The sequence below is a fragment of the Seriola dumerili genome, unplaced genomic scaffold, assembly GCF_002260705.1.
Source record: "Seriola dumerili isolate Sdu_G_001 unplaced genomic scaffold, Sdu_1.0 BDQW01000018.1, whole genome shotgun sequence".
Classification (NCBI taxonomy): domain Eukaryota; kingdom Metazoa; phylum Chordata; class Actinopteri; order Carangiformes; family Carangidae; genus Seriola; species Seriola dumerili.
In genome coordinates, this window is record NW_019174273.1 from 3,225,747 (window position 1) to 3,366,011 (window position 140,265).

General features: G+C 40.0%; 1 protein-coding gene across 2 annotated transcripts; it reads right to left on the minus strand.

Annotated features, from left to right (window-relative positions):
- Nucleotides 1-13,178: 13,178 nt before the first annotated feature.
- Nucleotides 13,179-97,936, minus strand: LOC111233043 (neuroligin-4, X-linked-like). 2 transcript variants are annotated; one of them, XM_022760779.1, is made up of 6 exons: nt 97,904-97,936; nt 85,370-86,097; nt 63,551-63,703; nt 26,239-26,424; nt 21,673-22,462; nt 13,179-14,484 (listed from the first exon to the last, which is right to left on the minus strand). In XM_022760779.1, exons 2-6 carry the CDS (start codon nt 85,818-85,820, stop codon nt 13,590-13,592), a joined length of 2,475 nt encoding a protein of 824 aa, XP_022616500.1. In that variant the 5' UTR covers nt 85,821-86,097; nt 97,904-97,936; the 3' UTR covers nt 13,179-13,589. The 2 variants fall into 2 exon arrangements, with proteins under 2 accessions (XP_022616500.1, XP_022616508.1); XM_022760787.1 differs by lacking the exons at nt 85,370-86,097; nt 97,904-97,936 and adding an exon at nt 75,565-75,621.
- Between the last annotated feature and the right edge of the window lie 42,329 nt (nt 97,937-140,265).

A 140,265-nucleotide genomic window follows, 5' to 3' on the forward strand; every position in this document is an offset into this window, starting at 1 on the left:
TCTGTTCGCCTTATTTTGGAGGTAAAAAGAATAAGAGACAAAAGGAATACACTTTAGTGTATTAAAGAAAGATAAACTGTCTGAATGTGTTTTACAAAAAGGACTTCTTTTTCAAGTCTTTGTCCAGAGACAGAAACTTAAGGTAGTACATGAGTTGACTGACTTAGTTTTAGCTAGGTGTTCATAATATGATCACTAATGTTTGTTGCCCTGATGATAGGTTTTGAACTGGGGAAAGAGGTTCAAAATTCATTTCCCACATTCATGCCTGCAATAATCTTGTGATTATTGATGATGAGTTCAGACACCCCTAAAGTGGACCGTACCATTTCTATATCTTGACGTTAGTCGAACGTATCATCTTCCTGGCTCACTTCCATCAGTGGCTTGCATCTTCAAGTCTCTGCTCCCATGCATCTCCCCGACACTAAATATAAGTAGCAGTAGCTCACTTTGCCAGCTTGTTTAATAAACTTTACTTTCTTACCTTCATAGTTTCTGAATTAGATTGTCAAGTATCTACAGATGAATGCTAATGTTAGCTAGTTTCTATTTTTGTCTTAAGTTACAGTTTAGCTAACTAATGTTAGCTAGTTTCTAACTTTAGCCTTAAGTCACAGTTTATCTAGTTTCTAACTTTTGCCTTGAGTTACAATTTAGCTCACTAATGTTAGCTAGTTTCTAACGTTTGCCTTAAGATACAGTTTAGCTAACTTATGTTAGCTAGTTTCTAACTCTAGCTTCAGATAGCTGATAGCACACCCTTTCATTTCCAGTGTTAGCTTGTCATTTCATTGTGCTACTTGTACTTTACTTGAGTATTTTCATTATATGCTACTTTATACTTGCACTCCAGGGAAATATTGAACTTTCTACTCCGTTACATTAATTTAACAGCTTTAGTTAAAAAAGCAAGATACTGTATTGACCGTAACACTCCGGTTCCTGCACTGTACTGGGTTCCCTTTTTGCCCTGGAGAAAAGGTCGAACCCCTAGATTGTCATTGTAAAATTCACACTCTGCCTAATGAATAAATGAATTTGTAAAGGTTATGTTATCTCCCACATACATAGTCTATATTTGAGCAGTAAAACTTTATGATTTAAAAGAGCAAAATAAATAAATGATGATAGTTTGGCAACACTTTTGTTTCTGCTCCCATTTTTCATGACTTAAAAATAAAAATCTAAAACCTTCTCTAACCACACAAAACGCATCTTTCTCTCGAATCTTTTTCAAAATGTGTTTAAATCCATGTCTGGAGGCAAGATCATCCACCAAAATGACAGGTGTGGCATATCAAGATGCTGATTACACAGCATGATTACTGCACAGGTGTGCCCTCGGCAGGTCACAGTAAAAGCTTTAACACACAACACAATGCAACAGATGTTGCATGCTTTGAGGGAGCCGGCAATTGACATGTTGAACAGAATCTTATTTCAACTCATGAAAAATAATAAAAATAAAACTTAATGTTAGCATACATTCATAAAAAAGACAGATTACAACTGTAAGTTTTTTCTGCTGCCATGAAATCAATTAGGGTATCTGTAAAGACAGTGTGTTACTCAGTCTTAGTGATTTAAGACTTGTGCACCACCCTGAACCTTTCACATTCTTCAAAAATCTTGACCATCAACTGGCCCTCCATCTTCAGATATCCATTCTCTGTGTTGCTTAAAACAGTGGTTCTCAAGTGAGGAAGGTTCCTGGAGGTCCATAAGTAACACAATGACAGAATGTAGAATGACTGTTTTGGTCGTGGGTTTCAAACACTTCCTGTTATTAAATATCTAAAGGCAAAAATTTCATGAAATCGGGGACCGTGGGACAAAATCTTTTAATATAAGGATCCGGGGTCTAATTTGTGTCAATTCAGGGTTCTCAATATGAAGTGATTGCTTTTAAAGATCTCGCCATGTGCTCCCTCATCTACACTGAAGTCTCCTCTCAGGCCTCAATCTGCCTATGCAGGACTCAAAAATAGAAACCTGTGATAACCAAGGTGGGTATGCTGATGTTACTATTGACTTTTACTAAACTTACTATTTGGGTGATATTAGAGGGAAAAGTGTTTCATTATAAAAATAATTTCCACACGTTCAGAGCATGGTCTCATGGTAGATATAGATGTGAGAGGCCATGTGCGCCCTTGTTGATGCATAATACACACCACTCTGTGTACATTAACTGTGCTGCAGAGGTATTGAGCAGGGGAATCAATGCAATCTCTTCCAGTTGTCATCGCCAAGCGTCTTCTCCACCTCCTGACGGATGAGATGCACACTCGTCTGCTCTTTATGTAGCACTGATTAGATCCAGAGGCTTCTTCCTGTGGCACCAGCACCTGCATGGCGGTGTGATCCAGGTCACATCAGCTCACAAACAAGCAGGTGAAAAATGATTTGGTCCTCTTCAAAAGTCAAGATGGCTCATTTTGTGATTGTTGAGTAGCACAGTAACGTTCTAGCTCCATGCTTGTATGCATCTTTTTAAAGGGGATGGTTTACTTTGTAGGGCTTGTTAACAATGTCTCAATGAGGGTTTGAGCTTACTATCCATATATTAAGCTTAGTCAAGAGAGCTTTATGGGTAGTCAACGTTAGGAAAAGCACTCCTATAAATTGATGCACAAATAAACCAGTTCCACTGCATACTCTAAGTAACTGAAAAACAATAAAGATAACATTCTGCATTGTGGATTTGGACATTCTTCCAGTGTAACAAAGAATGTGAATAGCGAGGGCAGACTGTATCTGGCACATTTTTAAACCTTTGAATCAGATTTCGTGTTCGTGTTTAGTGTTGGGGGTAATATCGGTACTTTGCACCTGACTGGTGATGGCAATAAAACAAAGCACAAGGTGAAGATTTTTAAGTTTGTGCCCCCATCTTCCATCACTGAGTCATGTCTTAAGAGTATTTTAGTCCCATTGTAACCATGTGTAGATGCAATGCTAAATAGTGCTGGGGAAGCCCTGGCTGTGTGTGAACAGTTAACAGCATGTAGCTTGTGCTCCAACATTTCATTAAAAAACCAAATGGTTATATTTAAATCCCACTGTGCAAACTAGAACCAGTGTAACAGTAAAGATAAGAGATGCCCCCCCCCACTGGACTATCATTAATCTGAAAAAGGCCTAATGCTGCTGAGCTGCTTCATTTCCTTTCATTTTCTACTGCTGATTCTGATTTGCGGCGTTAAAAACAGCGTCCCACCAGCGCAGAGATGCGAATTAAGCACATCTCAGCATCAAGTTCCCATGATGCCACAGTGCAGGCAAGAGGAGAGGCAGAGCCTCAGAGGGCATGAGCTGCTGCACTGGCTAATATACACATGTTGTCAAAGAGATAATCAATGGAGACTCTGCTGCTTGAGTGTGAATACTCTCCCGCTGAAATAAACACTCACAGAGGGAAACACCATAATCTGGCTGGTCCGAGAATAACAGGTACGCTGAAAATAGTTCCCCACAAACATACTATTTCCTCATGTTCCAACATTTGATGAAAACTACAGTGAGCGGCTGTTTTAGGACATTATCCAGCCTTTTAAAAATTAATATCATATGTTTATGACCCCTTTTTAAAGATTTCCATCTTCAGTAGAAAGCAAAGAGCTTCGAGCTCAGAGGCACAGAGTGAGTACAGATGCTAGAAAATGGAAAGAGACAGAATAACACGTTGTTGATTTTGGTCTTTTTGTTTCATTAGAGGAAAAATGAAGAATGACACCAGACAAATCGTGTATTCCTAAAATCATCATGATCAACCGAGTAAGTTTGAATGATACAGCAGATTTAGTTGTTTTAACACTATCTATAAATGACAATCCTACATAGGTCTCCACCAAATTGTACAAAGTTATAGATCTGAACACTATAAATGTCAGATTTTTACATCAAAATCCATCAATTATTTCCAGTAAAAAGACTAACGTTTCAAAATGCCCTATGTCACATCAGGAAAGTGATACGTACCAGGATCCACCCTTTTAATCGGATTGGCACCATAATTTTATGACTTTGGTACTAGCCCATGCCCCATCCCTCCACTAAGTTTGGCACAAATTGGGTCAGTACTTTTTTGTAATCCTGCAGACAAACAAACAGGGGTAAAAACATAGCCTCCTTGGCGGTGGTAACAGTGCATCACAAAGTGGTCTGATGTTTATGTTATCAAGTGTTTTTTTAGTCTGGGACTGGTTCCTGGTTTGGGTTTGCCCCCTTAGTTTCAATGAAGGGAAATGTTTTGCACAGAATCTGGACCTCAACCCCATCCAACACATTTAGAATGAACTGGAACACCAGGTATCCTGCTTCCAGACCTCTTAACTGCTGCCAATAGATATTCAAATAAATCAGGTGTTATGCTCATTTATTTCTGTTTCTGTAGTTTAAAAAAACAAATCCTGAGGGAAATATCCAGCTCTTAAACTGTTCAATGCTCCGCTGTGTTCACCAGCTAGTCTCTAACCGGTTCTGTCTGCTGTTTGTGGTAGTGGACAGTGGCTTTTTTTTTTACCACTGTTTCTCTGAAAACAGCTGCAATGGAAAATGATGCCGTAAGAGCGGTAAGACTAGTAATGTTGTGTTCAGACAGAAATGAGCAGAGACTCCCTATAAAGCTCCCTAAAGCTGAGGGGAGTTTAAGATGTCACTCCGATTGGTTTTGGCAAAGAAAATCCAAAAACAACACCAACCAAACCAAACAGAAATCAGCTAATGTGAACAAAGAGTAATTAATTAAAAGGAAGTTCAGTCTCATTACCAGGCTAGGAGGATTATCTGCAACCTCACATCCGACCTATAAATAAGAACGACTGTTTGGGTTGCCGTGTTGTGAAAAATCCTCCTCCTGTACTTGCTTTGTCTTTTTTAACCCTTTAGTTTATCAGGATAAAGTAAGGTGACCAGATTTCTGAAATGAAAACTGTGGACATGTCCAGTTTGGTAGTCAATATAACATTAAAATATCCAATGTTTTCACCTATGAAATAAAAAAGGGGGACATTCCCTGTTTCATGTATTTTGACCATGATAATTGTTGTACTGTAATAAACTATGAACGATATCTGATAAAATGATGACTCCCTCCCTTTTGAAGCAGTTGTGAAGTCCTATTGTCTATCTGTTCCTCAATCATTTATATTCCTTTAGTTCGAAACGGTCCACAGATCCAAAGAATGAAAAGCATTTCTCATAAAAGGTTGTGAATATTGACACGTGAAGTCCATTGCAGACAGTCAGGCAGACTCTTCTTCACTTCCAAATTAAAAAACATTTTCCAACTGGTGGAGCTTTGGGTGTGATTGTTTTCATTAGTTTACTGCCTGGTTATAAACCCCTATCCAATGTGTGAGCCAGCTAACCTTTTCTCTGCCTAGAGACAGCAACAAAAAAAAAGAAAAAAAAACTGATTGGATAAGTCTATTTTTTTTGGTTTTAGCTTCATTTTTAAAGCTGTTCTAGCTAGCAGCTAACTCCCTCTATTGACCAAAACAAGCACAATCCTTGACGTTTTTATTCACAGTTAAAAACAGGGATAATTCTGGGGACAAATCACCAAAAATGTGGACTGTCCCCAGAAGTCAGGGACATCTAGTCAGCCAAGGATAAAAGCCTGAAAATGGACCATCTGACCCATGACCTCCAAGAAAGATAACCCCTACATATCTGGAAAACATTAGTTGTGATAGAGCTCTTGAAATATGTTTTCAACAAGGTTTTAGTCAGACATTTCTGGTCACATGGATTGTGCCTTTAAACCTGTGAATCATGTTCCAAGCTGACCAAAACAAAACAACTCCCATCCTCCTCAGAGAATCCCATGTTTGTGCTGCAGCCACATTGACAGGACTACATCTGTGTCTGCTGTAAAGAGACGGGGAGAGATGAGAGACCTCTGTAATCCAGCAGTATTAAAACAACCTGCAGGGGAGGAAGGCCATGATTAAATTTGTTAGTCTGAGACAGACCTTTTACATTTTGTGAGTAACCCAATTTTGGCTGTGTCTGCTGGGGCCAGTGAAAACACCATCAGCTCCATGCACTGCTGCCATCCAGCCAGCCCCCATAAATCATCTGTGCCGTTTCATCTGGCAACGGAGTGGCAGGGCAAAATATCATCCGGCGCTGACCTCCACGTCCTACATGCTATGGTTTCCATCAGAGGGCGACACACTCCCTCCTTCGATGTTTTCCTGCCCAGACTAACATCATGCTATATATAGCGCACTGCACTCAATTTCGCAGGGATTAGGATGTACAATAGGTTATTATGGATACATGAATGGCAGCTGACTGTGGCATGACAAAGAACATACTTTTACATATAATAATATGTAGTGACATGTTTTTTAAATTAAATTTAGTGGATTTCTAGGTACGTCCTAAGGATATGTTATCAGGCTTGATCTAGGGGAATATATTAAAGGTCCCATATTTTAGAAAGTGATATGTGCATGGCTTTTTTAAAATTCATTATAAAGCAGGTCTGGGTTGTATATTAATACTGTGAAAGTATCAAAGCCTCAGTCCACAGAGAAATGCACACAGCCTATATTCAGAAACTGAGCCTTAAAACCAGCCATCAGGAATTCTGGAACTTGTGATGTCACAACAAAGCAGTCACTGCTCTCAGTTATGCCACCAGCACTGCCCACCTGGAGCCAGCATCCAAATCATGCCGGATTTGATTTCTTCAAATGTTTACCTGAAATCTGCTATATTTTCATTGGATCACTCAGAAAACAATCAGCCAATCAGAAGAGAGACTTAGACCCTCTCTTCTTGTTTTTAGAGCTAAAGAGAAAAGCCTGAGAGAGGAGATGTGAAACTACATTGACATGATGTCCCTTTCTTTTCTCCCTTTGGATACTCCAACAAATACATCCTTGGAGTTGGAGACTTATCTGAATCATTTCGCAGTATTGTTTTTGTACATTCTGGATAGTGTCACCCAGGTTGTCTAGGATATTTACGCCACTAATAATTTTATTGAGTTACAGAACTCCATAGACTATTCAACCTATTGAATATGGACCCTCTAAAGGCTTAATTTCATGAAGTTCAATTTCCCCTGGTACCCTTACTTTCTTATCTTTTCCCACCATATTTGACACACATACTAACATGGATGTGGCAGCAATTGCTTTGACCAGAACAAATGTGCTTGACAATAATAACAGAGGAAGTGTGAACTGAATCCTACATCTGTCACCAGGAGCGAGGTAGTGAAGTTGGATGAGATCCACTGTACAACAGCGTAGCACACAAGATGGCAGTACATCTGCTCGGCAGTCAGTCACATTCAGCAGCATAATTACACTGCACCCCTCCTCCAACCAAAGGCAGACTTTCTCATTCATTCCTGTCCCCGATGCTTTCCCGGTTCACATTGTTGACTGTAAACATTTTAATTGAATGGCATCAGTTTGATGTTGGGATGAGACAATGGGAAAGTGAAGAGAAATGAGAACATTAGAGTGGGCCAGCTGCTTCCCCCAGATGCCCCTAGCTTACAGCATTAGTCCATCCAGGATCACCGGGGTCCTGCTGGCCAGTCCATTACACACAAATGAAGCCCATACAATGGAACAGATCAAAATCTAATTTGGGTGCAGGAAATTGCAAATGACATATTTTTCTAATTGAAGTCAGCATAGATGAATTGATGGAACTGGCCATGAGTTTACAGGTATCTTAAATTACTTTGCATACTTTTTATTTGCATATGAAAATAAGGATTATTGGAGATGTACTGTCTATATGTATGTTTTAATATACACTGGCAAGTTTTGTTACGCTGCAGGAACTATGTCACCCTTAATGGTTCATTATGCTCCCAATGAACTACTTTGCAGAAATCATTGTTTGACGAAGTCTAAGGACAAAAAAAGTTTGAGTGGCCATAAATAAAAGTGGGGTGGGGTGTACTAATGGTGTTACGGTGTTGGAAAATGATGGAAGATAGTATGTAAAGTAGTTGCTTCAAGTACATGTAAATAGGCTAAATTGAGACTGACCTCCAAAGAAAAAAAAACAGCGTCAGTTGTTTTAGCAAAAAACCAATGACGAGTTGGCCCTTTTGCAATGATGACTGTTGTCCATCGGCAGCAATGGAGGAAATACCGTGATGTTGTTATAGAGACACAAAATCTGCAAAGGAAAGAAGTCGGTGAAGGAACAACAACACTGACTTCACAGCTGTTAATGCTAGCGTTGGCTATGTAGTAATAGCAAAACTTACAAATAGCACCATTATCAATCAATTTTTTCCTTAGCAAGTTGGTTTTATTCCAAAACCTAATCAGACTTAAATTATGAAGGTGATAGATGAGAAAACTTGTGTTAGTAATAGTAAGTTGTAAGTAGGGATGTCATGAGAACCAATACTTTGGTACTAAGTCGATGCCAAAATTCTGAAAATGTAACAGTACTTGTTTTTCTCAAGTACCGTGGGTACCAAGACCGTATCACAAATGTCATAGGTACAGGAGATGTCATTCTTCTCGTACTGACCAGAGCAGTATAACAACCCTACAAGCTTTCTAGTCTTACAATAAAATTGAAGATAATTAGAAGGTAGGCGCAGTAAACAAATTCAACATCATGAGCAATGGCAGCAGCAAGTGCAGGTGCACCAAACCAAGACATCCTCAGGGGCAAGTTGTAGATGACCAAAAGCCAGTGAGCAAACTGTGCCACAGGAGGAAACACCTCAAAGTTCTCTCAGCAGCTCAAAGACAGGCATCCAGATCTGTACACAGAGTTCAGGCTTAGTGAGTTTTATTTGTTAACTTTATATTGACAACATGTCATCAATATGCTCATGTCCTGAAATGATACCGTTATTTTATGGCAAATTGCAACAACTGGCATCAATGCTCAACAACATTCACAAAGGCTAATGTTAGCTTGTTTAGGCTAAACTTAGCGGCTAACATGCTCACAACATTAGTAGGCTACAGCCTATGTTGTTTTCTGCTTGGTATCGAAAACCATGGAATTTCATTGGTATCAGTATCAACTAGCATATTTCCTGCATCATTGTGTCTCTAGCAGCGTCAAATAAGAAAATCTTTCTGGAGGGAATGATGAAAGAGGGGCAGGTTGGTATGAGAGAACTTGTTGAGTTGGTCTCGGGGGCTCTGGACAGACTATAATGCGGCTGTCCCTGATGTGTAACTAATAGTGTCTGGACAGTGGAGGGAACAGGGAGATCAGAAGGGGCCTTGAGCTCAGTTTTACTCTGGGACCCCCTACCATTTTAATCCAGCCTTGGATAAATGATAAAGTATTTAACAGTATCTAGATATGACAAATAACCTGCTGTCATGAAGCCTTGTGACAGGAGAAATTGTAATGGCTGCATCCCAGAGACCTACAAGGAGCTAAACACACACACACACACACACTCTTGATTCATTAATACCACACAGCCATTTTTAGAAATTTTGTGGGGGCGCAGGTTGCGGCACAGGGATTTTAGAAATTCACCTGGCATGAGTCCCATGATCCTTTGCTGCCATCACCTCTGAGTCACTCATTTACATGGACAACGAGTGAGGTAGAAAATTCCTCAGGTCATGTTGCAAATGATGAGGAAAAACTATTGAGGAGGCTGGATGTGAGTTTGGAACAATAGCTTCTAAAAATAAAAGATGTTGAGGGGGATTTCTGGAGGCCATTACTGCTGCCTCGCCACTTAACTGCATATATATTGTCTCTGAAGATTTCATATTCATCTATTAAGGCTCCAGCTACCCGGGGAGGGGAATGCAATCAACTGGCTTTGCTGCTAAGGTATTTACCTGCATTTTAATTCATGTTTGCAGAGCACGGCGGCAGCAGCTCTCGCTGCAAATGGTCACAGTGGGCTTTTGCACGCTGTCCATAGCACCTATACCCCATCCCACACACACCCACACACACACACACACACACACATATAACCTTCATATCTGCCCAGTCCCATTTGGTGCACTACCTTGTCACCGTGACAATCGATACGCCTCGGTAATGGCTGCCTGGAGAGCGGTGCACTTGAATGACAGTTCTGGGATCGTGGTTGAGCGATGGAGCGCTGGTGCCAGCTTAATTAACTTCCAGTCGAGTCTCCAGTCTCCCCCAAACACATACCTCCATCCTAAATCACCCCCCCCACCCCCAACATACCCAAAGCATAAACAACATGCCAGTTAAAAGGCAAAACATTTATCTCAGTATCTATAGGACCTGTTTGCTGCATCATAGATTATGGATCCAACAATTTTGCTAATGAAAGAAAGTTTCACACATCAGCCTTTAGTTTGCAAATGTCACAGAGGATTGTATGGAGACATCCACTGCGCCTCAGTAGCTGCAGATTACTATTAAAGATTTCAATTTCCCCTCTGTCACTTTAGTTTTACGTCAAAAGCTAATTTGCTTGGCTTGTTGCAAAGTGGATCAATAGATTGAATAGTGAGAAGGGAGGTAGGGTGGTGCTATCGGAGGAGGGGAGGGTGGTTTCAAGACAGTTTCACTGAATACAGCATGCTCCGATTGTCAGGGGAGAGGCCTCGTAACCACGGCAGCAGTAACTCTTGCTATTCAGCTCAGAAGCGCATCTTTGTTTTCCCTCACGGAGTACAGCAGCAATTCACAAAGGCCAAAAACAGTCAGAGGATTCAGTTTAGCTGGCAGAAAGCAAACTGTTTGCAGATGCAAAGTCAGTGCTGCAAACACTGCAACAACAGGCAAAGCTAGCGTCTTCGAAAATGGGCTTCGTTGTATCATAGGAAGCTGTGATACAAACATTTAACCTGAACAATGCCTCATGTTTGGTTATACTGTGAACGACAAGTTTTTAAAACAAAAGCTGGTATTGAAGTGTCAAATATATGGAGCCCCTAAGGGGACATGGGGGGGGGGGGGAAACTTTCGCATGTGCACATGAAAGTTTCGTGTGCTCACGAGAAGTTTCTGGTGCACACCAATAAGTAGGCTTATATATGGGAGGCCGAGTGTGCACATACACATCAAATTAACCACATACACATTGAAAACTTCACATACGCACCAAAAACCACGCATATACACACTGCGAATTCACACACCCCACCATCTTAACACAGCATGATATAGGCTGCTTGTGTGTGTTAATGTACTGACTTATTTTTCAGTGCACCCAGTACTTTCTTGTGCACGCAAAACTTTCACGTGCGTACGTGAAACTTCTTGTGAAGAAACTGAAGATTTCTTTTTCCCCCACAAGTTTTTTTTCTCCCCTATGTCCCCATAGGGACTCCGTACAAATATATCACTTCCTGTTTTTTTTACAAAACTCAGCACTTCTCCCCTGAAGATGTTTCACATTAAAAGCGTTTGAGTAAAGAGCTTTTAATGTGAATCCATACAGGAAGCGATTGGAATTATTGGAATGTTATATAAATATTATATATCATTGAAACCTTATTTAACAATGGGGTGTTTTCATTGTATCATGGAAATCATAACATGTCTTATTCTGTGCAGGAATTGTTGGTTTTTATTGTGAAACCTGCACGCAAGAATTGTTGTAAATGAAGTTAGCAGTTCAACATTGACGCATGTCCATCTGAATGGACATCCACATGCATCTACATTTCTTGAATAGCCAATAAGATCGCTCTCTCTCTCGCTCTCACCTGCGATTGGTCAAAGTCTCTCATCACAGGGTAGATTCTCTAAAGCAGTGGTTCCCAACCTTTTCGGCCTCTTTCTAAAGTTCTGGTGTATCGTATTTCACTCATATGAGAAAAAGAAAGAGAAAGAGTTAATGACAAATTATTTGCCTGAAAACAATACGCTGAAAGGTAATCTGGGAGTTTTTACCAATTGATGCCAAAAAATTCCTGCATGTCCCAGCTTTAAAAAAAAGATACAAAGTAGATGGACTTTAAACTTTTCACTGTTACCTAAATGAATAAGTAATAATGTGATTTAAAGTGTAATCACACTGACATGCACACACATCCAGTCACATTTTCATACAGAACACACGCACTCAATCAAATCCAATTAAACATCCTGGGTTTCTTTTTTTTCTCTTTTTTTTTAGAAAATACTGTGATATTTTATTAAAAATGTTGCAGAAAAATTTTATACACGTGTCCAGCCAGAAATATCTCTATCATCACTTAAGGCAAAACTGCAAACATATATAAGACAAACTAAGGATTTTAAAACTCTACATTAAAACCCTTGTTATCTCGACTGGTTTAGGGACCAAATGGCAAGAATATATCTTTTTATAGAATTTACAAATGTAGCTTAAAATCTTCTGGATGTTCTTCCTTTTTTTTTGTAATAGGATGCAAAACAGAAAGAGAGTTAATGGTTACTTTGTTATAATTTTATAATAATTAATATCATTAATATTTACACATTCACTTGCTTTTGTAACCCAAAATATCACAAGCCTGGCACAATACTTTACATATTGCTAGCATATGACAATTTGAAATATCTAACATATATTTCTTTACAAACATATCCAACTTAATATTGATACAAAAAAAATAAATAAAGGAAAAATACAAAAAAAAAAAAAAAAGAAAAATCACTGCCTTTTTTTTGTTCCTAAATAATAAATTGCTGGTCACATTGTAAGCTTAGGCAGTGCTGAGGTTGCAAGACAGAAAAAAAGCCCACAAAGAAAACCACTGACAGCAGGTGATGAGATCCAGTCAGTCCTCATTCCTAGACAGGACGTGTCTGAAAATACAGAGTAAAGCTTCCTGGACATGCAATGTCTAAGAGAGTGGACACAAAGCAAATGCACAAAACAGTACCGTGTGTGATGACCTGCAGACGCAATGATGTGCAACTCGAGGATGGGATTGTGTTCGCATTTTGGTCGTTGTATGAAAAATAATGAAACGCAGGTTTGTAATCAGGGGGAAAGAATGACAGATGTTTGACTATATTTACACGGAAAAAGAAGAAAAAAGAAAAATGGAAACAACAGAAGGAACTCTTTTAATATCATTTTTCTTTTTTTAAATTTTTAAATTTCCACACACAACTATATACCTTTTTTCTTTTTTGTTTCTTTTTTTTTCTTTTTTTTTTTTTTTTTTACAAAGTTTTCATAAATACATTTCAGGCTGGGGTGTAGAACTGTGTGCCCAATTCAGGTGCATGAAGGATCATGAAAGATGATGTTCAAGATGTTCAATTGTTGCCACTGTCTTCCTGTTGTATTTATGGCACGAAAGCCTCCGCAAAATGTTTGTTTGTCCACAGAAACTGTTCATTTAGTGTTGTAGGAATATTAACAGTCACCCCTTGGTTGCCTTTTCTTTTGGTAAAACTCCTCGAAAACCTTCCATGAAGCTCAGCTCCAAATAGAGTTATTACTATAGTAACATTCACTTTGAATATTTTCATGAGTTCATGATCAATTTATACTGTTTGTACATTTCAAGAAGGCATGGTAGCAAAATAACATCTGCTAAGACTTTGGAGTCTGTGCTTCCCACAGTCAGTCACTTATGTTTGCCTTGTGTGGTTCGGTTGCTGGTCCAGAGGGAACCTGGCGCCATGCAGTCCCAGCAGAGCTATACCCGTGTGGTGGAATGGCCGTGGGGTAAGTTGGTACTGTTCTGGCTGCCACCGAAAGTATTGAAGTTGTGCAGAGGCTGCATGCCAGCCAGGGAGTTGGGGATCATGGTGATGGTGCTGGGAGTCATCAGGGGTATGTCGTCAGGTGACCGGCGCAGGGTAAGGGTGTAATCGGGCGGGCAAGTGAGGCGCAGCGTGTCGTGGGCCTGCAGCGACTCGCACTCGTGGTGGTGCTCGTGCTCCAGTTGCTGCTGCTTCATCTGCAGCGACATCAGCTCCTCGCTCTGCAGGTGGGCCACGTCATTGGCATTGGACGGGGTGTTGGTCGGAGCGGAGTTGCGTTGTGGGGTGGGAACGCGCCGGTTGGACTCGTGCCGCCGTTTGTCTTTCTTGTAGTAGAGCGCAGCGAAGGCAAGGATGTTCAGGAAGAGAAGGGAGGCTCCGACTGCAATAGTGACGCTGAGCTCGGTCGAGTAGTCCCTCTTGGTCTCGATCACCACGGTTGACTCGTCGGTAAGGTCGCCACTCTTGCGCTGGTCGGTGGTTTGTTTGGTGTTGGCAGGCGGCACCCCTGGGTGGCGGGTGGTGGATGGCCAGTTGTTTTTACCAGGGAACCGTTTGGTGTAAGGGTATGGGGTAGTGTCTTGCGGTGGTATCTTGGTAGTGGTTGATACATACTGAAAAAACTCATTTATGTTGTGAAGATGCGGAACTAGTTCTAACCAGAATGCGACCTTGGTGGCTCGGTAGTGGTCGCGGACTCGAGGTTTGAGGCCGATGTGGAGGTAGAGCTGGTCTTTGGGGTTGTACTTGGTCCAGGCTACCTCCTCAAATCGGTTGGGCTTTGTGTGGATAAACTTTGTATCCTGGGGAACTGGCTGGTTTGGATCCCTGAGAAAGGAAAACAGAGAAGGGGAGATATTAAATCAGAATGCAGAACTTTTTCTTATGTATCTGTGCTATCCAGTCAATACCATTTAAAACATGATGAAATTATTTAAAAAAATCTCTGTAAATGAGCTTTTCCTTCAGATGGTTTTAAAGCTGCATGATAACACAAATCAACAATGGAACTGCCCATTTGTTACCCTTCCAGATGAGTTATTACTCAATAAAGCCAAAGCCTTTCTTCTCTTTCTCAGCCCACTGTTCAAATCTAATGTGTTTTCGAGGTCGCTCAGAATTTGAATGCGGGAGGTGACAAAATGTTCTGTGCCCTTTATACACCACTGACACATCTCCAGGTCTGTTGTCAGAGTTTCTATTTTTTTTTTTTTTTAGTTTGGAATACAGCTGCCTCTCCTGCGACTTTGTGAGAGCGATTTCATTAAATTTGGAGTGGGGGACAGCAACCTTGGAGTGTTTGTTTGTCTGTTTGTGTGTGTTGGTGAGTTTGTGCATGTACGGGGGCATTTCCCTGAATACTCAATAGGAAGGACCGTCTTGAATCACGCAAATAAGTGGGTGAGGTGAGGGTGCAGTTGTGTTTGTGCTCAAGGTGGTTTTACATCGATGCATGGACTTCTACTTCCTCCTCTGCAGGTTGAATTCACTTTTTGTTAGTCCAAATGAATGTAATGTATTCATTATATTCATTCAGTCAGTGATTTTTGTCTGAAAAGGTCTGTGCAGGGGTTAAAGTAGATCCGTAAATATACAAAAAGTGAGACAGACAAGCAGACAAGCTGATCCTTATCCAGGAATATATAAAAAGCTTTACATTATACATTCATGAGATTATTATAAAGATCAGCTCTACGTTTGAAAGGGGAGAGGAGCAGAATCGCTTGCTAACCGGCAGAGAAATGTGCTCCTGAAGTGAACAGCCGGGCTGTTGTGCAGTCAGACTTGGCATATGTAACCTAAATATGAGCATGTATGGAAGTCCAAGACTGTCAATATTGAAATTCTCTTTTTCAAGTTTGAGAAACAATGTTTATTGCCAAAATGGAAATTTCAGAAAAAAATCTTAACATACTAGCGCTAAGGTCATGACATTGATGTCAAATGGCCTTTCATTTTCATTTTCTTTAATATTATGGTTGTCCGTTCATCCATCCCATTCTCGTGAATGAGATATCTCAGTAATGCTTTATGTGTACTTCTTCTAATTTGGCATAATTATTCATTAGGACTCAAGGATGAACTGATCAGAATCTGGTGGTCAAAAGTCAAAGGTCAAGGTCGCTGTTAACTCACAAAAGACGTTTTTGGCCATAACTCACAAATTCATACCCTAATAATGACACATTTTAACTCAAATGTCTATAAGTATATAATGAAGTGATAACATTTCATATCTAAAAGGTCCAAGGTCGACTTCACTGTGACATCATAATGTTATGCAAAACATTTTGTCCATTATTCAATGCTGTAACTCAGGAAGGGGACCCTGAGTTAAGGGAAGGGGACCCTTTATTTTAACCCTGACCTAACCCCTAATCCTAACCCTAGCGAAATGAGCAGCTTCTTTCAGTCATGACCCAAATCTCATGACCATAGTTCAGGTAGATCAACCAGTAAATCACAGCTTTACCTTCCAGCTCTGTTTTCACCACAAAGGTCCAGAGCTAACTCGAAGTTCAGCTTAAACAGATTAAAAGGAGCTATTTCTTCTGCTTTATTCCCAAATAAACAGTAGAACCTCCTGCTACCCATCCATCGGCAGCCCCCACTTCACAATCTAAATTAATTACTGTACACTGCTATAAGATCACTAACAGTGATTACTTTTAAAAGCCAAGAAATGTAATTTAAGTATATATTTTATGACTTAAACAATGTCTTGTAGAGCAGGACAATTCAAAAGAGTTTGGTCTACAAATGTAATTCAGCTCCATATATTTACTCTTAATCCATGGGTTCTGCTGTAAAACATAAAGAGCTGTTAAGTCTTGCGAGAGTTAACAATGCTCACGTTCGTTAGTTGCAAACGGTATGTCAAATTCACTATTGACCAACATGAGCATGTCCAATGAATGCGTTCTTTTAGAGCGTTCATGCTCAACACTGGGTTTGGTACAACACCCACCAGGGAGGGGAGCTCACCATTGAGCTCAAGGCTGGGCCTTGACCCATGAGGGCCCACCACCTACAGGGATAGGAATCAGGGTCGGGAACCTTGACGTGCTGATCTCCGGCATCATAGTGAATTTATTCTACCATGAAAGTGTAATCCATTAATATGGACCCCATTAAAAGTATTTGTTGCCAAGATAACAACTGATAGGAGATCTGTTAAAGGTACTGTAAACACATTGGTCCAATTTGTCCCCTCCTGTACTTTTCCCTAAGGTATTTCTCTCATTAAAAAGGCTGGGCTCAGCCATAATGCAAGGTCTGCCCTCCAACTGGTGGCTACATATGGAATTATACATAAGGCTCTGCTAGAATGCGGTGGGGTTTCACTTAAGGCCTGTCATCTCAGTTCTAGCATATGCTGGAACAATATGCCCCACACACACACACACACACACACCGAAGAAACAGACAACGCTCAAGGCCTTCCATGCTATCCAACTGCACAACGCATGCTTTGCTTGCATATGTTTCCATAATAATAACAGTGTCTTCTGCCATAGGTAGCCATACTGAATCTTTACTCACTGCGACAGGTGTACAGACACTGAAAAAAGAGTGGTGGAACAGATGCCTTCATGTACTCGGCTTAGCTGTAATGTATTCGTTGTTACCTTGTTATCATCTGACACCAGAGCAGCTTTAAATGTGTGACCTTTAGTGTTATAGCAACAATCAGTTAACCCCTTCAGGGTTGCTAGTTAGTAACAAGTTAATATTGTGCTTGCTGACACATGTAGGACTAGCTAGGTCCTGCTCGATTAAAGCGTTGCAATTTTTTTACTCTGAATAAAATACTTTTTTTTTGTGTGATGTGTTGAAAAGATGCAGATTATAATTTATTTTCTAATATGATAATCCTGTATGAATCCTTCATTACTACCAGTTCTTCACACTCAGATACAACACAGTGTTGAAGAGAAAATTCCTATCGGATTGGATTCTGGTTGATTGGTCAGGGAGCACATCCTCCATTGGAGCATTATGTTACACATTTTGGCCAATGACAGATTACTATAAAAGTAAAAGAATGAAAGGGAATGAAAGAAAAATGAATTTATAAATAATACTGAGACTGAGTAATGTTTTATTTCAACCATTATTCTTTTTTTATATTAAGAGCCCTCCGCCTCTATGGACCATACTCCTCTGATGGTGGAGGGTGGTGACTGCTTTGTTGTGACATCACAAAGTTCAGGAAGCCCTGACGGCTGGTTTTAAGGCTCAGTTTCTGAATACAGGCTGTGAGCATTTCTCTGTGGACTGAACGCTTTGATACTTTCACAGTAGGGGAACTTTAACAAATACAATGTCCCAGCATTTTGCAACTGATTTGATTGTTACAAAGTCAGCCAACACCAGCAGAAAACAATAGTCTGAAAACCTCAAGTTACACCTTGCAGCGTAACTACACCCTCAAACACAGAGGAGTGAGGGAGCAACAACTTTCCTTCCGGCTCAGTTGGAGCAGCCTTTCCAGATGTTCCTCAGTAGAGCCGTAATTTCTGTCGTCAATCTGGTGATGTCCTTGTCTTGTTTTTTCACTGACCACCAGTTTGAGCTGTCAAACCTGCTCCTCACACTCTGTCATTTCCTCCCTTACTGCTCCACCGGCTCTCACACTCTGCCTCCAAGTTTTTGCCACCTTCTTCCTAATGGCTGTCCTTATAACCTTTCATTCTCCTCTTTCAAGGCAGTTTTTGTTTTGTTTCCTGCCACCAACTTAGGATGCTCTGTCTCTTCCAACCAGATAACTGGATTCAACTGGAGACTTTAATTTCTTTTTCTCTTTCCTACTCCGTCCTACTACTTCATGGCCTGTACGTTAACCTCTTCCTGTTTGGTTTCAGAGGTCTCCAAAGCTCTCACCAGCCTGTCGAATTCCTGTAAGAGTCCTCTGTAAGGTCCTGTACTCAGTGTCCCAACTGGACATTTGTCATATGGAGAAGACAAATATCAATATTGGAAGAATATCCATATTAATTTGTGATTTAAACACCCATGTGCATTAATTCTGCAGTGGAAGTGGTATTAAAAAGGATTAAATTTGACAGATATCCTGTCAATAAATCTCGTGCTCGGCCGCTCCGACAGCAAAACCTGAGGCCAGAAAAACTGGACACTTTGCACAGAGAGAGAGGGACGAACATGGGTTATCGGCGCCCTCATCCGATCTTATTCCTGCCCATTGCACTGATGATCCAAGGTATATCTAAAATCTTTGCAGCACCAGTATACATTTGTATTCTGGCATTTATATCAAAATGTTGTTATCAATCTAAAGGTCCAATATTTTACACCTAAAGGTGTATTATTATCATTGTGTTTTATTTTAAAATTTTGATATCCCTAATGTAGTTTTACATCTCCTCTCTCAGGCTTCTCTCTGGAGCTCTAGTGACAACAGGTTAGTGAACCAATCAGAAGAGAGGAGGCTCTGACCTTCTCTTCTGATTGGCTGACTGTTTTCTGAATGATAGATTAAAGATATAGCAGATTTTCAGGTAAACACTCAGAGAAACCAAATCCTGCAAGGTTGGATGGTGGGTCCAGGTAGGGGCATGGTTCAAGGAGTTGTGACATCACAAAGTTCAGGAAATTTTGATGGCTGGCTCAGTTTCTGAATACAGGCTGTGTGCATTTCTCTGTGGACTGAGCTCTTTGGTACTTTCACAGTTAAAGTTATTAATATAGACATGAACATCAACCTTTATAATATATGGGATCTTTGATATCAACATCTCAAATCTATTTCTCTGCCTGAAAGCCACCACATGTTGAGAGACAGAACACAAACAGCAACACACTCATACATAATCACAGCCACACTCAACCTTATTGTGTGTACATCTAAATTGTCCAATTTTTTTTTTTTTTTACTGGCATCAGGAAGAGTTTCAAAAAACATCAATCTGTTGTGATTCACAGTGGGAGACTTTTGCAAAGAGCGGAGCAGCCTTGTTGAAAAATGGCCACACTCCCAGTGATGAATTCGCCTTCAGTCGCTGCTTTATTGGAAGCATCGAGAGAAAAGAGCTTTCTTGAAGTGTATATAAGGCAGTGAGTGCACACACACACACACACACACTATCCCCACCCCCCCCCACTGAGCAGGCGTCCACTTGGATGGTAGCCAAACAGGGAGAGTGAACACTGCAGCCTATGAAGCTGATCAAGACTTTATTCATGCAACTTAAAGTGAATGTTCAGTATGACTAGGCTGCAAACATCCGAATACCTAATCTCAAGGTGTGTGAAACAAAAACATGATCCAAATATACACAGCAAGCAAATCCTCTCATCAAACCCAGCGGTGCCACAGAAGCGAGGGAGGATTTGACTTGTTTTATTAACCTCCACTTGATCTCTTTGACTCATGTGCTAATCATCAAACCGGTAATCACAACACAACTTTTTTTGTTGGTGTTAAGGAATTTCTTCCTTTGAGTCCATTCATTCTCAATGAGTCTGCAAGTATCTACACACAAGGTCGGTCACAGGGCACCATAAGCCCGTTGTTTATCTCTCGCCTTGTGAATGTTCAGCTGCTCCACTATCATCCACGGTTGCCTTAGTAACCAAGGTTACCAGGACCCATACTGATAGTGCCTGTAGGAAGATATGAACATTTGACAGAGAGCAAAAGATGCCAGGGACAAGCAGGATCACTTTACTGGGCCAAAAGTCAAGGAAGACCCGCAACATGAGTTAGGTAAGACATGAGATTGGGTTTGAGTTTGAGTATCCAATTGAAGTTGCACACATGGATGTGAGATATGGAAGAGCCCTATTTTGGAATACAGTTTTTGCTTTAAAGGTCATTTTTAACAGTCAGAAACAGATTAAAAGAAGAACCATAAACTTTTTGGACTCACTTTATTTAAAGGCTTCTCAGATGCCTTCAGCTAGTGCTGGGCAATACAGTCTATAGGTTTTATTGCAATATTTTTAGGGTGTATCGTGATACACAATATATATCTCAATATTTCGAAATCTCCTCAAACTTTGATGCATTAAACCACTGCTATGATGATTGTACTCCCTGTAACATTTGTCTGCATTGAAACATTTTTGTAAACTTTTGTTAATTAAAGGTTTTCTACTGGAACAATTTTAAATTTCAATGAAAAAGATAGAAATCACAACCAAGAACAAGCCCTGAACAAAGGCAGAGCTTCGAATGCCAAAGCAAATTTGATAGCAGTATCTTAATAACCATTGTGTGACAATTTGTGCTCGATGTTCGCGATATAGTCATTTACTGCATCCCACGTGGAACCAGCTGCGATACAATGAGTCATTATATCGGCCACCCCTACATCGTGTGTACTAGGACACAGTGATGGAAAGCACTTCCGATGGACAAGTCTGCAAGTCCAAAGCTCTGGATTCTATATACCTGAAGGTTTTTAGATTTTGGCAGATTTGCACCATGCAAAGTCATTGTGCATTAGCAAGTAGCAGTTCCTGTCTGGGCTGCAAACATGGATCAGATGGATTTGTATTCAGTTTTAATCGTAGTTCCTCATGTTTTTGTTTGAATGGTTTCTTTTCCCCTCCCTTACCAGTTTTACAGTGTTGCTTTTATCTGTGGTTTTATTTTTTATGGGTATTTATTTCTTATGTTCCGCAGTCAGTGTTGGTTGATCAGGGTAGGAGTGAGATCTGTAATTTCCATGAATTTATGGATGGATAAAATGAACCTTTGAACCTTGCATGCATAAACAGCAAATACTGGGCAATTTTGAAACCCATCAAAACAAGATGGGTCATTCTGAGACAAGGACTCATATTATGAAGAGGACCCCTTTTAAATTGTTGCTAAGCAAATATGGATGTTTATACTGATTCCAGTGTTTGATGCAGTGTGGTGATTAATGACTCTAGGAAAAGGGGGGGGGACTTTTAGATGCAAAAACAATGCTAAGGGTTATGTATCTCTGTCAGAAGTGATGGTACATCATGAATAAAAAGGAAATGATGAAAGAAAGGAACACTCACCCTGTTTTTGCAAAGTTAGTCCAGTAGGTCATGACCACAGCACTCAGCATCACGTCGTTCTTAGAGAAGTTGCAGTTGAAGAGATCCGTAGGGCCGATCATAGGGATCCCGAACACATACGGTACTTCGTCACCATGGGCCGAGTCGGCCCAGCTGGGCTTCATGTCACTCTGACAGTGGTGGTAGAATGCGTAGAAGTAGGTTGGTGAGCCATACTGGGCGTGGAGGTCAGCTGTGGCCACTGCTGGCGCTACCCACTGGTGGTCAGTGAACAGAGCCACCAGGGTCTTGCGTCGGGTCTCTGGATTCTCCTTGTCTGCCCAGTCTGTGTACATGAATTTGATGGTCTCACGCAGAGTGTCCTTGCCCTCCGGGTAGCCATAGAGATGGTCCACGAAGTCCGACACAGCAAAGTCAAAGTCATTGGCAGAAACCCCGTCCTCGCTGTCCACAATGCCATCAACAAACTTAAACCCTTCTCCTTGATTGACCCCCAGCATGATGTCATAGTTGAGGAACTCCCCTTGCTCCATCAGGATCTGGGGGTCATCTGGAATCACATCTCCATCAATCACAGGGCCAAATGCAATATGGTACTTTGCAGGAGTGATGTACTGCTCAATCAGCTCCTTGTAGTTCTTGTTCTGCAAACACTCCACCAGGTCGATGGTGTCCAACATGTTGCAGCCCACCTTCTCAGCCAGGGCTCGCGTATATTTGGCAGGCTGGTAGTTGACCGCCCAGCTGGACAGTGCCGTGCCACTCTGGATGATGGCTTTCTGGAACAGATCTGAGATTGAAGCTGGTATTAGTGAAAGACACACATACACACTATTGGCAGCAAAGAGTTGGTTAAAAGCATGGGAATGGCCTTCCTTTTGTGTTCCTGGGCTCCAACAGGGAAACAGAAAGACAAAGCACACAAACTTGATGATGTATTGTTAGTAGTCATTTTAAACAAGCTATTTCATGTACCACTGCTGACTAGCTAATTACATATCTAGCATGCAGTCTCTAGCCAGCAGCGAGCCTCTTCCCGGTGGATGTCTGAGGCTCTTTTTGTCAATGTGACTGTCAGTCTCTGATAGAACGTTACTTTTACTGCTTTATGCAAATACAGTTCTAAGTTAAATTAATGAGCAGCAAGTGCAACCATGAAACCAAAAAACACATTTCTCCCTTTTGAGAACTAAGATTCTTTCTTAATATGCAAGGTAAAGTGACACCACTTCACCTGTGTGGCTCCATCTTTTCACCCACAAAACCTAACCTTGCCTGGGCAATATAGCTCCTCTTAAGTGTTTTTTTTTCAACTCCAGTTGCTAGAGTGTATCATTTATATACTGTATAATGTAATCTGTTTTATCAAGCTTTGGTACACATGTGATACAACCTCTTTCATCCATTTAGTGTTTCTTAATGATCCCTTGACAAAAAGTGCAGAAATGGTCTAAATCTAGTTTTAGGAACACTGCTGAAAATGTAGTAAGTCCTTTACACTATACCCATACACAAATGTGATATATGTAGATATATTGAATTTCATTTTCAAATTGTATACTTCATTATCAGCCATTATATATATCTGTTAGTAGGTGTAAATATTTTGTAGCAACTAAGCCTATGTAAGAACTGGTTTGTGTTGTGCAACTTGCTTTGATTTAGTTATATAAATAAAATATATGCACAATTATAAATTCGAACAATTTCAAGTTTTAATAAATACATATCTAAAGTAAATATATATTGCAAACATATGCAACATTGTATATCACGTACAAGTCCATCACATATTTAACATATATACATATGCAAATTTTTATATGGGTTAGGGTTAGGGTTAGGGTTAGGGTTAGGGAATATCCATCATATATCCATCATATATTGCAACATCACTCTTGATATGGGGACATACTGTATATGTCATACATTACAAGAAATTTCACATTAAAATGCATCTGTTCTGGCTTGTTATTAATTGTATTTTTATGCAACAATACCTCATGGCAGAGTTTGAATGTAGCATTTTAAAATTGATAATTTGCCCAATTTACAAATATGAGTCAAACACAGAATTCTTCAATTCTCTCCATTTTCATATCGGCATGAAGCATTTCAGGCAAATAAAAAGATGATTCACAATACTGACGTTACATCTTTGTGTCCCTAATGAACAAACGGGAACATAAAAGATATTTGCTGCTTATATAGCAACAACACCTTAGGGACTTTCCACATCCTTGAATAGGTAGCAAGGCTTCACGAGCTGCCAATCAGCAAGTAGGCCACAGTACACTAGGAACACTGGAGTTATGTGTGTGTATATATATATATATATATATATATATATATATATATATTTTTTGTTTCTGAGAGTGCTATTTATACTCATGCAAACACACAGTGGTGATGACTCAACCAGGCCAACTTGAAAAGTATGTTTTGAGCACAATGAAGACACTTCCCACAAGGCCTGGCGAAGCAGGCGTATAGGGTTTTACTGCTGCCGCTGTTAGTCAGATGTGGAGCATCAGTTAAACCTCAAGTCGGATGTTAACTTCAAAAATATACACACAGAGCGACTGAGAGCTTTTTATGACCTTGGTATGTGACTCGCTGATGGTACAACTATCTTAATAGCAGCTTTACAACGGAGCTAAAGGGAGCATTACGTCCGTCTTTGATGTATTATATATCAGCAAGAACGTCTGGCATGGTTCGGCGTGTGTGTTGACTAGCTCAGTCATGATTGGTGCCTTTCAGAACATGAGGACTTTTACCTAAATGTAAACTAAAACCTTCCCATTCCCTCAAGTGCAAGATGAAGGAGACTGAAACAGACCTAATAACTGTAACACAAGAGCAAAGGGGAAACAGGAAGTCTCCCTCACTAGTAAACCCAATGGACTTCAACTGGCGAGATAAAAAGGTTGATTTTGTGGGAAGGTGCATTTTTCACAAAGCCTATTATTTGTCCCACACAGAGGGGGGGAATGGCCTGGGAACTGCAGCAGCACTTTCTCTACATTCAATCCTCCAAATCCTTCTTTTTTTCTGACAGATGGGTCTGGCGATTTTTCCTCGCCTGTTGTATAAATTTGAGTTGCACAAAACTATTCATTTGTGAAAGCCAGGAGCTCTGTGAGAGACAGGAAATATGATCTTTTGGCTGTTCTATTTAAGTTTTCCATTAATAATACATATAAATACAATATGATAATCCAGAATCTGTGCCATTCATTCCTTCTCCTACAATGCAGAAATGTTTAGAGACTGAGGCATGGATGAAAATATACTTTGGCGGTGTTATCGTCTGTCTTTTGTAAAACAGAGAACTATGTGTCAAAACAGATGCTGCAACATTAACTATGCCTCATGATAATAAAGTGAACATGTAAAACACTATGTATATATCGTATATCACCTATATCAAGAGTGATGTTGGCATATGTCACCTATAAGCGGATATATTATTATCACATATATACATCCTCTGGATATATGAAGATATAAGTTCATAACATACATGAAATACCCATAGTAAAATGTACATATATAAAAAAATATCTATGTAATTAATTTTTATATGGTATAACATATTTTTATATATTCATTCATTAAAACAACATATATTTAAAAATCTATATGTATATATAGTTTTTTCTTATTAATTTCTTACGAATTTTATATATACATATATAGAAAATATCTATATGGTACTGTATAACATCATCATATATGTTAATGATATATATTTAATTTATATATGCAAGTTTATTAAAACAACATACATATATAAATTCAATATGCTCATATATGTTTTTCTTTTTTACTTTTGGACTGTATGTAATATCAACACAGGCTCTGGGATGGATACATACTCATATGACATATGTCTACAATATAAGCATACATACATAAACATACATATTTGTATGGGTTAGACATACTGTATATGTCAGCATATGAAATTGCTCCAATCAAGGTTTTTATTTTATATCTACATGTTATAAAATATTGAAATATAATGGCTGTGTAGCTGATAATGAACCAAAAAATCGGCCTACTACAAGAATAAAAACACAACAGTGTAGAACAATGACTAAAAGGCAGAACTTGAATCAGAACATGAGAGAAGTACAAGGTAATAGAAAAAAACTTGAATTTCCTGAGGGTGGTACTCATGGAATGGTCCCAAGGTCATTTAAATTCAAGGGATTTAGGGATTCAACATATTCTCATGTGCATAGCTGTGCTCAACAAATTTAATGCCAATAGACCTGTTAGATGATAAAATATATATTTTTTTGAAACTGCATTTTTGCCTGAAGGTGTCACTTCCTGGATGTGCAAATGAAATTTCATGGCAATTTGCCAAAACTCTTTATAAAATCAGGAAAATCACAAAAAAGTTGAAATGTTCCTGGTCACACCTTCCTTCAAAGAAACAACACCAACATTCCAGAGCTCACTGTGAATGTGTGAAGCCCACGCTGTAACAAAACACTGCAGCAGAAATGACAAAATGATGAAAAGGTCTCTTTGCATGTGAGCGAGGACACGTACCTTCTGAGTAATGCGAGAGGGTGAGCAGGCTGACGCACGACGCTCCGGCACCGGAGCCAAAAATGGTCACTCTCTTTGGATCTCCTTTGAAGGCCTGGATGTTTTCTTTGATCCACCTAAGAGCCTGAATTTGATCCAGCAGGCCGTAGTTGCCCTTGGCTGCCTGGTCTCCTGTGCTTAGAAACCCTGGATTGATGAAAACAAACAGGAGAAGAAAAAAAAAAGATCTCAGCCTTACATCTGAGGTGTTTGGCATTGATTTAATGTAGCCCGAGAGTTGGAAATATAACTTTTTTCTCAAGTCCGTGACGTGAAGTCTACAATCCCAACCTGCATGCTTTACCAATAAAGTGAGATAAATTGGTGAAATGAAGATCATGACTCTCATCTGAATTCATCCGGCTGGTCTTGGGTATTTTATGAAAGTAGCAGGTTGCACTCCAATACCCACTATTTGCACTGTTAAAAAGGTATCCGGAGGTTCCGAAAGGTCATCAGCTTCATCAAAGACGACCTTCCAAGGTATTAAAGTTAAAGTGAAGTCTAAAATGTAATTTACAGCGGTAATTTGGATATTTTCGCTCATCTTCTACAAACAATACACACTTATAAACTAAAAACGCAACTGCGATGGTGGATTGTCCAGCAGGGGGCACTGCTCAGTCATTTTCTGCGCACATACAATTGCGATGAAACCCGCTAAGTCAGAACAGGTGGCTGATTATTTCAGAAAAAAAAATCAACCGACAATAATTAATGATTTCCAATTGGTTAATTTATCCATCTATTTCCTGTTGCATATTGGGGTCCAGGTCGAGTTTGTTTAATTGCTCATGCTCATGTGATAATGATAAATAATTCTGGTCCAAAATGTCCCTTCTGGTTTACCGTCATACTTTCATACTATTTAACTTGAGATACTTAAGTTTCACACTCCACGGCCAAAATAAAAGGTTTTTGAAAATACATCTTGTTTTTGGTGAATAGCAGAGGTGAAGTCAGTTAAACAATGTGTTTGGGGAATATTTATATTTTTCTCGTCACCAAACCCCATTAAAAGACCAGATTCGACAATGTCCATCTCTCAACACCTCCCTCCTCTGTCTGTGGCTCTAGGCTCAAAGCCCATTGATTCCAACTGAAGACTTATAGTGCTTTTATAGAGTCTTCACATTTAGTTATGTTGCTTTATGCTAAAATATAATAAATATTCTTTCCCTCATCAAGGTAGACTACAAAGCAGGGGATCGGCACGCCATGGAACCAACTTGACATCCAACTGCCAGGAGGCCCTGGGCTAGATCCTGAACACGCTGGAGAGATTATATATCTAATGTGGTTTGGGAATGCCTTGGGATCCCACAGGTGGAGCTGGAACTAAAGGGACGTTTGGTGTACTCTGCTTGATCTGTTGCCTTGGGTAAGCGGAAGAAAATGAATAGATGGATGGATTTTTTTCCATCACCAATCATCAATCTACACTCAATACCCCATAATAATGGAACAAAAACAGGATGTTAGAAACTGAAATATCACAAACTCAAAGTTGTATTCTCACCCTCTGATATGGCACTTGAAATTTAACTCAGGTTTCTCCAATTTCTCTTGATCGTCTATAAGATGTTTCTAGAACTTGATTGGAGTAAAATTCAAATTCAATTGATAGATGTTTGTACATTAAGACACATATTAAAAAATAACATGACACCTCCAGTGGGCACTGGAGATTGAACACTTGCAATTCAAAGAAAAAGGGTTTTCTTATCAGTGGATTTAATCATCATCAAACGAAAATAAAACGGAAAGTTATTCACGCTCCTCCTTCCTATACTGAAAATCCTCCGAGTCCAACTCCATTAAAACTCTGGACAATAATGATAATTAGTCAGTACATCAGCTCGTTTGTAAGGCAATCAGCACTGAGTTCAGCAGCCTCAAGCGCCAACACACAGATAGTCAAGTATGCAAGGCCTTTTAATTTGATTTCACCCATGGCTCCAGGAATGGTCGGGCCAATAGAGATCCCTTCCAGTCAAGAGGCAGACCAACCAGCCTGGCGTGAGTTCCACGTCCAAAACTTGTTGACAAATTAGCAAATGCGCCTAAACCCATTAAGTGGCTTTCTAAATGCTGCCACTGGGGGAACTGGTGGCTCCTCCTTGCCAGGCCCGCGAGCTCGGCGGCCAAGCTTGGCAGCAGCAGCCTGTCCCTGCGAGCTGACCAAGACCGAGGCGGTGTAAATGACAAATGGGATGAGGACCACTGGGTAAGAAAGGAGGAAAAAAAAGGGGAGAGGTAGCCTGTGGCTGTTTGATAGAGAGCAGATCCGGTTTGTCATGGTGAGGTGGAGGGGATGATAGAGAGGGGATGGAGGGCAGGGGTGGGGAGGATTACAAGGCCTCTGGCAGCCGCATACACCCTGCAGGATGACCACAGGCCCTGGCATTGCTCTCCTCTCTTTACTCCACCTTTTTCCTGGCCCTCGGCCTCTCTCATTTCTCCTCTGTTCCCCCGGTGTTTACCCACCTCCTCTCAAACCAAGCCACAAAGGAGCCGAGGAGAGGAGTGTGCCCACCAGGTGCTCCCAAGGATGTGTGAAGATGAAGTCAAAGTTTCATTTCAACGCACCGTGTCCCAAAAATAGAGCGCATGCATTACTAAGCCCATCTCCCAGAGATACAACAGATGGACAACGTCTAAAGAACAGACTCACATGAAACTAAAGGGACCTAAGACAGAGCTGTGAATGTGGAAGCATGAGAAACAGGTGAAGGGGCGAAAGGATAATAGCTTCATCAAAGATATTTCATTTCAAAACGTGAGCAAGACCTATGATTATAAAGAACAAGTAGAGAGTAAGTATATTTGTTGGTGTACTACTACAAGTGGGCCTAGGCAAAGACGCCCCCACCCTCACATGCTGGCAATCGGCAGTAGCTACAATTTACAAATAGTAGTATTACCTAGTAATGTCAAGAATAGTACTTATGTGGTACCTTAATACATGAGTCAAGTCATAGCTATGATGACTTAAAGTAGAATTTCCTGACTGAATACAATTAAAGTCACAAAATCACATTTACATGTCACATTGTTCAACCCTGTGTACAGGTGTAATCAGGTGGATAGCAGCACAAGTTCAGTATTTCTGTCAGTTATCACAGGCACTGTCCTCTGATGAACATCCGAGTAAATAAATAAAATAAGCCTCTGACATCAGACTGGTATTTTCTTGGAAAAAGAAGATGTAAAACACGACAGATCTTTGACAAATGTGAAGTCATATAAACTGCTTGTCCTTATTTATATCCCGAGAAAATGCAAGAGAGGAATAGAGAGCAGTAGTCGTGATGCTGAGTTGCTCACGCTGGCGCTCTGACGGCCATTCATTCCACTGACAAGGTCGTGATTTAAAAAGACTGTCAGAGCCGGAGGAGAGCTGTCAATACTGAAATGGAAAAACACTCTAATGGTACATATTTAAAATACTCTGCAGGGTGAATTATGCGAGGAAAATGCTGTCTACCCTTTCAGCCGGACTGCTGACATGAAATTCAAACAAATGGTGTCAATTTTCACAGTTTCACTTGACAGGCGCAGATAACTGCTTGGTTAATGTAATGCAATAATAATAAGACTTGGATTCCCTTTGGGAAACGGTGAGAAATGAAGACAAATTCTCTTCATTTTAGGTAAGCAATAGTCTCCCTACGATTTCACAGAAGGGGGTACATTTCTGGTTGTTTGGAAGGATCCTGAAAAGGATGCAATTTGGTTCTACTTATGCCTTGGGGAGCCTTAAAGTCCGTGCACAGCAGGTTACAGGTTACATATAGAAATGTATTTCTTTGGAGCTGTGAATTACAGGCAAGCATACAATAAAAAAAAAAAAAAATAGCAGAGGACAGATTTTCTTTTTTCTTTCAAGAAAATTCCTGCAGGTATCAACGACTGCTTGTATATTGTATTTTAGATATTTAAAAAATGGACCATCTCCATGTCAACTGAGGGGCCGTCATCTACTGAGGAAACCCAAGCTTCTGCAAAAAATTCCAGCATCATGGTTGTTTACTTCCGCCCACCAGTCAAGATAACGGAAATATGGTCACAATCTCCCCTTCCTGAGATACAGCATTGAATTAAGGCCAGACGTGTTTTTGCATCGTTGCGTCATTACTTCATAATTTGTGTTAAATTGTGTCATAATTAGTGACTGAATTTGTGAGCAAATATGTGTTTTGTGAGGTGACCAAAATCTAATCAGTTCATCCTTGAGGCTAAATAGACATTTGTGCAAAAAATATTAAGGAATTTCCTTGAGGAGTTCACAAGGTCAAAAACATGTTTTGTGAGGTCACTGTGAACTTTGACCTTTGGCCACCAAAATGTAATCATTTGACTATTGAGTCCAAGTGAATATTTGTACCAAATGTGAAGAACTTCCCTCACAGTGCTGGTATGACCGTATGTGGTCTTCCTAAAAAGAAACGTCAAATACAACCTTTTCAGATGCTCGTGAATTTGATGTATACTTATGCTGCAGTGCCGTGTTATATAAGTTGGCGGCAACGTTAATATAGGAAGGTCACAGTGGTTATTTCAGCCTGTAATATTTAAGTCTGGATAAAAAAAAAAAAACAAACGTGAAAAACTTCCACGAGATGTAATAGCTATTTTTCGGCCAATAACTGATAGAGAAGCTCATTGTTGTTTCCAGATAAGGTTTTTCGCTGTGCTGTTAGTGACACTATGATCTTTCACTGAGCCCAGAGGAAGCACTTCATCAACAGCAGCTCTCCCACTGCTCTGGGAGGTGGGGGGGCATTAATCCCTCCCTTCCCCTATTTTTATTAATGCTGCCTTGACAGGGGCTGGGAAGCTTAATGTAGGTCAGTCATGAAAAGCACAGAGTGGACACAAGCACAAGGTTTGGACAGAACTAAGGCGGGAGGTCTAATGAGTCTCTGCTTTGACTCATTTTTATCTATTTTAACTAGAACAGTGACTGGAAGCAGAATATTGTTTTGTTTTTGTGAGGTTTGCTTGATTTTGGGGGATTTCGGATATTAGACATCTGGTCTGACAAAACAGGCTGTTGGGTGCATTATGGCAGCGGTTTTCAAACTGTTGTTGAGGAAACGGTGGAACTTTTCTTTTTCATCAACATAACGAGGAAATGTTGTTAATCGATAATGTGTCAAGTCCCAAAAAATGTATTGTATGTAGTGAACATATCAGTTAAATGTTAAAAAGTGGTCAACGCTGAAGTGTCTCGAATGACCAGTCGAGGGTGGCTCCAAAAATGAGTCAATCCCCATAAAACTCCCATATTAAAACACCTAACTTTACAGCAGAAAAATACATCTTTACCTGGTACAAAAAACAGTTTTGGTCTCTATAGCAACTGTGCAGGGTTTAAATTTGTAAACTGAACGTTTTAATCTTAGTAGGGCTAAAAATTATGCATAATTGAGGGCGTGGCAGCTTTGACTGAAAGGTGGCTGGCTAGTCACTCAGTGTGTAGTTAGCTGTTTGCTAATTCAAGTCAGTTAACGTGACCTCTCGGCTATGTTTGTGGTGTTGGTGCCTTTTGGTGGACTGCTCCTGTTTTTTGAGGTGAGTGGAATTCTAGTACTCTTTTGTGTTAGGGTTTTGTGTTAGCGCTAATTAGCAAGTATTTGAGTCTGCGCTCACCATATCTGCCTTGTTAGCTTAGCTTGTTAACTAGCTAATTAGCCAAAAATGAATTAGCCTTGGGTTAGCCCAGATGCCTTGCTGTGCTCACGATGGTAACAGGAGTGTATACTTGCTAGTGTCATTAAACCAGTATGCATTGAAGTCTCACATCTTTGCCCATTTCTGAATTAGCTAGGAGGTTGGGGCGGACCAATGGGTGATGTCACGGAGGCTTTGTCCATCTTCATTTACAGTCTATGACTTTAGTGGGTTACATAAATGTAGAACGTCCTTCATTTGAAAAAACTACTCTGACATCCTAACATAATTGGGAAAATAAATGTCTACACATATATAAAAATACACTAAAACCACTGTGTTTTTGAGTGTGGTGTTGATAGACATGTTCTCCCATAATGTACAGCATTTGGAAAATGTGCAGGAACTATGTTTTTTGGTGCCATGGCTGAGGATAGAAATGATACTGCAAACCCCACTGGATAAAATCCATGTGGTAAGATTCAACAAATCAATGAAATGCTGGCATTTTGGAGACACGAGATTTCCACTTGACAACAGAAATGTGTTTGCAGAGCCAAAAACGAGCACAGTCAGTTTAACTGACTTAATCTGCACAAAATATCTGAGTTGAAATTTAAAATTAATTTTTACCAAGCCCTGAAAATACCATCTGAGTGTTATCTAAATGCCACAGCGTGTTCTTGCACATAGTTTAATTTTAAAAAGTAGCAGCATCAGATGACAGCGGGAGCGCCATGAGTGACATAAATGACACAGAGCGAAATGGCACTGCTGCTCTGTGGACAGACAGCGACCCGGCAGAATGCCAAGTGCTTGAGCTTTGGGCACAAAATGTTCATGGGCCAGAGAAAGAGAGAGAGCCATATGAGTCAATGCATGTGTTTTCAGTCATTACATCACTCACGCTGGATAAGGAGGAATGTCTGGGTTCCCATATGCAAATGGAATATATGGAAATATGTACATTTTTATTTTATATGTATATAAGTAAAAATTATATATGAAACCTATTAGAAATTGGATTGACATATATATCTAGCCTATAAAATTATATACATGTATGTATGTATGCTTATATTGTAGACATATGTAAAATAGATATATATCTATCCCAAAGCCCGTCATTATATTTTGATGTTATAAACGGTAGGGTCCAAAAGTCTGAGACCCCTCCCACAATGTGAAATTTGTTTTTCATAAACTTGCATAAATAAATTTAATATACAATGTTAACACATGTTAACACATAATTTTTACATATCATATATATCATCTATCATATGCAGTTCATTTATTGTGAAGTAGGACTGTGATAGCAGATTTTCACTGGGCGATTATTGTTATATATATGTTATTATATTGCTTCCTGAGCTTCTAGAATTATTTTTAGTAATCCTATTATTATTATAATCATTATTATTACTGTGAAAAACGGCCTGAGATAACGTCTGTTATGATATGGCGCTGTATAAATAAAAACGACTTGACTTAATGGAGGTGAAGTTACGCCGAAATTAGCCGTCATTCTTTTCTCCCTGTCTCATTAAAGCATTGGGAGAAAGCAATAATACATAAGTCACACCAAGCTGCACTGATCGCTGATCAGCTCAACCACTGAATGATGCATGGCTGAGACTGAGAGCCCGTGAAGACAATGAAAGATTTGTCTTGTAACTTGCAAGTCCATGAATATGATTTATCCATGTGTTTGTGTTGGGTTATGGATAGCTGTCAGAAAACTGTTAACAGTAATTGTCGTAATTAAACTGATGAAGAGCAGAAGTTCTTCTGGTGCTTTTGTCAGTTGCTAAGCAGATACAGGTCCGTTACCAAAGCCTCCTCGACTCAAGACCCAACCCTGATTTACTGAAAAGAAATATGGATTGGGATCAGGTTTGTTGTCTGGCCAATGGAAATGCAAATGATTAGACTGTTTAGACCTTAGTGTATATGTGACTAAGTGTAAATAGAACTTGTAAATTTCATCCAGCTTTTATCCAGATACATTGAGTTTTGACACAGGTTTAAAATTTGATTTTTGATTTGAAATGTAAAATCAATATCAGAAGATACCCTAAACCTAATCAATACTGGGGGGAAAAAATTGGAATCAGTGCATACTTAAAGGTAAATGTCCATGTCGTCTTTCATTATAAAGCACATCTAGGATCTATATTAATACTGTGAAAGTATCAAAGCCTCAGTCCACAGAGAAATGCACACAGCCTGTATTCAGAAACTGAGCCTTAAAACCAGCCGTCAGGACTTCCTGAACTTTGTGATGTCACAACACCTTGAGCCATGCCTCTAGCCCAATGCAACCGGGCCAACCATCCAACTCTGCAGGATTTGGTTTCTCTGAGTAGCCAGTCAGCCAATCGGAAGAGAGGCTCAGAGTCTCCTCTCTTCGGTTTTTGGTTCTTAAAACCAAAAATATATCTTCTTATGTATCAACACTTGAAAATAAAATACAGGAAACATATTGGACCTTTAAGTTTTATCTTCATTCACCACAATTCAAATCCTACCCTGTTTACTCTTAATGCATCTTGGGCAGAGCGCAGAGCTGTGGATGCACTTTTCTGGTTCACTGCTCAGCACTAATGTGTAGCATCATCATTTCGACATTAAAGCTCAAACAAACATCCTGTGAGTTCACGTTCACTGTCAGTGGGCAAAGCAGCTGTAAATGGAGCCTGTATCTCTCTCTGGGAAACAGATGGTTGTAATCAAAAAAAAAAAAAAAAAATAGTGAAACCATCACATTTTTATCTCATTTATAATTTCAATAAAGCAGCCAGGAAAAAAAAGTAGGTCCTTCATCATCCTATCATAGGGAGAGAGGCAGGGCACACTGACAACATGACAGTAATAGTAGTTAATTGTGCTCTCTGTTGAGAAGATAATCTCTCCAGCAGCTCCCAGATGAAATGTTAATTATCAAAGGGAATGATGGGAAAGGGAATGGTTTGGAATAAGCTCAGCTGAGCTCAGCCGCGGCCACGTTCAAACCGAACCCCCCCCCCCCTGTCTGTCAGATACCAAAGTCGCCCACTGGCTCAATCATAACGGCGAGGGAAGGTGAAGAGAGAGAGTCGACGTGGCTGAGGTCTGTAATTAGGACAAGCACGAAGCCCACACGGGGCGATGCCTGGTGTTAAACATAACCTCCCCCCGACTGACAAGTACGGCGAGCGAAACAAACACACCGCAGCTGTCCAAGCACGTCAGCCCACGCCGGAGCGTTTGAGGGTCAACATCATGCGGCGGAATTCTGGGTGACAGCAAAGCAATGAGTCACACTCAGAGCGACATTATGATAATGACTGAAAAAGACAAATGTGGACTTTCGTCTACAACCTTGTTTTCTTTTATTTATGGTGCAGATTAGCTGCGGTTAGCTAGGCTACGTCAGAATACAGATGTCCAATCAGCTGAATTCGCCGCAGGTGGACGATACTTTCTCTGAATATAATGCCAATGTGATATTTCATTTTTTATTATATGAAGTATTGAGAGAGTGCACTGTATTTCAGGGTATTTCAAAAGATTACACCAGTGTCTTTTTTTTCCCCCCTATCATCATCAACACCTGCGAAAAAACCTGAAATGTATTTCCACACCAAAAAAAAAATAAAAACGACTACAGCAGGTTCCCCTCACCGTCCCAAAGTCCCAGAAATCCAATAAAGAGACAAAGCACTGCCTCGACTAATGTCATCCATCATGTTCAACAACACGTGCTCCGCAGTTTTGTCTTGCTGCGACTTTATTACGCAGCTAATTACCAATTTAATGAGACTGTTTTAAGTTTTTTTTTTTTTCTCCATTTCTACGCTCTGTTACTTACTCCTGGGGGGCAAGAGGAGGAGGCAAAGGAAAGCTGGAGGCAGAGTGGAAACACACAGTGACCTCTGCACAGAATGTAAGCTCTATGTAATAAATGGCAATGCGATGGCTGGAGCCTCATAACATCGTATTAGGAGAAGAATAGCGTGCTGCAGGGGTGATGTATTTTTGGAGGCTTACTCAGATGTTAGCATCACTGTGGTTGCCTCGACATAAAAGTCAACGGGATTTTTACATCTACTTTTTGATTATTACAGCAAATAAACTGTGGGACAAACAAAGGATCATGATACTTAAATGTTTTGTTCAGCAGAATAATCTTCACTAGTGCAAGGCTATAAACAAAATACACCACGGCGACATGATTTCAACATCACCACCACTAAACTTCAACTTGTAGTTTGATTTAGCTCTGACCTCTTCTACAAAAGCCTACAATATCAAATTATCAATCCTCAATTACTGTTTACAATTAGAAAGAACTGACATGTGCAGGGTTTCCTAGTCAGGTCTACATGGGCTGTAAAAAGCATAGTTAACTGTTAATAAATGCATAATAAAGTCTTTATTAACGTTTAATAAAGCAACAACTACAAAAAAAGTTTAACAATGATATAATGTTAAGAATAAAGTTTTTATTAACGTCTAATAAAGCAACAAATGGAAAAAAGGTTTAACAATGAGATAAAAAGTAAGTTTATTAGACTCAGTAAATGTGTTTGATTAATATAAATATATAATAATGATAAATTTCTATTATTAAACAATCTATGAACTATCAACAAGTTTTTCATGGGTTTATAAATGTCTTAAAAATCTAACAATAAATTTGCTTATGATGCTATTTAAACACTTAGTCTAAGTAACACATAATAATGTTAATAAGCATCTATTCATAGGATTTATAAAAGGTGTTATTACCTATTACCTGACTCTATTATTGAAGTGCTTATGCACACACTCCCACCACTTCAACATTTGCCTTTTTTTTTGTGATTTATTTTAATGCAAATTATGTTTTTAATAATGTTATCTCCAAACATGATGGTTTCAAAGCAGAGCGTATAGGAAAAAAAAAAGTAATTAAACTCCCACATAAACAGAATTAACACTGAGACATGACCTTGACTTTCGTGATAGAAACTGTGGCCCTGCTTTGGCTCTATGTATTATTTTCAAAAAACACCATGTGAGCTGTGTTAATGTAACCTTGACAACAGTAAAAGCTCCTGACTTAATTGCAAAAGCTGCAGTAAAACAGTTAATTGTAGCTTCTGATGGCCACAAACACATTGATGTGGACTTTTTCATGGGTTTTGATGGTGAGAGAGACAAAGTGAAAATCATCTTTAAGGTCATCTCAGATCAAGGATTAAGAACACAACAAAAAAGGCATCTGACAATAAACTCGGAGGAAAAGAAAGGAAGTGACTCATAAATCCTGTGAATTCCTCTCTCTTAATAGTTCATACAGAGCCGAGGAGATAGAACAGAGATGTTGCCCTGCTTAATTATTTGGGGACGTGTTTTTCAAAGCAGGTAAACAATATGCATCTGTTGTCTGGGTTTTTCCTCATTTTTTTTTTTTTTTTTTTTTTTTTAAGTAAGAAAGCCTTTGATGAGATGCGACTTCTCTCCCAATAACAAGAGCGCCAGTCTTCTCCTTGTTGTTTACTTTGACGATGAGAGATGTCTGCTTCACAGCATCAAAGGGAATAACAGGGAGTTCATTTGCTTGAGCTCGGCGAGCGCGCTTCGGGCGCAAAAACACAGATCTGTGCATGTATTCTGTGGCTGTGCGTTGGCTGTGTGACAGTAGCTAGAATATCCACCCGGGGTTGATATCTTTCCGTCTGGTCTCTGACCTTGTCACGGGTGAGGTAGACTCATTTGGATGCTGGGGCGGAGGTGGGTCTGTTGAAATGCTATGTAAGTCATTTACAGTAATGTATAACCAGGTATTAACAAATTTTGTAAGCTGAATTTATGTTTGTATATAAACTCTATCATAACAACAGGTAAGGTCAGGTAGAGGTCATCCATGTGACACTTCCTTTGTGGTAAGTATATTAATTGCTAATAATTTTGGTAACATGCACTAGATAAAATTAAATAATAAAACCTAAAGTGGCTCTTATATTAATGGTCCCATATAGTATAAAGATAGATGTCCATATGTAGTTTGATTATAGATCAGGTCTAGGTTCTATATTAATACTGTGAAAGTATCAAAGCGCACAGAGAAATGCACACAGCCTGTATTCAGAAACTGAGCCTTAAAACCAGCCGTCAGGACTTCTGGAACTTTGTGATGTCACAACAAAGTAGTCATCGCCCTCAGCCATGCCCCAAGCCCCGCCCACCTGGAGCCAACATCCAATATTGCAGGATATTGTTTCACTGAACTTGAAAATACTTGAAATCTGCTATTATTTTTTTTTACTCTCACTCAGAAAACAGTCATCCAATTAGAGGAGAGCCTCAGCGCCGACCTGTTGTAACTGGTGCTCCAGAGAGAAGCATATATATAAATATATATATATGATATACAGTATAATATAATATATTAAAGGTCCCTATAAAGATACGTATATATCCCTATATCCCTATCCCTATATAGATATGTATATATAGATATGTATATATCTATATAGGGACCTTTAATACCTTTAACATTTTGACTATTTTGACTATTTAAATGGAGCACTCAGCCTACATTTCATGCAACATCATAGTGTCTTTTCATCATACCTACCCTAAAAAATAAATGTATTTGTGGTATGTATTTCAAGTTCTACATCCCCTGTTTTGACACAATACCCCAGTTAAAGATTTATAAGCTGATGTTCTCTGTCTTTACGCTAAGCTAAACTAGGCTAAATAGGTCCCGGATCCGGATCTCTCTACTGGACTCAGACAGCAAACAAAGGGTATTTCCCAAAATGTCAGAATGTTCCATTAAAATTGAAACATAATCCAGCTCCATGATTTTAACGTGAGCAGAGGTGGTGGAGGAGATCTTCACGTAGATGTGGATGTGATGCATTTGTATGAGATTAAAATCTGATCAGCAGGGACAGAAGGTGCTGCAGGTGGCGGAGCGGTTACCACGTCCACTGCACTGTGACATTTGATTAACTCCAACTGAGGTAAATCAATGTGAAAATCTAAGGACGAGAAAGAGAAAGAGAAGAGAAAGCTTTTACATTTACACACAGACACACACTACAGATGTTGAAAACTCAAACTAGTTAAACAAGCTTTCTGCCCACTTGGTCTCTTCATTGCCGTCAGCAAAATGCTTCATGGGGTGAATATGGAGAGTGAAAGTCATCGATATACAAGAAAAAAAAAAAAAGGGGGTGGGAATGTGCCAGAGTGATATTCTGCTGCAGCGAGCCCCTCTCAACTGTGGAAAAGTGTGATTGGTTACACATCCATTCAGCCGGGGCACTACCCCGGTGATCCACTGGCGTATGTTCATTAAATTCTGCAGAGCTAATTAGAATCTATTTGACATCCGTGGGGAGACATTTGCACAGCTTGCAGAACTGCACAAACAATCACGGGCACAAGCAGCCGTGCATACTGCAGGCATTTCAGTTGGGGAAAAGATGCCGTTACAGCGCGCAAGGTATTGTACGGTAAGTAAATAAAGCCAGTGACTTTACTCGACTTTAAATGTCTCATTAGCCATAGATGTGCATGTAATGACAGCACTTTTGCCTATTACTCCTGCTTAAACAATATAAACAGGCCTGACAGCCAATATTCATCAAGCTTAATTTTTACCCATACACAAAAGTAATATGTGCACATTTATCAAATTTCCACACATGAAATATATGTACATATAACATAAATATATATATATATACATGCAAAAAAGTAATAATTTCATATACTGACATACAGTGAAAGTCAACCTAATACAAATATGCTTATAAAAATAAATATGCTTATATTATAAATATATTTCACATATCCTTTTTCAAAGCCTGTCAATATATGTTAATATTATATATATATATATATATATATATAGACCCCATATATTGTTAGCAAATACAGTTTCAACATATCATATATGATTAAAGTCCATCATATAGATATTTTTAATACATATATACATATACAAATTTTTAATATGGGTATTTGAACAATATTTTTATCTTCATATAGTGGATGTATATACAGTATATGATAATTATATCCCCCGTATATGACAACATCACTCTATAGGGACATAAATGTCATATATTACATTTTTGTATGGTTATCGTCTGATTTGCTGTAGGACAATCATAATGTAAAATCTATGAGTCTATACATTTCAATTCTTGTTTTTATTATAAATGGCATCATTCAATTAGATTAAGCGACAGGTCAGGGCAAATGTTTGCTGTTAGTGTTCATNTATATATATACATGGACCATTTCCCCATATATTGTTAGCAAATACAGTTTCAACATATCATATATGATTAAAGTCCATCATATAGATATTTTTAATACATATATACATATACAAATTTTTAATATGGGTATTTGAACAATATTTTTATCTTCATATAGTGGATGTATATACAGTATATGATAATTATATCCCCCGTATATGACAACATCACTCTATAGGGACATAAATGTCATATATTACATTTTTGTATGGTTATCGTCTGATTTGCTGTAGGACAATCAGAATGTAAAATCTATGAGTCTATACATTTCAATTCTTGTTTTTTATTATAAATGGCATCATTCAATTACATTAAGCGACAGGTCAGGGCAAATGTTTGCTGTTAGTGCTCATTTTGTCAATGAAAAATCCATTAAGAAGCACACATAAGTATATTTTGACATGTACATGACACAGGTAATAATACAAGACTCGCTGGAGGCTCATATTCAGCAAATTTGTAATTACTCCAATTACAGATTAAAGTTTACTTATGAAAATGAGTTATTTTAGTTATTATATTAAATCTTAGTATCTTATAATATAGATCTGAGTCTCATAATCCAGAGGAACCTGTCATTATGGAATCTTAAATGATGTCCTAATTACAAGACAAGGAGACATTTTCTTTTGTTTACTTAAAATTTCAAGATTTGTAATTTGTAATTACAAATCTTAATAATTACAGAACTTATTAATTGCTTTAAAATCAGAATGTTATTTTGAATGAAATATTTTACTTTAGTAAAGTTTTTGTAATTATGACTTCTAATTATAATACAGCATAAAAATTAAAATAATCAAAATTACGAGATATGTATTGCTCAATTGAAATAAAATGATTTAGGCAGTGAAAACCTCCAGCCCCGCCACAAGAGAACTATCGTCACTGACTTTTTGTAATTGTGACTCAGCATCTCCTAATAAGGAGGCATTTTTTCATCATTATGAGAGCTGCATGAAAGTGACTAATTTCAAAATCATACGATCCAGATCCTGTCGCTTATGAATGAAATGGTTTTGAGAGACGTTTTATGACTTGTGTAATTATAAAGTATTTATATTATACTAATGAGATACAGATTTTGTTTCTTGTGAGAAAAATATGATATTAATACAGGATCTAAATATTTTTCTCATACGGAAAGTCATAATTACACATTAAAGGCAGAGATTTTTTTATCATTCATTTTTTCTACAGTGAAATTCAGTCCATTCCTGATGCTTACTGGGACTATATATATATATATATATATATATATATATACATATATTACATTTCCATGTATGAAATATATGTACAGTATATATACATAAATATATATCCATCCCAAAGCCTGTATATGTTAATATTATATACTATAGGGTTCAAAAGTCTGAGACCGCTTTCCTAGAATGGGAAAATACACATGTTTAAAATAATACATATGATATAACATGTACAGATTTTACTATGGATAGTTAATATATGTTAAAAATCTTCATATATGTATATATATATATATATGTGATAATTATATATCTCCTTATAGGTGACATTTATGGCAACATTACTCTTGATATAGGGTCATACATGTCGAATATTATTTCTGTATGGGCATGTTGTAATGTAGAACTTCAGTGATTCTCAGTGCCTTATTTTGAAATGAAAGCTCTTTAAATGAATTAGATTCTCAGCTGAGTGAGAACACGGCGGCAGAGAGCACCTTACTGAGGACGGCGCTGGTTGTGCAGCTACACTGTGCGGCACTGTGTTTGGTAAATGCACATCAGTGAGCTCTGTTCAAACAGCAGCGACCGGGGACATGATCCGCAGTCCAGCATCAGTGTAAACAAACACAAACACCCACGGATCACCTTGCAAATCAAACCACAGACTCATTTCGTCACATTCCATCACGGGGCGCGACGGTGAGACCCCGAGGCGAGCGACTCCGCGACTGTTTGTCACTTCATAAATGTCAGCAGAGTTGTCAGACTCTGACCATGTGTCAGTCCGAGTCAGGGCTACTTCCTTCGCGTTCCTTCCTCTCCTTTAACTTCCATCAGTGACGGCGGGGCCCAGGGCGGCTGCTACTGCTCCGTCGCCCCACATCGTTAAAGCTTCATCATCGCGGGACCGTCCACGTGATGGAACACACTCACACACGGGGGTGTGTAGGAGACTGACAGGTCTGATGTGGCCGGTGAGGACGAATCAAAATGGGCACCCACGTGTCCGCCTGGCACAGGAAGAAAAAAACAAAACAAAAAAAAAACAGGCCTACAGGATGTGTTCCCCTCGAGAATATTCTGTCTTTTCTCTGCCTTTGCCCCCTCCAACACTCACCCACTCTCACCACCCCTCCTCCTCCTCCTCCCTCCCGTCATTCGGCTGAGTTGAGTGGGGATGTCAGCCCCCCCTCTTAGTTTTTCAAATTGCTCCCGAAACCTGGCCAGCCATGGCGGATCTGCGTTCGGCAGAGGACGGAATGAGGACACATGGAGAGGAATAAGTTTCCGAAATGAAACATGCAGATGTTTCCGTGCATGATGGCCCTCGGGAAACAGGCTTTTTAAAGAGGGTGAAGGAGTCACTTAGTCACACTGGCGGATAAAAGCTGACCTTCAGGATACTCGCGGAAGGACGAGGAGGGCGATTTCCAATGATTTGATTATTACTGCACCGATGTATGTGGACATTTTCATGTGTAGAGGAGTCTCTTTGATGAGGATGCAAATGAATTAAGAGCAGAAATGAGAATTCAAATCAAAGTCAGGACTGACCACACACAACATCAGAAGTGGGAAGGAATCATCACTTCTTGCTTGTAATACTTTTTTTCCCCCTTTCTGTCCTCTAATCTTTCTTACCTTGATGTCCTTCTGCCTGCCTTACTTCCTTCCTGTCCACTTTTCCTCATTTCATCCCTCCTTCCTATGCTGCTTTTCCTTCCTTCCTTTCATCTCTACTTACTAATTTCCTTTTGTGCTACCCCTTCTTGTTACTTCATTTCTATTTCCTTCCTTCCTGGTTTTTTTTTTTTACCTTTTCCGACTGTTTTCATCCCGTTCTTGTGAACGCGATATCTCGGTAACGCCTTGAAGGAATTTCTTCAAATTTGGCACAAACATTCGCTTGTACTCGATGACAAACCCATTAGAATTTGGTGGTCAAAGGTCGAGGTCACTGTGCAAAAATACCTAGCCTTATTTACATAACGTCATTCAATGGATGCACAGAACTTTTTCAATTGTGCTTCGTCGACTTTTCCCTTCTATGTTGTATTTCCTGCAACTTGATTGGTTGGCTGAGGCAAACAACCACGATGAGGTAATTCTTGTTTCCATCTGATTCTGTCTTTCTGGCCTTCCCTTATATGATTAGAAGAAAAAAAAAAGAAGCCTTCCTGTCAATTTGTCCTTCATCATTTTATTTCTTGTCTTCTTTTCTTGTTTCTCGAAAATCCGCTTTGTACCTCTAAGAGTTTCATTTTCCCAAACACTCCTCTTTATATTGGCTATTTCAACTTTTCATTCCCGGGTGACCTAAGCAGCAAAAGGAAACTTTGGGCCCAACGTATTGCCTAGGCCCTCAGCCCGAGTCTGGCCCATATACTTCCACATCTGGGCAGATTCCAGCTGTTATCCTCCGGTATAGGCTTAAAGCTGCAAGATCTTCTGTGTGTGAGTCAGAATAGATCCAGATGTGAAAGAGGATTCTGATAATCATGAGTATATGGGCCAGATTTGAACCGTAAAAATATGGCCATATCCTGGCCCAGAAGAAACCGCACGTGGCCCGGGTATGGGCCGGGTTTTTTTGGCACAACAAAGCAAAGCTTCATTTGTGGAGAAGTGAGGTGTAGCTTTGCTGTCATCTCAACTCTTTGCACTTGTCATTTGAGGGAGTGGCAGACAGGAAAGAAGAAAATTGGCGGAACTTCCCGGCTGCGGCAGCGACCGGACTCCGCAGCGTGGTTTAACGAGCTTCCCCAGCGCTGACCCCAGCTGCGCGCGGCCCCCACCTCAGACCCCTCTGCCCGTGATGGCGTACATATTGCAGGGGTGTATGATGTGTGACAGAGCTGTCACAGGTATCAAGCTTGTGTGCGGCAAATCCACCGACTGTGGCGAGGAGCGCTGGGAGAACAGGCGGGACGGAGGGAAGTAATGTGTGTGTGTGTGTGTGTGTGTGTTGGGGGGGGGGGATCTCCATCGGAGTGACAGCTCGTCCAGGTGGGGGACAGCTCGTGACAGTGATGGAGGGGGAGTAACACCAACACACTGTCATCACGTCCCTATAGTCTGTGCTATTCTTTGCTGTCTTGCAGACTTTCCGCTGAGAACCCAGAAGTGCTGCAGATTTGTGCAGTAAAAGCACATAATACAGTTTGTATACATAGTGTACTGAAGTGTGGAGCTGCACATACACACACACACACACACACATCAGAGGAGGCTGGTCCACAGAGGATCCTACACATCTATTTCTGACACACAACAGAGATCAAAATATATTTTGTTAACAAACCTCTGCATCATTTATAAAATAATTTTTCTCTCTTCTTTGGAAAAAAATCCATTGAAAATGAGATCTCTTATTTCAATTTAACGTACTTCTATTTTCATGCTAATCTGACATTAGCCACAACACGTGAAACGATGCATCCTCCTCGACTAATCAATAACAAAAATACAATATTGACATCACATTGGTTCAATGCTAATGTGCAAATTGCTAACTGTTTTTGAATTACATTTAAAAAATGACATTTCAGCAATTTGGGAAAACTAAAACTACACACTGCTTGTAAGTTACAAGGGTTGTTACAAGGGAACATTCCACTGCATCGGCAACTTATATTACAGTTCATCAAATCCAAACAAGGAATTTATGAATTGTAATCATGAATTCAACCCTTCATATTTTCTGTATTATTTTAATGCTAAGCTAACAAGCTGCTGGTTGTCATTTCATATTTAGCATATAGCCATGAGAGTGGTATCAATCTTCTCAGCTAACTCTCAGGAAGAAAGTCTATTTCACAAAATGTAGAACAAACGTTATTTCTTTAAACGAAGGTACAGATAAGTGGCCAACTAGTTTAAAATAACATGACGCTGTGGATTCCACAGTGGAACCCTACAACAGCACTGAACACTGGACACACATCACTGCTCAGGCTAGATCTGGGTCACAAGGCATTAAATCCCCTTGTTCATCAGCTGCCCTCACACGGACACACACACACACACACACACAATGCAACCCACTACCGTCACCTCGCTGCATACCATCTGTCCTCCAAAAGCTGGGCTATCAAATCCATCAGGGTCTAACAGGTCAACCTCCGCAGAGCTGCCAGACGCACGTGAACCAGCCAGCTGACAATGCACACACACACACACATACACATCTGTGCTAACAACACAACGCACAGCCGAGGGAAGAAGTTCCAAGACGCTGCTTCTATCACACTGCAGGAGACAATTTCCCTAAATCATTTATGCGTCTAGTTGTGATGCATATGAATAATAAATAACAGAAAAATGTTGCCTTAATGGTTATGAATTCAGCTTGAATTTGAAACCTTTCTGTTGTTTAATCTGCATGAAAGATTTGTGTAACACTAGAAGAGGATTTCTGTTGTAATAACTCTGTAAATATGCTGATTTTATATCCACAAATGCCCATAAACCCATATTCCCATCTCTTCGAGATCCTTCTTAAAACCACATTACTGGAAGAACAGAGAATACTGAACACTGAAGTTTCAACAGCAGCAGAGCCGTCATTGTGGTGTAATTACATTACATAACTGCAAACTCCTGCAGAATATTTTTTTATCATTGATATTGGCGGTGATATTTGAGATGTGTTGGTTTAACTTTAAACGCACGTATTCAAACTGGGCCTCATGAGAAATGGCATGGAGAAAGAAACAAGAGTTTGAGTGTTTTAAATACACAAACAATAGCATTTTACCAAAGAAGTGACACTGGCCAATAAGGGTCCAGTATACAGCTTTGTATGGACAATGAGTGTTAGTCACAATAAATTCGCAATAAATATCAACTGCATTTCTTTTTTTACTTGGAAAACATTACTTATGCTCTTACCATGAAAAAAGTATGCATGCTCTTACTGTGAAAAAATTACATATGCTCTTATTATGAAAGAAACGTGTACTCTCACTGTGACAAAAAATATATGCTCATATATAAGCATATAGAATTTTTATGTGTATATTATTTTAATAAACCTGCATGTATAATTAAATATGTCATTGACAAATACATTATATATTTATATATATATATTTTATAATTATATATTACATTTTTGTATGGGAATTATATCAAAATGCTAATAGTATGTATCTATTTTCTTGGCAGGAATGATCTTCCATAGAGGGATGTTTCCGTGTTGGTGCTGCCTTACCATTCTTGGTCAGACTGTTGTGGAACAGAGTGAGGCGCTCTGATGGAAGGGACCATAAAAAGGAGAACAAACAGGTGGAGAGACATGCGAGGAAGGAATACTTTCCGTAGACTATGAAAATAAAGATTGTCTGTTAGCTGGATTCTCAAAGAAAACTTCAACATAGCTTGTGTTTTTTCCCCCCCCCCACTGTCAGACTCCAACCATAAAATGCTTTAGTTGTTCTGATGTTCGCTCTAACTCAAGAAAATCAATCAAGAGAGATGAGAAAACTGACCTCCACTGCAAAACAAGGTGGTGGTGCCGGCAGAGATTCTGCTCAACCAAGCATTAGCTTGCATTTATTGGTTATGTTGAGAGCTGCTTTAACTCCACCTGAACAGGTACAGAGCACCCAAAATCAAATTTAAGCTCTGACAGCTTTACGTGGAGGAGGAGCGGTGGAGGAGGAATTCTACGTAATAAACAATCAATATCCGTGATCGCACATCAGATTGACTCTCTTTGCCCTGAATTGCCGTTTTTTTTTTTTTCAGGCTGCTGTTTCATCACCTCAAACCGAAGTGGGTCACAAAGCAAAAAAAAAAAGAAAAAGAAAAGAAAACGACATAAGTAATCAATATTAAGCAAACATACAAGCATGTCAAAGCAGCCGCTAATCCTCTTTATGGAGAGCACCGTGGCACTTCCAGACAGCAGCTCCTACAGCGAAAGCTGACAGGGGACGTAAATGGCACCCCGAAAAACAAAGTGTGAAATCAATGCTCTATTACTGGAATATGTAAAACATGGTGAAATACTTGCCACAGTGCACAGCGCCTCAGGAAACCTGCTAAAAGTGATTTACAGTACTCTTAAATAATCGTCAGAGCGGTGAGCCCTGTGCCTTTAAATGCATTACACTCGTTATTGTTTCTATTATTGGAGAGAATACGTAGATATTACGTCTCGCCCTGTACAGCTGCTTTAGCTGGGACAGCCTGAAATGTATTCTCACTTAGTTCGACTGGCTGCTTTCTGTAATTATCACACTTGAATGCGGTGAAGTGCAGCGGTGTGACACCCAGGTCCTCTGGGTGCTCAGGGAGAGCAGGGCATCACTCATCTTAGTCATACGGGATGTATCCAGGTAACATGTGACCAAGGCCACATTAAAGTACCATGGACTACAGTTTTTTCAATGCCCCCATCCCTTTCCGTACAGAAATATGAAGCTAATTGCATAGTCAGGCTAGCCAGCTCAGTCCACATAAAATATATCTATATAAAAAGTATAACTTAACACCAAGTAAATAACTGTATATTTACAGCCACTTAATGATTCTATAAACCGATTCCCAGTCTCCGGTCCCAGTCTTGAATATTCATTGTAAGAAGTGAAGGGACTCTGCCCTGTAGTCTGCGCTCCTGCTTTATGTGAGTGGAGGACTTCATACCATGCACATTCATTAGGATTCAGATGGGTTAATTAGGGTAGAGAGGCAGCAGCCCCCGCCTCCACGTTCGTGTCTTCAGAACATCAAAGCGGTGCTGGCCCGATTGGTGGTCAGCCATCTCACTCCTCTCCTTCTTTGCCCACAAGTTGTTGAGCGACATCGCTCTTTAATCAGCCTTTTGCATCTGGGGAGCACTCTACCCCACAGATCATCATGCAAATGAGCCCACCTCTCTGTGGTGGAGACCCGATGCATTCTGGTGGTCTGCCGCTCCGCACTTGGCACCGGAAAACTCCGTCATTACATAAGATTGAATTTGTGCAGAGCCGAGCCAAGCGAGCGCTGCTTTTCCTGCAGTCTCACAGGAACAAAAAAGTTTAACTCTTAACCCTCAATTCAGTTCTGGCAAGAATCTAGATGTTTGTGTGGGATTCCAGATGGATGGAGCTGGAAAGTGATCCTTTCTTTTGGCTCATGAGGTATCTGTGGGTGTGCACCTGGGTCACTGAATGTGTTACTTCTGGCTACATTCACCAGTTTAATGAATTCACAAAAATGTCTAAAATTCTGTTTGTCATCATAAAATATTGATTGTAGATTGACGATTTTAGCCGAAGGCTGCAACATAACAAAATGTGAAAGAGTCTGAAAACTTCCTGAATGCACTGTATTTCTGTATTTATATTGGCCCTCCATCAGACAACAATTAGAACAAACTGATTAAACTTTTGGGAAAATGAAAATAAGCATGAGATGTTGGGGCCAAGCACTTACATAAAATCCAATATGGTGGAACAACCAATATGGCGGAAAAACTGATAAGGTGGAAATTGACATCATAGGGTGGATAGAAGCCAGTCTGATCCAAGAAATCCAATGGTACATAAGTGTTGAAAATCAGGCATGCAGTTCAAAAGTTACATGTGTAAACGCACTTTCAAATTTGAGCTGTTGGTGGCGCTATAGCGCTTGAGGCATAGACATGAAACTTGGTGAAAAATCATGGGAATCTCCCTTATCAGTGTCAGAATTTCAAAACTTTTTTACCACACGGTTCAAGGGGCTGCAATAGACACCGATGACAGAAGATGACGAACAAAGAGTGCCTTCACAAATTCGCTGCTTGACCACCAATCATTTTAATTGCAGGTTTGTCGCAAACTCCAGGAACTCCAGTCATTGACACCTTTACCTTCCTCCTCACTACATAAAACACACACTGCTTCATGCAAAGGCCTGAATGTTGATACAATTTGTAATTGTATTAACATGGAAGTGGTGGTTTCTGTTTCCTGAGTAACCAGGTCCAGGTCTCGCCAGTCTGTCTGAGGCTTCCATAGCTACGTTACTTGTCGTTCAGGGGAGTAAGAGCAAAAACCCCTTGTCTCACTTCGGTCTAATTTACAACACTGCAATGTAATTTCCCTTCATCCTTATTGATTAGTAGTGATTAGCTCAGTAGATTCTCAAAGGAGAAGCTATCACAGCTATGATTGGCTAGGACTCCTGTCAATTGAGCAATAGAAAATTGCAAAAAATAGAAAATCATAAAATATTAATTGTTTTTGTCCTACAACTTGTAGAAAGCTGTATATAAAAACCCTGCTCACATGATTCCGTCTCCCACCTCACACACATAAGTAAATTTTGCACCTCAGGGCGTATTGTTCTATGTTTATTGAAAGTACTTGTTTCACCAAATTTGTAACATACAAACTGAGATTTGCAACATGAGATCATTTCCTGTCCCATTTATCCTGACAATGCAGCCAATGCACAAGCATGTGAGAGCCCTGCAGGAAAAGTGACACCATTTGCAGCCCAGGCTGTGTGTATTGTGTTTTTGAGCCCATTCAATCTCCACATCATACACCTTTTGCCCTAGCTGAGGGACCTCGGAGGGCATTCTGAGCTGCTCCGCAAAGTTCCTGGGAGAAAGCTGCCTCTGCTGGTACCACGAGCAGCAGCTGAAGGCAGTGGCACAGCACATCATATCAGACATCAGCAGCAGCAAGTGCTGCTGGGAAGCATATTCCTATGCTGAAATCAGCTGAGCAGCTGAGCAGCAGAGTCCAGCCCAGAGAGACAGCAGACCTCTTCACTACAGTAACAGCAACTGACTGACAGCTCGTGGGCCTGGGCAGGCTGCTCCAGCTCAGCTCCATCACACCAACATGAGGCCTGTTGCAGTTCTGCTGACTGCGCCCTGAGAAGACTGCACTGAAGAGGCCCACCACACCAGCAGAGTGCCAGCAGAAACAGGATAAAGAGACTACTTGCCCAGCATGGGGCACCAATCCCCATGTTACAATGTGTCCCAGTACTGTTTGAGGTGCTGCATCTTTCACCTCGCCTCAACCTTCGCCTATTTGGATTCAGGGAGAAAAGTGCAATTCCACTTTACAGGAAGTTGTTTTTTTTTTTGTCTGACCTGGTAAATCATGACATGTGACTGCAGTGCACTCTGGTCTATTACAGCTCCAGCTGGTGGAGGAATTGGTATCTGTCCCCCTGTGTGACAGCTGAGCGCGAACCTCTTTGACTCTGACACCAAAGCCTGAAATTCACTGTTTATCATTTAAGATCTCTGAAACAGTGGAGAGCTGAGCTGTCTCACTCTGACATCGCAGCATCAACAGCTGACCGGGAAGAGAACCACAGATATGAAGAAAAAAGAGGACGTTGCAACAGCTGTTTTAAAGTGTTTTTGAGTCCTTTGCGAAAACTGTCACTGTTCTCTGGCTGATCATATATGATCCCTGAGCAGCAGCTAAGAGAAAGGACGTCCATCCTCATCTCTTTTCCCTCCATCTCTCTCATTTTCATACCTCTAACGCAGGATGTGACAGCCCTCAGATAAGAAAACCTCAGTAATATCCTCCAACGGAAGCTTTCACCTTTCTGCAGGTGCTGTCTCTGATGCAGAGTGTGTGCAGGAGCTGGATGAAGGTACGCCGAGCCTTTGTGCAGACAGTCAGCTCTTCAGCCGTAACACAGAGAAAGTGTGATTTTAAACCTCACAATGACAGCTGCACATTCACAGACACCTTTTGAGTCATCTGAGACAAAGCTGTCGAGCCGGTCACCTCTCCTCAACACTGTTTACTGCTTCATATTATGGCTTTCACCTCAGTTGTCATTCAGATTCCAGGGCTTGGGCTCAGATCCTGGTTCCTGCACAGCTGAATGATGAATGTGCTTTGAAATGGAAATGCACATGCAAAAAAAAACTAAAAAAAAACAATAATATTGAAGATAAAGGTTAACCACGGGATAAACTATTTTGATGAAATCAAAGCAGCACAGCATCACATCTGCATGACTATGATATGAGCCACTGAGTATTCTGAAGATGAATTTGTGTATTAAAGCCAAGCAGATTGAAGATTCAAATAAAACGACAAACACGTGGTTTTGCAGAACGAAAAAAAGAAAAATGTCTCTGACCTGACGCCTCCATCAGCAGGAACACGTCATCTGTCTGTGCCCACCAAAATTGGAACACATCACTTTCGGAAAATAAATCTGTTTTATGATGTGACAGGTTTGGCTAGGTTTAAGCACAAAAACGACTTGATTATGTTCAGGGAAACATTGCCCACTGCACGGTTATATTAATAACCACAGAACTATAATAATATATAATAATAAAATAATCTTTATTTATAGAGCACTTTTCTAAACCCACGTTACAAAGTGTTTTACACAAGGCAGCTATGGTGTCATAGTCTGAAGAAACCAATGCTGAGTGTCAGAGGGAAACAGGAAATGAAAAGTGGTCCAGTGTTTCAGTAAATCTCATTAATTCACCTGCACATAAAGTATAACATTTGCAGGGAATTGTAAATAAAAAAGACAGACACTAGCAGGCTGTATAGGTTCTCACATCAGAGGTGTAGTGGTGTGTATGCACAAGTGTATTGCGTACACCCACCTCTGAGTATACGTCTGAGCCACATTCCTGTTTGCAGAGCTTCTCTATCTTTTTATAGATTTTCCTTTCAGAAAAAAACAAAACAAAACAGACACAAGTGGTTCATCTTAAAATACAAATTTTAAAAATGAAATGCAAGACTTTCTTTTTCATGGTCAAAAAGATCAAAATTTAAAAAGTGTCTTCTTTTCCATCTTCTACTTTGTACGATAGAAACTAAAATCATCAGAAAACGGAAACAAAAAAGCCTATTTTTTTTTTTCATATTCTGAGACAGATGATGTTGAGTTCCACATGGGAACATGCATGGCTAAAGCTCAAACTAAAAAAACAGTGTGAATAATTTCCAAGACAATGTTTCAGTATGGTTTCAGTTGGTTTCGATTTTCCTTTCAGAAATGGGTAAAAAAAACAAAACAGATGAGACAGATGATACTGCGTTCTGCATGGGAACATGCACAGCTAAAGCTGAAACTAACAGTGTATAGGTTCCTACATCAGAGGAGCATATGCACAAGTATATTGCATACACCCACCTCTCAGCAGAGTAACTTATTGTTTACTTATTTAAAAAAATATCCACATTTCATTTTGCTGCTGTATCTTTTGGTCATTATTTTTTCCTTACAGAAATAGATAAACAAAACAAAACAGTGGTCATTTCATTTTGATTTTAAAATACAAAAATTAAAAAAGAAATGCAAGACATTTCTTTTTCATGGTCAAAAAGTGTGTTGTTTTCCATTTTCTATTTTGTATAACGGAAACCAAAATTTGCAGAAAATGGAAAACAATTATTTTTGTCATGATTTTCAAAAACAAAGTATGGCTTGAAAATTATGCAACTTTCTTTGTTGAGTTTATCAATGATGACAAGTTAATCAAAATCTATCTATCTTAACTCTCTATGGTTTATGAATGGCCGCAATTGATTCTTGATGAGGATAAAGGTGTTACCCACATTATATTGGGGGCTGTTCTATATGCTGGCCCTGAGAGTTCAAAAACACTGCAAGTTAAGAAAACATCTTCAATTTGAAAACACATGTGCCCCAAATTCACAAAACACAACGGAAGTGTTTCCAGAGGACTCTGAAAAGTGATGAAGTGATGAATTGTGACTTTGCATTGAATAACAAGTGCGTCCCAGCAGGTTCTACTCCTTTCATTTTTGCTTGTGTCCGCTGGAAACACGTCCATTTGTTGTAGGATTGAATTTGCAGCACGTTTATGTATTTGCATTCGTTTTTCTTTAGTTGCAGTGCATTGAGCTCTCAGGGCCACCATAATTTTAGCTTAACTTTTAGCTTTGTCAAAGCTGGCAACCAAAACAAGCAGGGGGGGGGGGCTTCTGGCAGTTTAGGACTGGCATCTAAAGGTCAATCTGGGGAGACAGCTCCATCGCAGTGACCACGCTCAGGCTGGATTTTGTTTTTGTGTTGGAATCAACAAGGCAAATGATCCTGCTCGAGTTGGCAGAAGGCCACAATTGAGGGGCTGGAGGACCCTAGACAGGGTTGCACCACAAGGTGTGTGTTTAAACCAACAATTCTTACATGCAACACTCAATTCAGCTCCATATTCTTACAGCGACGGCAGGCGCTCACCCACACTGTTCTACAGCACATACAAAATAGGTGGCCCATTATGTTAACAAAAACATGGTATGCCATTTTGAAGAAATGACATATGGGCATTAGATTTTCCATTTGAAGGCGATGATTGAAGTGTAATGTGGCCAGGGGGGTCGCTCGGGGTGACTCATGCAGTTCCCAGGAGACTGTGGGGAAATGGACTGTACTGATATTTAATGAGTGACTGTAACTGCTAAGCCAATAAAAACACCAGCTCTGTAAGCTGCAGAATAACAAATCAACCCTGTGACATGCTGCTGTCAGAGATTAAAAGCTAATGCAACTATCTTCGCTGTCATTCTGCTTCACTTAGCCGTCTCTGATTTAGATGTTTTGGGGATTGTTTTTTTTTTTTTTGTGTGTGTGCGTGTGTGTGTGTTTTGTTTTGTCAAAGTGACCATTTGAATGAGCTATTTGCTGTTTCCTTTCATTATCCTCCAGACCTGCTGTGCTGCTTTTCAATTCAGGCAAAATGAGCCCGCCATCTCGCCAACTGTAATTGCTGAAAATTCATTTGTAGCCTGCAATTATCCTGACTACCCTTTGCTTAGAACAGCATTTATTCAAAGGGAAGTATATCGCACTCATCTAACACATTCTCTGAGAAAATAGGCTGGTGGAGGAGGGGGTGTCAGGGGGTTGTTGTTGCTGCTGCAGCCATCATCTGTCATGGGAGGAAGATTGAAAACAATACAGCCTCGGATCAGGGAGATTTACTGAGCGACTGAACAGAAAAAAAAAAAAAAAAAAACCTTTTAACCACTATTCTACTTTCACCCATGTTATCAGCTGTTATTAGCCATGAACAGCCGTGTCCATGTGCAGGTTGACGCCGGCAGGGACATCCATCTCCTCCCAGGGAAAAACCATCTGGGGTTTTTTTCAAGCCTCTCAAATCCCTCCAGTGCATCTGTTGCATTCTGGGTCTGCATGGAGAGCAGCTCCTAAAGCTAATAAACGCTTTTGAGATTGTAACATTTCCAAGTCCTGCAAGCGACGCTTTGTTGCAAACCAGCCTCCCAGTTATTTTAGACAGCAGAGCTGGGAGAGGATACACGACTTCAACATGAATATCAATACAGTTTGGTTTTTGTTTGGAATCACAATGAAGGCTGAGCACAGAGCTGTGACAACGCTGACCTTTAAAAGCCAGGTTTGGTTAGAAAACACAAGAGGCTCAGGTTATATAAGAAGACACCATCTGGCAAGTTAGAAAGAGCCACAGTTCCCCTCACAGAGGGGATCTCTTCTCTCTCTTAAGCTGGTTAGCTTAGCTTAGCATTATAAGGTCCCATATAGTGTAGGTAGTTGTCCATGTGTTGTTTGATTATAAAGCAGGTCTATGTTTGATATTAAAACTGTGAAAGTATCAAAGCACTCAGTCTACTTTAACTTTGTGATGTCACAACAAAGCAGTCATTGCCCTCAGCCACGCCCCAAACCCTGCCCACCTGGACCCACAATCCAACCTTGCAGGATTTGATTCCTCTGTAGTTTACCCGAAATCTGCTATTTTTTATTAGATCACTCAGAAAACAGTCAAGTTGGATGGTGGGTCCAGGTGGGCGGGGCTTAGGGCATGGCTGCTTTGTTGTGACATCACAAGTTCAGGAAGTACTGATGGCTCGTTTTAAAGGTCCATATAGTATAAAAGGAGACATCCATGTCTTCATCTAGGAAGTCAGAATTCTGAGATCAAAGTCAGTATTCTGAAAAATCCTCTTCCATATGTTTGTGACCACACCACAAAGAAGTGGAAAACAAATCCATACATATCTAAAAAAAAAAAATGGAGATCAGAGCCAGTGCTACAGGCTAGCCGTTTCCCCCTGTTGAGCAGGGCTAACCATGTCCTGACTAAAGCTCTGCACTCAACAGATCGATCTTCTCATCTCACTGTCAGAAACAAAGCATATTTCTCTAACCTGATAACCCAAATCAATGTGAAAGATGCTATCACATGAGGGCGGAGGAGACGGGCTGACGCACTGACAGCTAGTGGACACTGCTGATTAGTCAGGACCATGATTGTCAAAAGCACACACAGAGCACCATTTGTCATGTTAATGACCGTTTTGCCAAAGCGACAGATGACTCCCGCTCACCCTCCCTGCCCTCATCCTCGTCGTGTGTGCCGGCCAAGACGAAAAGCATGTTTTCGTAGAGTGCCTTTTCCTTTTTTTTTTTCTTGCAGCGGGGTCTGAGCTGCAGCTGCAGCCCCTCTGCCTTTCTGTGTCATGTCAGAAGGCATCACCTCATCGTCTGACTCATGACTAGAGTGGATATCCGCCGCTGAGGATTGTCATGAGATGGCTACAGCGATGGCACATTTCCCTCTCGCTCCTCACGTGTTGTCGTCACTCTGCTGCCCAGGGGGGGGGCGGGGGGCGGTTTGGAGTGGTAATGACCTCCTCCTAGCCACGGCTGTCCTTGCAGGCACGGAGGAGTCATAAAGGAAGAGGAAGTGGAGGCTGCTGGGAGGCTGAGTACCTGCCCTCTGGCTACTAGAGGGGCCACTAACAGACTAGAATAGAACAGAGTGAAGCAGAATGAAATAATGGAAAAGCAGAAAGAATAAGAATAACATGGATAATGGAGGGCAGGTGAGGATAGATGTAACAAAACTTTATAATATAAGTGGGGACATAGATTAAGTAGGCTAGCAGTTTCCCCCTGCTTTCAGGCTAAGCTATGCTAAGCTAAGGATATGAAGCTAATATTGACCTTCTCATGTGAGATGACAAACAAGATCACATCACAGTGTCATGCTAGTCCTTTAAAGCTGCATTAGCTCTTAGTAACATTGGTATATTCTCACTAAATAAAATACAATATTTTTAGCATTTCCATATCCAGCAGTTACAAAGCAATATGATTATTCATATGAAGAAGTGATGAATCCAAGTACAATATTCACAACCTTAGGTCTTCTTATACTTTCCTTAAAATGTTCACTTTAGTATCTAAGCTTTTCTCCTAATCTTAGTCTTATACTTAAGGATTCACTTAAAGTCAGTTAAACTACTGCACAAAAGACCTTACAGACCAAAGTAAGGAAAAAAACTAACTTTACCCCGGATTCTATCTTAAGTGCAACATGGCTGAGTTTATGGCCCTAAATGCAGAACATGCATCCCAGGAACATGATGATGAAGTTCCACGACTGGGAAACACCCTTAATGACGTAGAATAATTTTACAGCTGTAAAATCTCTTTCACTGCTGCAAATGCCTTAACTTTTTTTGGGAACCTTTTAAGAGATTCTGTAAAACAACCATAAATAATTCTCTCAGGAGAAATCAAACCTTAAGTGTCATACCTAAGTAGAAAACATAAGGTGTTTTGTGCAACTGGCCCCAGCTATTTTTATCTTAAATTGGGTGGAGACCAAAAGTAGAGTGAAAAGAGTTATGGATGTTGGAAGCTACTCTAATGGGTAAAGATGCAGCTGTTCAACATGCAGCTAACATGATTTTTATTTCACCATATAAATGTTATAACACATGAATAAAAAAAACTCTTATGCACTTGTAGTGAATCAATGACGAGAGTAACATGGTGCATGAGCTGAGGTTTACTGAGTAAAAGCAGTAACACATCTCCATGAGGCAACAGCCATCACTAGTCATCTCATGTCTGGCCACAGTGGACAATGCGGCGGGGGGTTTAGATGGAGGGGAAATGGAGAGCGCCATGTGCCTCTGACGGATCCCAGTGCAGCGTAATGAAGCTCACCATTGCTCTGGCTCATGTTACAGCTTCCTGAGGCCAGATGGCACTCAACATTTTCCAAGAGACCTCATCCTGGCACCTCAAATACCCCCACTGCTGGAACTGAAATCTGGACTACTACTACTGATGGACAACACTGTAGCTCTGGTGCAGGCTACAACCTGATGGCCCCTGACAAGGACAGCCTATTGATGCACGATGCTGCTGACTGTCCCTAAAAGCACGTGCTGGCCTTGAACTGTTGGACTAAGACTTGTGCACTGCCCACCGCTCTGTAAACAGTACATTCGGAAAGTATCCAGACCCTTTACTCAACTAAAACAATTACAACCTCTGGTATGATCAGACAAGCTTCATACACTGTATCTTTGGTGATATAGGGTCGGGCTAAGATTTGTGCACTGCCCACCATCCTGTAAACAATACGTTGGGAAAGTATTCAGACCCTTTGCTTAGCTGAAGCACTTTTGGCAGTGATTACAACCTTGAGTATGACTCGAAAAACTTCGTACACTGTATCTTTGGTGATACAAGGTCAGAATAAGGCTTGTGCACTGCCCACTATCCTGTAAACAGTACGTTTGGAAAGTATACTTAGCTGGAGCACCTTTGGCAAAGATTACAGCCTTGGGTATGATGCAACAACCTCCATGCACTGTTTCTTTGGTGATGCATCATGCACTTTTCTCTGCCAATAAAACCCCGCTTTCCACTTGTGGAGAGAAAACTATAATCATGGGACTCCTCACTGTCAGCCCCGGATACAAGAGGAGAGCAGGGCCAACATAAAAGAACACGATGTCATCCCAATGCCCAGCATAAATAGTTGAGGCTGAGACCTGAAAAGCCTGGTAAAACCAAAATAATAGAAAACAAGCTGACATGCATTAATACAGCTTTGAACTTGTGTGGTTTTAATGGTGTGTGTTCAGAGACTTTAAACACTTTTGGTGGTAATTTGTGGTAAGGCTTCTCGTTTAATAATTAAAAAGACGTTTCCTGGAAAGAACTCTGTAATTTGGTGCTAATTTTAAGGAAAATAGTAACAGTGTTCAATTGGTTCACTTCCAATTCATTAATTCTGATAATTGAGTCTTTTAGTAGGCGCAAAACAGACGATCAGAGCGTTGGACGTCAAAAATATGAACTTTGTGTACGAGCATAGTCAAACATATGTGCGCATTGAATTTTGAATAATTAATGGATTTTCCTACTTTTTTCAAAATTACTGTCTTCTTTGCAGCAAACTTCCTGGGAAATAACAAATTAAGCAATTTACTTGACTTAGACCTGCAGTAAAGCAGGGCTCGCTTTAAATGTTGCATATTTTCCTCTTCTTCTGTGTTTTATTTGAAGTGTTGAGGCATAAGAAGATATATTTTTGGTTTTAAGAACCAAAAACCATCCCAGTTTAGTTTTACATCTCCTCTCTCAGGCTTCTCTGTGGAGCTCTAGTAACAACAGCTCAGTGAGCCAATCAGAAGAGAGGAGGCTCTGAGCTTCTCCTCTGATTGGCTGACTGTTTTCTGAGTTATTTAAAAAATATATAGCAGAGGTCAGGTAAACCAAATCCTGCAAGGTTGGATGGTGGGTCCAGGTTGGCGTAGCTTGGGGCATGGCTGAGAGTGGTGGCTGCTTTGTTGTGACATCACAAAGTTCAGGTTTAGCTTCACACAATGTAAACATGCTGGATTGTAGCACAAATGCTCAATAACATGAAATATGGACATGGACATCTCACTTTAGACAATATGGGACCTTTAAAACAAGCCATTAAGCCTCCTGAATTTTATGATATCGCAACAAAGCAGTCACCAACCTCAAACTTGCCCCAAGCCCCGCCCAACTGGACCCACCATCCAACCTTGAAGGATTTGGTTTCTCTGAGTGTTTACCTGGAATCTGCTATTTTTCATTGGATCACTCAGAAAACAGTCAGCCAATCAGAAGAGAGGCTCAGAGCTTCCTCTCTTAGTTTCAGGGAGAAGAGAGAAGATGTAAAACTACACGGGGTTGATTTTTGGTTCTTAAAACCACAAATATATCTTCTTATGGATAAAAACTTCAAAATGAAACACAGGAAAAGTGCAAAATATGGACCTTTAAGTATGAAAATAACTAATTCAACAGTATTGAAACAGTAGTAAGAATCAGCGTAAGCTCCACAGCCACTGCCAGCTGTCCAACATGGTGTGTGATGGTGAAGCGGTGACGGGTGATGAATGTCTGATGACTTCTCTCCCTCCACTCACACTCCTCTTCTCTCAGCCTGCCGGCGCTGACGACGCCCCTCGAGCTTGCCGTCCACTTCACACACACACACACACACACACACACACTACAGGCAGCGTCGCATGTTAGCACCTCCCTAGCAGCACCTGGAGGTATCTGTTAGAGGTGAGAGGGACTGTGGCGTCTATTTTATGGACACTTAGCAGACGCTTCTCACTCTGTCACACGTGAATCTACATGTTCTGGTTCAAAGCAAGAACTTGGTGTCTTTCACTCTTCGTATTACAGCTTTTGAAAACACTGCCTCCGCATTCAAATATCATTTCTATCTGTTGCGGTCAAGTTCGGTTCTCCACGTTCAGTCTTCCAGCGTGGCGTAACGTCCAGACCTCATGGTGAACTCTAATTCTGACCTTTATCTCCAGGCACCTCAGGACCATCCTCCTCCTCCTTCTCGTGTCTGGACCAGCTGCTCATGTTCCCTCCTTCTATCCCTCACCAACAGACTCTGCATCTGGACTCTGGTCCTTAAAGATGAGTTATTGACTATAACAGTTTCTTGCCTAAATAGACTTTGTTGTAGCAATGAAACCATGTCCCCACCTGTACGTCCACAGCCGACATAAAACACTGTTGTACCTCGCTTTCCTGCAGCGTCACTCAATGTGCATTAAAGCGAAGTATTCACAGCCTGCAGCTGCTGCTTCACATTAAAAGCTCACCATCAGGGTACCAGCAGGATCCTGTTATTGCAGAGCAGGATATGGAAGGTATGTGGTGTTTGTGGCCGAGTTGGCAGAGCTCACCTGGCTGAGCCATTGTTAAGAGGAAACTGGTCTTAACACAAACATCCAGCTCATCAGCTTTAGTCATTACAGCCGTGGACTGAAACATGTGTTAAGGGCCCATAGGGTAAAAGTCTATTGTCAGGCCCCTACTGCCCCCACCACTCACATTTATATAGAAACATGCACCGGGGGGGAGTCGAGTGGCGTAGTGGTCTAAGCAGGCGCCTCGGACAGCTTTTGCTGCATGTCATTCCCCCTCTCTCTGCCTCCCCATTTCCTGTCTCTCTACTGTACTATCAAATAAAGGCATAAAAAAGCCCCCCCCCCCCAAAAAAATATACTTAGAAACATGCACCAGAACTCAGCAGTGTGGGTGTGGCTCAGAAGATCGAGGATTATTTGTTTGACGTTTAAGTTCACAGGCTTCAGAATCTTTATGGCACAGTTCAAACAGAACAAGTGAGTCAGGGGTCATGGTTAGTTCACTGTTTGCAATAAGAGCAGGAAAGTGGAGCATCCACGGTTAGTTCACTTTCTGTAATAACAGGGGGACATTCAAAGGACATTTGAGCGTCTGTGGGTAGTTCACTGTCTTTGATAACAGTGGGACAGTGGAGCATCTGTGGTTAGTTCACTGTCTGTAACAACAGTGGGATATTCGACCATCTGCGGTAAGTTCACAGTCTGTAATAACAGTGGGATTTCTGAGAATCTGTGGTTAGTTTACGTGTCTGTAATAACAGCGGGATTTCTGACCGTCTGTGTCCCTTTTCACCGGTGAAAGAAATGCTGAATAAGAGATGTATTAAGCTACAGAAGTTAGCGGACCAGAGGCCCCTCTACAAATTATGAAAAACCGGTGGCCCCCTGGGGTCTGGCCCATTTTCCCAGGTTGGTAATCAGGTCTAGATTATGGAATAAAGAAGGAACAAACTGCTGCGGTTTGTGTGAACCAGCTCCTCCCTAACATGTTATCAAGGTATCTACCTGTTCTCCTCTGTCTGTTTGTCTTTATCTGTACTCTCATCTGCATTCCCTCTGTCTCTCTCTCTCTGTTCCTCTCCTCTGTGCACACTTTTCCAGAACACCTTTTCCCCCCGGCTCTCAGGGCTACTAAATATAGTGACTGGTGCAGACAGTTCGGCCTTATAACAAATGGTAAGGAGAGCAGAGCAGAGCGGAGCGGCGGCGGTGGTTGGGTGTACTGTGGCTTTCACTTCAAGAGACAATGAACCACATGCAAACAGCAGAGAAACCACATGAAACCACATCAAGACGAACTCAAATCTATCTCTAAAGCCAAGATCAGTGTCACATACTGTACCTCAGGGCTGAATCTAAATCCATGAAATATGATTATGGAAGTGTACTTGGTATCAAGACAGATATCACTGGCTTATAACTGGATGGTGTAAGAACTCATTTTACACACAAAGAAGCAGAGATTTATTATGAATTATAGCATCTTACAAACTTATATACACAAACTTAAGGATATTAAATGCTGGTTTTGACAAAAAAAGGCAAAAATTTTAAAGTTTTTAATGTTATAACACATCAGCTGATTTGTGAAAGCTATTTTGGATTGACTTCATTAATCTATGTGCAACCCTGTCTCCTAGAAATGACATCTTAATGCAACTAAACCGATCATCAGATCTTAATTTAAAACAGAATGAACTCAGTCAACCTGTGTTGAGTTGAAGGTCCCATATAGTATAAAGGTAGATGTTCATGTGTTGTTTGATTATAAAGCAGATCCAGAAACTGAGCCTTAAAACGAGCCGTCTGGACCTCCTGAACTTTGTGATGTCACATCAAAGCAGTCACCAGAAACTAAGCCTTAAAGGTGCTATGTGTCAGTTTTCTCTGCTGGGAGTGGGTGGTGGTGATGGGTCGTTTTTGTCAAGTCAAGGGGTTGGAACACACCCTCTGATTAACGCTACTTCTTCATCCTCTTGTGGAAAGTAGTATTAAGGAGATGGGGTGGGCGTATGGAGTTTGATGCTGAACTCACACCTCTAGACTGGTAAGTAAGCAGCTGCTAAAGCTAGAATTAGCTATGTAGTAATTTGAAAAAGCTACTTTAAAACAAGCCATCAAGACTTCCTGAAGCAATCACCGCCCCCACCATCCAACCTTGCAGGATTTGAAGTATTTATCTGAAATCTGCTATATTTTTTTATTGAATGCAGGTTCAGCTTGAAAAGAAAAGCAGGAAACAGGCCACAGCTTTGCCTGCTCCTGAAGGATTTCGATACAGAGTGGCTGAAATCTCCACAAACGTTTGATGTTATCAGCCTCTGCTCAGACTCAAACATTTTCTTGGACATTCAAAAGCCAAACCTTTATGTCAAAGCAAAGATAAAGTATCCCTTTGCGAGCCAGAAACTGCTTTCATCTCGCAGACGGGAGCAAAATAAGATGCACACAGTGTTGCGGTGTCGATACCAGCTCAGATACAAGTTTTCCTTGCACTGGGTTTTTCAGGCCGCTTGATGTTCGATGCTGCAGGATGATTAAAGTAATTGAAAAGGGCACAAATGGAGTCTTTGTTTCATTTGCATGTGCTTATCTGGTGCTGTGTGGGTCGTCCGAGGCTGCATTGAAACACAACCATTTGAAATAATGAGGGGAATGCGGAAAAATGCAAACGACCTCCTACACTACCATTGAGAGTGTGGACGGATTAACCTGCTTGATTTGCCTCGGTGAAATCGATGGTAACAAACAAACCATGAGTAATTCCAGTTTAATTAAAGGCATCAAAGATTCAAAAATGTATTTGAAAAAAAAAAAAAAAAAAAGCTTAAGAGGATTTGGATGCGCACCCAAACAGCGACGTGAGTGTCGTAGCCCCCCCCACCCCCCATGCAAAGACCAGCCAGTTGATGCAACAGCAGGATCCAATTAGTCATTAAATCAATACCTGATTTACAGAGGAGGATAGGGGCAACATGTGAAAATAAACTCTAAAACTTTAAACTCAGAATCCTGAGATTGAATTCAGAATTCAAAACAAAAAAAAAATGACCTAATGTGACCCTAATCCTCTTCCGTACCGATTCAGTCAGCTTCCTCCAAACTAATTAAAGCAGCCCACGCTCACCTAGGACTCCGAGCCGGTAGTTGATGGTGATGACAATGACATTCCCGTAGCTGGCCAGGATGCTGCCGTCGATCATGTTGCCAGTTCCCTCCATGTAGGAGCCGCCGTGGATGTAAACCATGACCGGCTTCAGCCCGTTCTCATCGTGGATGTCTGCAAGGACGGAAAAAGAATAAGACATGCATGAATTTAGTGCACAAAGGATGCATGCATAGATTAGCAAAATGCACTAAATGCAAAGATTATAAAGGGCCCCGACGGCTCCATCTTTAGTGAGTGGCAATTCAATTAACTGCACAAGATAAACTGATTCTTTAAGGGCCTTAAGGTGGCTCCTATATTTTAATCTTTAGGCCCCTGAGCGGCCCAATGTCACAATCTAATTTCAGTTTCTAAAATATTTAAAGTCAGTATTAAACTTCCGTAGCACATTCTCTTAAATAATTTAGCATTTCATCAAATCAAATTAACTGTGGGAACATGTGAATTTTGCCCCTTAATCTGTGATCTTTAGAGATATAAATATATGCAGTATATATACTGTATATATACATACATATATATATCAGTATATACATATACTGTATGATGGCACAGAACAGTATCATGTGTCCCCCCCCCCCCCGAAAGAAACATATACTGTAGGGGGCATTTAAATCAGGATTGTTTCATTTTTATACAACGTAAATAGAAATATTTACAGGAGCCCTGAGAGGAAAGTTTTTTGCCAGGATAAGAATATTTTTATTCCATCTGTGAAAACAACCCCCACAAGGCAAGTGAAATTGCTTTTTTTTTGGCTCATTTTTTTCCTAGTTTTTTTTTTCTTTTTATTGTTTTATCTGTGAAAACAGCTGATTTTTCCAGGTTCATTTTTATTTATTTATTTATTTCATTTTCTTCCATCTGAGAGAACAAGCCCCGAGAGGCAAGTAATATTTCTTCTTTTTTTGGCTCAAGTTTTTTCTGTGAAAACAGGTGAATTTTTTTTCCCAGGCTCTTTTCTTTTACATTTTACAAAAAAGTAAGAATAAAATTCAACTGTTTTCACAGATGAAAAAAAGAGAAAAAACTTATTTATCTAAAAAAATGTATCTTGACATAAAAAAAATCAATTGTTTTCACAGTCGGTTCACAGATTCACACATCCACTTGCCTCTCAGGGCTTCCACAAATATCACATCAGAACCATTCAAAATATGAACAAATTCTGCATGTAGCGGCTCTATTAAAAGACCATATACTTTTTCATCCACTGTCTTCCGCAGCTAAAGTGAAGCTAAGCTAAAGTCATCCAGTACAGTAACAGCTTGGAGCGAATCTCGGTCACACAGGACACACGGAAGACACTTATTCATGATGCTGTAATCAGCAAACCAGCACTAAACACCATCACTCTCACTATTTCCAAAGGGAAATTAATTTGACTTTTTTTTTTTTTTTTTTTAATTTTACACTGATTGTTTTACAGTGCAGCACATGAGACAGATTGCCAGTGTTAGAGATATGGTTTGACATTCTCACACAGACCCTGATGAGAATTTCCATGGCTTTAACCCTACAATCTCTGCATCTTTCTCCCCTCCCGCCTCCATTTGTTCTCTGTATAATGCTGCAATTAGGCCAGATGAATACCTTGTTTATGAGGCTCTCCAGTTGTGATTAAGCTGGGTGATTAGTACATGTGTAGGTGGTGATTATAAATTAAGACTAGGGAATTTGCATGAAAGAAGATGGAAAAAGAAGATATAAATCCTCAGAACATGCAGGGTTTACAATAAATCAGCCACCAGCCTCTTCATCATCAACGTGAAATCCTCTGGGTGCTCTCTACCAAGTCTGACGCAAAGAATACAGTCAATGAACGCATCTTTCTGCTTTACTCCTTTGAGAAAAAAATTGGCAAAAAAAGAAGTATCACTGTTGTCCTCACATGGCACAGCATCTCTCAGATCTCCTGCACTACAGTAAGCTTCGATTGCCTGGAACCAACACGCTGAACGAACCCATTATCCCCAGCCCTGCCGACCGGGCTCGCTTGGAAGTCTCTCAAATGTCACTCGGGATGAGAGCATCTGCTGAAGAAAATATCAGACTGAGAGAGAGGAGCCGGCCAACTCCTTCTGCTGTGAGTGTGAGAGATCCAGTGCCAGCTATCTACCTTAGGCTGATATAAGAGACAGGATGCTGTTGCTAATTTAGCTGCTCTGTTTTAGCATCTGTTTTAATTTGCAAACACCATCAGCACAACAGTCATGTCACACCACTCTGCTGCTTTGTCTTTAAAATATTGTTTTAATTCATCGCTAGCTTCAATTTAGCTGCTTCTTTTTAAGCTAAAGTGAAACGAAACACTTCCACCATAGATGTTTTACGTTAAAAGTCTGACTCAAAATAAACCTCAAACCTTGTCAGTACAGAGAGCGAGAGTTTGCATTAGCACAACCACTGCCACTGCCAGTTACAAGCTACAACAAAAACAAATAAAAGATGCTAACTATGCTCACCGTTCTGAAAAGATGCTATAACCATTCTGAAAGGATGCTAACTGCACTACCCATTCTGAAAAGATGCTAACTACACTGCCTGCTCTGAAGAGATGTTACATACGCTGACCATACTCAAAACATGCTAACTACACTAACATTCTGAAAAGATGCTAACTACACTAACTGTTCTGAAAAGATGCTAACTCCAATAAGTGTTATGAAAAGATGCTAAACTCCACTAAGTGTTCTGAAAAGATGCTAACTCCACTAAGTGTTATGAAAAGATGCTAAAATACGCTACGTTAGAGATTCTCCCATTCTCCCTCACCAAGCCTACTGGTGATTAAAGAGAGGGCCAGCATCAGGGCTTAAAATGAGCCATAAGGACTTCTTGAACTTTGCGATGTCACAACAAAGCAGTCACTGCTTTCAGCCATGCCCCAAGACCCACCCATCTGCACCCACCATCCGATCACCAATCACCAATCTTTGCAGGATTTGGTCTCTCTGAGTGTTTCTCTGAGGCTCCTCTCTTCTGATTGGCTCACTGACCTGTTGTTATTAGAGCTCCAGAGAGAGAGGAGATGTAAAACTACATTGAGATGGTTTTGGTTCTTAAAACCACAAATATATCTTCTTATGGATAAAAACTTCAAAATAAAAGTGTTAAATACGTGACCTTTAATAAGCCCTTCATTTGCTCACATTAACACATAGCCATTATTTGAACAGTCAGTAATTAGGACATGTGGTGTATGCTCAGGAACATGCTATTTAAAATCACCCTCTGCCATTTTAAACTGGGTAAAGAGATCCACTCTGCTCTCTGTGATTGGTTTAAAGAGGATGCCAACTGCCCACACCAATTACTGGTTTCTCTTCCAGTTGCTGCAGCAGGAAACCTGGCTACACCGTACGCGTTGCACCTAGGTAAGGCTTGGCAGAAAAAGCAACACAGCGAGGGGAGGAGGTGGAGGAGAGGATAGGAGGAGTGTATCATTCTCCTCCTCCGCAAAAGAAAACAGTGAGGGGGAAGGAGCGAAAAGCAAATCTCAGTGGCAGGTTATTAATCTCCACTGTGCACTGAGTGGGGGCTAATGCGCCTGCATCTATTTCACAACTCCTCACCTGTAACCGAGCAGGAGAGGGTGGGGTGAGGGTTTTGAGCGGATAGCCTGAGGAGGAGCTGGGGTCCATGCCCTGGATCGGCTCCGGTTAAACAGAAACCCGCTAATTACAGAGGCAGGACGGCGGGACAGTGTCAGCGAGTTCCTGTTTATTATTTAGCTCCGCATTAGGAGGCAGCCGGTGGAACAGTGTGGGCGGCGGGAAACAACCTTGAAGAGGCAGATGCTCGTAAAACAAGCGTCGCCGCCGTTAAGTTGTCATAGGCTCTAACTGATACACATCTGATGGCCCCGCTGCAGGGGCTCCGTGGGCTCAGACACGACTATTCAGCCGGCTGTACATCAAGCAAAACAGGCAAATTGACTGTTACTGCCCATCACTTCTGATGCATAGTCAAAAGTCAGTAGAGAGGAGGAGGGGGGGAGGGGGTTGGGGGGGTTGTTGTCCACTCATGGCGCTTTGATGTAGCAGAGAGATCCCCTGCAGATTTAGAGCTGTGTTTTACGGCGAGGGAAGGAGAGGGTGGTCTCAGGGCACCGTGTCCCCATCCTGTCAGCGAGGAGTGCACTTAAAACTAAAGAAATCAAACTGCTTAAAGTGCTCTCCTCTCTCTCTCTCTCTCTCTTCCTCCTTTTCTTACTATCCGTGTGTCTCTCGCTCCCTGCACTTACTCCGGTGACTGTGCGGCGAGTTTGTCCCACACATTCATCACTGCCACCCGGGCCGGGGGGATAATATATTCCTCCGCCGACTGCGTGGCGTTGCACACATTACTCATCTTTATATGGGAGAAAGGGGGTGGGGTGGTGTTTGGGGGGGGGTCTGAATGATCTGAATCAGGACATTTAATGGAGGACGACATAAATTGACCCCTCCCCTCCCCCCCTGACCACTCCACCACTATCACCGCCGTATGTCCCATCACGCTCTCGATAGACAGCGACCTACTTCCTGTTCAATACAGTTTCACCGAAATGCCAAAGCACAGCCGGCCCCCGCTCTCCAGAGCCACAGAAAGTCATTACTGGGCCCAGAGCCAAACACAAACCTGTCAGGAGCAGCTAAACAACTCCTGAAAACTGTATAATGACTGAAAACCAAGTATGAACATGGGTATTAAGCAATTGTGTGCAACACAGGATCAGGAAGGGTTGCAACATATTGAAAAATGAAATTACCTCCACTATGTTGATAAACTCCAATTTCTGCTTTTCACATACATTAAAAACTGTATTTTCTTGGTAGGGGAGACTGGGGACGGTTCCAACACTTTTTCTATTTCTCTCAGTTACTCAGAGACCAACCAAACTCTAATATATGAATCTGTCTGCAAATTACCCTTGCAATTTAAAGATGATTACATTTGACATGTGATTCACAATATTTGTTTATCTAAATGGAAGAATTCAGAGGTCGCAACTGACCCCCAAACCCCCTGGGGACGGTTGCTTTTACTTTTATATATTATGACAATTTTTTTTGCGTGGTTGCAGCATTGCTCTTGAATCATCAACACACACACACACACACACACACACAGCGGGGGTACTGTATTCTGCTACATGATGGAGTAGAAACAGAGCTCTCTGTGCCTCTCTCTCTCTCTCTCTCTCTCACTCTCACACACACACATTACAGTCGCTCTATCACTGTCTGTCTTACCCGACACTTCTCTATATCTCTATTTTGGTCACAGGTCCTTTTTCCTGTCCCTCTCACCTGCAGGTCTCTTACTTTCTCCAGATTTAAGCCTAGCCAGGAGTAGTTGCCCTACTTGCAAGCTCTTATATATATATATACACACAGTATATATAAATTTCATACAGTATATGTGCTTCAAACTCACAATAATGTTCTTCCTACAATGTCTCTTTTCAAAAGAAAAATGCAATTACAGTAAAATCTCAAACAGCAATTCAAGTAATACCCTTAACACTTCTTGTTCTGTGCGCATAATTGAATAATTATAATTGAGTTTGATTCAAATAGTTGTCTTAAGGCAAGCGCTCCCGACGAAGGCTCCTTTAATGGTAACGAGCAAAACTTCCAGTGGCAAGTGATGAGTGTGGGGGAGGTCTGAGAGCGGCCGCCTGCAGTGCTGCAAGGTTTCTCTGCAGCAGCAGCAGCAGCAGCAGCAGCAGCAGTCATGCTGAGGTATAGGTGGAACCACAGGGGAGCCACAGAAGTAATTCATTGCCACTGCAGATGTTCGAACAGTCACAGTGCATCGATCCTGCATCGCTCCCTTGGAAAACACAGGCGAAGTAGATGGGAGCACGTCTTTATCCAGACCTTTCTCCAGGTGTGCAAGCATTGGCCTTTTTTTCTGTAGTTTCAACCGAATGCTGACACTTTTAATGTCTTTATCTTTATCTCTATTACATTAAAACTGAGCTCAGTAGGAGGACTCCTGTCTGCATAATCAAAGGCGTCAGATTTTCTCTCTGAGGTCCGAGGTGGATACTGTCTTTTTCCTCACACCTGCTGTGGGCAGATGGTGTGTTTTTAATCTGTGTTAACAACACAGTGCTGTCTCCCAGTGATTTGGCTCTTCTAATTTCAGGTAAACTATGCTACATCTGTTAGATGCAAGTCCAATATATGGAGGTGCTTCCTAAACAGGCTGATGAAGCCCTTCAGAGGAAACCCAAGCTTTTAGAAGATCCCACCACAGACCAGGACTAAATAAATCACAGTTTGCGAAAGAAAATAAAAGGGATCCTTTTAGAAAATTACTCTTGTGTGAAAGGAAAAATTCAGATGCATAAAAAAATTCTCTGATTTAGGATTAAACCCTTGGATTAAAGGGCCACTCCACCATATTTACACATAAACAGCAGTCAACTCGTCAGAATATAGAGCAGAGACGGGTCAACAAAACAACAAAACACGTTTTTATCGTAACCCCAACAACAAAGATCGGCCAATCTTATGGAAGTACTTATTTAAACCTAAACCACCATCTGTTTATTATTGCAACCATTGCAACAAAGGTCTGGTACGCCACTGGCAGTTGAGTCCATGTGTTTATTATTGTAACCACGACATCAAAAACTGACTAATCTTCAAGAAGTACTTATTTTTACCTAAACCGACATTTTTTCCTAAACCTAACCAAACCATGACCATTTATTACTAGCTAGGTTTTCATAGCGGTTTTTTTTAGCAAAATAGAAGCTATTTTTTAGAAAAGTCAACAAAACACAATTGCGAATGTTACGCGTTTCTGTCGAGTGATGTTACCGGCTGAAACTGGCTCCCAGGGGCATGATACAACAGGCGCGTCAACTTGAATGTGAACAAAAATTTGTGAAATATTGCTTTGTTGAATTTGATAAACCGTATACATTTTTTTTTTTTTTATTCAAGTTTTTCCATTACTTGTTTTTGAGTTCAAAATTTCAAATCGCACATAAAGTAGGTTAATGGAAACGCACTCATTGTTGGAAGCTTCACCAAATATTGCTGCTATTTCAAGGGATTAAACAAAACATTAAAGATGCACTAGTCAATATTTTTATATCAATGATGCATCAAATGACTACATGTAATGTAAAACGTGTTGCACAAAGGAGGTAAACCTGAGGGGAATTATCACCAGCTCCTCAGTTCTTCAGCATTTTAGCTTCTTTCAGCTCGTCATTTTGGTTTTTAACTTTGTACAGCTTTGTCAGCATCTGCTGGTGGAGACCAAAAACAGAGCTAAAAGAGACACACTGAAAGCAGTCGCAAACAAAAATGAGTGAGCAACTGTGACTAACTATATTTGTAGGTGTTTTTAAAGATTTAAAGAGAGGGTGGGAAAGTCACAGACACATAATAACCCCAGAAGAATATTTCATTTTCTCCAAACTAAAAATAAAAAATAGACAAATAAATACACCCAGGTCCTGATTTACATATGTAACAGTGTCAGGCAAATTTTCACTGCACCTTCCATCCAATTTGCGCCCACAATTTGCATGTAATTAGCACCTGATCTACTACAGCAGCAGCTCATTACACCGGCAGTGTTGTGCAGATGAAGCCGTTGGAGCAGTTAAGCAAAGGATTTATCTGAGATCGCCGAGCTCAGAGCAGAATTGATAATGTGATGCTGCATAGTAATAAACTCTAATGAAGTAACAGAAAACTAAACGAGTTCTTCGATTTCACCCGAGGAACAAAATTTGATAAATCCAGCCACATGCACATCTTAGTTGTTAGCTTGTTCAAGTTTAATGAAAATAAAACCACAACCTTCCTGTTATGAAATGATCCGATATCTTGTTCATTTACTAATGCTGCTCTTTGATTTTTTTAACTTTAATTTTTTATCTGCTGTCATTACAATTCCTGCAATAAATATTTATTCAAGTTGTTTTTCTCCATCACAGCTATACATTTTAATAGGCCAGTACTATATGCACTTGACCTTTATTAATTCAACAAATCCAACACCAAACCACATTTAATTTGTAGCACAATTTATCAAATCTTCTACCATTGCTAGTCCTCCTGTAAGTGTATATACTATAAGTACAGTGGTTCTTTTAAAATAAAGACTTTGTAAAGAAATGAAATAAAACCATAAAATGGCATGTTGTAAAAAAAAACATTAAAGGAGAAGTGCAATGGAAGATATTTAGAGATTATAATATTACATATTTTGCATAAATCTATTGATATGATGAGGGAACACTTACATCACACATCGGATCTTGATGAACGAATTATTCAAGTTGGAAATCTTCACTGATGTACACTGTGTAATTTGTTGAGAACAAAATGATGTAACAACGGTCAATGGAAACCAAAATCATCAATCCGTTGAGGGCTGGATTCACAATCACACCCAAAATCAAAGTGAAAAATTGAAATCACAGGCTGATCCAACTTGCATGGATTTCATTACAGCATCTCAATATGTGACTCAGTAGTGTATATGGCCCCCGCGTGCCTGTATGCACTCCCGACAACGTCTGAACATGCTCATGATGAGTCATCGGATCCTGGGGGATCTCCTCCCAGACCTGGATCAGGGCATCAGTGAGCTCCAGACAGTCTGTGGCGGTACTTGGCAGCGTCAGATGCATTGATACATAATGTCCCATAGGTGCTCAATTGGATTTAGGTCAGGGGAACGTCGGGGCCAGTCAAAGGCATCAATGCCATAGTCATCCAGGGACTGCCTACACACTCTGGCAGCATGAGGCCGGGCATTGTCCTGCACCAGGAGGAACCCAGGGCCCACTGCACCAGTTTCAGGTCTGCTGATCGCTCTAAGGATTTAATCCGGTACATAACCGCAGTCAGGGTACCGCTGGCTATGACATGGAGGTCTGTGCCACCCTCCAAGGATAAGCCTCCCCAGACCATCACTGACCCCCTGCCAAACCGGTCATGCTGGTGTTCTCTAGTGAATGCCAATCGAGCTGCAGGGTAATAAGTAATAACGCCATATTTCGCTTTGTGCGTCGTCTTTGTCGACAAGTCTTGGACGGTTATTTTCACTTTTATTTGCAGCCATTTCTCTTGTTATCGCTTCATATGAGGTGCAGCGTGCATATGAGAGAAAAAACGGTCGACCAACAGGAGCGGAAACAGAGCGCTGCAGACACGCAGTGATGCAACTCATTGAAAACACGGCTCTTATTAAAACACTGTCGTCCTTAAAGCATCGGTACTAATAAAATGGGGTATCCTACCGTTTTTAACTGCACACTGCAGGCTATCAAGGTACTTTTTTAGTATCGGTATATCGTGCAACACTAGTCCCATGCATATGAGCAGAGCAGCAGCATCTACTTTTTGTTTATGTTGATCATNGGTCCACAGTTCCACGCCCAGGACGAAAACCACATTGCTCCTCCTCGATCTGAGGTTCATCTATCAACCGGACCCTCTTTTCCAGTACCCTGGCATAGACCTTACCAGGGAGGCTGAGGAGTGTAATTCCCCGGTAGTTGGAACACACCCTCTCGTCACCCTTCTTAAAGATGGGGACCACCACCCCGGTTTGCCACTCCAGAGGCACTGCCCCCGATGTCTACGCAATGTTGCAGAGGCGTGTCAACCAAGACAGTCCTACAACATCCAGAGCCTTGAGATACCCAGGGCGGATCTCACCGCCACCGCGCAGTTGTTTCACTACCTCGGCGACTTCTGCTCCGGAGATTAGACCATCCATCCCCAGGTCTCCTGGCTCTGTTTCCTCCACGGAATACGTGTTGGTGGGATTGAGGAGCTCCTCAAAGTATTCCTTCCGCCGTCCGACTATATCCTCAGTTGACGTCAGCAGCTCCCGCCAAGAGTTGCCGCCTTCCCCCCCTGAGGCGCCGGACGTTTTGCCAGAACCTTTTCGTCCACTGGGGTAAACTCCAACATACAGGCAGAGAGCCTAGCGCATTTTCTAGTAAGAGAAATAATCATTGACAAAAATGTACATGCCATGATTTCCATTACCAGTACTAACTGAGTATAAATTGATCATTTACAACTGGTGATGTTGATCTGCATACTTGTGAAAACCTGATTTTTTAGCAGCTTGCAAGTTATGGTACGGTTAACATTACCAGTGTGAAGCTTGCGTTTGCATATAGAGCATACATTGGTAAGTTAGCTTAAAAAGGAAAACCCAATCAAACACTTATCATTGCCCTTAACTGCCTCGTCAAACTCAAATTGTGAAAAAAAGTTTGCGTGTCACAAAATAAATTCCACTTGGTTGACTTGTTTGAGGGCATGGGCATCACATTCGCTAACCTGATGTTCTTTGAATTCTTTAAACAGGTCGGCATCTGTCGGCGAGATGCTTTGTCTAGTTGGACGTGTTGCCTCCCTTGGTCTGTGTTGGTTTAAAGCATCTTTTAAAGACGGGCTTTGTGGTGTCCGGGCTTGCCCTGATTGTCGGCTAAGTAATAACGCCATATTTCGCTTTGTGCGTCGTCTTTGTCGACAAGTCTTGGACGTGTATTTTCACTTTTATTTGCAGCCATTTCTCTTGTTATGTCTTCATATGAGGTGCAGCGTGCATATGAGAGAAAAAACGGTCGGCACGCTCACTATATCAACAGGAGCGGAAACAGAGCGCTGCAGACACGCAGTGATGCAACTCATTGAAAACACGGCTCTTATTAAAACACTGTCGTCCTTAAAGCATCGGTACTAATAAAATGGGGTATCCTACCGTTTTTCACTGCAGGCTATCAAGGTACTTTTTTAGTATCGGTATATCGTGCAACACTAGTCCCATGCATATGAGCAGAGCAGCAGCATCTACTTTTTGTTTATGTTGATCATTTTGTTGTAAATTAATCAGTTTGTTATTTAGTTTACCCGTGTGTAGCAGTGAGTTTCATGAGGACAAAAGTGGTGATTACAGACCTTTCTTTTCATAAGTGAGAGGTTACATAATACATGTTTTCCCCAAAATTATATATTTATGTGTTGTCTCGTTACATTTTCTTGGATGGTTTGAAGGAAGCAAAGGAAAAAAAAATGTATAATAAATTCAACAATCTGGCCAAAAAATGAAGCAAAACATCACCATAACATCACAGATTATTCCTCCGCCTCGGTTTGAAAGACTGGCTCCAAGTCTGCACTCAGACACAGCTGCTTGGCTAATGCTAACTCATGCAGAAGAATGCACGGTGAGGATTATGTCAAATATCACTCTCTAGAGCAACGTCCGTAAAAAAAAAAAAAAAACTGAGCAACTGCCCATAATGATGTGATTCAGAAATGTCACTGCTTTTTTTCTGGCACTTGCGTGTCAGGCCCCCGGAAGACAAATGGTGTCCTTTAACTGAAATGTCTCTTGTGGCTTTTTCCACCTCCAGTCATCTGTCAGTCTCCAACACAGAGGAGGAAAAATGACTGAGCTCTTTGGTTATTATCATGCAGAGGAGAGAGATGTTAATAGGAGAAAGAATAAAACGTGGCGGATACTTTCTGCGTGCCGCTGATGAACAAATTTCCACTGTCAAAACAACACGGGTTAGTGCTCATGCTTCACCGAGCAATGGAGGAATAAAAGGGAAAATGTAGAGAGGGAGGAGAGGGACATGGGCATTTTTAAAAATTTTATTCATCAGAGGAGGTAAACTAACATGCAGAGCTGAACTCAGATTATTTGAGTTGGCATAAAACAGGTGAGAAAAGGATCACAGGGACCTCCTTCCTGTTTTAGAGGTGCCCTTACGCCTCGGAAAAAAGATCCTCTGTCACAAAAATGAAACGCTGAGAGCAGTGCACTCAGATGCACATCAAGGAGAGGGAAAAAATAGAGAGGGGGGAGTCAAATTAAATTAATTAAAAAAGAGGTCTGTATGTCTGCTCTCATGCACAAGTGTCAGGCTTTTCTTGTCGGTCAAAAAAGGGAAAAAAAAAGAAAGATAAATAAAAAAAAAATACCTTTATTTTGGTCACCATTACTGTTGAAATCTGCGCCTTGTCTGTTTGAGTTGGCCCCTGGTGTTGAGGAGAAAAGTAGAATAAGGGGAAACATTGAAAAAGAAAAAATGTGACAAAAAGGGATGAAAAAAGGCATTAAAAAGGAAATCAGGCTCTGGTATGGCAGCCCGGAAGGGCCAGAACAGCAAACGAGCAAAACACTTCCTTCAACACTTCCACCAAACACCGTGGAATTTTTGTTTTGTCTACCTTCATCCGCTCCTTATGCTAAGCTAGGCTAACTAACACATATATATATATATAAATCCTCTGCAGCTGCTCAGTGCTGATGTTTTAAACTCAAACCTGTGACCTGTGTTAAGTTATGAAACATAAACGGTACGTTTAGAGAAAATTTAATGGCTTTGATGAGACTATTGTGCAATCTCACAAACCCATGGAGTGTGCCTTTAAAATGGGGAAATAATATGGTCTTATTACTGCAAGTGCTGCCTCGCTGTAATGAAGTGAAGCAGACGTGATACAAATGAACATTTCCTCTGACGAAATGGGGCCCATTATCAACGCTACGCAACAGTCCTTGAGCTCTCACACCGTTCACGACGTATCGTCTGCTCGCCTCGTCGTTACCCTCACCTCCAGGACGCCCTCGTGCAGCAGCGTTTACTGATCAGTTCACTGGAGAATGGCTCTCAACAGGCACATAATGTGGCGGCGGTGGCTGGGATGGTGGATTGTTTGCACAAGATAGCCGCCTTGCTGAGAGAGCAAGTTGCACGAACACGGGCCGGCGCCATGTCAGTGTGTAACCCTGCCGAGCATGAACGCCCACATCTGCTCAGGCTGGTCAATTAAACACACACACACACACACACACACACACGAATGCAAGCCTGAATAGATCAGAAATCAATGCTTCATAGTGGTTTTAGTGTACAAACCACGCTGCTTCATACATGCATGTGATTGGTAGAAGCACTGATGCTGGCATGACCTTTACAATACCATAATGCACTGGCTGAGAATAGCTACAACAGGGGTCAATGAGGGCTTTAAAGGGCTCATATGACGTGTTGATCCATATATTATCCATATTTGTGGTTTGAAGAACAAAAATGGATCTCAATGTAGTTTTACACATCCTCTCTCAGGGTTCACTCTGGAGCTCTAGTGTCAACAGGCTGGTGAGCCAATCGGAAGAGAGGAGTCTCTGAGCCTCTCTTCTGATCGGCTCACTGTTTTCTGAGTAATACAATAAAAATATAGCAGATTTCAGGTAAACACTCAGAGAAACCAAATCCTGCTGGGTGGCGCTTGAGTGGTGACTGTATAGTTGTGACATCACAAAGTTCAGGAAGTCCTGATGGCTGGTTTTAAGGCTCAGTTTCTGAATACAGGCTGTGTGCATTTCTCTGTGGACTGAGCGCTTTGATACTTTCACAGTATTAATATAGAACCTAGACCTGATCTATAATCAAACAACACATGGACATCTACCTTTATACTATATGGGACCTTTAAATTATCAGGCTTTAATGCATTAAGGTACATATCTCAGATTGTATATTTTCATATGAGCATTTTGAAATGAGTTTGAACAGTAAACACTGAAAAAATAATTCATGGGATTCAACTTAAAAACTTAAATGCAATTGCTGCCTTAAACGTGTGAGTAAGTCAGAACACTTACAAAATTAACATCTAATAAAGCAAATATATGAATGTATGAACAGTATGGTTTTTGCACATATAAGGGGATATATTATTATCACATATATATATATATATATACACTGTTGCTCATAAAGTTGAAATAAATAAATAAATAAAATAAAATAAAATAAAATAAAATAATATTAATATTAATAAAAATAAATAAATAAATAATAGTTTATAACACGTATAAAATGCCTATAGTAAAATTTCTATTTACATATTTTAAAAATATGTATATGATACATTTTATATGGTATAACATGTTGCAAGCATATATGTTGATACATATTTAATTTATATATGCACATTTATTAAAACAACATATGGAAATTCTATATGCTTACATATATCATATAAACACACATAGCAATAGCATATATTGTACTGTCAATACATGCTAAATGGACACTTATTTAGTGCTTTTCTAGTCTTACTGACCACTCAAAGCACTTTACAATACTTGCAACATTCACCCAGTCACCCATACACTCACACACTGATGGAACAGCCATCAGGGGCAAAGTGGGGTTCAGTATCTTGCCCTAGGATACTTGGACATGCGGCCTGGAGGAGCTGGGGATCGAACTACTGACCTTTTAATTAGTGGACGACCCGCTCTACCTCCTAGCCAACAGCTGCCCGTATAAGAAATTGTTCTAATTTGTAATAGCTTTCATATATGATTTTACATATATATACATATAGAATAAAAATGATATCTCATGTATGGAAATTCAATATATATACATATATTCAAGTTTAGTTACAGATGAGGAAAAACAGATTTTGATCACACTAATAAAGACATGTCATGTAACGTCATCTGTTTTGAACGCAGCCTGATGGAAACCAAGTGAATCAGCCTCAAGTCATTCTCTCCTACTCCCCCCCCCGTTTACCATGGGCCATCATAGAACAAGACATGAGAATGGCAGCTCCTTTCAGAGGAGCACTGCGAGGCCACTTAGTGCTGAGAATAGGGTCAGAGGACACAGCACAGCTCTCATATCAATAAAAATGTTGCCTTTTAACAACATCAAGTCGAATGGGGAGGTGGATACTGTGGCTGCAGTTTCATTCTCAAACATGAATCTTGAATCTGAACATGACGCAGTCAAGGACTCCAAAGAAATCTAAGCATTTAACCACAACCCATGAACCTGTAAATATAGACCAGGATCTAAGGCAATGCTGGAGTTAGAATTCATGTTGAACATGTCAGAAATGTAAAATGTGCACTGCTTACCTGTAGGCGATTAGCCTTTTAGCTACAGCAAGCATGTGAAGACAGAATTTCAAAACAAGACAGATCACATTGATCCATAAAAACCCAATTAAAAGCGTCCTCTGATACATTTACAGACACAAGAAGAAATCAGGTTAAAACAGGAAATCGAAAAGCTAATTACTCATGCAGCCAATAAGTAAATAGATTTCTGATGTGATATTGTTGAACTGGAATATTTTAAGTTTATTAAAAGTCAGTTGTTGATGAGTAAATGAGGTAATGTAATGTAAATGTAAATGTAAAAAAATGGTTTGGTTTGGTCAGATGATGTATTAAATAAATACACATGAACTTTCCATTTATAATGTTATTTTTTTTTATTTATTTATTTTTTCATAATAAAAGCATTGCAAATTGTTTTCATTGTAATAGCCCTTTAATTTTTCATTATAGAGACCTGGTACTGATAAATACTGTTGTGTCAACTGTAATGGGTTTTTACCGTGATTAACCATCTTTCTCTCAAGCTGTGCATGACCTCCTGAGAGGCAAAACTCTGGCCAAAAAAAAAAATCTAAAATTGCTTTGAGGTCACAATGCATTATGTAATAAAACTAATTAAAGGGCCTCCATTCAGCTAATAATAACTGCGGGAAAAACCTGGTTGCATCTAAGTGCATTTATCAACTCACACAGTAGCTTCTCTAATGGAGTTCCTGGTAGGAGCATTAGCGTTGTGCTACAGAATTAGCATCTGTAAAAGCCTAAATTAAAACAAATCAAATAATGAAACAAAGCGAAACACAATACATGTGTATTTCATAATTATATAACAAACATCTGATAAAATGACAATAAATTTTTTTTATCGATATTTTTGAAAAAGCTTTTTAATGAAATGAAAATTATTATTATTATTATTAATGCAGAAAGCGAAAAAATGATGTATTACTTTCTATCCTTTATGCTTTTATTATGATATTTATGGCAACAAAACCTAAAAATAAGTGAAAAATATAAAGTCACAAAGTTGTTGTTGGTTGACTTCATTTCCTATAACACATCGGGCAGACTGAGGGTTGAGTGTAGCACAAATTTGGACTATAGCCTATGCCAAATAAAGTGGAAGTGCTGACTTTACACCCTACAAAATTACATAATCACTTGATGTGTTTGGCAGTGAGATGCGAGTAAATAAAAGTGAGCAGCATCGGCTCCGAAAAATGCAGTCTTAGAGCTATTTCCTCTCTATGTTTTCCTTGGTTTACCTCATTTTATCTTCGCCCTGTAAAGTGCTGCAAAGAGTATTTTAATTTAAGGAACAGCTTGCTCCAGCGCTGCACAAAAAAAAAAAAAAAAAGCTTGAAAAATGTCTTTTGCTTTGGAAGCTCGGAATAAATGGCGGCTGCTGCCGAAACATTAAGCTGGTAGCGCCTGTGGAAGGGCATGTGAAGGGAACAGGCGGCTTTAACGGCACGCTGGGTTTTTACATTTGAGACATAAATGCGGGAGATGTCGACAATTAAAAAAAATGGAGGCGAGGCAGCCCTGGTATTGTCTCCCTCTCTGAGAGCCCCCCGAGGAAACATCTTCCCTCTGATTAATTCACTAGACAGCTGCGTGCCACCTCCCCACTCAGCCTGCTGTTACCGCAGAGCCTGATAAAGCCAGCTTTAGCACCTCAACACACTCCAAAACTAGCCTCTCTTTCTCCTCTTCCACACTTCATCCATATCTTTCCCTCTTTAAGCGCACAAATGAAGAGCTCTCGGGCATTTTCAGCTGCACCTTCCGTCCGCTTGGCCGACGGAATGAGCAGGAGATGTGGAAAGAAAAAGAAAGAAAAGGGGAATGACAATACAGTCATCTGAGCGCGCCGTAGTGGATTTCCTCTTTCAACTTCAAATCAGATGAGAGAGAATAGGCAGTCGCATAATCTGTCAACCCACTCGAGGTGCAGCAAAACTATAAATCTGTCCCTGATCCTCTGCTGGCAGGATATTTTGACATTACACCAGATTTCTGAAAAGGCCAACTTGGGGGATATAAAGATGATGGGCAGCTAGGGGAGCTCTAACTGGGATAGACACATCACTCCCCACAGAGCTCAGATATCATTATGACTCTTTTATCCTTCGCTCCTTACACATTGTGTTTCTCTATTTGCAATAACAGGTAATAATGGGATGACTGCAGTACATTATCTACATCTACAAAGTGCTGTTTGGTCCATTTAACAAGCAAGGGATGTTGAGCAAGCCTCACATATTCTTTTTTTTTGTGTAGGCACAAATCTCGTAACTCCACTTTAGGTGGTTTTAATGTGCAGCCTGGTGTATTTTCCGACAGGTTCACCTTACCTCCAAACACAAAGGCTCCCATTGCTTTCAAAAATCCATTAAAATAGCTTAGAGACGTAGCGCTGCCTGGACTAATGTAGTGCATCATGTTTCACAATGGCTGAAAACCTTTCAAAAAGCCTGTTGGATAAATGGATGAAGTCATAGTGGTTGTGCGGAACAGCAGCCTATTTTGGAAGTTGCAGGATCGTTGCCATTAAGGACACAACAGCAACACATTGAATATTTCAATGAGCATATGTCATCGATTTAGAAAGTTCTGATGCCGAACAACACTTAGTCCAAATAATAAAGTCATGAAAGCTCCATATAGTGTTAAAGGTAGATGTCCATGTGTTGTGTGATTATAAAAAAGGTCTAGGTTCTATATTAATACTGTGAAAGTATCAAAGAGAAATACAGCCTTTATTCAGAAACTGAGCTTTAAAACCAGCCGTCAGGACTTCTGGAACTTTGTGATGTCACAACAAAGCAGTCACTGTTTTCAGCCTCACCCACCCGGACCCACCAGCCAACCTCGCAGGATTCAGTTTCTCTGAGTGTTTACCTTAAATCTGCTATATTTTTATTGGATCAACTCAGAAAACAGTCAGCCAATCAGAAGAAAGGCTCAGATCCTATACTCTGACTGGCTCTGGGACTGTTAAACAAACCAAGATATTTGAATATGTTAAGTAGGGCTCTGAAAAAATTGTGATGGACATTTTTCACTATTTTGTGACCTATTGATCTATTGATCAATTGATCAAAAAATAATGGGCAGATTAATTGATAATGAAAATAATCATTAGTTGCAACCCTTATATAAACATACTATATCTCAAAGAATTTCACAACATGGGAAAGGTTTGAATCTTGACAGGGACCTTGATACATTTTTGCCCTCAATGATTCTGTGATGTGATTGGCTGTGCACTATCAAGTAATTTACCAGTTGACAGTGAAGTATCATCATTACCTATACCCTATATCAAGAGTGAAGTTGCCATATATTGTATGTCACCTATAAGGGGATATTATATTATCTCTCACACACACACACACACACACATCTATATATATATATATATATATACAGTATGTATAACAAATACAAGAAATACCACAATTATAGCTTAAAGAGCTGCCATCAAATAATACCACAGACTGCCAGTCCCTACCACACCACACCAGCAATTAGACCCATCCACTCATTTTTCAAATTAAAAGCCTGTTATTGCGTGTTGAGCTGGCATCAGGGAGCAGGGAAATTAGAAATTAGAAATAAAGTCCTTGCCTCCAATATAAGCCTGCTCCAATAAAAGCCTGCTTCTGTGTGTCATTGAGGTAAATAAATCCACTATTAAAGAATCCATGGCTATGCTTTTCAAGTGATGCTCCTTGCAACAGAAAGTGAAATTACATTGGGACATTTCACATGCTATTGCCTTATTAAAAAGAAAAAGGATTTTGTGTTTGCAGCCCATTTAATTCTCAGACACTTTTATGTTTAGACTCTACTATTACAGAGGTTTTCATCAGTGGGTGGAATTTACTCAGCTGAGTTTACTCAATCTAATGGCGTAAGATTAAAGTGAGCAAACTACATCTGAAGATTGTAACATGGCGTTGAAAGTGAACTTTTATTTATATATTTTTGTCAAACTGCTTATGTATGTTCAAGATCAAAACACTGCTGTAATTTATTTCAGGCTTAAAGATTCTGAATTATTAAATCGTACATACTGCTACATATTAAACTCACATCTGTCTGTTAATTACCTTTGCCATTTAAATATGATTACATATAACACATCATTCACGATATTTATTTGAATGGAAGTATTCAGGTTCTGCAACTGACCCCAACCCTGATCAGGGACAGTTGCAACATATTAAAAATTTCATTACATTACACTATTGAACTTTTGCTTTTTGTCTCAATAAGCATAATATACTGTAAATATTCATCGTTTCACAATTATATTATAGTATTATTTATTTATTTGATGATATTTATCAAAGAACAATTATTGAGTTTTGTTTTTTGTAGAATATAGAACGTACCTTCAGTCAAAATGGGCACAGTGTATCTATTTCATTGCTTATGACAACGAGAACAGGCAAATGTATTATCTTACACAAAAGGTCAGTTTGACATAAATACAGCATATTTCTAATCGGAGATTTAAGACTTGTTGCAGCCGTCCCCACTCTCCCCCTACATACAGGAACCCAGGAGTAAAACTCTACCCCGCACCACAGATTCAGCTACAAGCGACAAACGTACTGAGAGATAAACACACAGAGACTTTTATGAGCAAGAGTTGTCTCTCTAGTCCGTGGACAGGGTAGGAGAGCGTGACGGGTTTTGGCTGTGGCTTTGCTCTGCGGGACCGCAGCATGCAGTTCTTGCGTGACTATCCTCTGCTGTGAGGCTGTAATGGAAAGGTATGTCAATCGGAATGGAAAAACCCAACTACTGGCTACTACTAGATGCACATGAAACAAATTGTATTACATGTACTCCAGTGGAGTATAATAACTTCTTTTTTTTTTTTTTTTTTGGAGATACAGAATCATTTGAGAAAAGCCCCTGACTGTGCACCGGTACAGGATTGTGAGATTATCCTTCACTTTTTAATCTAACATGTACTCAAGAGCTCAAACTAAATTTAGCACGGAGCTGTCAAAGATCTCAGCCAGACACACACATTAATGTGCCTCACTATCCCACACTGTCCCGCACCATCTCCTAAAAGCATCCTGACCTCCAACCACTGCAGGTTATGTTGTTCGACACACACTCCGAGTCCCGTAAACGGCAACTGCTGCTGCTGCTGCTGCTGCTGGCTAAAAAAGTGCTCGGTGTATACAAGTGTCACACCCACTCCAAGTCACAAGTGCTCACTCCAACAAGGGAAGTGCAGAAAACAAGCCATTATAGATGAGCCTTCAACCTGAGAGCAATACACTGTGAGCTACTTTTTATTTTAATTTTACATCACTCTTGGTTAACAGCTCTCCGTTCAGCTGGAGCACAAAGAAGCTCTTGTTTTTGGGCCAAACCATTGTTCACTGTTTAGATTGCTGGCAAAATCAAGGGATCCATGAAGGCAACATGTTCATCATGAGGTCACGACACTCATGTCATGTCAAAGTGATTTTAAAATGTATGTTTGATTGACAGCTTTGTAGGCAAACTTACAGCATATTTAATGCATAGACAGGGGGAACAACCTAAAACAGTAGAGGAGCCTCTTTTCTGACTGTTTTCTGAGTGATCCAATAAAAATAGAGCAGATTTCAGGTAAACACTCAGAGAAACCAAATTTTGCGAGGTTTTTATGGTGGGTCCAAGTAGGCGGGGCTTGGCTCAGGGCTGGTGACTGCTTTGTTGTGACATCACAAAGTTCAGGAAGTCCTGACGGCTGGTTTTAAGGCTCAGTTTCTGAATACAGGGTGTGTGTATTTTTTTCTGTGGACTGAGGCTTTGTAACCTGCTTTATAATCAAACACCACATCGACATTATCTTTATACTATATGGGTTTGTGTTTTTGCTATTAATGCAATCCTGTTGATGCTATTAATGTTAGCTTGATAAATTCACTATCTTCACCAACTTAAATTTCAGACCCTTTTCATCCCAAATACTTCTATGATAATAACCTACATAATATATTATAGCCTAAATGTATTTATTATTACACCGTATAACACTTCTCAACATCACATGACAATAATTTCTAACTATATAATCAATTAAACGATGCAGCATGGACCCAGATAAGTGGCAGAAAACGGATTAAGCCATTAGAAATTATGAACTCATCTAGTTCATGTTTGAAAAAAAGGCTTTTTGCTAAAATCACCATTTGCCATCCTGAGCCGATGAATTTCCTCCTCGTCACTGTAGCAGCAGCAGTGACGGTGTTAGCTGCAAGCCTGATGGTGCTGACTTAAACGCCAAAACTCACAAAAGCAGCACAGTCCTCTGTCACAACATTCCCACGTTTAGATTAGAGGTGTAAAATATCTCCTGACAGCCGCAGTCACAAACACAAACAATTTTAGAAGTAATGTTACATGAGGTTTAAGACCTTATAAATTATATTATAATTTTCTTTATATATCTTCATATGCATTTTTCATTTTGAGGAAACTAAATTTGATGCTTTATAGTTTACTGTATGTAAGATCTTAACATTATATCAATTGAAATTACAAAGCTTAAAATTACCACTAAGTGCAACACAGTGAAGTAGGGGTCAGGCCAGTGTAGATGTGAGAACTACTTCACTTTCAAACGATGATGATATTAAAAGGAACACACCATGATTTTGCTACAGCGCCAGTGGGTTAAATAACCAAAAACAGTATATATAAGTATGAGTAATAAAAATATTTCTTATGAGTAAAAAATTATGTTGCTACTGTATCAAAGTTCAGGGTAGATCTGCACAAGCAAGAGGGAACAACAAAAAGACATACAGGAAGACAGAAAGAAGACAGTTGACCTACCGTCCTCCGTGGGGACGTAGATGTTCAGGTAAAGGCAGTCCTCGCTCTGCTCCTGCACATAGGTTACCAGTGTATCCAAGTTGGCGGTGAACCACACAGGGAGCATGTCATTGAGTAAAAAGCGGTCCTCTAAGAACTGAGGACAAACCGGAGCAAACTGAGTAGCATTCCTGATGCCCGGCCAGGACATGGGCGGCTCTGGAGGCTGGAACCTCCGCTCGCCCGTTGGTGCTAATGCATATGGGATCCCCAAATACTGCTCCACTGGTCCCAGGATCTCATTGGGTAATGTAACCTTCACTCCCCGCAATTTTCCATGATTGGTGGTGACCACTGGGTGCTGCTGGGCATGAACAGTTGCCACGCAGATGGACGTCAGCCCTATCCACAGCAGAAGGTTGCCCTTGGCTGCGGACTGACACATCCATGAGGGGCCTCTGGGCGCTGACATGCTCCTGCTGTGCTGAGCCTGAGTCTGGCAGGTCGTGGTTAAGGTACCAACCTTGGGTCCTTGGCGTACCCCCTGCCCCTCCACCAAAATGCTTCCTGCTCCTCCTCAGGCTGCGAGCTGAAGGAAGGAGCCCCGGCCAAACACAGTAGGTTTCTCAAAGCTCCCCATCCTGAGAGCCGGCATGGAGACTGATTGCTGTTGTTTGACTCCCTTGTACAGAACAGGAGAGGATCTAGGATGGTCTTAGGTTATCTGGGCTCCAGCTTGATGGGATATCCTGAAAGAAGAAAGAGAAAAAAAAAAAAGTTGGATGGATTGCCAAGACATTTCATTTAAACATTCATTGTCCCTAGAGGGTGCATCTCGTAACTTTGGAGATACCGCCATTTTTCATTTAATCCGGTCTGAAATGTCTCAACTATTTCCATGAAATTTGGTGCTTTGCATGGTCCCCAAAGGATGAATCAGTTTTTGTTCCATATTAAATTGTGTTAATCTGATGCATTGCCATGAAATTTCTTACAGACCTTCAAGGGCTGTCAATGTGGGTATATCTTAAATATTCTGTCATGTTGTAGTGTGATAAAATAATCTCAGCTCACCGTTTACTCACTTGTTTTTCAGAACTTTAATCAAACCACACAAGATCTGAGATGACAAGATTAAACTTGAGTCAGAGTGTATTAGCTCAGCAAGTCTTGCCTTGTACCTCAGCAGGAGGCATTTGGAAAAAAACGCACTATAACTATGATCTTCCGAAGCCTTTTTACCCTCAATAAACTCGGCTATTTTTGTTCTCTGCATTGACACTAAACGAAGGACACTACGTGGAAGCATTTTGGATTTGACACCATGAATAGAAAAATCATGGATAAAGGTTAGACTTTGAGGCTTGCTTTACCGTCACCTTGCTAAAGTTATCTTTTTAGCTCACCACTCAATTTCGACAGCAGAGTAACAACAAATAATTGAGTGAGTTTATTATTGTAACCGTGACAACCAAGGTCTGGTATGCCTGCCGCCGTAGGGGCGCTATTTCAGGAGACGCTGCTATGGGTCATATCAGAGGAGGGAAAAAAAGACCTGTATACTTGTTGAGGTTGGAGGAATCTCAGCATTGTACACAGAGCAAACTAAAATGATGACCATGACAATGGCAGGGCAAGCTAAAATTAAATTAAAAATTAACTGCCCTCTAGTGGCAGCAGCAGGGTATTGCACCTGGAAGCCAGTTTTACTACCTAATGTTGTATCTATAGTTTCTGTCATTTTTTATCAAGCGGATCCCAATCCAACATGGTAACCATTCATATCATTCTAACCATGCTAGAAATTAGCATTGTGTTGTACCACTGTGCCGAGGAACAGCACCACAGAGCTGCAGGCGTGGCTGTAAACAAGGCCGCAGCTGAGGCCACAGAAAAGCAAGTGAATTATCTTAATTTTCAACATTAATCTGTAAAGACGAACAATTCAAACTCTGAATTTTTATTTCCACTTTGAAAAAAATGATTCAAAAAGTAATGGAAGCCTGCTGAGGTGTGAAGATTGCTTGAAATAATTTGATAGCAGATAATTCTCAGGCTTCTCTGTGAGGGAGTTTTGGAAAGCGGTTTGAATTAGAAATCTGCTCTGTGGGCTTGGAGGCGTCTCATGGACATTTGTGTCAAAACCAGATGGCAAGCAACCCATTAATTCAATTTCTCACCCCCACTCCGCTGCCCCCAGGTCTTAAGATATTTTTTAAATATATATTTTTCATATTTTAAGTGGTTGGGTTGAAGAAAATCTCATGCCTGACTGCTCCAATCGAAAAATGTTGATTAATTACCCTCTCACTCAAAAAAACACTGTATGCCATTCAAAGTCAAAGCCAAATCAATTATTAAATCTCACGCTGACCGGCACTGACTCCTTTCTGATATCAAATATAAATGAAAAAGCCACATGAATAAATGAGTTGGATTCTGCTAATAGAGTCAAAGTACATGCCAATCTTTGCGAGCACGATTTTAAAACTAAACAGTTTTCAAACAAGGATTAGTGAAACAGAACAGGGAGGATTCAAGCTGTTCCCAGTTGCAGCTGTGAGGATCTGTCATGTAGGAACACATCAGCTGAGAGACAGGGAAGTGGCTAACACAGCGTCATATTCAGGTGGCGTCACACCATAGCTGACTGAGTTTAGTATCACCCAGACGACGCTTTATTATGTGTTGGTATGTGGTCAGAACATGACAGACTGGATTGCAACAAACAACCCTATGTGCGGTGTTCCACTTTATGGTCGCCCCATTGGGCCAAAAACTCATAGCCATGTGCTAGCAAAAGAAGAAGAAGACAACTGTTAGCAAAGCCAGTTAATAAACACGCATGTAAACATCACTTCAGATATTCTGCTCTGCAAATGTGCGCATGCACATGTTCCTTTGTTACCATGTAGTTTTGTAGTAGTTTGCCCACTGCAGAACCAAATGGGTTTGCATCCACCACTGAAAATAGTCCCCGACAAATGCACAATTTCCAACTTTTTAAGTAACATTTGATGAAATAAAGTGTGCAAGTTTCTGTTGTAGGAAATTACCGAGCCGGCGACGGCAATATTGTTTTTCGGTTTGTCCGTACGTGCATCCCATTCTCTTGGAAGTGATATTTCAGTAATGACTTGATGGATATTCAAATTCTGGCACAAATGTCCACTTGGTCTCAAGGATGTTGGCTGGTTAGATGTTGGTGGTCAAAGTTCAAAGGTTAAAGGTCACGGTGACCTCACAAAACACTTCTTAGCCATTACCCAAGACTTCACACTGAAATTATTTCTTTTATGAAACAATATATTTATTCATATTTCATATATAATAATAATAATATATTTTCATGGCAGTGTATGGATGTCAGAAATCAAGTATTGAGAGGGGGTCTTTTCATGAGATTTGCTGACCATATGAAAAACATAGAATAAGGCCAAATTTCAAGTTCATCTTTATAAGTTTAGGCAAGTGAAATTATCGTTCAAGGGTAGGGAATGACGGTAGTTACGTTTAATATTTAGGTTAGTAATTGCACTTTGTGATATACAGTGACGTCCAATGGCAAAGTGGTCTAAGGCTGTGTATCCACATAAAAGTTATGTTTTTTCATCGCTGTCTTAACATAACATGACAGTGCCTCAGCACATTACTGAGCCTCTTTTAAAAAGTGAATCAATATATTTGCGAGGTGTTTTTGAAAATGTGTTTTCAGTGGGAACCGATGGCCTCCAAGCTGAGAACCGGTTCAGGTTTTCCTCATGGGATTTGATGATAACACAGAAAATATAGAGCAAAGCAACTCTCTACATTTAATTGTGGTTAAATCTTCCCCTAGGTTACCTCGAAAATATGTTTTTTTCAACTTTGCAATCCTACCCTCAGGCTCATCTCAGACCTAGCAGGTGTTTCCATGGTAACAATCAATGACACCTGCTGACAATTGGCAAAAACTTGTGCAAACATGTCTCAAGATTTCTGCTTCGCTAACAATGTTGTGAAGCCAGCAATGAGAAGAGACTTCAGTTAAGAAGCTCTTAAAGAGGAAAATATCCTCTTACATTCATGCTACTGTCTCATCTCATGTCTAAATGTCCTGGGAAAATATCCTTGTAGCTGTCTTTCAAAGCTCTTGAAAAAAAAGAATACCCAGAATACACTGCAAGCTGAGATAGTTAAGAATGAATTAAACAGACATTTGTGACTCAGACTCAGCTTTCCCTGTGATGCTACAGGGTTTCAGTGTTGGTGCATCACATCATATTAAAATCTATACTCCAGCTGATGGGCTCAGTTTACACTTCCACACGTTCTCTTCACTCTGCAAATGTGCATACAGTCTGTGGGAGGAGGGTTGTGGATGGATGACCATGACAAAAAAAAAACAAAAAAAAACACACAGTCTGCCAGGAGGCAAGAGAGAGCATACACTCTCTCCACAGAGACCAAGGTCCTTGCAACCTCACAGCGTCGGGAACATATGGGTTTGAACCAAGATAACTTGAACCTACGCATAAGAAAGTGATGCTATTTTCTGCATAGGGCAGACTGGAGACGGTTGCAACAGGACATGGTTGCAGCGAGTCTTATTCCTTGTCATACTGTCCTGACCTTCTGTATGAAGTAGTCGAAATTTACTTAGTTTGAATCGTTGTTTTGTTGACTTCCAGGAGATGTGGCTGGCATGTGTCGAGGTCAGGGTGTTTAGCTAGCACATAATGTTCTTTCATTTCAACACGGTTGCAATAAGTTAAGCAAAAGCAGACAACACAACAGTATTTTTCAACATCTTTAGTTCCTTTAGCAGATGTTTAGCAGATGTTTAGCAGATGCAACACTTACTCATTTTAAATTATAAGAGAATACATGAGAAAGAGAAAGTATTTGGTTACGCTACTGTGCCTATTTTGTAAGTGGACCTATGTTCTATGCAGAACAAAACTCAATAACTGTTCATAATTACGAGTAAATAAGTAAATACTACTATAAAATTATTGTATAAATTAATAACGTCATGAATATTTTCAGAATACTATGCTTATTGAGACAAAAAGCAAAAGTTAATTAGTCATGTATTCTTAATTTGTTCAACCGTCCCTGATCTGTGTCGCAACCGTCCGAGTTTTTCCATTCAAATAAATATCGGCTCATGACTTTTGCTTTTTTTTTTTAAATCAGCCACTCATTCGTCTAGGGGTGCGCCAGTGCCTCCTCAGTTTCCTCTACCAAGAAAATACTGTTTGTGAAAATTGGATAAAAAAATTTTTTTAAATAACACACTGGAGGTTAGTTTTTCAATATGTTGTAGCTGTCTCTGTTGCAGGGTTGGGGTCATTTGCAACCCCCTTTACTTCTTCCATTAAAATAAGTTTTGTGAAGGATATGTCATACCGTATATAACATTCTTTAAATGGTATGGGTATTATGGTATTAGCAGACAGATGTAAAAGTTTGGTTGGTCTGGTCCAAACAGTCTCTGAGTAACTGAAAGAAATGCAACGAGTGTTGCAACAGTCTCCCGTCTCACTTTCCGTTGTCTAATACAAACCACAACAAAAAAAAAAGAAAAAAAGAGAAAGACATCAGAGTAATAAGCGCCATCACTCTCACTCTCTGCTAAATGTACAGCTGTGACTACAGGAAGCTTCATAAATAACTCTAAGTGCCACCCTGATGTAGGACTGGTTTTAGTCCAAGTATAACTTTAAGTGATTCTGAGAGACTTGATGACACACTGACATTTCACAGGCAGTATAGTAAATACGTGTGTGTGTGTGTGTGTGTGTGTGTGTGTGTTATTCTGAATAAAGACTGCCTGGTTGTGGAAAGTCAAGCAAACACTGTGTGAGTCCACCAAGTCACGGTCTGATACACTGTTAATGGAGCGGCTCCACAAAGTGTCACTAGCTCCGGGACAGAGCTGTTCACGTATTGATTAAACTGACTGTGAAGTAACAGTCGTATCACTGCAGAATTTTTTCCATGACCATGAATACACTGCTGACACTCGGATCATTGTTTAAGTGACGAAACAGAGTTGGGGGGGGGTCTGCTGCAGGGCATTCAGTGGCAGGGGATCTAATCAGAATGAAATGATTTTAACTTCTGTAAGGCTAACCTGTAGTTTGCTCATTTGCAGTTTTTATTTAATTTGAAGTTTAAAGTAAGAATTTGTGTAGTGCAGCACATAATCACATATATACTTTGCCTCAAGGCCTTTAGATTGGCTTTATGGTTATATTGTGATGTAGTGGTGCATACAGTATTAAATGCATTTGCAAAGAATTTCATTATGACAAGCTAATTAATTATTAAACTTGCAGCCCTTAGGTTGTCTGAGAAAAATTTTTATATATTTACTCTGTTAGCCCCAAGTTGTCGAATTTAAATATTCTGAGCTGGAATTAGGCTGTTCAATACTGAAAGAATGAATTTATATTTTTCTTGTATTCAACAACCATCAATGAATGTATCCTACAGGATCATAAAGCTCCACTGTCTCCAAACACCATCAAAACACATCAATGTGGATTCATCCACTGCTGAAAATAGTCCCGAACAAATGCGCTAATTTCTCCTGTTTGGAGTTATCAAACCTTTTTCTAAAAAACGATGTATAACACATTTCTAATTTGTTATCAGTATAAAAACCAGTAGCAGTTACCAGTTTGTTACCAGTATGAAAAATATATTTAAAAAACTATACTATAACTGTTATTTAATAGTAGAATTTAGAGGTTACTAACACCCTAATACCCAGAATGCCCTGGTCTCCCTTCACTAATTTCACATTACAAGTGTCTCCATTCAGGGTTATTATAAGATACTGAACACACCAACCCAAGAATAGAACATAATAAATCTTCATATTTACACCATGGCTTCCTCTTTATACACTGATCACATTAAACACATTTGCATATTAATGAGGAATAAGTGTAAAAACATAAGATTAATTTGATGTATGTAATGCGAACCACTTTGTAGCTTCTACCACCGGACACGAATTCCATTTTAATTATTTTCATTTCATATCCTAGCAACAGGAGATATATTACCTTGAGAAAGCAATTGTTTGGTGTTGAAGTGCAACCGCCCTGTTCATGATTGGCTGCTTGCCTACAAGTGTGTTTATACAATGATAAAAATGTGTTATGCAGCTGCTTCAGAGGAAGTCAACAATAAAAAAAAAAAAAAAAAAAAGGGGGGGAAACGTGGCCACGCTTTGCACCGGGGGCTGAAATTGTTGGTCATTGTTCACCAGAGTTATACGCTTGTAAACGTTCCTGTGATAAATTGACACAGTGTACAGTTTCTATAATAACGTGGCGTTTTGTGACAAACTGTCCTTCAGTTGGGAGGGGGGCTGCTAACAAAGCGTGGCTCTCCTTGGCGAGAGCACACACACACACACACACACAGATGGCGGGGGGTGGGGGGGGGGGTGCTGCGAACATTGTTCTCACTCTTAATGATTATAGGAGATAAGTCTTATGAATACCAATGAAGGTGCTCGCTGTCATTTGCATTTCAATCATTATGAAATGATCCTGTCGGAGGCGCCCTGTCCTCTGGACTATAAAATGTCACCGACACTTTGAACCCGCTGTGGCTCATAATTAGCTGTGAATATATGCATACAGTACAAGCTGTGTTGTGTTTGTGTGGTTGTTTTCAGGTTTGTAGAACATACACTGCACGGACATCGAGTGGGCACAGGCTGAGTCAAAATAGCTTGAACGCACTCCTACGTAATGCATCCACAATGTGATATATGTACATAGATTACATTTCTATATAGGATGTATATGTACATATAAAATAAAAACATATATGTAAAAATTATATATGAAACCTGTTAGAAGTTTTCATATTATGACATATATGTCTAACTCATACAAATATGTATGTTTATGTATGTATGCTATTATTGTATATTATATATATATCAATAACGATCCCAAAGCCTGTCAATATATAATGATATGATATAAAAGTCTGAGACCAGTTTCCCTGAATAGAAAGAGTAGAATAGAAATTAAGGAGAAAATCAAATAAAAATATAGATTTTTATGTTGTTTGAATACACTTGCGTATATATATTAAATAAATAAAAGCATATATGGTCACAACATTTTATACCAAATCAGTTTAAATATAGAATATATAATTTTTTATCTATTTGTGTCTTGAATAAATGTGCATATATGATTCATATGAATTATATATGCACATTTATTCACACAATATATATATATATATATATAGTGAGAGAGAGAGAGAGAGAGAGAGGAAACACAAGCACAACATGCAAACTCCACACAAAAGGACCCCCAGCTGGACAAGTGGCAAGTGGTGCAATGGCTCTCCTTTCTGAAGTGTCCTTTAACAGGATGATGACAAAACACTTACACCTTCCTGTTCTCGGATACGACAAATCAGGTACAGCAGCTGTTTGGATACACGTCTAACCTTACAATGACGCTTAGATTCATTTTCTACAACAGCAATTAATGTTTTTTTTCCTGCCAGTCAAAGAAATATCTTGCTGACTTAAAACAACCTGTATATACAGATCAATCAAAACATGAAAACATATTTTTAATAAATAATAGTAAATAATAAAGTACGGAATGTGCATCAGAGAACGTTAAAAGTCCCATACAGTATAAAGGTAGATGTCCATATGTAGTTTGATTATAGATCAGGTCTGGGTTCTATATTAATACTGTGAAAGTATCAAAATGCTCAGTCCGCAGAGAAATGCACACAGCCTGTATTCAGAAACTGCAGCCATCAGGACTTCCTGAACATTGTGATGTCACAACAAAGCAGTCATGCTTTCACCTGGACCCACCATCCAAACCTTGCAGGATTTGCAGGAGTGTTTTACCTGAAATCCGCTCCAGTTTTTATTAGATCACTCAAAAACAATCAGCCAGATCAGAAGAGAGGCTCAGAGCTAAAACTACTTTGAGATGGTTTCCAGTTATTAAAACCACAAATATATCTTCTTCAGTGTTTAAAATAAAACACTAGAGGGGCGTTGAGTGGCGCAGTGAGTTGAGCAGGCGCCCCATATGTAGAGGCCCTTTACTGCATGTCATTCCCCCTCTCTCTGCCTCCCCATTTCCTGTCTCTCTGGCTATCATAAAGGCATAATAAGCCCAAAAATATATACTTTAAAATATGGGACCTTTTAATTTAACCACAGTCAACCAATCAGAAGAGAGGCTTAGAGCCCGATGAAGTAATGGCACAGACAAATACACAGACCTCTGGTCCTGTGTAGTGAGTTCACACTGAAACATACAGAGTTGTCTCCAGGAAGGAGCTGCATACCCGACATTTACAAAAGCTCTCATCTTCTCCCGCCTACTCAGCGTTTAATTGCCACCAAACTATCGGCAATATGAATGTAAATATTACAAATTCACCTGAGAACCCTGCGATGAAGTTCAGTTCGCTTTAAACAGAGCAGGCAGTAGCTGCGCGGATCAAGTCTTTTCCGCTCGGAGCCACTGTAGCTGTATGCGCTTGCCATTCAGGACTACAAAACCCACATACGCGACTCGACTCGACTCGACTCGACTCGACTCGCCGCCCTCTACACTTCTCATACACTAATACCCACAGGCTTGTGGGTATTACTGATGGTGCAGCCTGAGAACTGTTGCAGTTAAGTCAATTTACACAACTTTTAGTTTCTGTTAGTGGTAATAATTGTTGTCCAGGTTATTTTTCTATAATAGAATTTAGTTTATTTACTTAAAGGTCCCATATCTGACACTTTTCCTGTGTTTTATTTTTAAGTGTTATCCATGAGAAGATGGTGGATTGTGGTTTTAACTAAAAACCATTTCAATGTAGTTTTACAACAACAGGTCACTGAGCCAATCAGAAGAGAGGAGGCTCTGAGCATGTCTCCTGATCGGCTGCACTAATAAAAACAGAGCAGATTTCGGAGAAAACCAAATCCTGCTAGGTTTGGATGGTGGGTCCAGGTGGGCGGGGCTTAGAGCGATGGCTGCTTTAATGAAACACAGGCTAACTCCTGCTCTACGCTAACTACTTCATGTTCCCCCTGCTTTAAGCCACACCATATAAGTAAATTTTGCACCTGGCAAATTTCAGTGTGAGTGCAGCTTTAAGGTGGAATTTGTGATTTATTACACAGTCCTCATAGTCAAATGAAAGGTTGTTGGTCAATGCTTTCCACAACGACACGTATTAGCGTTTCAAAAACTATCTGCGTTAGCTTTTAATCAAGTTTAATGGTTCAAGTTTTACACGTCTCCTGAGTTTTATTTTGAAATGTTGATCCATAATAAGATATATTTCTGGTTTTAAGAACCAAAAACCATCTCAATGTAGCTTTACATCTCCTCTCAGGCTTCTCTCTGGAGCTCTAGTAACAACAGGTCGATCAGAAAGAGGAAGCTCTGAGACTCTCTTCAGAGTGATCTAATAAAAAATAGATTTCACGTTAAACACTCAGAGAAACCAAATCCTGCAAGGTTTGGATGGTGGGTCCAGGTGGTCGGGGCTTAGAGCGGCGAATGCTTTGTGACATCACAAAGTTCAGTAAGTCCTTATGGCTGGTTTTGAGGCTCAGTTTCTGAATACAGGCTGTGCAGATTTCTCTGTCATGTGAGCACTATGATACTTTCACAGTATTATTATAGAACCTAGATCTGCTTTATAATCACACAACGCATGGACATCAACCTTTATACTATAGGGGACCTTTAATAAACACCTTTAAAACACCCAATACTGGAAAACGCAAAATTTAAGTAGAAATCAGCACCTAATACTGAGACTTTGTTCCTCTGGTTTGATCTGGGGTCAAAAACAGAAAACTAAGCACATGAGTGATAAACACAGCCCCCCCCCCCCCCCCCTGCTCTTTAAGAGTCTATGCACATCACTGACACTCACACAGCTCAAGCTGCCACACATGCAACTCATTTAGTTAGAAGATTAAAGATTAAACCAACAGATCCGTTGCAGATCTTTGCAGGTTACTGCAGCAAACGTACTGTACACACAACAAAGGGATGATTGGATGGAGTAATGGGACACCTTACTGTGCAGTAATCCCTCCTTGACAATAAAACGCACCAGTATCAGCATGTTAACGCGGCTCCTGCTGTTTCTACCTGTTAGTCGCCTGCTTGTCGTTGTGTTTGCGTGCATGCGGTTTGGACAGCCGCCACCAAACTGTCAGTGGAATATGTTGATGTGCTGTGTCATGTGACGAGAGGCCTTCGTTTGTGATGCTTTAAAGCTGCAACATTGTCTCGTTTCTCCACAAAAGAATAAAAAAACAATTTGTTCCTCCGACATGTTTCCAGGAATCTCTCTGACGCTCGGAACACGGAGGAGGTGGATTATGTCTTTGCATGTTGTAAATGTTTGACTTTCAATTTTTGAACGACATGACTTTCATCCTCGGATTGAACAACAAAAGAAAATCTACAAAACACGACTGGAGGATGATTGGTAGAAGTTGGACATGTCCAGTCTGGCTCAGGAAAGGAGGTGAACTTGATTACCAGTTATTACGACACCAATGCAGACCTGAGCAGGTAACACCTTCCTCCCTGCACCCACACATGCATCAACATCTTCTAGTAAAAGATTTTATGACCTCATATGCACCTATGCCACCAAGTTCAAGAACCTAAAACACACACACCTATAACACACACACACATACAAGGTCATATCATTTTAAAGTATGTGGTGAAACCCCCTGTTGCAGAGGCTGCCTCAACTGCCACCCAGTATGAGTACAAGCTTAAAATCACAGCATTAGCAGCGGTGTAGCTGTAAAAGAAAATGAAAAAGTCTGGCAAGGCACCCCCCCCCCCCGTTCTTTTTTGTTTCTTTTTCCCCTCATCAAAAAAAAAAAAAAAAAAAAAATCTACATCCAGATATCCACACCACCATCTTGTGGCTGCCTGGTTGGAGATGCACGAGGAGCTTGCTGCTGCTGCTGCTGCTGCTGCTGCTTGAGGATGATGCTCATGTCTGTTGCACCTTACACTGAAGAGTTGTGTCGAAAACGCAGGTGTGAAACGAGCTTTAAACGCCTCGTGCTGCCTTTGTCGCAGTAAAACTTGACCCGAGCTGTTGCTTTTTTTTTTTTTTTTTTTTTTTTTTTTTTTTTGGTTCCAACCAAACACTGATTTCCATATAAAAATCTACCGCGATCTGTATCTTTGTATCATTCATTTAGAAATAAAAGGAATAAAAAAAAATCGGATAAGTGCGCAAGAAGACTGAGCGCGAGCAACTGCGGATGGATGGGGAAAACTCCACATTACACCTCTTTACGTGTGTTTTTCTAACAAATTCTGTTTGTGAAAAATGACTCACGCAGTTCCAAAATGTCTGTGATGGATTGAGGATGAGGAAGGAGGAGGAAGGAGGAGGGTGAAAACGCACACAAATTCAGCCTATGTTGTTTTTTTTTTTAACACAGGCTGCATCTGTCTGGAGGAGAAGCTTGGAAGCCTCCGCATCCCATCCCGCGTGCAGCGCACTTACCTCCGTCTGTATCTCCTGTATCTCCACCGTCTGACTCCTTTTTTTTTTTTCTTTTTCTCTTTTTTTTTTTTTTTTTTACATAAGTCCCGACTTCCGGCGAAATCCAGTCCACATAGGTAAGAAAAAACCCAGAATAAAGTCCACGTCCAGTCCGCTGCCGCTGCAAATCCAAAGTAAGAACAAGCGCAGTCCCGGTGTAGCCACTGAAGGCAGCCCCCCCAACTATACGTCCTATACGCGCGTCCGTGCGTGTGTGTGCGCGTGTGCAAAGTGTGTGTGTGTAAGTGTGCGAGTGTGTGTGTATGTGTGTGCGTGTATGTGTGTGTGTGTGTGTGTGTGTGTGTGGTGGAAGGGGGTAGGGGGGGGAGGGAGAGAATAGAGATGCGGCTTTATCAGCACAGAAGATGTTTCAATGAGTCATTGCAGAGGCACTAGAAACGGTTCTGAATCTAATTGCTCTCATAGAGCGCGTGTACTGCGAGGACGAGATTAGTGATAGCGAAACCAGGTCTCTCTCTCTTTCTCTCTCTCTCTCTCTTACTCTCTCTCTCTCTCTCTCTCTCTCTCGAGCTTGCCATTGGACTACACCGGCTGAAATTTACTAAGCCCGCAGCCAATGGATTGCCGCATTCTCTCCATCACCCTTAAGCAGCCGCTGTGTTGTGGCAGCTCTGGCATGGAGGCTGGCTGCTTTTCAAACCGGGGGGGGGTCCCGAGGCCTCCCAAGGGGCCCCCCTTCTGAGCTTTACCTTACCATTGAACTTCACCAAAATGTGAAGGAAACCAGCTCCTATCTATGTTTTGTGGGGCACATCAGTCCCCACAAATTCATTATGTTATAATTAGTTTTTAATCGTTGTGTTTGTTTGCCAGTAATTTTCCTTCATTAAAGTGCAAAATAAACCTTTTCTTCCCTTTTGACCAGAGTTTTCCAACCATTATGACCATAACGGTATGGAAGACAAATAATGCCTTTTCATCGCGCTTTTTATTTTAATGATAATGAGATGCGAACATTTAGTTTTTCTTTTTCTTTTTTTAAATGTATTTATTTTTTTATTTTTTTTTATTTTTTTACTTTTTTTTTATTTATCAGTGAAAAAAACAAAGTGACACAGAAGACATTGTAACCATGAAGCATGATAGACAAGTGACAGTGTACACAAAGTGGCATTTTGTGTGTATGAAAGTTGAACGTATACAACAATAATAATAATAAAATATAATAATAATGATAATTATATTGATAAAAAAATATATAATGCTAACAATGATATATAATAGTAAAAAAGTGGTTATGGCAGCAATGTACATGTACATATATATATATATATGTACAGCCAGCGTAATAGCAATAATATATGATAATAATAATATAATACAATAATAATGTGATAATAATGTCAGTTTTTCTTTTTCAATGTTTCATCTGTGCATAATGAATGTGCTTGTCCTTGCTTTCTTAAAATCAAATAATTGCGAACTGCGCGCGCAGGGCTATGACTATAAATTTACAATTATACAAGAAAAATCAAATAACTAAATGAGTTAGGAGAGATGAAGAAGACTAAAGCAGCGGTTCTCAACCTTTTCGAAACTCATGGCTTACTATAAAATCTCAAAAATTTTGGCAGCCCACATCCCATAACAATACGGAGGTCAAATAATGCTTTTCTTTTTTTATTGCTTTTTTTAAAAAAAAAAATGTCAATCTGTCTCTTGACTATTTCCTTTTAATTCTTCCTGTTGCTAACCAGCTATCCATTTTGATTCTCCAGTTTTTGCCATGGATCTAATCTGTTAGATGTGGTCTTGTTCTAAAGTTCATGTCATTGGCATATCAGTGACAGGCCTTAATACAAGAAAAACAAACAATGAAATGTTTAATGTTTTTAAAGATAATTTCATTTTAAAAATATTTGAAATATTTTAAATTATTTTTTTTACATCTTTTCACCAAAACCCAACTGTTTTGTCGGCCGCTTGCAATACTTTCGTAGCCCAGTCCACAGCGGCCCTGAGAGCTCAGTAGCACTGCAACTTTAGAAAACGTGCAAACTTCAGAAAACTTCATCAATTTGACTACACGAGCAACAATTTTGGACCCCACTGTATATAATATAAACATACACTGACAGGCTTTGGGATGGATACATATTTATGTAACATATATCTACAGTGTAAGCATACATATATATAAATGTATATATTTGTATAGGCTAGATATATGTCAATATATGAAATTGTTCCAATTTACATATGATAATAATAATAATTATTATATAGTTACATATGAAACAGGTTTCATATATAATTTTTACATAAATGTTTATATTTTATATGTATTAATATACGTATCCTCAATATATGTGTATATATTACATTTTGTGGGTCATATGGGTCAAACTGTTATGCCAATGTTACGCCCCGTTGCCGGGGAAAATGATAAAGTAAATAAAAGGTGGAAAAACTACACGAGCACGACACGTTAGCGTTTTTTAGTGTGTATTCTCTCCAGTCAGCCATGCCGCTTCTTTTTCTCAACGCGGGAACAGGCATCAACAATCAATCGCCGTACAGCACATTTGCCACAGGCTTGATAAAGAAAAAAAATAACTTATGCAAGCGAATTTTGATAAAAGGTAAGTAAAAGGTTGTAAACAAAACGTGATATAAAATAAACTACTTTTATCTACAAGTGCCGCCACCGTCTGTTGTCGTCTTCTATACCTGCCAGGCAAAAGCAGTTGAACACAGAATAGATGATCAATCCTCATTTTTTATATTCCCAACTGAAGACACATAAAAAACAATGAATTACTCTTCCTTAACTCACTCTTTCTAATGAACCGCTACACCAACACATGAAAACCATGAACCATCCCTTCAATCACTACCGTGTTCAGCCATAAGCTCTTGGTTAAATGTAACCTTTTATCATGTTCAACCATGACACATTCTTTTTAATCACATCTTGCCATGAATTATTATTATTTCCAGCCAAAGGCTCCTGCTCAAACCTGACCTCTCTATCATGCTCAACATTACAACCATGACACCAACATTTTCAAAAAGGTTGGGAACCACTGCTTTAAGTTGTCTCTAACCCCTTTAATAGCTCGCTTTTGTAGTCTAATTGTAAATATATAGTTATAGGCCTTATTTGATTTCAAGAAAGCAAGGAAAAGCACATTAATGATCCAGAGATGATATCCTTCCCCTTCAATGGGCTGCATTTAAATTTAGATAATGATAAAAAGGAAACGGATACTAAACCTTTTAAAGTTGCGGAAGGATTCCCTGTGATATCAAGGTCACGTTCATTTCAAATCAGCATGAAGGAAAAAAAAAATGCGTGTCTCATCATCATCATCATCATCATCATCATCATCATCAGTGTCGGAGCTGGAGCTGGAGGACGAGGGCAGGCTGAGAGCTGCACAGAAAGGCAGGCCTCACTTTGATATCGTCATCATTTATTCCCTCTCCCCACATCATAAACCCTCAGCGGTCGGGGGTATCCTCCGCGCCTCTGAAGTATATATCAGGCTCAGTCAGTGGCTCGGCCCAAAGTGACTGTGTGACTTTCATGAGACTGATGAAGGGGGGAAGTCACCGCAGCTGGGGTGGAGCCGAATCAAATGTTTAACAGGATTATGAATCCACCTGTAACCTCTGAATTATGACACATATGACCTTTATTAGCAGTAACTTAACTTCACAATGAATGTTTCTTATCTTCTTTCAGACTTGTGAAGAGAAAACATCCAAAGAAAAGATCCACATTTTTGTGTTTATTCTACTCCACTTTCTCTATTTGTGTCTGTAGATTTCTCCGAAATCCACCAATGCACCGCCACGGTCACCGTCTGCACCATGTCATCACAGATATCATTGTAAAACTCTTTCTCTCTCCTGCAAAATGTTATCGCATCCAAACCTGGTTATTTCCTTTGTATCATATATTTTCTGTGTGTGTGAGTAAACAGTGGTTTCCAATAAAAATGCATGGAATTTTACAATCTGCTGTTTTCTGAAAATGAGTTTTGTTCTCCTGCTCCGAGCCAGAAATCTCCACTTACATACACTCAACTTTACAATTTTATTCTATATTATATTATTTTTATATTTTTGAGGGTTTGTTCATATATATCTTCATCGCCTGATTTAAATATAATTTTGTGCCTAAAACATGGCAAAAGTAGATTTGTTATGGCTTTTTAGAAAGTATTTTCTGAAATGTGGAGTGATAAAAATAAATATCCAAAATCCACACTGTGACAAACCTTTGACTCTGATCTGACACCAAAATGAAACAAGAATTTTGAACCTAGCTTTACCCAATGTTCAGATTTCTGTTAAGGGAATTTATGCTAATTAGCGCATATTTAATTTGCTCATTTGCATATCTACACATAAACAAAAAAAAACTTGCAATAAAGAAAATAATTGTTTCGTATTTAATGTAAATAATCAACTGGGGAAGTTTAAAGGTGTAATGTGTAATATCGTGCTACTTGCTCCACCTCCACAGGGGGCAGCATTTCACCTCTTCACACCTGTCCAGGAAATCATGTTGTTTTCCCCATGTTCCTTATAATTTATTATCTATATGTGCATTTATTGTTGATAGTTACAATTGTTGATAGCACTGGAAAAAATTATGAGTACTTGTAATGCAAACAGTATGTTTTTATTTACCAATAAAAATATGAAGGGAAGGGGATACTGCATTGACACATGGGTGTCAGCAGCATGAGGAAGGGATGATGACATCATCACAAAGGCCTTTTCTTCTGCGTCTGGCCTCATCAGTCAACAAGCTGGTCCATCACTGGGGAGGACTGGACTGGAATTGTGGTCCTGATACAGACAAACCTGATTGGACAATTAGTTTAGATTATATACTTTCTTTATATTCAAACATGTTAGGTCTGCTGTGTGTGTATAATAAATAGGATAGATATGAATATGCTAAAATAAATACAGTATTAGGCAGTGGATTCTGAACCCGCTGGTTCTGTTCATGTATGCTTATATTGTATTGTACATAAATATATATCCATCCCAAAGCCTGTCAGTACATGTTGATGTTATATACAGTAGGTTCCAAAAGTCTGAGACCACTTTCCCAGAATGTGAGGATAGACATGTTTAAAATGAATGAGGAATTAATAGGAAAAACATGTATAAACATGTAGGTTGTTTTAATAAACATGTGCCCTATGTACAAATTAATTACATATATATTTTTGATATGTGTACATATACACATTTTGTGGTAAATGCTAAATGGACTTGCACTTGTATAATGCTTTTCTAGTCTTACTAACCACTCAAAACGCTTTACAATATTTGCCACATGGGAGGAGAGAAGAAAACAGATGAAGAGCTGAAACCAGCTGACACTCAGCTGAATGCAAACATGATGCAATAATATCAGCTGTTTACAGCAGCGCCACAACAGTTTTCAACTACATCCAGCCAAATGCTGTAGTAGTTATTGATGTAGTCTTGTTACCTTATTCACCTGCGATGTCTTGACTTCAGTGTAAGTGTATAAATTTGTCCAGGTCAGGTTAAAATGAATAGTCCACTTATCACATTCACAACCATTTAAGTACTGTCAGTTAATATCACCGTACTTATTGAAACAAAACGTAACATTAATCAATAAAACAACACATTTCAAACCTTTTCAACCGCTTGTCATTGTCATCATCGACGAATGGAAGTGGCTCCGGTGTCGTCTAAATTGCGGTTGAAGTCCATGAGATGCAGCTGAAAGATCTACAAAAAAAAGGTAGTAAGTGGACCCTTGAGTTGAGTTGATTATCTGTAATACTGTCAACATCATGATTAAAAATGATCTTTTACATGAACATGAGTCGTATATGAACAAACAATAGACATACAATGGGCCCGGTATGTCCTGAGCAGAGCAGCAGCAGACCTCCTCACCACACACACACACACACACACACACACACACACACACACCTCTGCAGCGTGGGGTTTCTTTGGGTTTTTTCCATTGGTTTTACAGCACAACATCCGTGCAGCACATTTTCACTCACCCACTCCCTACACGACCGACCTTACAGACTCCTCCCATCTACTTTTTGTGTTTATTTTGATCGTTGTGTTGTAAATTAATTTGTTAATTAGTTTACCAATGTTTCTCCTATATTTCTGTGCAGTCAGCAAGAGCCGGCGATACATATATATATATATATATATATATATATATATATACACTGTTGCTCATAAAATTGGAATAAAATATTTTTTTCCTTTTTCCATGATCATCATTTCACCTTGGTAATTGGGACACATAATGTAATCATTGCACCTGGTCAAAAGTGATTACTGATGCATTTAAATAGGAATAAACAGAGGATTGTGTCTGAAAACAAAAAACTTTTATTGGGCAACAGTATATACATATATATATATATATATATATATGAATTTACTGTTTTATTATTATCATTATTATCAATAATGACCTAATGGACACATAAATTTCCCCTAGAGGTATCTATCCTATCTATCTATCTATATATATATATATATATATATATATATGGTCCAGCAAACATTATACACGTGTATCTTCTTTTTGGTTTCACATTATGCAACTCCCCAGAATACTTTCATTAGACTCACCCTATTTTGTAACCTGGGGGTCATTATATACACTAAGTAGCCTAAGATGAGGTAATGATGATGACATCACTATGACATCATCAGGGTTATTTTCTCCGACTTTACAAACAGAGCCACAAGACATAATACAATCAGCTGTCGGTGTCTGCAGCTCCGTCACATATATGCAGCGGAGAAACAAAATACCCACGAATCCCAGTGTAAATCCAATGTAAATAGAGTGTGTGCGGACGGAACGAAGACACTGTCAGACCTGCACACTTACAGACGAGGGCAAGAAGTGTGGCGTTTCATACTTCACAGACGACAAGCTCGCATCTGATGATTTCGACAAACAGTGGCAGTAACCACATGCAGAGAGAGACAGAGACAGGGCGGGAGGGGAGAGAGGGGGGGGGGGAGATCTGAGGCGGCGAGAACTCCTCTCTTCCTCTGTGTTTAAGCACAGACGATCCCTGTCGCCTCGGGGTAGCAAACAGATACATAAAGAGTAAAGAGGCCACTGAGGCATGACGATGGGATTCTTCAGGAGCAGCCAGCTCTCTGGCGCTGACATGTGAAGACGAGAACGAGGTCTCTTCAGCGAATACTTAGCAACAAGTGCAGTTTGTCTGCTTTTATTGGATTTTAGACATACAGTAGTCTCTTTCTTGATGCAATAGAGATGAAGTAGATAGCTTCCCTTCCATCCTTTTTCTCATAGTGTCCATTAAAGGAGCAGCAATCCTTAATATCTAGACTCTTCCCACTGTTGCCGCTTGGTGCTGCTGAGGATTCGGGCTTTGTAAACAGGAAAAGACTCTCTGTGTGTTTGACTCGCCTCAGTGACTCTCGGTAAGCTCACCCAAATTACACCAAAACATCCAATAACTCATCTCTACTAGTGCAGTTTTTGGTTTTAAATGTTGTTTAAATGCTTTGGTTGGTCAGTTAAAATGGCCTATGTTTATATGGTTGTGTGAATAGTGACTCTCAGAGGAAGTTGGCTGATGTAATAGCACTGCAAAACCTTCTTGGAAGGTCTTGGTCTTCAAGTATGAGCACAGTGTCCAGAAACTGAGCCTTAAAACCAGCTGTCAGGACTTCCTGAACTTTGTGATGTCACAACAAAGCATACCCCCCCCAGGCCCCACCCACCTAGACCCACCATCCATTTTTGCAGGATTTGGTTTCTTTCTGGTGTTTTACGTATTGTTACGGCCGTGGCCGTATTCGGGGGACCTTTGTCTTTCCCTGTGTGTGTGTGTGTGTGTGTGTGTGGTTGTGTTGTGTCCTGTCTCGGTCGCCTGTTGTTGCAGTCTGACCCTGCGAGAGGGGATGCCCGTGACGTCACCGGGATTTCCTGGGAGTGTTCCGCCTTTCCGCCGCACCTTCGATGCTCCAGCTGCTAGCCATCTCTCCTGATCAGCTGGGCCCGCCTCTCGTCTCCACCCCGCGTATAAAAGAACTGTCATTCGGTTGTTCGTGGCGATCTGTGTTGCCCGTACGCAGACTCGCCGCCGCGCTGTGTACCAGTGCTTGCTGTGATTGTTGTTGTTGATTGATTAGAGCCGAGTGAAACACTGTGAAGAGCTAAGGTCGTGTGTTTTTGGTTGTCTAGCGTAAAGCTAAGTGCAGCTCTGTTTGAGAGCTGGTGTTTTGTTGTTTTGCTTTTCTTTTGTTAGCTGCTGGTGTTCTTTTGTGTTAATTGCGTTATTGGATGGCTTTGTTTCTCTTGTGTCGCCTCTCTTTTTGTTTACCCTGCTTACTTTTGTTAATAAATGACCTTATTTAACCCTTAACATCTTGGGTTTTATGTTACTTACCCTTATCCGCCTTAACGAGCTGGTTGTAACATAAAACTCACAGTTTAATATACACAATATTATATATATATATATATATATATATATATATATATGTATATATATACACAGTATATATGTATATATATATATGTCCCTATATCAAGATCTCCCCCCTCTCTCCCCTCCCGCCCTGTCTCTGTCTCTCTCTGCATGTGGTTACTGCCACTGTTTGTCGAAATCATCAGATGCGAGCTTGTCGTCTGTGAAGTATGAAACGCCACACTTCTTGCCCTCGTCTGTAAGTGTGCAGGTCTGACAGTGTCTTCATTCTGTAAGCGACCACACAGCTGCAAACACCTTTATACCTGACATATATGGCAACATCACTCTTGGTATAGGGACGTATGTAGCATATATGACATTTCTGTATGGGTCTGGTAGAAACGAAGGAAGAATCATCTATCATCTTCCTTCCGGTAATCATAATCTAGCATCAGTCCCTCATATTGGGCAGGTTCAAGACATGTTGCATTGAGTGTCAAATCTCCCATGGTTATTCTCCTGGGGAGCCAGTCTACGAGTTTGAATATGTCTGCTCTGGAGGTGTGTGAAAATCATTTCCTTGAGACAAATATAACTGTGAAGCAAGAATGGCTCTTTAATTGATGATGCGTCAGCCGTATATTAAGACTGAAAGTCTCGACACAGACATCACAGCTTCATGATGGTAAAATGGACTGCATTTATATAAGCCCTTTATCCAAAGTACATAACAATTTCCCTCTCATTTAACCAATTAGGACACACTAGCACATTGGCGTTAGCATGCTACACAATCCCACTTCCACAGCTGGACCTGTGGAGACATTGTAAAACCAATGCTATGCTTGTAATGCTAAACAGTGAAACTCCCACACAATATTTACAGACTTTGAATTTTGATTTAACTGTTAAATATTCGCAGTCTCTTGTTGTCTTTTCAACTACAAAAGACAAAGAAGGATTCCTCAACACTTTTCACTACATATATTTTTTTCATTATGTCCTTGAAACTCAACTTTTCTGACGGTTGTCTCACAATAAGAACCTGCCAGGAACGGGATGGAAGAAGGCTTAATATGAAACATCTGGGCTGGAAGTACTGTGTCACTGACATAATAATATAAGCCACCATATGTATATTCAAAATGTTTATATATATATATATATATATATATATATATAGGTATATACTGTATATATTTATTGCAGTTCTGCCGAGTCTCATGTTGTTTATCAGTGTTTTTAATTCCGTTTGCTTTTAATGTGTGGTTTTTGCAATCACGGTTAAACTACTGTCAGTGAAGGCATCATTTCATTTTTTTTTGGAAGAATTTTAACGTGAAACATCAACGTGTCCAGTTTAATTTACAGTAGCTCAAGACCGATCAAAAGAATGGCAGGAAGGCTTATATGTTGTTTTTTCAGGCTTATACATGAGAGTTGGCTTTTATTTGTGAATTTAAGTTAAATATCATGCTATATATTTTAATTTTTTATAATATATAATTTCAATTTTATTTCATAGCCCCCTGACATAATTTCTTTAAGGTCTATGTTGGATTTTTGGCTGTATCTTATTTTGTAATTTAGTTTTTGAATTACATGTGTATATTTTTGGATAGACTTTTGAATTATATTATATTACACTATAATATATTATATTATATTATATTATATTTGTCCCATTTTTATGTTCCTAATCCCTCCTCCTCTATTTGTATTTTTCACCGTCTGTTTTGCATTGATATTTCCACCCTTCCTTCTCCTTGACCTGCCAGTGATCCCTGCCTCTCAAACACAGAATTGCACCTCACAGCTGTCCCATGTCACCCTTGACTCTCATGAATTTGGATTGATGTTGCCCACAGTTCGTCCCCGACCTTAGACCGCGCAAATTTCCAGCCGATCCGTTGACCAACTGGGCTTTTGATCCAAATTGTAAATGGCAGCTGCCATAACGAACAGGCAGACAGACAGATGGGGTGTCATGGATCACAATATGTACAGGATATCATAAAGTCTGAGGCGAGGCACGTTTTTCACTGCCGCAGCTGGTGTTTGTTGTGTATTTTAATCAAAGTATGTCATCATTTGGAGTTTAATTTGTGTATTTGAGTAGGATTCAGCTGTCACAAAGCTGTCTTGTTGCAATATCTTTCTCACTGGGTTTTCTGTCTTAACACATAAGCCTTGTTGTCATTCATTTCTTTAGTCTGCTTTTCTTTTTCTATGCCGTTGCATCACATTAACCTGACAATCTCTCTGGCCTGTCCAAAAATATTCAATTGGCTTTAATCTGAGCATCTGATGGAGAGACGGAACAGGTTGTGGAAAAATAGGTGTTGTTACCATGGCTACAAATGTCATAAATATCTAAAGTATAAAGTCTTAGAAGAGAAAGCTTCTTTACTAGCAAAACAACCTGACTGCAGTCTGTACATTCAGCCTATAAAAGATCGTACCTAATTCTAATTTCTTATGTTTCCAGAGAAAAGGCCTAAACATGGTGCTTTCAAAAGTAAAAGATGGCATAGAAAGAGTCTGAAGAATGATGCACCACAACGCTGTTAAGAGATGCATGTGCAAGTGTAACCATCTTTTGGCTGCATTGCATCATGGTCCACTGAGACTACTGTCAAGTGGAGAAAAGAAAGGGCATCTTTGCCTTTTTCTATCATAAACCTGATTCCTCAAACCTGACAGGTAAAGCTGAAATTTCAGGTAGCTTAACTCTCAAACTCAAACATTGCAGCTGCTGGAAATATCTCAGCATGATGTCACACCGTCTGTTTGGACAGACAGTGTTTTTGTCAATGCTCACAAACTGGAGTGAACCCAGTGATGGGAATTACAGGCTGTCGGATCTTAAGGCTCCCGACATTCAAAACAGCTCATCGTTCTCTTTTTGGCAGTGCGGAAGTTTGTTCCTCACTGACTGACTGACCGAATGAGTGATGAAGTTACACCACTTGTCATTGTTCTTTCAAAATCAATCATTCCAAATGTGGTGACGTAGTCTCAGAGTTGGGCGATCATCAGCTGCTTTTTGAATCGCCCTTAATCTAGCCTGTTCCCTGAAACCAATTTATGTTGGGAGACCCTACCAAGGGGCTGATGCCCTCAACAACACAGCTCCCAGGATCACTGAGACACACCAACCCTTCCGTCATGGTAAGGTGGCGATTCATGGACTCATCTGGCCTGGGAGCTCCTCAGGATCCCCCAGGAAGAGCTGGAAAATGTTGCTGGGGAGAGGGACATCTAGACTACCTGACCTTCTGCAATCTCGAGCCGACCTTGGATTGCCTAAGAAAATGGATGGATGGATGAATGGATGGATGGATGGATTGAGATTTTCCCGTCTGACTTCTTGCTGTATAAAATATATTTTAATCCTTAACCCATCATTTTGTCATATTATGTGAGGAACTTGGACAACCAGTGGGAGCTCGGACTAGAGCCACTGCTTCTTCATGTTGAAAGGAGTCAGTTGAGGATTTTCAGGCATCTGATAGGCGCCTCCCAATTGAAGTCTTCCAGGCTCATCCAACTGGTAGGAAACCCCAGTCTAGGCCCAGAACATGCTGGAGTGATTATATTATATCACCTGGCCTGGGAATGCCTCAGGATCCCCCAGGAGGAGATGGAAAACGTCACAGTGGAGAGTGACATCTGGACTACCTTGTTGGACCTGCTGCCACTGCAACCTGACCCTGAATAAAGCAGTTGGACAATGGATTAATGGATCAACCTATGAGCGGTATGTGTGTTTATCTTGTTAGGCTGTTTACAGGCAATTCCTCCAAAATGTACAAATTTTGGAGGCCCCACTGAATTTTGCTAATCTGTTTTGCTGACTTCTGGGAGGCGACATCTCTGATCAAGTAGCCTTCAGAGGCTGATAGTGATCTAGAACTTTTAATATGATTAGAGGGTTTATGTGGAACATTACGTGGAAGTTTCTGTTGTTTAAAATTCAATATTGTACAGGTGTAGGTTTAATGCCGCACTGTATGAAGCTTAGGGAGGGAATTCCCAGGGGGAATTTAGGACAGAGAGAGTTTCTCTTACCTAAGATTGCACCAAGACACTTGCCTGGAGGGTCCTTTTGAACAGGTTCCAATAAAAGCACTAAGTGAGAGTGGGGAATTAGAGGTGGAAAGTCCTCGTTAATATCTTTGAACTAATTGGTAAAGGAGTGCTTGGTTTCTTGAATAAGTGAGTTTTTCCACCTATCTGATTTCAAGGGGACCCCCCCCCCTGTGTCTGCTTTGTCTATGTTATCTGTGTCAGTTGAGCTCTCTGTGTGTAAACCTCCACCATCCCCTTTCTTTTCTCTCTCTCTCTGTCTCTTTCTCTGTGTGTGTGGGGAGAGGGAGCGAGCTGGCAGTTGCTGTGCTTCTATGTTATGTTGTCGCGTTTAAAATTGGCCTTCGTGTGTATTGTAATTGTAAAGAAAAAAGCGCTTCTTGCTGGTCTCGAGAGAATCTGTTCTGAAAGTCGGTCCCATTGTTGTTCTGTGAAGTTTTAAAACAACGGCGCCCCATGTGGTTGTTTTGAGTTGGTGCATGTGTAGGTGCAATGCTGTCCATGGTCCTGAAAACAGAGTGGAGTCGCTCAAGATAGAACACATCACTTAGTTTGGTTTCTTAGCCTACTGCTTTTTACGGTTGTAAAGGAAGAATGCACTGTAAAAACATAGTAAGAAAAAACAGATCATGTCCTGAAAGAAAATTATTGTATTACAGTGTGTCCTCTGCACCATTCAGCGATTCCTCATTAGCATTTTCCAAAAACCTGAAAATTACAATAATCAAATCAGTGCCATTTGTGACTTTGTGGCTTCAACAGTAGACATAGTTAAATTCCATTGAATAATAGTGGCTTCAACACATCTGCTGAGAGAATAAGGTACCATCAGTATTCATGATCACATTCTTTCCTACATGGTGAAGAGTGGAACCTTATATCTACCGTGTTATAAAACTGTGTTAAACACATTCACGGCTGTTTATAAGTGTGTGTAAAAACTCATGAAGACACGGTGAGCTTGATGATCCATTCTTGATTTTGAAAATAAAGGTTCTCGGCATCTCATCACATCAAAATGTACAAATTATTATATGTTTTTTTTATTTTTCAGGTGTTTTTTTATAATACACGTATAACTATATTATTGTACTTTACGTTTCAGGTATTTTTTAATAATATATATTCATACTACTGTATTCTATTTTTCAGCTCTTTTTATAGTATATTATTGTATTTTATGTTTCAGACATTTTTAATAAATATTATTATATCATTGCATATGGCTGGAAATATGGCTTGAATATTGCCCCAAGCCTAATTAGAGTTGCTTCAGATCAGGGCTTGTACATGTTAACACATATAAAAATAAACCAAAATGTCCTTATAACTGCTTACATTTACAATGTAGTGTGTTACAGACCATATATTAATTGTTGATATACTGCTTTTAAATGTAAAGTATAGTTAATTATAGTTTTTTATAATTTGAATTATGTGACATACAAATTAGATCAACATGTAAATACAAAGTATGATGACGTATCTAATGACAGTGAAGCAAACAAACCTCACCCCTGATGAGATGCGGTTTGACTTTCCATTGTTTTGGGGAAATTTTCAGCACAGGGACTCCCTCCTGAGCTAGAGACCAGCAGTTGAACAAACACCCAAGGTAAGAGAACTGAAACAACCCCCCAGAATGCAAAGCTAGGCTGCTGGGACCAAAATGAGTCCATGACCTTGACCTGTAAAAAGCAGGCCCTGCCTCGCAGCACTCTGCTTACTGGCTGCAGTCGGAGAGAGCCCATTAGTCGCTGGCAGGTGGTGTGGATGCTGCAGCTCTCCCTGCCTGGTTTTAGGAACTTTGTTTAATCACATAAAATCATAAGCTGTGGGCATTAGTTTGTGTAATCATGCATGTCTGCAGGCTGTGTGAGTTAGCAAGTGAGGAAACAGACTACTGTGTGTCAAATGTTCATTAGAAGTTGCATTTAAGCTCTATCTGTTGGACAGTAAGTGGCAGGGTGGGAGGCTGCAGTCACACAGCTGCCATGTTGGATTAAGATGGATTATTTGTTTGGCAGAAAAGTAATGGATTATTTGTTTGGCAGAAAAGTAATCCCGTGTGATCGCTGATTGGCTAGAACCTGCCTGTGTCACCGGTGTTTTGATTCCTTCAACAATCATCGCAATACTCCCCTGTTTCTATTTATTCCACCTCAGTTGTTAGTTGACTTTGGAGTCTTCCAGTTCATTTATGGCTGAAAGTCAAAGTGTGTGTGGGGAAATCAAATGAGCACCCATGAGGATGTGTGTTCAACAACTGGCTGTTGGTCCTCTTTCAGTCAATCAAAGTGATTCTGTTGTGGTTATAGTAAGACTGAACAATTGTTGGGATTTAACATGCACGTATTTTCTATCAATTTAGGTGGAGGCCTTTCTGTACCGTCTACAACAGAGGTTCCCAACCTTTTCCAACTTATGGCCAACTTCAAAACTTTCAAAAATATTGGCTTATCATTGGTTTTGCAAATGAATTTTTCAGACCACTTGCTACCTTTACAACCCACCAGTGGGCCCTGGACCACAGTTTGGGAACCACAGTTCCTCAATAAAGAAGAAGTTAGTACCAAGTAAGAATACAAACCTCTTTAACTTATTTTGTTTCTACATTTATATAAAAACACAGATTAAATCGCGTTATGATAGTTATCTGATCTCACACATATCAAGTTCAAAACAAGCTCACCTCAAGGTCTATTTAAAAGCTGTTCTGAAGCTTTTGACCACATTGCATGATCTTCATCAGCAGATGGAAACCCTCATTCAAATGATGTTAAAATTGAGGTTCACTGTGGTGTTCAAATAGATTGTTATATGACTGAAATAAAAAACTACAAAGCCAGTGCTAAGTAGCTGTAATAAACATCTATTTAGCATAATATTGTTATAGGAGTTATATGTAAGTTTTTGCTATTGCTACATAGCTATTGTTAGCATTAACAGGTGTTTACTTACCAGTCTAGTAGAAACGTTGTGAGTTCAGCATCAAACAAAGCGGTCTCCAGTAGTGGAAAGCAACCCTCTTGTTTTGCCTGTTTCTATAAAATCTTTTCTTTTACTGAAGTTAGCATGCTAACCAGGTAGCCACAGCCCAGCCAGCCCCTTTCGTCACTTTCCGATAGCGAGTCACTGTAGCATCGAGTCTGCCCTGACAGTGTATTGCAAAGAGGTCTGAAGCCCTAGCAAGCAACCATCACCACCATCCACTCCTGGCAAGAAACCACATTTGGCGGCAGAGAATAATTAGCCTTTAAATTTGGTATAATTTGGTATAATTTATTATGTATTGAGGTGGTCATATTATTTTTGGATGGGGAGGCTGTTCAAGATTTTTTTTCTTAAAAAATTCTTCTTAAATCAGTGGAAGGATCCAAACCAAACATTAATATGCTGGAAAGAGCTTTGCTTTTATTAAGTGAAAGATAAAGTTCAGCCTCCCTCCCCACCCTGGTCATTTTGATATGGTCCAAAAGAAAACGACTACATTAGAATATAGAGGATATCAGAAGTAATTGATTAATTCACTTTTCATTTTCAAAGCTGAAAACAGCAGCAGTACACATGATGATCTGTGAGAGCTGTGTCGGCTCAAATCAAGGTTTATCCACAGAATAGTTGTAGACTTCACAGCAGTCTAAATACAATACACAGTGTAAATAATAAGAATAATAGAATAAAAATAGAAAGAGTGTCAGAATCACTTTTCTTTCCATTCATTAGACTATGAATTGATGCTTTTCATTTCCTGCTACAGGCACATTATTTCTTCTCTTTTCCATCTCCTGAATCATGAATGCAGATGCTCAGGATAAATGACACCATTGGTTGTTTGTTTAAATGTGACCCAAGTCTAGATTTCCCTAATGAGGACCTCCCGTGACCATGTGAATTATGACTTGACTCTTGGAGTGTGATGCTATGGGATGGGTCAACACAGCCTTGAGTTTGACATGGTTTATTTTACGTGACCTTGATCATTAACTATAGGGTTTTTGTGTTTAATCCAACAAATCACCCAAATTAAACAACAAAATCTGTTGTCGTTCCACATCTTTGAGAGTGACACATGTGATCTGACATCAGGAGGACCACATTGTTTGTCTGTTACAAATCACATCAATTTTATGATGCATCACCACTATAGTTAAGGTTTGGTGAGAGTTCGTCACAAAATTTGGGTTTCAGGAAGGATCAGGGTTTGGGTTCAAATAATGCACATAGTTTGAGACTAAAGTGACTTTTTCACTAAAGGTTAGAGCACCTTCAATGTCACAGTCACAATTCAATTCTGAGACCACGAGGAGGCGCTGTCACTTGAATGTAAACAGAAGTTGATTTTGGGGCGACTGATGCTGTCATTCTTCTCGGGAGGACAGTCTTGACAATTTGGTGCTTCCTGTCAAATGTTCCTCATCTAGGTTTGTATGTTTTCTGCTCTCATAACTTGAACCGAAGAGGGTATGGCATCTCCACCAAAAGTATCTCATTTTCATCTTTGACTATGACTATGAAGCTCTCAGAGAGGTCAGATCCTCTGGGTGTATTTTCAGGGTCAGGAAGGCGAATTAAGTTAAATCTAAGAGGGAGAAATGATGCTTCTGGGTGGAACTCCAGTTCAGGAATAGTTCAGCTTTTACGGAGGTTTGCACTCTGAGTGCCTTCTCATTAGCATGAGTGATGGAAACTCCTTCTGATTTTACAGTTGGCCTTGAATTCATTTTCACCGCCTCTCCATGCAAATACTGTTTTCCGCCCCCATTGAACTGTTTTGAGAGCTTTTCAGGCATTTTTTAAAAAGCAGGAAGGGGTCTGCGGGAAGGGGGGGTCGACACAGTTTAAAGCACTGCAGTGCTGACCTCCACCACGGCACCACAACACACATACAATTATAAACAAAAGAAACAGATATACAACAGAGACAACAAAAGCTACCTGCTGAGTACCTCTTTCTTTGCTACTTCTCCTTCTGTTGCATTAGTCTTAAAGGTAATTTCTCTATAATTTCCTACTGGTTGTTTCAGTAATTTCATTCCAATGAATTGCCTCTGTAATCCGGAAAGTCTTGGGGTCAAACCTATTTGTTTCAGCGGATGATGTCTATCCTCATGATGGTTTTTTCAAAATGGAAGCTGTGGTCCTGGTTGTAAAACTTCATGTGAACAGAAAGTCAGCAAATCGACTCTATTGCACCAAGTTGCATCCATCTCATGCAGGCAGGTTCAGAGATCAGGTGACTGCGGGGAGGCCTGGGGGCATCTGTTGGACAGGTGGAGAATGGCAATGACTGGGAAGCTCAATTAATAAATAGATATATATGACATGAAGGCAGTGATTCAGAGGTTTGGATCCAGTCTGTGTATATTTCAGGGAGAAAGCTATTATTCTGTGTGGACACAAACCTGTTTTCAAGTCGTTTCAATAAAATCACTGACCTGCATCTGCATAAAATGGCTTACGCTGACAGCTGCTAACAGCAGCTTGAACACAACAGAGAGTTTAAAAGCCAACATTAGCTTTCTGACTAATGATCCAACAAACACAAACTAGCAAAATTAAAGTTCTAGCCACAACATATACCTGGTGCCTCGGCCAGAGTCTGGCCCATATACTTGCACATCTGGGCAGATTCCAGCTGTTGTCTTCCCGTATTGTCTGACAGCAAGAACATTTTCTGTGTGTGCACTTCAGAATTTGCCCAGATGTGGAAGTAGCATCTTACAATCATGCTATATATGGGCCAGATTTGGGCCGTGGAACCGGGTGTATGCTGGGCCAGAAGAAAACAAGCATGTGGCCCATGTATGGATTTATTCTGAAACTGCACTGCTAATGTCTGTCTGCAGGCTAGTTAGCTTACTAGCTAGTTAGCTGTAACTTAAAAACACACATGCTAGCCCTAACATTGGTCAGGTTAGATCTTCAATGGTCCTAAATGGTGGCCTCGACAGAACTTCTCAAGATACTGGTTCAGAAAGCCAAAATCATGTTTTGTGAGGTCATGATGACCTTGACCTTTGATCTTTGCCCATCAAAATACAAATCCTTTCATCCTTTATTCCTAATGATTGTTTGTGCCAAATTTGAAGAAGTCCTCAAGGGAATCCCTTCGACTTTGGTGGTCAAAGGTCAAAGGCTGAGGTCCTGATGACCTCACAAAACATTTTTTTGGCCTTGTGAATGCAATACCTCCGTCCGTAACGCCTTGAGGGAATTTCTTCAAATTTGGTACAAATATTTGAGTCTGAGTCATGGAGGCATACAACCGTGAGACAGTAATTCTAGTTTTCAGATTTAGCATAACTTTTTATTGCAAAAAATTGGCATGGTTTCAACAGTCAGTGTTGGGATGCCCTCATTTCTAACAAACAACAAACACACACTCAGCATGTTACACAGCACACGGAGAAATGAAGAGCTCTGTTCCATCACTCTCTCTCTCTCTCTCTCTTTCATCCTGTCGTTCTCTTCCCTGCCATTAGTGGGGGTGAAACTTCACTTGCTGTACCAGACATGAATTTATATAACAATACACCCAAACTGGTCCATATCACGGAGCGTGGCTGCAGCAGAGTGGACCCCCCCAAATGACTCAACAGATGGTGGTGGTTTCACTTTGTTTGTCCAAATTACCAGTATATTTCGACGTCAGCTACAACAGCTGGTGGCTGGTGGTCAGTGAGCCTAGAATAAAGATGAAGATACAAAACGTTTCTTACAGTTTGTTAAAAGAATTGCCCTGTACGGAGGCTCAGAGAAGTACTGGAAAGAACAAGATAAAAATAACACTTATGTGACATAAAAAATGCACTGCAAAAACTGTAAATAAAGCTGAAAACCCTGGTATTTACTAAAAGGCTTTCATTACAGAATTGACAATAATTTCAGAATTATTTATGAATCATTGATTCCACCAAATTGCATGTTTTAGATGTCAGCTTATGGTTGATTTATTTATTGTCTGTCTGTTTTTGTTTATTAACATTGTATAAAGTTGGGGGACTAATACAAAAAAAGATAAGCCAAAATTGGTGCAGCAGAGGTGAAAATATCCAGACTTATAGCCCCTAGTGGTGGTCAAGGTACAAAACACTAGATCCTAGCATTTCCCATAAGGCAACTGGACAGATTTGTACTGCAGTCTTTCTGTTATACATTTGTAGTAACCAAGGCTAAGCTAAGATGGAGCTCTACGACATTATTAGGATTATTTTAAACTCACAGAGGATGTTATACAAAATTATTTTCACAGGTCAGGCGGTCAGTTATATTCAAGCACGCTAAGCAGCTAGCTCCTTAGGTAGCTGTTTGGCATGCTTACTTCAATAGAAGAAAAGGGTTGCTCTCCGCCTCTGGAGACAGCTCTTGACCAGTAAAGGAATGAAGTTTGATTCTGATCTCACAACATTACTTCTAGACTGGTGAGTAAACAGCTGTTAATGCTTACGATAGCTATGAAGCAACAGCAAAACTTACAAATAGCTCCTTTAAAAAATTACTTATTTTAATACAAACCATATGGCCGTTTAGGTTGAGGGACTTGTTGACAAAATCATCGCAACCTATCCAATAGTTGTTATGATACCGAGGTATCGTCCACTATGCTGTACATTTGAACACATACATATTTTAGTAAATTATAGATAGAGATACAGATAAGAGCCTTAAACCATTTCAATCATTTACCCACAGAAACTATAACAGATATGGTAGCTAGCTTTGCAAGACCTGCTAGGATTATTTTTCCCGTCCTGCATTTTGTTAGCAAAAATGGTGGGATTGTTAGCAGGCTAAACAACCTTCTGTTAGCTAGGCTAAACAATGGTGGAGAAATTAGGGCAATTATCGTGCTAAACAGGCAAAACTATCACAGTTCTGCACCTCAGGTCACCTGCCTCACTTCAGCATTCCCTGTCATCAAGCTCCCAGTCAGAAACTTTCCATTTACCCTGTTCTCCTGCACCTCCCTGCATTAGCCACTCCCACCTCATCAAGCCAACTCCAATTATCTCATCACAGCTGTACTTGCTCCAGCTCCAGCTGCACCCAGTATACAAACCCTAGACTTCCAGTCATTCTGATTCCCCGTTGCCGAACCTGTTTGTCCCCGACCTGCCTTTCTCGTCTGAACCCTGGTGAACACTTCAGCCTTCTGTCCCTGACCTTGAGAACTGCTTTTGTGACCTTGGACTTAGTCTGCATGATCCCGTGCTGGCTCATTCAGCCAGAGCCTCCAGGTCTACCAGTAAGGTTTCTAACAATTTTTTGGAATAACCTGTCCGTTCCAGTTTCTGCCTTTGTAGAAATAAAGGTCTCTAGTACGTGTTTTTGTTGTACTATGTGCTGCATTAGTTAATCACCTGTAACACAAAACTATAGCTAGTTAGCAAGCTGAAGAAGCTCAATGGCAAATCGCTAACAAGGGTCCTGCAAAACAGGTCATGCGAGGTAACCTTATTTAGGTTGATTTTGCAACAAAGCAATCCCAAGTACCGATTGTGACTCTGATTATGTGTCTTCCTTCTCTTACTTTTGCATCTCTTTCTCTGGAGTCTGAGAAGGAAGACCATGAATTAATGAAGAAAACTGTATCTGATATATGAAGATAACATTATAATTAAATCCTGGAGAAAAGAAAAAAAAAACCCTAAAAAGACTAAATTTGAGCCCCATTTGTTATGTGTGAATAATGAGATAATTAAGCTGTGATCTCCAGATAAATGGGCCAAAAGAAATTAGAAGCCAGGTAGCCAATAATATTGCCGTGTTCACAGTGCACAAGAAATCCCACATCCAAAACATGTGCACTCAGGAACAAGTGGAACATTTGGCTGCTGCTCAGCTCAGCCTAAAGAAAGTGCTGTCATCTGACACTTTGATCTGAGCCTCGGTGGGATTTACCTGACTGTCGAAGCCAGACTGCGAATTGGTTCGAAGTAGTCTGCACTGACCCCATCACAGGAAACACAGACTGGAGATGGACTGTTTAGTATTCACACAGGCCCACAGAGATGCTTCCCTTCCACCATGTATTTTTTAGCAGCATTTTTTTTGGCCAACATAAATTAATTTTTTTTGAAGGACTCTAAACTCCCGCAGCTAGTTGCTGCCTGGTCTGCTGCATGGAGGGTTATTAGTCCACTTAAATTTAGCAGGCAGGTCTGTGAGTGTTTGTAAACCTACTGAGAATGTTGGAGCAAAGCAATAAAGGCTCAACTTAAAAGGCTTCCTTCTGAGGATACTCTACTCTTTCTTCCTGCAAGCATTTTCACTTGTTAAGTTTCTTTTTTTGTGTTTTTTTTTTTTTTTTAGCTGAAATATGCCAATACTGATTGGATTATAGTCACGTTATCTATATATATTTTATTCTTCTCACTTTTTTATCTTTCATTTTTGTTATTTTATCTGATGCTAAATCTACAAATAACAGCTCATTAAGTTGAGACAGTGATGACTTTTGACAATCACAGTTGGAAGAGTGGTTTTGAAGCTGCTTGCCGTTGCCATCTTGGCAGTGCCTGACTCCGCCCCTAATGCCTGACTGATCCAAAAATGAGCAAGGAGGCGGGGTTAGTCAATTAACTGCAGAACAAGTCATATTATCGGTCTGATATTCTGTCTGAAGTGTCACTAGCTAGTTAGTTAGAGGTGATTTAGAGTAGAGCTTGGCAATAAGGCTCAGTTTAACTTTAAGGGGATATATTATTATCACATATATACATCCTCTGGATATATGAAGATATAAGTTTATAACATACATGAAATACCCATAGCATCTATTAGATGAAATTCTACATAGAACACATTTGCTGGCAACATGTTGCAAGTTTATTAAAACAACATACATATACAAAATCTATATATTTATATATGTTTTTATTATTACTTTCTCATAAATTTTAAGCATGTGTAACTTCACATTCTGGGAAACTGGTTTCAGACTTTGATATAATAGCTACATATACTGATTTTGCTTTGGGATATTATTTATGTAACATATGTAAGCATACATACATACACGTATATATTTGCATAGGCCTAGATATACTGTATATAATATATGAAATTGTACATATGTTCCAATTTTTAATAGGTTTCATGTATAATTTTTACATATACATATATAAAAAACATATTTCATATATGAAAAGTCAATATATGTATATATATATATATATTATAATTGTGAATGGGAAGCTAGGCAGATATTTAAAAGTTTTCAAAATGCAACACCCGACTGCTTCACACTCACATTTATTGCACATGTATATTTACATACATGAGAAGTTTCAGTTTGCTAACATGAGATGGTCCTTCTTGTGATGCCGAGCACATTCATAGCATAGAAAAGCGCTGTGATGTTAATGCATACAGATGAAGGTACATTACGGTGGGCCTGGGATTTCCACAGAGAGACACTGTTGTTTCTGATCTTTTCTTTCTGTTTGCACAGAGCAATCTGCAGCTAATTTGTCTGTCAAAGACTGTTTCACAGAGCATCCAGGGACCGCCTGCATTACAGTGCTGCATTACAGTGCTGCATTAACTCACAAACCATTCAATTGTTTCATTATCCTGAACACTAGAGGACGATCAATCAGTAACTGCCAACATGTCTTTATCTTATATTCACCAATATACACTGAATATGCAGTCGGTTCTTCCCTTCATTGTCAAGTCCTCCATTTCAGTCTAATAGAGAAGCAGATGTATATGTAAACAGTGTGTTTAGTGTATCCCCAAACTTACTATTAAGAAAAAATTATAATAAAATTCATTTTTCTAGCACAAAAATGCATGAAATAATATAACATATAATTACATAAAACCAAAGAATCATAAATCTACGATGAAATAATAACACAAATATGAATGATGAGTGATGAAAATAGGATAAAATTAATAAGACGTTAGGTATAAACACTTCACGTCAATGGTAAAAAAGTGTTGACAGATTTATTGTCCCTTAAAGCAGCTATTTGTGAGTTTTGCAATTGTTACATAGCTAATGGTAGCATTAACAGCTGTTTACTTACCAGTCAAGAAGAAATGTGGTGAGTTCAGTATCAAACTTCATTCTTTTACTCACCAACAGTTGTCTCCAGTGGTAGAAAGCAGCCCTCTTGTTTTGCTTTTATTTGTATCACTTCTTTTCTTCTCTTGAAGTTAGCATGCTAACCAGTTAGCCCATCTCGTCACTTTCCGATACCGAGTAACTGTAAAATCCAGTCTGCCCTGAAGACGTAGCTGATCAAAGGGGGTATTATAACTTCTTGACTTGTCAATACAACTATGACTGAAGCTCTCTGCAAGACTGATGTGACACTAATGCTAATGTTGCATATTTAGCAATAGCAAAAGCAAAATTTACAAATAGCTCCTTTAAACCCTTTGGTAGATCCACAATAAGACGAGTTGAAACTTGGAACTACTTGCAAAAGTAATACATTGGTTTACACCAATCTAGATGACGGTGTGCCATTTCCATAGCAACGACTGTAGCGCAGTTTCCATCACAGGAATGGTAAGTCAGAGTATCAACTACAAAATTCCATCAACATGGTGTTTCTCCAGAGGATACACTGGAGCTGTGTTATCACCGTGATCACAAATTTTGTTGATGTAGCCTCTGTGACATGAAATCCACTGTTTTTGAAGCTCAGAGTGAGCTGCTCCACTGTGGCCATCTTAGCAGTGTCTGACTAATTCCCAGCTCATCCAAAAATGGGCAAAGAGGTAGGGCGCGGGTGGAGTTGACTTTGGTACATGCTGGTTTAATAACTGTGGCAAGCATACACTCTTCAGCTGGGCATCTTGCTTGAAGGCTAACCCAAGGCAAATTCAGTTGGTGGCTAATTAGCTAGTTAACGAGATAAGTTAACAAGCCAGATATTGTGAGTGGAGTCAGCGATACCTGTTATGTAGTGCTAACATATTATCACCCCAAACATGGCTGAGAGGTCGCGTTTAGTGACTCAAATTAGCTGCATTGACGCTGAGCAGCTAGCAGACTGTGACTGCACCCACATGTCATTCAAAGAGGCCACACCCCCACAATAACGCATAACTAAGCCTTACCAAAATGTTAACAGGTGAGGTATATAAAAATTCACCCCCTGTACATTTGTCATGAAGGAAGAAATTAGCTACAGCCACCAAAACTGTTTTTGTACCAGGCTGTAAACATGTTTATTTCTGCTAGAATAAAAGGAAAGTTCCCAACAACTTGTGGAATGCAGAGTTTACAGCCCTGTATTGTGATCACTCAGCAGCTATACAAGAGTTTGATTAGTCCTTGATTAAATGCAAAATGGGCCCCCACCTGCCAATCAGTGTCAGTACATTGTATGGGACAAGATCACTCTTGTGTAACCATCACGGTTTATTAGATTTAAAACGGGGCCTTCCAAACCACAGGAGCTGAGTCTTATTATTATCTGCTGACAAGATCAAAGACAGTTGAAACATTATAATTAAAGCCACACAGGGTGATTTAACGAGAAAACAAAGTCCAATGGATGTTTTACGCACATAAATATTCTCCCATCTAAGATAAGATACAGATCATACAATGTTCATGATCATGTTTGAAATAAGTAAGTACAGGAGCTTTTTGGCTCAGCAGAGATTAAAGAATTAAAGTCATTCATTTCTATTAGTCTGTTCTTTATCTACATAACATTTAGCAGAGAACTGACACACTTCTTTTGTCGCCTCTTCCTGTTTACAAGTGATTTACAGTGGCTTGTTGAAGCTGTGAGGTCATCACTTACAATGATGTTAAAGGGCCATACCATGCCAGCCATGCTGCAGCGTCATCGGTTCCCATTCATTTCAGTTATTATTATAATTATCAATTAGCATTCCTGAGACTGTCTTGAGTTGTGTAATCCATCAGAGTGAACACCCAGCATTCTTTTTTTTTTTTTTGTCAATTACCACACACTAAAATGTAATTATGACTAAACTAATGCTAATTTTCACTCTGATGGATTACACAACTCAAGACTCTACTGACAGATTTTCATACTATTTGGAAATGAATGGAAACCCAGGAAAACAATCAGAATGACTGTTTAATGTGTTTAATTCTACAGACTGACAGGTAACTCACTGACTGGACAGTTTATGTGTATATGGAGTATATGGAGTATATGAAGTACGACAGAAACACAACACAGCAATCAGATCAGATCATGCTAAAATCACATCCACCGAAAAATCCTGTGGTTGGTCTGTTTGCTTTCACATTACAGACAAGCCGTCATGAGTCGGGAGGTGGATTTTAACTCTCCTTTTGAGGCAGTTTCGGTTTGGTGGTTTGGTGGTTTGGTGGTTTGGTCCGTACAAGTTTGACTGGCAGTTCAAAAAAACAACCTGAATAGTCAAACCAACCACAGGTCGATTGACCAGAACCAAACTTGTCTGAAAGCACCCTTTCTCTTGGTCCTTCATGAGTAAACACAGGGGAACACAGTCATGGAAAATACTCAGGACCTTACCTCTGAGTCTATAATGTCTATAACATTTATGATTTGCCCTTTATCCTGTGATCATCTGTCTGGATGTCAAGCAATACTGTACCTCCTGTCAACCTCTTTTAACCCTTTTTCCAAAGGCTGAGTCTGAGTCATGGATTCTTTGGTGATATTTGCTAAAAAAAAAAAACAAGCAGTTGTTGAGTGCATGACCTGTACAATCAATGTTTTACAGGCAGTTTCCTGGAGCCAGAGAGTGTGCAGTGTTTGAGAGTATATTAAGGATGGGAGCAAGCATGAAGGAAGGGGATGGGGGGTGGGTTAATCAGACACAGTAAACAGGACTCAGGGCAGAACCATCAGTGGCATTCAGCTGCACTGCACTTCCCATGTGAGTGGCATGCAGCAGAAGTGGCCCACTTCTCCCTACTGACAGACCATTTATGGGCCTCGCGATGGGAAGAGGACATGCATAAAACAAGGCTGCGCCCCTGGGGTTAGTGTGTGTACGGGAGGCATGGGTGCAGAAAATTCACTGACACAGAAAGCCTCTTATGAAACCAAAGAGGGCAAACAGAGAGCAGAGGTACTGCCGGACACATGGAGAGGATGATGGATACACCAGTGGGGTGTTTCAAAGTGGGGTCCAATGATATGCAGAGGTCATTTAAGAGGCTCTGTTGGGTCTTCAGGAAAATAATGAATGCATTTCTTTACGTTAACAGAATTGAAGAGAATATTGTTAAGTAGGAAAGCCAATAAAACCACGGAGAGCCTTCACATCATCTTGCAAAATCCAGGACATTTTTTTTTAATCAAATTTATGTTCACAAGGTTTCTTAACATGATATTCTGTGATATCAAATTTAGTCCAGTAATGAACAGTAATTTCTTGATTCAATGCAATAAAAGTATATATGAGTCCTACTTTATGAAATAGATACAAATGGCTTTCCTACTTGAAATCCAGGCAACATTTACCTGGACACTCCCTTTGACCAGGTTTAAGGTAAGTTAATCAATAAAAGGGAAAGAAGAGAAAGACGGACAGATGAAGGAAGACAGACAGAGACAAAAAAAATAACATGATTCAATCAAAGGGACACTCGGAGGTGAGCTGAAAAGCGGAGTATTTATACACACACACATCCAGAAATTGTTCTGATGAAGCAGTTCTGAGAAAGAACAGCCATGGTTCAGTGGAAAGTTCAGTGCTTTGAGCTAAATTCTGACATGTTAGCTAACAATGTTGGCATGCTGATGGTGATGCTGATACTGCCATCACTACAACCACGTAGCTAAAGTGGCTAAAAAGCCAACAGTAATCGTTGGTCAAATAGAATAGAATAGCTAATCAGGCTCTCATTCTCAAGTATTTAAGTCAAAATGCAAAACAATTATTAACACTAACAGACACTGAGTCTCTCCAAAGTCCACAGGCATCAGGAGTAATATCCACAAGTGGACTGAATCTTTTCCCTGGTACATTAATGAATGTGGTGAGACTGAATATTCCCAAGCACTCTCAGTGTACAGGCTCAGAGCTGAGTCAAGACAAGTGTACCCGTTTGTGTGGTTTGTTGGACTGAGCGGTCTTAGCAGTGAGTGCATGCAGTTACAGTTAGCTCAGAGGGGTTAGCGCCCTACCGCAGGCCTTAAAGCTGAACGCTGTCAAACAGTACCTAAAGTGCCCTACCGCAGGCCTTAAGGTCGTTATGCTTTCATTCATATGGCTTACAGGTAGTTTGGTAACATATAAAAGCTGAATAAGTGGAAGAAGGTGAAAACATTTTTCAAAGTGTCGGAATTCAAAGATGTCCTATTTCCTTGAGGTAGTACGTAGGAGTCACTCCCATGGAACGGACTGTGAAGGAAGAAATGTGACTTTCATGTAACGCGAAACATCTCATCTAATCTCATTTATTTCCACAACATGGCAATATTTCTCACAGTGCTGCCACGTTAAAATGTGAGTTGTTATTTTCTTTCTAAGTGAAGGTAATTAAACGTGACATCAGTTTTTATCAGCAGTGCATAATTTTACAGGTTGACTTTGGTGCCATTAAAGTTGTGTGCAATTCTTATGTATATGTATAATGCTGTTTGTTGCTGTTGTACACTTACACCTTTTGTAATGCTTTATGTGCACTTACATATTTGCACTGTTTGTTCTCATTGTCATCATATCCCATGATTTCCCTCTGTATTGTACACACTGTACATAAAAGTCCCATATTTTACACTTTTCCTGTATTTTATTTTGAAGTGTTGATCCATAAGAACATATGTTTGTGGTTTTAAGAACCAAAAACAATCTCAATGTACTTTTACATCTCCTCTCTCAGGCTTCTCTCTGTAGCTGTAATAATAACAGGCTGGTGAGCCAATCAGAAGAGAGGCTCTGATTGGCTGACAGTGATCGAACAAATATACAGGTAAACACTAATCCTGCAAGGCTGGATGGTGAGTCCAGGTGGGTGCTTTGATACTTCACAGTACCTAGACCTGCTTTATAATCAAAGGAGACATGAGAATCTACCTTTATACTATATGGACCTTTAAGTACCTAAAACTATGACTTGCTATGCCTAGTCCACAACCCCGATCTCCACACTCCAGCTTTCCCCTTCTTCATAAGGGGGTAGACTACTTCCTTCACTGTGGAATCATCCAATATGTAATTCCTTGAACAATGAGCCAAGACCAAGACCTCCCCAGAAGGTTTTGCAATGCTATTACATCAGAAGACTTCCTCTGAGAGTCGCTATTCAGACAACCATACAAACACAGGCCATTTTAAATGGTAAAAACCAAAAGTCAGGATCAAAACAGGGCCCGAAACAACATTTAAAAGTTTAAGCTGCACTAGTCGAGGTGAGCTGCATTTGTCTGTGGACTGAGCACTTTGATACTGTCACAGTATTAATATAGAACCTAGACCTGCTGTATAATCAAACAACACATGGACATCTACCTTTGTACAATATGAGATGTTTAAGATTTTTCTATCTAAAGTTGTGTTTGTTGACAGCTTCCCTGACCTTCATCTTTATGTTGGCATCACAGCCTCAGCAGGACTACATTTGAATGCTATCAGTGTGGGATAAAAAAAGAAGAAGTTTGTAACAGTAGTTGCTGACAAATGCCACAGCCTGCCCTATGGTTATATGACATATAGCTGTAGATTTGTCATTAGCCACCCATGAGGGCTGAGTGGACTGGCTGTCAGATCCATCGGACATTTTCTTGGAATGGCTTGATGAGTTTTGGGGTGCGATCAATACGCCCACTGCCTTCCATCCATCTGTAATGCCTCCCTCGCTTCATCCCTCACGTCCAGAGGTCTGCATGTTTCCCACTAACCGTGCCACATCTCCAGACGAGAGCTCTCCATTTTAATAGATTCTAACTTCCCCTCTAATAAGGCTACAGAAGAGAAGGAGGGATATACACAGAGAGCTTTCTTCATTAGGCGGCCAGGGAATCTTAATCAAAAAGCTATTTGCCCCCTGCAATTGATTTGTGTCACGGCGTTCAGATATTAGTGTGAAAATTCCCTCTGAAATGGGTATCCTCCTTTGCATTACAGGTGATGAGAGAAAATGGAGCGTCTAACTCCATAAACAGAGAAATATAAAGTCCCATAGAGAAATTGCACCTGATATACAGCGAGAAATTACCCTAAAAGCATCAACAAATGAGGCAATATTGCGGAATGAACTTCTTGATATTGTTTCCCTTTCTATCATAGATTAAAATGAGTCCAGGACATGAAGTCAGATTTAATAAGTTTTCCCATTCACTCTCCTTTGCTTTGATGTTTTCTGTTCATTAGGTTTGTATCTCAAAAAACTTTTACCTCAAGGTCCTTCTACGGATGAGCCAACGTGTTATCAATCTAATGTTGTTCTGTTGATTCTATTGTAAGGACAAGGCATGAGAAGCAGTTATAGTAAGTCATGACTTACATGCAATTGAAACAGGTTAGTACTGTTGGATAAACAGCTCAAGGCCATGGGTAAAGTTGTGAGAAAATTGATCCTTTGCTCCCCTTTTTACTCACTCTACTGTGTCTCTGAGAAATTGCACTTCTCTACAACTAAACGGTACAGCAAATACATTTAGCAAAAACCCCTTTTTTTGAATGAATAAATAATGTGTTGCTCTTATTACAGCCAATGGAGTCACCAGGTGGTGGGTGGGTCATACTAAAAGCTAGAGTTTACATTCAGAGTCTCGTCTGTGGTTTAGACAAAACAAGACAAGGTCAAAACCTAGTACATTCCTGTTACTTAACTCTACTCGGTGTGTCTTATTTTTAGTTATTCCTCTGCCTCCTTTAGTAATAATGGTACATGTAATCAAAGTAGTTTATTTGCTGTAATGAAGGTGGGGCTCAGTGTATTGGAAGTGCTCCTCCTCTTCCCTGCAGTTCCTGAGCAGCAGGGAAACCAAAGTGCCATTGGTTGACTGTGGTTCAGCACTCTGCTGAGCAGTGGTGGAAATATGATCACTCAGTCACTCAGTCAGTCAGAGACATTCAGGATTATAGGACTGGCCCTGCCGTTGCGGTCCAGCCAAAAAGCACTTTGTTTAAGGTTTGGGAAAGATAGTGGTTTTGGTTGAATGATAATAAACACATAGGACCCTGTCTTACATCGGGCAAAAAGCAAAACACTTTCTTTGCTATTTTCAGACCAACACAATCAGGGATTGGGATACCATAGTGGAGGTGTTTCAAAAGAACACCAACTTTGCCATATTTGTGTGAAATGTATTTGTCCTACCCTTCCAAAAAAGCCATTGATTTTTACAAAGTTTTGTATGGTAGAAAATTTGTGGGTTCTCCGAGACAAATTATCATCATATATTTTGGTCTTTTGGTCCATTACTAAATCTATTCTGGCGAGTGATTCAGGAGGTGGACAAACCATATGAAATTGTATGAAAGAAGATTTTTTTTTTTTTAGAATTGACTTTAATCTCAGAATTCTGAGATTAAAGTTGGAATTCTGACTTTTTGTCAGAATTCACCCCGCCCCAGAAGGTTCACCCCACCTTTTTGGATTTAGTCATGTATTATTTATTTACTTATTTATTTTTTGAATATCTTTTTTTTGGATGCCTATAATTTGATTTACTTCACTGGCCCTCAGTTGCCTAGGTATTATGTGTTAACTTTGAGTCCTACAGAAGGCTTGGATGGAAAAGACTAATAAACTATTGCATTGTTTGAATAGTTCATGAAGTGACACCTTAAAAAAGTTTAAAGTTTCAAAAAAATTAAAAGAGTGGCAGCAGGAAAATAGAGAATATTTCCAGGTACAATACATCCTTTAAAAATGATGTAAATACATTTTCATCGTCATACAAATTATGCATATTTGTAATCTTAACATAAAAAATAAAAATGTAAATGTAAATAAAAGTAGCAATAAATGTAGATCAAGCAGGATTTTTTTTAGTGCACAACAAGGATCCAAAAATAGTAAAATCATCATGTTGGTGCTCAGGCTCATTTTGATCAAAAGTGTAAATAACAATAATAATAATAAAGTCATTTTTATTCATGAAAAAAAAATGTGAGTACAGAGGTTTCTGTGACTGTAGTGTGTTGCTCTTAAAATGTAAATCAAGTCAGTGTTTGATTGATCCATCATTTAAGACAGTAGAGAGAGAGGTGGAATTAGGTATTGAACCAGCCTCGGGCTAATATCATCCATCGTTTTACTGGGCTCTGACAAGCCACACACAAGATGATATAAATGACTATATCATCTGTTTGGAGCTGATCCCTCAGCAGCAGCAGGGTATTGATAACGAGTTACGCTGTATAACACCAAAATGAGCTGTGCTTCAACCTATAATCACTATATGTCACAAGATGATGTTAATGTAAAGGCTGAATGGAGCTGAGTACGCTTGCTGAAGTTAGTGGAAGGAGTTAAGGCTTCATGCTTCATTTAGCTTTGTTAAAGATCATTCAGCTGTGCTTATTAAGATGACAGAGTCATGAATGTGCCAGAGTTTCAGTCTAAAATCATTCTTTTTCTAACAAGCTCATTTGATTCAACCGCCCTCCAACAAAACTCTTACTTACAGTAGCTGGTGACTTCACACACTAATTAAGACACAAACTCATCTGCAGTCATCATGTCAAATACAGAATCAATAAATAACTCCATGATCCATACTGTACCGTATGTTGCCCTGACAACTACACATTCATATAGCCTACAGCTGATGTGATCTGTGCGCCAATGGTTGTCAAATCGAGTGACATCCAATACAGTGATATTTCATTATATATTTTCTTCTTTTCTTTTTTCTTTTTCTTTTTTTGTTGTTTTCTGGTGGGGTTTTTTTGTTTGTTTTTTTTTTGCTTTTGTTTTGTTTGTGTTTTTGGATGAAGCAAGATAAAGACAAAGAAAGTGATAACACAACAAGACATAGCACAAACAAGAGATAACCTAAAGATAACATAACACACATAAGATGACATGACATACATGACATGAGATAACAATATTATAACATAAGATAACATTAACAACATTACATAACATTACATAACAACATAACATACATAAGACATAACATATGTAATGTAATGTAACATAACATAACATGATTGCATAACATACTACAGTTTTCTTACTTATTTTCACTTCGAGCTGCTGGCTTTGTAAGTTGGTTTGGTTTGATTCGTTTTTGAGTTGAGTTTTTGAGTTTGCTGAGAGAAATGGAAAAAGTGTTGCAACCGCCCCTGATCCATGTTGCAACTGTTCCCAGGGGTGGTATGGGTAATTAGCAGACAGATGTAAGTTTAGCATATATAATATATAAAAGTTTATGTTGGTCGCAATCAATACTTTTGCTGGACTGTAGGTGCCATATACATATAGATGCATATATACATGAATGTTTATATGGAGTTGGTGTCAGAGGAGCCTGAGTGATGCTGTATGTGCTGTTTCATGTAAGGTCAGTCTAATTCCACTGAGGATTCATTCCCATACGGTTGAGCAGACTCACACGATGAAGTGTGGAACTTCATGCTGTTCAGTGCCCAGGGCCTGTCATCGACCTCAGGTCTCGGTAACATCAGAGAGAGACACCGCTTCCTGCAAGCACACCCAGCCCCCGCTGCAAGCTCATCAGCACCACAAGTGTGGTTCAAGAGACCGGTGCTTCCTGCCAGGGGGGGCACAATCAACATTGATTCCTCCCAATTTGGCATGAATGCGATTCCACGCTTTCTTGACGGAGATGAAGTTGTTCGTGAAAAGTGGCTGACATCCACGCCATGGGAACCTGGTATTGGTGACGGTGCTGCAGCTGGTCTTGCTGATCTCCTCTTCCGTCCTTCTCACCAATCTACACCCCCCTCAGCGGACTGACAGCAATCAGCTGCAGGGCCAATTAGCAGCGCACGATTACCGCGGATAAATGTGACCCTGAAATTGATTTAACACCAGTCGTGATGATGACAATGAGTAGAAATTGACCTACATTGTGCACTTGGTGATGAGGAGGATTCTTGCTGAGAGCCACAGGACCTCCATCCACATCACAAAGAGGATGATGTGATGGTCCATGTTACAGTCGCACAATGCTGCGAACAAATGAGTCTTACACAAATTTTCATCAAGGTAACAGAAAGTCTTTGTGATGATGCTGTAACATCCCGTAAAACCACAGTGTTGTTTCAGCTATTCAGAAAGACAGAGTAAAGATACACTGCATCCAACACATTAAGATAATCTGGGAGAAAAAAAAACTTTGTGGAGCTGATCATGGTTAGTTTTGTTTTGATTCTCATTTGGCAGAGCGGGCCTTTATAAGTAAGCTGAATTTTTATAATCTTCTTAGCCCTGAGAATCCTTTGAAAATTGAGCCCTGATTATTCAAAACTGGATGTTACAACACAGCTAAAACTTCCTCTTCTAGTCTGGATTCTCTAGTTCTCATTGTTCCCTGCCTTTGTTGGTCAAAGTTCATCAAAGCTGAGGGCAAAATCTCAGGAAGTAATGAGGACAGAGCTCTGTTTTTTCAGGGTGGAACAGCTCTCAGCTCTAAATATATGTTCTAAATGTACATTCACTGACCAAGGGTCAGGGACTGCATTTGCACCAGGGTCTGACTACGTATCAAAATTTAAGCCTTAATTCAGGTTATCTGATGTGGGGTTTGTGTGAGGCAACAAGGAGCACCAGCACAGAAACCTAGCAATGTTCCGCTGTCGCAAAAAAACATGTATTAGCCACCAAAAAAGCTAATATCAGTTGAAGTGTGTGGTTTATTTTGAAATTTTTTTCAACAACCATCCAACAACCTTTTTCTTTTTGAAGCACATTTTCTAAACCACACTACTGGTAACCTCTAGGGCTCTTCGTGCCAAAAAGTTGAAGGTCCTCGAATGACCACTAGATGCTGTGTCCAAAAGTGAGTCAATCCCCATAACTCCCATGTTAGAATGTCCACAAACTGGCATTCAACGCGAAGTCTTGGCTTCATACCACCTACCTGGCTTGTTAGCTTAGCTTGTTAACTTAGCTAATTAACCGACAAATGAACTAGTTTTGGATTAGCCTTTGAGCAAAGACACCTGGACGTCCAGCTTGCTAACAGTGCAAATGGGAGAGTATGCTTGCCACAGTTATTAAACCAGCATGCACTGAAGTCTCGGCTTCACACCACCATATCTGGCTTGTTTTAGCTTAACTGTTGTAACTAGCTAAATAGGCCAGCGGAATGATTTAGCTTTGATTAGCCTTTGGAGCAAGATGCCCCAGACACCTAGCTGTGCTAACAATGCTAACAGGAGCATACACTCTCTGCTTGGCAATAGCAGCTGCTTCAAAACCGCTCCACAGAATCCTGTGGTTGATGTCAGAAAGGCTACATCCATTCTTTATATTTACAGTCTATAATATAAATATAATCACAGTATGTTTTCCTATGTTATGACATAACACTTATAGAAGCTATCCAGAAAAATGTTATACCTGGTACATGAAGAAAGTGTATTTCTTGATTGTCAAGTATGTTTCATGTGAATTGTTTTTTCTATTTATACCGCGGATGTTTTGTTGCCAGCCAATCTGAGAAGAAAGAGGACTATACCTGGAACTAGTCAAATCTGCACGCCTCTCAGTGAAAGACTCTCATTTTCTCTTATCTACCTTGAGGCACACAGAGGTGAGGGGTCGGGCACTTGTCAAGCAACTCTTAGCAGGGCGGTGTTTATGTGTGCTGTTTGTCCACGGCAGCACTTTTGCAAAATCTTCCATTAGCTTCACGAATGTAGTGGAAATTAATAAAAAAAAGCAAAATCGAGAGGACGAGTCCAGAACAATCACAGGGACGATGTGACTTCATCAAACATAATAAACCAAGAATATTTAAGAAAGATGAGTTCTACCTACTTTTTAACAGATGGATATTTCACCTTGGGAAGTTTACAACCAAAACTTGTCCCATGTAAACAAACTTGTGCAAAGTGAAACACATTAGGAATCTAATTACTATTGATCTCATGCGCTGTCTGCCATTCTCTCAGAGTAAATTCATTTGGCCGGTGGCTCTGTGCCCCGCCAGCTGTGGTATGAAATACTTTCAGCCCAGCGACTTACACAAAAGCCAGTGGCTAGTTGAGCTTTTGAAGACAAGCCCTTGGAGCTCAGTGCTCTGCAGCTTCATATGTGCTATCCAATTACAGCAGTGCTCAACTGAGGTACTTTTTTAATTATGATTCATTAGGCAGCCTAGATTTCTCCTCATCTGATACTGTTTCAACCTCTGCTCTTTTGAGGTTGCTGCAGCATTGTTCTATCACGCATAAAGCCCTCTTGAAATTCAGTTCTCTTCAAGTGAAGCCTGTCTAATTCAATCCCACTTCATACTGAAAACTAAAGCACTGACTGGAACACTATCTCCTGCAGCCTGCACACCCAGCAGAGCAGCTTTTTTTTTTCTTTTTTTTTTTTAACCTGCAACAGCAGACAAACTTCATCCTCTTTATTACGGATGGGCTGAGGGCAACAGCGTGACGTTCGGTGAAGGTTAAGAGTGGGCAATCAGTGTGACAGGCGATGATGAATCTGTGGAGCAGTATACAAATGATCGCAGTCAATAAAAACACCGAGTCGGTGCCTGCATGCTTTCGGCATACAGGTGGAAGCATGTGCCATTATGTGGGGCGTGTTTTAAGATCATTTATTTTTCAGGAACCATGAACAAACACATAAATCATCATGCCAATACTACAAAATGCTGCTGACGTGTAGTTTTTTGTTGCACTGGAAGAAGAGGGATATGAGGGCTGTCAAGCCTGCCCTAAAATAAAAATAGAAATTAAAGTTCTTAATTATACCAACCTTTTGTTTGGCAGCTTTTGATCTTCTTCTCATGGTGCATTACATGAAGTAACAGCTCTGGTCATGTGAACAATTTACACTAAACATGTGACACAATATGTGCACATTATATGTTACATTTTTAGAGCGCTTATAAACGAAAAAAAATTTTTTATGGTCCGATCGCTGGTGGCCCACACGAAGTCAACACTAATGCAAAAGCCACAATAAATGCAATACAAATGCATGGTGGTTTCACAATGCTTTAAGATTTTGCATTGATGTTATGGGGTTTGCATTTATGTTTTGGCGTTTGCATCTTGTATTGTGGCTTTTGTACTTTTTATTAATACTTTGTCCATATATTTAATTATTCACTTTAAATGTTGTATAAAAAGTTAACCTCACAATGTTTAAATCATGGTCAAATATGATTTTCTTTAAAAAAAACCATTGTGGTTGGTGCCATGTTTGATTGTGCACCAACTAGTACTGGTAAAATCATCCTCTGTTAGGTCAAAGGCAGTGGTTCCCATTAGCAGGTCGTGACGGTCAGGCTGACAAAGAAATTGCGAAACAATTATTTTAGTTAAAATTTCACTGAAATTTAGAACAGCACTGTGAGAACCACATTACTTGGCCTCCATATTATATTACGAGGTCAGATTTGGCCCATCAACATTTCTCAGATTTTCATGTGGGTATAGAGTTGGAAAAGGTTGGAAAGCTGGGTTCTAGGTATTTATATCACTAAGCCTGACACCAGCTGCTAACAGGTCATACATAGGTTTTCATGCCTTCAGAATGCAGGCCTTACCTGGAACCCAGGTGAGCTGGTACTTAAATTCCCTTGTCACTCCACTGGTTCTCCTCAGCGTTGTCCCATGTGAACTCTGTGATCGGACACATCTGTTGTCAGGTCTGCTGTTACTGCTTAATTTTTTGCTGGGACTTTTCCTACCCTTCCCACACGAACACGGTACAACATCCAATCCGTCTGTAAATTTCTTGCCTCCCTAGGGACCAGTCTGCAACACCGGGAGAGTCAGCATGCCCAGGTCCCCGCTTTGCCCTGCCACCTCGGCCTGCATCACCATCCTACCTTCTCGGTGTCCATCCCAGCGTGTGGTGGAGTCCACAGGCGCTCACTAACAATCTCCCCTCCCAGGTAGTGGCTCCAGGAGGGGGCCTCTGTTTTCTCTTTTCTCTGGGCGAGGTGATGCAGCTCTCACTATCGCCAATCCAATAGGGTTTTATGTAATATTGCCTTAAACACAAATAACTGACTTGACTTAAATAAACTCCTTTGACATTTTTCTTTCTATTGTTTGTTTCTGTATTTATCTTGTGATTCTTTGTACTGTTGTAAAGTTCATGAGGAACCAGCTACGCAGGGGGTGAAGATGCTTCTACACAGCAAAGCTCCTAGGGGCCTCACTGACTGCATGGGTTCTCGAGTCTATACATAAATAACCTTATTCATTAATCCCATCAATGCACTCAGTATTAATATTGCAATATTTATTTTTAGGTACCTTTGATTATAAATACAGAGGGCGCCGATGATTTGTTCTTGTTTACCAAAACGAGACTCGACGGATTCAAACCCACTCTTTAACCAGTGTGTGCCATCTGGGACTTCTGACACATCTCTCACGCAGACTGTTGATAGTCAGCGCCACGGCAGGTGCCAAATTACTTCACTGGCAAAGTGGAGAGGAAATTCAGAATTTACAAGTTGTGTTATGTTTAATGATTATTGCAGAGAATTGCTTCCGATTTCCTTACCTGATACAGTAGAAAATATAAAAAATGCATGATGCTGCCAACGAAAGGCGGTACACTGTGCTGGTGTATCAGTAAAGGAAAAATCGGAGCAATTCTCTGGCAATTAAATCATTAAACATAACACAACTTGTAATGATCTGAAGATTCCTCTCCACTTGCAGTGAAGTAATTGGCAACGCTGCCGTGGCGGCTGACCTATGCACACAGTCTCGTGAAGAGGATGTGTCAGAGTCCCCAGTAATGGCCACACACTGGGTTTAAAGATGGGTTTGAATTCCGTCGAGTCTCGTTTGGGCTAAACAGAAAATCATCGGGCCTCTGGTTATTAATCAAAGGTACTAAAATTAAATAATTGCAAATTATTTAATACTTGAGTGCATTGATGGATTAATGAATAAGGTTTATTTTATAGACTCAGAGACCCATGCAGTCAGTGGGCCCCTAAGGAGCTTTTGCTGTGTAGAAGCAATCTTTCAACCCCCCTGGTAGCTGGTTCGCTTATGAACTTTACAAAGTACAAAGAATCCACCAAGATAATAACAGAAAAACAAACAATAGAAAAAAAAATGTCAAGAGAGTTTATTTTAAGTCAAGTCAGTTATTTGTGTAAGGCCAAATATTAGCATAAAACCCTAATGGATTGGCGAAATGAGAGCTGCATCACCTTCGCCCAGAAAAAGAAGAAACAGAGGCCCCCTCACTGGAGCCATACTGGGAGGGGAGATTGTTAGTGAGCGCCTTGTGGGACCCACCACAGCGCTGGATGGACAACCGAGGTAGGATGTGATGCAGGCCGGGTTGGCAGGCAAAGGCGGGACCTGGGCATGGACTGACTCCCGGTGTGCAGAACTGGTCCTAGGGAGGCAAGAAATTTACAAGACGGAATTGGATGTTGGTTACTGTCGTTGTTGGAGGGTAGGAAAAGTCCCAGCAAAAAATTAAGCAGTAACAGCAAGACTCTGACAACAGATGTGTCCGATCACAGAGTCCACATGGACAACGCTGAGGAGAACCAGTGGGAAGTGACAAAGGGAATTTAAGTCCAGTCACCTGGGTTCCAGGTAAGGCCTGCAATTCTGAAGGCATGAAACCTATGGTATGACCTGTTTAGCAGCTGGTGTCAGGCTAGTGGATATAAATACCCTAGACCAGCCTTTCCCACCTTTTCCACTATAACCCACATGAAATCTGAGAAATGTTTGATGGGCCCAAATCTGACTTCGTAATAATAGGAGGCCAAGTAATGTGTTCTCACAGTGCTTCTAAATTTCAGTGTAAATTTTAACTAAAATATATTGTTTCGCAATTTCTTTGTCAGGCCCTGACCGTACACGACCTGCTAATTGGGAACCACTGCCTTTTGGACCTAACAGAGATGATTTTACCAGTACTACGGTTGTGCACAATCAACAGTGGCACCAACCCCATGGTTTTTTTTTAAAGAAAATCATATTTGACCATGATTCTAACAATTGTGGAGGTTAACTTTTAATACAACATTTAAAGTGAATAATTAATATATGGACAAAGTATTAATTAAAACACTACCAAAAAGCCACAAATACAATGCAAACGCCATAATAAAACATAAATGCAAACCCCATAACATAGAATGCAAAATTAAAGGCATTGTGAACCACCCACTGCATCTTGTATGCATTTATAGTTTGTGGCTTTTGCATTAGTGTTTGACTCGTGTGGGCCCACCATGCGATCGACCAATAAAAAATATTTTTTCGTTATAAGGCTCTAAAAAATGTACATATAATTGTGCACATATTGTGTCCACTGTTTAGTGAAATTGTCACATGACCAGAGCTGTTCTTACTTCATGTATGCAACCATGGAGAAGAAAAGATCAAAGCTGCCAACAAAAGGTTGGTATAATTAAAGACTTTAATTTCCTATTTTTTAATTTTAGGGGAGCTTGACAGCCCCTCATATTCCCTATTCTTCCAGTTGCAACAAAAAACACTGTGCAGCAGCATTTTGTTTGGTAGGATTTGCATGAGATTTATGTGTTTGTTCATGGTTCCTGAAAAATAAAATGATCTTAAAAACACGCGCCACATAAATAGCACCATGCTTCCAACCTGTATGCCGAAAGCATGCAGGCCACCGACTCGGTGTTTTTATTGACTGCGATCATTTGTATCCTGCTCCAAACAGATTTCATCATCGCCTGTCACACTGATGCCACTCTTAACCTCCCGAACGTGCACGCTGTGCCCTCAGCCCTCCGTAATAAAGGAGGATGAAGTTGTCCTGCTGTTGCAGGTAAAAAAAAAAAAGAAAAAAAAAAAGCTGCCTCTGCTGGTGTGCATTGCAGGAGATAAGTGTTCCCAGTCAGTGCTTTAGTGTTTTCAGTATGAAGTGGGGATTGAATTAGACAGGCCTTCACTGTGAAGAGAGACTGAATTTCAAGAGGCTTTATGCGTGTAGAACAATGCTGCAGCAACCTCAAACAAGCAGAGGGTTTGAAAACATATTCAGATTGAGGAGAATCTAAGGCTGCCTAATGAATCATAATTAAAAAAGTACCTCAGTTGAGCACTGCTGTAATTGGATAGCACATAGTGAAAGTGGCAAGAGCAGCTGGAGCTCCAAGGGCTTTGTTCTTCCAAAGCTCAACTAGCCACTGGTTTTGTGTAAAGTCGCTGGGCTGAAAGTATTTTCATACACAGCTGGCGGGGCACAGAGCACGGCAAATGAATTTACTCTGAAGAATGCAGACCAGGCATGAGATCAAATAGTTAAATTAAGATTCCTAATGTGTTTTCACTTTGCACAAGTTTGTGTTACATGGGAACCAAGTTTGGTTTGTAAACTTCCAAGGTGGACAAATATCCATCTGGTTTTTAAAAAGGTAGAACTCACTTTCCTGTAAATATTCTGGGTTTTATATGTTTAGATGAAGTCAGCATCGTCCCTGTGATTGTTCTGAACTTCGTCTCTCATTTGCTTTTTTTTATTAATTCTCCAGCTACATTCGTGAGCTAATGGAAGATTTGCAAAAGTGGCCGTGACAAACAGCACACATGAATCACCGCCCTGCTACGAGTTGCTTGACAAGTGCCCACCCTCACCTCTGTGTGCCTCAAGGTAGATAAGAGAAAATGAGAGCTTTCACTGAGAGGCGTGGCAGAATTTTGAACTATTCCCAGGGTATAGTTCCCTCTTTCTCTCAGATTGGCTGGCAACAAAAAACATCCGCGGTTAATAATAGAAAAAACAATTCACATGAAAACATATTGACAATCCAAGAATACACTTTCTTCATGTCAGGTATACACATTTTCTGGATAGCTCTATAAGTGTTATGTTCATACATAGGAAAACATACTGAATTATATTATATTATAGACTGGTACAATAAAGATGGAATGTAGCCCTTTCTTGACATCAACCACAGGATTCTGTGGAGGCGTTTTGAAGCTGCTATGCAGCAGAGAGTTTATGCTCCCTGTTAGCATTGTTTAGCCACAGCTAGGTGTCTGGCATCTATGCTCAAAGGCTAATCCAAAGCTAAATCAATTCGTGGCCTATTAGCTAGGTTTAACAAAGTTAAGCTTAACAAGCAGATATGGGTGGTGTGAAGCCGAGACTTCAGTGCATGCTGGTTTAATACTGTGGCAAGCATACTCTCCCATTTGCACTGTTTAGCACAGCTGGGACGTCCAGGTGTCTTGCTCAAGGCCTAATCCAAAACTATGAGTTCATTTGTCGTTAATAGCTAGTTAACAAGCTAAAGCTAAACAAGCAGGTATGGTGGTAATGAAGCCAAGACTTCGGTTGAATGCCAGTTTGTGCGAACACTTCTAACCATGGGAGTCTATGGGGATTGACTCACTTTTTGGACCCACAGCCATCTAGTGGTCATTCGAGGGACCTTCAACTTTTTTTTGGCACGTAAGAAAGCCCTTAGAGGTTAACCAAGTAGTGTGGTTAGAAAATGTGCTTCAAAAAAAGAAAAGGTTGTTTGGATTGGTTTTTGAAAAAATTTCAAAATAACCACACACTTCAACTGATATAGCTTTTTTTGGTGGCTAATACATGTTTTTTTTGCGACACAGCGGAACATTGCTAGGTTTCTGTTGCTGGTGCTCCTTGTTTGCCTCACACAACACCACATCAGATAACCTAATTAA

Bases quoted from the DNA above. Each gene is read 5' to 3' on its own strand.
- LOC111233043 (XM_022760779.1), bottom strand. From the start codon at position 85,820: ATGTCAGCGCCCAGAGGCCCCTCATGGATGTGTCAGTCCGCAGCCAAG. The intron at 26,425-63,550 runs GTGAGCGTGGGC...TCATCAATCCAG, and splicing joins CTACCGGCTCGGAGTCCTAG to GGTTTCTAAGCACAGGAGAC. The intron at 22,463-26,238 runs GTACGTGTCCTC...CTTCAATCTCAG, and splicing joins CCTCTCGCATTACTCAGAAG to ATCTGTTCCAGAAAGCCATC.